This window comes from Phasianus colchicus, chromosome 25, assembly GCF_987193195.1.
Source record: "Phasianus colchicus chromosome 25, bPhaCol1.hap1.1, whole genome shotgun sequence".
NCBI lineage: Eukaryota > Metazoa > Chordata > Aves > Galliformes > Phasianidae > Phasianus > Phasianus colchicus.
The window spans coordinates 4747322-4864092 of record NC_143460.1 but is presented as its reverse complement, the minus strand read 5'-3'; the positions used below and the strand labels follow the sequence as shown (position 1 = coordinate 4864092).

At 54.3% G+C, this 116771-nt stretch overlaps 9 protein-coding genes and 1 long non-coding RNA gene across 21 annotated transcripts; 6 read left to right on the top strand and 4 right to left on the bottom strand.

Annotated features, from left to right (window-relative positions):
- Positions 1 to 6603: 6603 nt before the first annotated feature.
- SLC6A17 (solute carrier family 6 member 17) lies at positions 6604 to 21603 on the top strand. Of its 2 annotated transcripts, none has more exons than XM_031605960.2 (12): positions 6604 to 6740; positions 11594 to 11983; positions 13466 to 13623; positions 13851 to 13977; positions 14160 to 14341; positions 14721 to 14831; positions 15372 to 15613; positions 15864 to 16056; positions 16383 to 16575; positions 16811 to 16970; positions 17472 to 17634; positions 17925 to 21603. In XM_031605960.2, exons 2-12 carry the CDS (start codon positions 11698 to 11700, stop codon positions 18291 to 18293), a joined length of 2184 nt encoding a protein of 727 aa, XP_031461820.1. In that variant the 5' UTR covers positions 6604 to 6740; positions 11594 to 11697; the 3' UTR covers positions 18294 to 21603. The 2 variants fall into 2 exon arrangements, with proteins under 2 accessions (XP_031461820.1, XP_089980605.1); XM_090124479.1 differs by lacking the exon at positions 6604 to 6740 and adding an exon at positions 8375 to 8793.
- Positions 21604 to 24794: 3191 nt separating this feature from the next.
- Positions 24795 to 43219, top strand: KCNC4 (potassium voltage-gated channel subfamily C member 4). 2 transcript variants are annotated; one of them, XM_031605904.2, is made up of 5 exons: positions 24795 to 25101; positions 25944 to 26690; positions 31085 to 32021; positions 33223 to 33408; positions 37123 to 37680. In XM_031605904.2, exons 2-5 carry the CDS (start codon positions 26040 to 26042, stop codon positions 37239 to 37241), a joined length of 1893 nt encoding a protein of 630 aa, XP_031461764.2. In that variant the 5' UTR covers positions 24795 to 25101; positions 25944 to 26039; the 3' UTR covers positions 37242 to 37680. The 2 variants fall into 2 exon arrangements, with proteins under 2 accessions (XP_031461764.2, XP_031461765.2); XM_031605905.2 differs by lacking the exon at positions 37123 to 37680 and adding an exon at positions 41737 to 43219 and having other exon boundaries at positions 24973 to 25101.
- A 14882-nt stretch (positions 43220 to 58101) lies between these two features.
- Positions 58102 to 65863, top strand: RBM15 (RNA binding motif protein 15). Its single transcript, XM_031605870.2, has one exon. The coding sequence runs from the start codon at positions 58234 to 58236 to the stop codon at positions 61096 to 61098; it is 2865 nt and encodes a 954-aa protein (XP_031461730.2). The 5' UTR covers positions 58102 to 58233; the 3' UTR covers positions 61099 to 65863.
- Positions 65864 to 66433: 570 nt separating this feature from the next.
- Positions 66434 to 76374, top strand: LOC116236986 (uncharacterized). Of its 4 annotated transcripts, none has more exons than XR_004168646.2 (5): positions 66434 to 67221; positions 70074 to 70215; positions 71988 to 74254; positions 75405 to 75619; positions 76241 to 76374. It is a non-coding gene; the product is annotated as an uncharacterized LOC116236986 (long non-coding RNA). The 4 variants fall into 4 exon arrangements; XR_016459846.1 differs by having other exon boundaries at positions 69306 to 70215; XR_016459847.1 differs by lacking the exon at positions 76241 to 76374 and adding an exon at positions 75940 to 76228.
- SLC16A4 (solute carrier family 16 member 4) lies at positions 71860 to 80789 on the bottom strand. 4 transcript variants are annotated; one of them, XM_090124472.1, is made up of 10 exons: positions 80661 to 80789; positions 80532 to 80568; positions 80023 to 80126; positions 79414 to 79546; positions 78755 to 78898; positions 78255 to 78416; positions 77311 to 77838; positions 76238 to 76449; positions 75508 to 75601; positions 71860 to 72199 (listed from the first exon to the last, which is right to left on the bottom strand). In XM_090124472.1, exons 2-10 carry the CDS (start codon positions 80545 to 80547, stop codon positions 71961 to 71963), a joined length of 1632 nt encoding a protein of 543 aa, XP_089980598.1. In that variant the 5' UTR covers positions 80548 to 80568; positions 80661 to 80789; the 3' UTR covers positions 71860 to 71960. The 4 variants fall into 4 exon arrangements, with proteins under 4 accessions (XP_089980598.1, XP_089980599.1, XP_031461738.2 ...); XM_090124473.1 differs by having other exon boundaries at positions 77311 to 77789; positions 80532 to 80787; XM_031605878.2 differs by having other exon boundaries at positions 80532 to 80784.
- Positions 77311 to 89737, top strand: PROK1 (prokineticin 1). 2 transcript variants are annotated; one of them, XM_031605881.2, is made up of 4 exons: positions 77311 to 77426; positions 80740 to 80913; positions 87839 to 87964; positions 88757 to 89737. In XM_031605881.2, exons 2-4 carry the CDS (start codon positions 80773 to 80775, stop codon positions 88874 to 88876), a joined length of 387 nt encoding a protein of 128 aa, XP_031461741.2. In that variant the 5' UTR covers positions 77311 to 77426; positions 80740 to 80772; the 3' UTR covers positions 88877 to 89737. The 2 variants fall into 2 exon arrangements, with proteins under 2 accessions (XP_031461741.2, XP_089980601.1); XM_090124475.1 differs by lacking the exons at positions 77311 to 77426; positions 80740 to 80913 and adding an exon at positions 86476 to 86870.
- On the bottom strand, positions 82123 to 84377 carry LAMTOR5 (late endosomal/lysosomal adaptor, MAPK and MTOR activator 5). The gene is made up of 4 exons (XM_031605879.2): positions 84241 to 84377; positions 84052 to 84113; positions 82942 to 83059; positions 82123 to 82475 (listed from the first exon to the last, which is right to left on the bottom strand). Exons 1-4 carry the CDS (start codon positions 84273 to 84275, stop codon positions 82415 to 82417), a joined length of 276 nt encoding a protein of 91 aa, XP_031461739.1. The 5' UTR covers positions 84276 to 84377; the 3' UTR covers positions 82123 to 82414.
- Positions 89738 to 91421: 1684 nt separating the features above from the next.
- Positions 91422 to 94253, top strand: LOC116237051 (embryonic pepsinogen). Its single transcript, XM_031605975.2, has 8 exons — positions 91422 to 91497; positions 91747 to 91864; positions 92305 to 92423; positions 92529 to 92728; positions 93042 to 93155; positions 93424 to 93568; positions 93811 to 93909; positions 94078 to 94253. The coding sequence occupies exons 2-8, from the start codon at positions 91747 to 91749 to the stop codon at positions 94213 to 94215; spliced, it is 933 nt and encodes a 310-aa protein (XP_031461835.2). The 5' UTR covers positions 91422 to 91497; the 3' UTR covers positions 94216 to 94253.
- A 2093-nt stretch (positions 94254 to 96346) lies between these two features.
- On the bottom strand, positions 96347 to 98008 carry KCNA10 (potassium voltage-gated channel subfamily A member 10). Its single transcript, XM_031605938.2, has one exon. The coding sequence runs from the start codon at positions 97940 to 97942 to the stop codon at positions 96392 to 96394; it is 1551 nt and encodes a 516-aa protein (XP_031461798.1). The 5' UTR covers positions 97943 to 98008; the 3' UTR covers positions 96347 to 96391.
- A 7485-nt stretch (positions 98009 to 105493) lies between these two features.
- Positions 105494 to 111649, bottom strand: LOC116236921 (uncharacterized). 3 transcript variants are annotated; one of them, XM_090124677.1, is made up of 8 exons: positions 111565 to 111648; positions 110872 to 111226; positions 110278 to 110372; positions 109478 to 109657; positions 107058 to 107183; positions 106828 to 106936; positions 106389 to 106482; positions 105494 to 105957 (listed from the first exon to the last, which is right to left on the bottom strand). In XM_090124677.1, the coding sequence occupies exons 4-8, from the start codon at positions 109549 to 109551 to the stop codon at positions 105893 to 105895; spliced, it is 468 nt and encodes a 155-aa protein (XP_089980803.1). In that variant the 5' UTR covers positions 109552 to 109657; positions 110278 to 110372; positions 110872 to 111226; positions 111565 to 111648; the 3' UTR covers positions 105494 to 105892. The 3 variants fall into 3 exon arrangements, 2 of the variants coding, with proteins under 2 accessions (XP_089980803.1, XP_089980804.1); XR_016459907.1 differs by lacking the exon at positions 107058 to 107183; XM_090124678.1 differs by lacking the exons at positions 110278 to 110372; positions 110872 to 111226 and having other exon boundaries at positions 111565 to 111649.
- Between the last annotated feature and the right edge of the window lie 5122 nt (positions 111650 to 116771).

The window sequence follows — 116771 nt, the reverse complement described above, 5'->3', positions numbered from 1 at the left end:
TTTTTCTTCCCCATGCCATCCCACCTGGACTCAGGGACACCAGCAAGGGATGGAGGTGAGATCCAAGGGGTTGGCTGCCATGCAGCAGGGCTGTGAGAAATGTGGGTCCCTCAGAGACAGTGGGGATGCACAGGGACAGCATCACAGGAGGAGATGCCCAGCCCTGTGTATCACTGCTGGCCACTCAGTGCTCCCTCCTGTGCTCATCCCCCAAAATTGGGATAAAAGGGCTGTGGGGAGCACGGAGCTTTGGTTCTTCTCCTTATTTTTCAATAAGGCCCAGACTTTTAGGATCTCTCTTTGTCTGAGGTCACCCCAGAGCCACCTATGGGAGACACATGGATGGGGACCCCCGTGGGGGAGCTGAGGGGGTCAAGGTGGGAGCGGGCAGGAGGTCCTGGGCTGTCACCTCCCCACCTCCTGGTCTGGGTCTCATCCTGTCCCTGCAGGGGGGGGATCAGCTCCTGTTGGTGGCAGCTCCTGTTGGTGGCAGCTCCTACACTGCAGCAGAAAGGAGCGCAGCAGATGGTTGGTGCAGCGCATCTCCCCATCTCCCCATCTCTCCATCTCCCTGCTGCCTCCCCCACTGCTCCTCTTGTTCTTCTTGTTGCTGGCTTTCCCCTGAGGACTTCCCAGTATTTCAAACTCCCCTCACCCAGCATCCATCCCCTGCACCCCCAGCCTGTATTTCTGGGCAGAAAGCCCAACCCTTATCTGTCCATCTCACAAGAGGAGAGCCCTCATCTTCTTGGGGAGACGGAAGCATTGAGGGGGGCTGGGATGCATAGGGTGCCCCCAGTGGGGGTGGGCATAGAGCCTGGGGTCTGGGGATCCCCCACCCTGATCATTCCCATCCCTGCTGCAGTCTGTGCCTCGTGCCCTCAGCTCCAGCCCTGAGAATGTTCTCGGAGGGGCTGTAAATGCTGGGCACCCACATCTGATGGGAAAGTGCCTCGAAAGGCTCCGCAGTCCCCGTGTCACCCCCGTCCCAGACACAACCACCCCCAGGGATCCCCACACGGCTGCATTCCTCCACGGTCACTTTCTCAGAGGTGGTGGCTGTGTCACTCAGCAGAGGTTGAGCCCCTCAGTGGGGATGATGGCAGTCATCCCAGCTCAAGAAGATTAATCGTTTTATCGGGAGGGGGCTGATTTCTCTGTTTGTTTGTCTCTTTCTCCCCCCACTCTCCCTGGAGTCTCCTTGAATGCCAACTTTGTTGTGCATCCAACATTCCCCTCGGGTGGCAGCGCTCAGCTCTGACCTGGACAATGCAGAGCTGCTGTCTTGGCAGTGGCACTTTGTGCTGACAGCTGGGAGGGGATGGGATGGGGATGGGATGATTGGGATGGGATGGGGACTGGAAGGCAGCGGGCTGGGGGGGCTCAGAATGCAGCCTGAGCTCTTGGGATTGAGGAGGTGCCTGGGCTTAAGCTGTGCTCCTGGGGGCACCGACACCATCCCTGTGCTGCACCCCCACAGCTCAATTCTATCTGGGAGCAAATGAGCTCCTGGAAGCTCTCCCCATCCTGCTTCCTCCTCTTGGCCCTGCTGTAGCATAACCAGCCCCGTCGTGATGATGGATGGGAGGGAAGAATTGACCCCCGGGGGGGTTAACGGGGTGAAGATGCCTTTGTCTGTGCCAGCTATAGAGGGGCTGTCTCACTGGGTGGGTGGGAGCACAGCATGGGCATGGGGTGCCATCCAGCCCCATTTCTCCAGCAGTGTTTTGAGTACCTTGGGGTCAGCTGTGCCCTTAAAACACAGCAAAATGCCACACACGGGGGGTCGGGGGGGGGGTTTGGGGACCAAACCTGGGGATGATTGTTTCCATGTGGGACGTTGTGATGGGAGATTATCGGCTTTTTAGTCCTCCAAGTGACTTTTCCCAGCCCCACAGCCGACAAAGTCCCTCTGCTGTCCATCTCAGCTGGGTTCTGAGGTGTCCCCCCCACCCCCCCCCCGGGTGAAAGGCAGAAATTCCCTTTTGGGGTCGTGGGCAGGGTGGGCTCAGAGGGATAGAGCTGAATATATAGGGGGTGAGGGAGGGAGTTCTGGTGGGTCACAGAGGGTGATGCTGGGATGCTCCGACCTTGTGCTCCCCTGGGGAAGGATGCACCGAGATCCAGAAATCCATGGGGTGAGATAAGAAAGAACTGCAGGTAAAAATAGCCGGGGGAGGCGGGTCTGGTGCTCGGCCTGCTCTGCTCTGCGGGCTCAGATGGTGAAACGTCTCCGGAGATGGAGAGCGGCGGTTTCTGGGACGCGATGTGCGAGCACAGAGCTCTGCGTGCGCTGATTGCGGTGCTGCCCAGCGCTCCCCAGCTGGAACAGCACACGGCCGCGCTGCCCCGGCCCTCCTCCTCCTCCTCCTCCTCCTCCTCCTCCTCCTCCTCCTCCTCCCTCCCCCGGCTGCCCGCATCCTGCTGCTGGGGCTGCCCAGGCTGGGAGGGGGACGGAGGCTCTGCCAGTTGTCAGCAGCTCCTTGGAGGGGATGAAGTCAGGCTTCCAGTGGGGTTTTGGGGGGATAGAGGGGTAGGCAGCATCCTCCAAAGCAGTCCCATCTCTGCTCTCCCCCCGCGCCCTTCGGGGCCAATGGTCGGATCCTGAGTGCCGGGCGCTTCAACCTGTATGTTTCCACCTTTCCCTCGTTGATGACCGCCTCTCTCCCCCTCCCAGCGGCTCTGCTGAGCCTCAGAGGGCTGTGATGGCGATGCCGCGGGGTGAGGCTGAAGGTGAGGATCGGGGCCATGCAGAAAGCGGCACCCGGAGGAGACGGGGACGGAGGCGTAACGCCAAAAGCAGAGCTTAAAATCCACCCAGAGGGGCAAAATCACACCGCAGCCGTGCGGTGGAAGCTCTGCTTTGCCCACTGCCCGGCTCCCACCGTGCCCTGGGGGGGGGGAGTGGGGGGCTGCGGCAGGAAGGAGCGGCGGTGGGGCTGCAGGCGGGGCTGAGGGCGGTCTGCTCGCTTCCAGCTGCTCTCCATCAACCTCCGTGTTGTGTCCCGGGTGTCAATTCTGGTGGCAGCGGCTGCTGGCGGGGACCGGCTGGGTGGCACCGGGCTGCCGCTCGTTAGCTGAGTGCCGCCTGCCAAGCTGCTGGGGTTGTTTATCCAATAGAGGGATGGGGCCCAGCTGGGAGGTGTTGGCACAGGGCGATGCTTTCCCCTCACCCCTCCAGGGGATGATGCTCATTGGGGTGCAGACCCTGCTGGTTTGGGCACTCGGAGCCTGGAAGGCAGGGATGAGCATAGGAGGAATGAGCCACGTCCTAATTTTTGCACTGTGAGGCAATATGGGGGCAAATGCCCTCCCTGCTGGGCTGTGTTCTCCTGCAGCAGCATCCTTTGGGATTTGGGGGCACATCCCCCTCCAAGGAGCCAGCCATGGGGTCTGCACTCCCCCAGGAACAGGCCCCTCCACCGACAGCTCTGAAGCCCTTTGAAGGGATTTGTTTCCATTTCCAAGGACAAAATGATGGAGGATCCCACGGGATCGGGAACTGCAGGCACTGCTGAAGCCATCCCAAACCTCCTGGACCAGATCCGGGTCTGTGCCTCAGTGATGGGCACCTATGTGTGGGGTTGTCCCACCACAAACCCCTCAGGGACTCAGAGCCGAGTGTGTGTGGGGTAAGAGGACAAGCAGAGCTTCAGGAGGAGCCCCCATGACCCCCCCCAGCCTCAGATTGGAGACTGCAGACTCCAATCCACAGTCTGAACCCCCCCAACCCCCCATGGGACAGAAACCCCCTCACACCGAGGGGATGGGAAACGCAGCCCCACTGCCTCCAGTCCCCTCCCATTGCACAACACGACCTCGGGTGCGTCGGATCCGATGGCAGCTCGGCATGCAAAGAAAATTAAGACCAGAAGACGGGAGCAGCAACGCTTTCATGCGCGTCGTCCCGCTGCTCGGAGCCCTCGCCCAGGGGCAGCAAGACATGGTTCTCATTCCTGTGCCTGTGCTGGTGTTTATTGTTTTTCCTTCCATTGTGCAGGGTCCCCTTTCTTCCCTGCATGCTCGTCCCCCAGGGCTGAGTGAATCAGCGCCGTTTGCTTCTGCCGCTCAGACGTGGATTTTTGCCTTCCCCCTCTCCAACTTTTTGGATATCAATCCAACTCCAGGGTAATCTGCAGGAAAAAGGGCTGAGATGGGGGCACGGAGGAGCAGGGCCGGGCTGCTCCTTTGTCCCTTCTGAAGATCTCTGCCCTCGCATTGCTGGAGGCATCCCTGGCAAGGGGAGATGGTGCTCTGCAGGGTCACTGCTGTGCTCTGGGGTTGAGGAGCACAAGGGCTGCGTGCAGGAGATCTGGAGGTGATTCTGTGCTTGTGCTGGTCCTTGGCCACCACGTGTGTCCCCTCACCTTCAGGCAGGGATGTCCCTGTGAGGATGGGCAGTGCCACCTGCAGCCATTGGGATGGCAGCTGGAGAGGTGGTGACTGTGCCTCAATTATCTCCTCTCGTGGCTCCACGTTCCTGATTCCAGCCAGAGAGGAGTGCGTGGTTCTGCGGGAGGAGCAGCAAAGTGAAGCAGGAGGAGGATGGATCCCTTCGCCTTCCAGGATGCTCGGCTGGGAAATGCTATGGCAGAGCTCAAAGCCCTCTGCTCAGAGCCAGCGCGGCCGCTGCTCTCACGGGCTCCATCCCTTCCCTCTGTGTTAGCAGCTCTGGGCCGTGGATGAGCCGTGACAGCCCACGGCTTTGCAGGGAAATACATATTTAGAAACCAGAGGGCATTATCCCCTTAGATTATTATCACTTAAATGTAGGTCGGCACGACAGCTTAGGTGGAAAACCATCTTCCTCACCACGCTTCCTCGTGCCGTTTAATCCCTTCCACCTTCACTCTGCTTTGGGCAAAGGCAGCTCCCCGTGCTGGCAGCATCCCTGCAATGCTCTGCCTGCATCGGGGGGTTCTCTCACCCCTGTGCTCCCCCCACCTCTCTGCCTGCACTGCCCTGCAGGTGAGATTTGGCACCTGCATCCCCGCAGCATCACCCGCTCCCATTCAACCTCCCTCTGCGTTTTCCTTCCCTTCCATCTGCAATTCGCCATCCTCGAAGTGCCTCTCCGAGATCTGGGACCTCGGATGACTGGGGGGGATGGAGAGGTTGGTGGCCCCCGCGATTCCATCGCTACGGTGACAGATGGCAGCCGAAATCGCGGGGATCGGGGTCAAATGAGAGCAGCGGTGGATGCGGGCGGATATTTATAGGCTGCTGCCCCGATGCTGCTGGGAACGCGCTGCTCTCGGAGCACGGGATGAGCCCTCCGCCGGATCTGCGGGGCACTGCTCCTCCACGAGAGGCATTACTCATGCACACGCTCTGCTTTAATCCAAGCTGCTCCCCGCGGAAAAGTACAGGGCTGAGTGAGCTGGGAGGGGGGGCTCAGATGGGAGGATGGATCGCTCTGCGCCTCGTGGGCTGCAAAGGGAAACGGCCTCAGGGTTGGGGAGGTGAGCAGACAGTGGGAGCTGGAGCTCTGCGCCTTGGGGCAGTGGGTCTGAATCCTCCATAGGGTTCCTCTTCCGAAGGTGTTTTTCCTCTTGCTGGGGTTTCTCATGGGCACCAGGAGCTGGATGCAGGCACCAGTGCCCCCCTGCGCCATGGATACGGGCACCAGTGCTCCCTTTGCACCATGGATACGGGCACCAGTGCCCCCTGCACCACTGATGTGTCAGCTGGAGAAGCTGCACTGCTGAGGATGGGCTGAATTTGTGTCTCTGGGACGGTTCATGAATCACTTCCATCAGGTTCTGAAGCGACAATGAACCCCTTTGAAAGTTCCCTCTTCCCCATCGGTAAATCAGCCCCACGGGTTCCGGCTTTCCTGGCGAACCCAATTAGGTGCTTCTCAAGGGCAGGGCCGATCCCTTCAGGTGTGCTGGGTTTTCTGCTCGATTCCCCACAGCATCAAAGCAGCTTAAGTGGTTGCGGTTAATTAAACCTACGACGGAAGCTGGCTGTGATGTTTGCATGCCCCGAAGAGGCGGTCGTGCCCGTATCTTTCCTTCCTCCCAATAAACCACACGGTGCAGCTCCGTGACTCCAAAACACCAAAGGGGGAGGAGGGGGGAGCAAAGGGACCCCCAGGAAACCCACCTGGAGAGGCAAAACGAGGTGGGGAGGACGACACCTTTGGAGCCGCTCCTTTCATTCAGGGCTCCTCATACGGACACCAAGGTGGGCAGAAGGAAACCCGCCCCTTCTCTTCTATTCCGCTGTTATTTTTAATACAAGGGCCCCCTCAGAGAGCCTGGGGGATGGTGTGTGTGTGGGGGGGGGGGCAGGTTGCCCCCCCAGCTTTGACGTGCAGCCGTGACGATGACTCAAGCCTGCGTCAGGGGCTGCGCGTCCGCTGTTATTTATTTATTTGAGTGAGTGTGTGGCGGTGGGGGGAGTATTTAAATATATATGTAGAGAGAGAGAGATATATATTTTATTACTCGGGAGCGGAGAGAGGAGTTACCTCCCCTCGGGCGCAGCGCCGAACCCAACGCGCATCCGCGGAGGAGAAGGAGGGAAGGAAGGGGGGGGGGGAAGGACCGACAGGCGGCGGCCGCGCAGCGTCACCGCGGGGCGCGGAGGCAGCGGCGGTACCGGCGGCGGCGGTTTCCCCGGTGGCCCCGCAGGTACCCGGCTCCGCCGCCGCCCGGGGGGTGCGGGGTGGGGGTGGGGATCCGATCCGTTCCGTTCCTCTCGGAGATTCGCTCCGCTCCACCCGCAGCGCAGAGGTAAGGCTGCTTTCTTCCCCCCTCCCCACTTGGTTTTCCCCCTCCCCATCCGTTTTTCTTTTGGGGGGTGGGAGGGAAGGTGCTCGGGGGGCTGCGGCAGCGGGTGCGGCCCTGGAGCTGAGGAGTGTTGGGGGGAGGGGGGGAGCGATCATCCCGGGACCCCCGGGGTGGGGAGGGGCTGAGGTAATGGATGGGGTTGGCTGGGGGTTCATCCCACCCAGCTGCCCCCTGAGGGTGGGGGGGAGGGGGGATAAATAGAGCCTCCAGGCTGACCTTGACAATAACATTGGGAGAGGAGAAAGCATTCGGCTGCGAGGAATATTTCACACCCGGCCCCCGAAGTGAAGGGATTTTCCGTTTTTCCTTTTTCTTTTGAATACTCTTCTTCTGAGGCAGTAAAATGAGGGTTGGGGTTTTGGTTTCACGCCGTTCTGTGTCGAGTGTGGGGAGTCCTTGCTTCCCGTTAGTGCATTTCTTGCATTGTGGCTGTGCCGGAGGTGTGTTTGGGGCTGTGTTTGGGGCTGACGTCTTGGCCAGGTGCATCTTTGCATCGCTTTGGGGACGATTTGCGTCATTCCGGAGATGTGGGGCTGGAAAAAAAAAAAAACAAAAAAAAAAAAAACCCACCAACCCTCTCCCAGCTCTTTGCAAAGGACCCAGAAGGTGAAATCGTTCCGCTTCTGGCGTCAGAGGCACCTGAGGTTGCGATCCATCGTGAGCTGATGCAACTATTTCTGGGTTCGGAAGGAACAAACCTGAAATGCCGCGTGTGGAGCTGAGCTATTCCGGGCAGGGCGCACAGTTCAGTGCCAGAATCTCCCCGGAGGTGTCGAGATTGGATCAGGAAGGGAAATAAAAATGCGGGTCTGTCCGTCCTCCAGGTCGAACGGGAGGCGGTCGGGGTGACATCGATAGGGTTTGGTTGTAATGGGGAGCGATGCGAGCCGCCTCGAATGGCAGAGAGGTGGAAGGATGCGATGGAATCGGGTCGGTGCTGAGGCGGAATGTCCCGGGTTGTGTTTTGGGGTTGGTTTGTTTGTGAACGCAGGTGCTTTGTGAACCACAGAGGGGGAAAGCAGAGCGTGCGCGGTCTGTGTGCTGCTGATCGGGGTGAAGTTGGGTTCGGTGGGGCAGCAGCTCCAGCTGGAACTGAAGGTGGGGGGCTGAGGGAGGGGGGGGAAGGGATCACCCCGTGAGCAGCCCGAAGGAACCGCGTGACGGCAGCTCCGTGTCACACCGCTGCGGATGATGGATGTCATCCGATCCTAAACGAGACGTGAAGGGAGACGGGATGCGGGGAATCAATGGGTTCCTACGCTCCCGACGGCGCCGAGGTTCCCCTCCTCAGGGGTTGTTGTGACTGCCTCGTGACCCACCCGCAAAACTGCCCTTTTTGGTGGTTTTTTCTTTTTTTTTTTTCCCGGAATCCATTGATGAAAACTCGCTCTAAACCCTTCAATGGTACGAAAGCAGAGCTGGGGCTGCGGGAATTGTGCCCACCTCCGGGATGGAGCAGGTGGCAAACGGCGGTACGGCTGCCATAGCCACACGTCTGCTCGCCCGTAGGGGGCTGGGGGCTGTTTGTACCACCTGGGTGGGGGGGGGGGGGTGTAAAGCAGAAGCGGAGGCAGCTCTGATTCATCCCCGAACGCGAACTGCTCCTGTGTCACGACGCTAAAACGAGCCTGAATGAGGAGAGCAGCTCTGAGCATCGCCCCCCCCTGCGATAAATGCCGGCTGCGGGCCGCAGAGCTGCACGCAAACTGCTTGCGAAGGTGGGAGCCCGGGGTCCAGCGCTTCTCCCTGCGGTGTTTCCCCTCGGCCTGCTCTGCTGACCCCTGGCTGCGTGTTTCCCCTCATGCCGTGTGAGTTTGGGGGCCGGAGGGGATGGACCCCGTGATGTGGGACCGCTGCCACTGAGTCACCGCGCGTCACCTCCGGGGGGTGGCGGAGCCTGGCGCTAATTAGCAGGGATCGCTTAAAGAAAGGGAGCGACCCTAATGAGCTCGGAAGGCAAAAGCCTTCCCCCGTGGAGCCGGAGAGGATGAAGAAGGTGAGGAAGAGCCGAGCGGGAGCTGTGAGTCTCCTGGTTTGGGAGTGAGGAGCGGCGTTAAGATGGAGGCAGCTCTGCGTGCGATGGGAGCTTTGCTTGGAGGGGGTTGTGGGAGAGCCGAGCTGCTTATCTATGGGGCAGAAGCTCCTCGGGGCTCTGCTATACGGGATGCCGCTTTGATTTCCTGGGGCTGAAGGGCTCCGTGTGCTCTCGCTGCGATGCAGAGCGATGCTGCTCCCAGCAGGTCCCCCACTGCTCTCCTCGTGGCTTCGCTGCTCAGCCTTGCTGGGTGCAAAAGGGAGGTGGGAGAGGTGCCTGCTCTGTGCCTCCACCTCTCTGCAAGCTCTCCAGGTCCGTAGGTGACCTTGGGTCTGTCCCCTCCTCGTCTGCAGCATAAAGCTCAGCCCTTGGTGTGGTGTCCCAGGATGGGGACGCTTGGATCCCTCAGCCTTCCTCCTTCCCTGGCATCCCTCTGTGCCTGGATTGGTTGCTCTCCTTTCCTGCTCTGTGACCTTGGTGGAGGGAGCAGGGTGCTGTATCGGTGCAGAGACCCCATGGTTTGAATTTGAAGGTTATTTTGAATTCATTGCATCCCAGCCTGGCTTTTTTTTTGTCGCCTCAATTTCCCCCAAATGGAGCCTAAGTGCAGAATTTGGACGCAGGAGCTGCTCTGTCCCTGGGAGAGGAGAGAGCTTCCCTGTGCCCACCCCCTGGGCCCTGAGCTCCGTTGCTACTGACAGATTCCAGCTTCCCCACTCACCTTCCTGAGTCAGCAAGTGGAAAAACCATGGCAGGAGCATGGGGAGGTGGGTTATCCCCAGGGCAGTGATGCTCTTTCCTGCATCTCACCCTATCCCTCCCCATGGGTGCTGGCAGCTGCTCCCATCTCACAGGCACTGTTGCAGTCCCAGCCCTCCCACTTCATACTGGTGCCTTCCTGGACCCCTCTATGAGCACCATGGGGAGGTACCCAGACCCACTGGTGGGCTGTGATCTTCCTTCAGAAGAGAAAGAAAATTGCACATGTGAGAAGGTGAAGGTGGTCAACAAGCTGAATCTCCATCTGTCCGCTACAAGGGGGTTCTGCTTCCTCCAGCTAAAAGCTCCTGATTGTCAGCTGACCTTCCTTTGCAGCGTAGTTGTTGTTTTGGGAGATGAATTCCTTGATTAAATTCCTCTTCTAATGAAACAGATGGGCAGAAGTACTTTTTGCAGATGGATTTGAATTGAGCTTTGGCTGGGAGCATCGTGGCAGACCCCTCTCCGTGGGCTGGGTCTCCTCCAGTGGGCACTGCTGCCATCAGGCTGGGAAGCAGCAGGGTGTCCCCAAGCAAGCAGCAGAGACACAGGAACAGCCACATTGGTGAAGATTATCCTTATAGCACAGCTTTCCCATACAACTTCACATAAGGGGAGAGCTTTCTGCTCCTTACCCCTTTCTCTTCCTCCAGTGCTGCCTCAGCTCCTTATCCCAGCCCCAGCAGAGCAGCTCAGCACCCACTTTCACCCCAAATCCTCTCATCTCTGCAGAGCCTGACCCAAACTCGGTGGAAATCTGTGATTTCCTGCCTCGGGAACCCCCACCTCCCACTGCTCCACCAGAGCAGGCACCCATCCCCTGCTGGGGATGCTCTGGCTGTGGGCAGCCCTGTGCTGGAAATTGCTGCTGTTGAACTGTGAACGCTTTATATGAATGGTCCTCGTTAGGAAATGAAACACTGCTGGACCAGGCTTGAAGGAATAATTCAAACAGCTTCTCTGGAGGAGCCTGATCCAGCCAAGGCTGTGAGGCGACGCAGTTGCCTGGCAACGGATGCAGCTTTTGACTGAAAATAGCTTTTCTATTAGGAACAGGGGCCTGGCACATGGGGAACTTTCTTTGGGGTGAGGAAGCAGCAAGGTGAGGGTGAGGAGGGTGAGCTGTCCTGCTGCTTTGCTTCCCTCCAGCACTGGGATGGCTGCTTGGGAATGAGAAGGGCTGCCTGGCTGAGCCCTGTGCTCTGGAAGGGCCCAGGGTTGTGAGCTGTGCTCAGGGCTGGGATTGATGGGTGTCTGTGTAAAAGGAGAAGCTCAGGAGAAACATGGGGGGGGCTTTGGGACCCTGGGTGTGCCCCCATTGCTCCTCCAGGGACTGGTGGTCACACTGATGGACAGCGAGGATGGAAGACAGAAGCAAGCACAGCTCTTGGGGAGAGTTATTCTTCCATGACTTGGAGTTTCTATGGCTGTCCTCCAGTTGGGGCATGAGCCAGTCTAACCCCAGTTCTTCCAGTATGGCCAAGGATCTCTGGTGTCAATGCTCAGACTGTGCAGATCTTGTGGCTTGGGTTCCCAGGCCAAGGCTGGGAAGGCAGCAGGGCTGGGACGATGGATGGCTTTGTGTCACCGTGGCTGTTTTGCAGATGTTATTTGCTATAGAACTGCCTGCGGTGATTTAACTGCTGGCTCTCACCCACTTTGTGCCTGATAACATCCAAGGAGGATGGAGAGCCCTGGTGTTTGTCACTGTCACCTGAGTGCTTTTGAGCCCTGTGGCCCTTCAGGACTGAGCCGTAGGGCTGTGCAGGGCTGGGGGGACTGCTCTGTCACCACCCCCCTGCACCCATGGGTGCTCCCTCCTGGGGGCTCTCCCCACCGAGGAAGCAGCAGGGTGTTGCTTCCACTCAGCATCCCCCAGCCCAAAGGATGTCCCCAAAACACGGGGTGATGGTGACCTCTCCCCATCATCTCTGCCAGTCCCAACAGCACCGGGATGAGGCAAAACCAACCAACCCCATGCTGCTGACCCCTTCCCATACAGGTCCTGCTGATGACGAGGAGGTGAGCCCCAAGCAGCTCACACGGGGACGTTCCTCTTCTTCCTTCACCCCATCCCAGCCCCTGGGGTGGCACGGAGCCGTCCTGATGCCGAAAAACAGCAAAGTGACGCAGCGGGAGCACAGCAGTGAGCATGTCACCGAGTCGGTGGCCGACCTGCTGGCTCATGAGGAGCCCGTGGACTACAAACGCAGCGTCCTCAACGTGACAGGGGAGGCTTGGGATAAGCAGAAGGACGGGGAGGAGGAGCTGGATGCAGAGAACAGGCCGGCGTGGAATAGCAAGCTGCAGTACATCCTGGCCCAGATTGGCTACTCTGTGGGGCTGGGAAATGTCTGGCGATTCCCCTACCTGTGCCAAAAGAATGGAGGAGGTGAGAGATGGGGTTTTGGGGGTGGTCTGCGGGCTGATCTTGCCTCTGCTGGGGTGTGGGTGCTGGGGGTGGAGGGAGCAGTGGGGGTGGTTTGGGAGGTGAGGGGCAGCTGGGAGCTGCTGGCTGTGCTGCGGTGCAGAGCTGCAGGAACCTCCAGGGCAGCTTCTTGCTAAAGGATGCTCATCTGCCTGCCCTGAGAACAAAGTGAATCCCACCGGTACGTTCAGGGCTGCAACGAAGCCCTGATTCCTTTGGTAGGGAGCTCTCTGCATCTGTGATTTCCTGCTCATCCCAGCTAATAGATGGGATCAGGAGCCAGCTCTGAGCAGGAGGTCAGATGCCAGGCATCTCTGAACCCACCCTGCCTCAATTTCCCCATATAACAGGATGGAACCCTCAGCAGCCATGAGACTTGCTGTGGGGTCAAGTGGGTTTGACAACCCCCTAACACACGCTAATCTATCTCATCCCTGGGATGCAGGGGCACGAAAGGGCATGTGTTGGGATGAGCAGATGCCTTTAGAAGCCCCTTGCTGCCGCATGACAGCTTCCTGCAGCAGGTTTCCAGATGTGAGCTGCCCTCTCTTGCACAGATGGAGAAACTGAGGCACGGAGCTGGGAGCTGGCTGGCACGGCAGTAAGCTGCTCGGTGCAGGGTGGGATGGCTGCTTCCTTCCTGCTCCCCAAGCAGACATCTGTGGGGGAGAACAGCCTGGTGCTGGCAGTGAGATGGGCCTGAGCCAAATTCCCAGCACTCGGTGTGCCGGGAGCCGCGTGTGCTGGCGATGACGCATGGGCATGAGCTGGTGGCCGTCCTCCCAGGGGTCAGTGGAGGAAAAATCTCTAACGTTGGAGAAGTTTGCATCCAAACGGATCCATCTGTCTCATCATCTGGAGGTCATGATGCCCGTGAGGGTGTTGCAGGGATGGGAAGCTTGTGGGTGTTCCGGGTTACACCAGTGTCCAGCTGCACCCTGGGTGCGTGCATCTCCATTTTCCTCCTCCTTAATGAGCCTCTCACTTAATGAGCCTCCTTACCTCTGCTCCAAACACGGCCCCATCCATCCCTGGCCCAGCTCTGCTGGCTGTCACTTGGCCATAAATCCCAGCTCTGCAGCCACGTGCTCCCAGTGCTGTCCGGCAGCCCCTGGCAGAGGTTGGAGCCATTCATCAGCTGGGCGCTGCAGCGTGAGTCATCGCATCTTTTACAGCCATTTGGTTATGCTTCATGAACTGCTAATTTCTCTCTGGTCTCCCCAATTAGATGGAGATTAACCTCCTTTCTATTCCGAGCTGTTTTACCCCTAGCAGAGAGCTCAAGTATCCTGCACATACCCACACTGCCTGGGGATGCTGCAGGGTTCCTCGCCACGCACGTGTGTTTTCTATTGCAAACAAAGTGATGAACCAGACACAGCCTGTCTCTCGTTGGGATATAAGAGCAAGCAGATGAGTCCGTGACAAGCTTTCTGTCCCTGCCAGGTGCCTACCTGGTCCCATACCTGGTCCTGCTCATCATCATCGGGCTCCCGCTGTTCTTCCTGGAGCTGGCAGTGGGGCAGCGGATCCGTCGGGGCAGCATTGGTGTCTGGAATTACATCTGTCCTCGCCTCGGTGGCATCGGTTATGCCAGCTGCCTGGTGAGCATGCACTGGGGTGTGTGGGATGCTCTGCAGGCTGCAAACAGGGGATGGTCTGGGGCAAACCTCACCGAGCCCAGTCTGGGGGATTGAAGGGTTGAATGGAGTTTTTCAGCTCTATCCGTGGGTTTAGGGTTGGTTTGGGAATGAGCCCATCCCTGCTCAATGGGAACACCAGCACTGCTCCCACTGCTTCACAGCGTGTCCTCCTCAACCTCCCAACGCAGGTCTGCTTTTTTGTCGGTCTCTATTACAACGTCATCATCGGTTGGAGCATCTTTTACTTCTTCAAGTCCTTCCAGTACCCTCTTCCCTGGAGCGAGTGCCCCATTGTCAAGAATGGCTCCGTGGCTGGTGAGATATGGGGGTAAATGATGGGGACTGGGGCTTTGGGGCACCAGACACCCTCAAAACCTTCAGCTATTGCAGGCTGGGGACACTGGAGGTTGGGATGTCTCCTGGGGACATGGACAGAGTGAGAAGAGAGGTGGCTCTCCCCCAGCCCCTCACTCTCTGGTACCCCCATTCATTTGCAGTTGTGGAGACTGAATGTGAGAGGAGCTCAGCCACCACCTACTTCTGGTACCGGGAGGCCTTGGACATCTCCAACTCCATCTCAGAGAGTGGGGGACTCAATTGGAAGATGACCCTCTGCCTGCTGGTGGCCTGGAGTCTCGTTGGCTTGGCCATGATCAAAGGCATCCAGTCCTCGGGGAAGGTGGGTAGCAGCAATCCGTCCTCCAGATGTGTTGGTTTCCCATGATGTTCAGATGGAACCCATCTCCAGCTGTGCCAGATGTTTTACAGAGCGCATCAGCACAGGGCAAGGAGGCTGCTGCCCCGTGGCAGTGGGGTGGTATCACATCCCCTATGCCCAGAAGGAAGCCTCATCCACATCACTGGGACACTGGGAGGGAGCCCCATGCTGGGAACCAGTGGTGCTGGGAGGTGATGGGGAAGCAGAGCTGTCCTTCCCCAGGGCTTGTCTGGCACCAGCATTCAGGCTCCAGTTTGTGATGTCCTGGGGATGGATATGGGGAAGGGGCTGAGAGGTAAAGGAGGTGGTGCCCACCCTGCACGCGTTCCTCTTGCTCCAGGTGATGTATTTCAGCTCCCTCTTCCCCTACGTGGTGCTGGTTTGCTTCTTGGTGCGGGGCCTCCTGCTGCGCGGGGCGGTGGATGGGATCATGCACATGTTCACCCCTAAGGTAAGAGCTCAGCAGACTCCCAGCAGGTTTATCCTCCGGGCTGCTCACCCTTCGTGCACGTCATTTCACAGAATCCTCTTTTTCCCTTGTTTCCACCCCAAAAATCAGAGCCACAAAGGTCCCAATAAATGAGGCAGGAGGTGTTGCAGAGCCCTGAGGTGGTCATCATGGTGCTGCCTGAGGCATCGTTCCCTTTGGGTGGGCAAGGGGAGGGGTGCCCTCAGCAATACATTTATATAAGAGCTTAGGGGCTCTGTGAGATGATGCTGGCTGGTAGCAAAACCTCCGCTGGTGTTTATGCAATTAACTAGCTAATTAATTAATGATGAAGAGATACAGATGAAACAGCTCAGCTGTGAGGCTGTTACAAGATACTAATTAGGATCTCCTGATGAACAGCTCTTGGGGGCCCACAGCCTGCTACAGGGGAAGGGGGGGAGAGGTCTGGGGTTAAACGATCCCAAAAGGCTCTGGAGGATGGGAACGGCTCTGGCACCACCACAACCCCTCATTCCTTTTTCTGTGTCCCCTCTCCCCAAGCTGGACAAGATGCTGGACCCCCAGGTGTGGCGGGAGGCAGCCACGCAGGTGTTCTTTGCCTTGGGATTGGGTTTTGGGGGGGTCATCGCCTTCTCCAGCTACAACAAGCAGGACAACAACTGCCACTTCGATGCCACACTCGTCTCCTTCATCAACTTCTTCACTTCTGTCCTGGCCACCTTGGTTGTGTTCGCCGTGCTGGGCTTCAAGGCCAACATCATGAATGAGAAATGCGTGGTGGAGTAGGTGGATTTGCTTTCTGTCCGTCTGGGGTGGGGAAACCTGTGCTGGCGGGGCTGTGGCTCAAGGACTGAGTGATGCTGTGTTTTGGAGGACTCAGATTGCTTGTGATCAAGATCTGGATCTCCAGAGGTGCCCCCTTGTAGCTGAGGGCACAGTTTTTCTGGCTTTGGTTGGGCACTAAGCTCTAGCAGGTTCTCACACTGGATGGAAGGGGACGTATCTGGGTGACCGGATTCTGCTCTCCCCTAGGAATGCTGAGAAGATTTTGGGATACCTGAACACCAACGTGCTCAGCCACGACCTCATCCCACCCCACGTGAACTTCTCCCACTTGACAGCCAAAGACTACAACGAGATGTACAGGGTGATCATGACGGTGAAAGAGGGGCACTTCAAAGAGCTGGGCTTGGACGCGTGTCTGTTGGAGGATGAGCTCGACAAGGTACCCCATGGCATTCCTAACAGGACAAAGAAATCACCTTGCCCATTGGCAGTCCTTGCTAGAAGCTGCCCTGTCTAGAAAAACTGCTTCCAGTGACCCTCCAAGGATGGGAATTCCCTGCTCCTGTGGTCTTTCCTGGGGTGTGGGAATGGTCTGCCCATGGTAGCAAGTCTAATTAGGGTCATTGCCACTTCCACACCAGACACTGGAGTGGATTTTTCTTTCCTTGAGGAGTTGTTCAGTGGGAAGAGAGAGCCCTGAGACACGCAGCCTGACATGTTTCTTCATCCTTTCTGTCTTTTTTTTTGTTTTTCCCTCATAAATAGTCAGTGCAAGGAACTGGCCTGGCCTTCATCGCCTTCACAGAAGCCATGACCCACTTCCCAGCCTCGCCGTTTTGGTCTGTCATGTTCTTCTTGATGCTGATAAACCTGGGGCTGGGCAGCATGATTGGAACCATGTCAGGCATCACCACGCCCATCATCGACACCTTCAAGGTGCGGAAGGAGGTGTTCACAGGTGAGGTCTTCTGCATCCTCATGGGTTGGGGCTGGAGGGTCCCCATTGTCATTCTAGAAGAGCGGGGACACGTGGACATGTAATGGGATCAGAACCTATGGGGTACCAGCCTCAGTTACCCTGGGGACCATAGGATCATTTGGAAACGGCCACTAAGATCACTCAGCCACTGGCACATCACCATCACGCCAGCTGATCCGTGCTCTGTTAACTGTGCCCATTTTTCTCCCCGCAGTTGGTTGCTGCATCTTCGCCTTCGTGGTGGGTCTGATCTTCGTGCAGCGCTCCGGGAACTACTTTGTCACCATGTTTGATGATTACTCAGCCACGCTGCCGCTCACCGTCGTGGTCATCCTGGAGAACATCGCTGTGGCCTGGATTTATGGCACTAAGAAGTAAGGTGTTTGCACCAGAAATGGAAAATCTTGGCTGTAACTCCTGGCTAAAAGCCCCCGCCTTCCACTTCTGATTTTCCAAGAGGCGAGCTCTGATGGAGCAAATACCCTGAAGGCAGTTGTTACAGGGGCAGGATATGTTTGCCTCCATCCTCTACCCTGCCCTCGGTGTAACCCAGCACCAAGAGCAAGTCCTGCTAATGGGTATCTAGCTTTGGTTCTGGTGCTCTGTTGCTTGTCATCACAGTTTTATCTGAGGTTTCTGGAACCTCATTCCCTCAGTGCCTATTCTTGTTGGCCAGAGCAAGGGAGGCTCAGGTGGCCTTTTCCACGGGAGGTTCCCAACCCATCCTATGGGTTCGAAAGACTGAGGTGATCTCCTGGCTCAGCTGTGCTCTTCCCCGGGCTCTTTTTTGAGTCTAATCTGCAGCAGGGCTCCTGGGAGGGAGTTTCTTGCTGGAAGGTGGGGAGCAGTGTGGTTCCATCTCTTCCTCTCTGCAGGTTCATGCAGGAACTGACAGAGATGCTGGGTTTTCGGCCCTATCAGTTCTACTACTACACCTGGAAGTACGTCTCTCCCATCTGCATGGCTGTACTCATGACTGCCAGCATCATCCAGCTGGGAGTCAGCCCCCCGGGCTACAGCGCGTGGATCAGAGAGGAGGTGAGCAGGGTTCCCATCCCAGCTCTGCTTATTCCTCCAGCTGGGACGTGTCCCACCCGCTTGGCCATCATTTTTCCCTGCTGCCCAAAAGGCTCAAGTCAGCTCAGAGCATGAGCTCGAGTGTGACATTGGGGTTTATCTTGGTTCCACCAAAGTGCACGGCCTTTTATCCACTTTGATTTGCTGTCCTAAGATGAAGGCTGGCAGGAGGCAGCGGGAGCTGCTGAGCACTTAGATGTCGTACCTGGTGTGCGTCGCAGCTCCCTGGCACCAATCTCTCTCTTTTTCAGGCTGCGGAGAAGTTCCTTTTTTACCCAAGCTGGGCCATGGCTATCCTCATCTCCCTGATCATCCTGGCCTCCCTCCCTCTGCCTCTGGTCTTCATCCTCCGGCAGTTCCACCTGGTGTCAGACGGCTCCAACACCCTCTCGGTCACCTACAAGAAGGGTCGGATGATGAAGGACATCTCCAACTTGGAAGACAACGACGAGACGCGCTTCATCCTGAGCAAGGTGCCGAGCGAGACCCCATCCCCAATGCCCACCCACCGTTCCTACCTGGGTCCTGGGAGCAATTCCCCTATGGAGATGAGCAGCGCGCCCAACGGACGCTATGGGAGCGGGTACCTGACGGCCGGCACCCCCGAGTCTGAACTGTGATGGTGGGCAGCTGACCACCCCCTGGGAGAGGAGAAGTCGCTGGGGAGTGGATCCTGGCTGTTCAGGCAGTGGGAAAACTATCAAAGAAGAAGAAACCCCTCTTTAAGTTGTAACCAAAAGCAGCCGTTCCTATGATGATGAAGGGATTGCGGGAGGGGCAGGACTCCTCCAACAGCCCTCAGCAAAGGGCAGGACCTGGGGCTCGCCTTAGGGAAGGGAGGAGCAAGGGATGCTGCGATGCTTTTCCAAGGGTTGTCCTCTCGCAGCTCGAGTCTGAAGCAAAGAATCTCTCTTTTCAAGCAGCTGGTGGCTGGAAAAAAGGACCCGGCGTCAGGTGGAAAGCCAGCCATGCTTCCTCCTGCAGCCCAGCGCTCTGCCCTTCGTCTGTTGTCCTTTAGCTGGGAGGAGTCATGGCCTTATTCCAACGAGCACAATTAACCGTCGATGTTCATAGCACAAAAGGGTGCTGCCGTTGTTTGCCATCGTTGTTGCTGTTGTATCTCCTGTAGTTTTTCTAGCTGTGGACGCAACCAGATAACCCCAATGTTTTGGCCAGGGTTGGCAGGGAGCAGCGTGGGGCTGAGTTATGGTGACGTGTGTGAGACTGCAGCTGGTGGCTCTTTGGTGGCTGTCCCATCACCACCAGCACAGGGACAGGGTCTGCAGGGTGTTCCCAGGTGGGAACTGGGGTGATGTGTGGTCGGTGTGCTCTGAGATGCTGGGATGGCATGGCCTGTGGGCAGGCAGCTCTGCTGGGCGGCACCTCCAAAAGGAGGGATTTTATGTGAGGTCTAGAAGGGCAATGGGGATGGAGCAGGGAGCACTCTGCTGGAATGGCTCCGGATCTGTGGGATGCTCTGCTGCACCACCATCCCTGGTGTGGTGGTCATCTCCTCTTGCTGCTTTCTTTAGGCACATGGAGCTGTGGGATACCAGGTCCTACAGCAGCCCTGCTTTGGCTCTCAGGAAACTGCCCTGGGCTGTGGGGAGGTGAGCTGGCTTTTGGGGATGGCAGATGGAAGGATACGTCTGAGCAGCCAGCACTGGGTCCCAGCATCCCCATGAGCTGCATCCAGGCTGCTGAGCCCTCCGTGGTGCCTGTCCATGCTGCCTGGGGAGCACATGGATGCAAAGCTGTGTGAATGAGGAAGGTGGGTTGGGTTTCCCAGTTCTGAGTTTCTCCCTCTGGCACTGAAGGTTTCCCTGAATCAAACACAAAGCCAAGAATTTCTGTTGGGAGTACGGTATGAAGTGACCATTCCTTCTTTTCTCCGTGGGCACAGGGGAGCAGCACCTGCTGTCTTGGCACGTTTTATGGTCTCAAAAGCTGAGCGAGCTCCTTACTTCAGTCCTGTTGGGCTGAGACCACACCTGGGGGCATTTCAAATACTTTTGCAGGTCACATTCCTGGCTCCTTGCCCACGAGCTCCTCTAGCCTTTCTTGCCCATCCATGGGTGGGAGGTTTCCCACCATGTATCTCTGATGGTTTGGGATCCTGTGTTTATAGTTCTTCTCATTGTTGGCTCAGCTGGAGCATCTTACTGGGCAATTAGCACAGGCCCTTCGTTAGCCATTTATCCAGGGGGGAACAAAGATGGGGTCTGACCCAAAGCATGACCCATGGCAGAGGAAGCACCAGCCCCAGGGTCAGCTGTGCTCCCACCTCTTCTCCAATCCTCATCCAGATTAACCTTCCCCTCCTCCTGCCCTTACAGAGGGACACAGAGAGATCCCCACTGCATCACCTCCAAACAGGAGAAGCACAAAACCACATTTTTTCACCCTCTCCTCCCCCCTCTGTCCCCAGTTTCCCCCATCGCTGCCCAGTGTCACCTTCCCATGGCAGTGACTGAGCCCAGGGGCTGGATCCCCACCGCAGCTCCCATGGAGTTAGGGAGCAGGGCAGCTCACCAGGTCCCATCTGCTGCCGTGCTGTGATGCTCCTCGAGCCCTTGGGGGAACGCTTCAGTCCCCCCATCCCTCCCATTGCCATTCCCAAACTGGACAGGGAGGTGTTCTCTTCCCACCCCTCTTATTGCAGCACCAAGAAGAGGCAAAACCAACAGGAAGGTAACAAGAAAGCTATATTATATATATACATATATACATATATATATATATAAAACACATGCAGAGAGAGGAGATGGAATAATAACCCACAGATTCTCTATTTCTACTGTATATTTATTCTGTAAATGTCACTGTAAATGCTGTTAAATGACAAAGTGGCCCGTGACCCTATTTTCATCCCCAGTGCTGTACAGATCAATTCTCACTGTATATCAGACAGATTTTTACCTTTTTATTTCTCGTGCGTGGTGGGTGGCTGTGTGCCTGTCCCCCCCCCAAACCCCAGACCCCCACCATGGGGGCGATGGGGGGGACGGACGCCTTTCTTTTTATCCGTGGAAGTTGTGTATTTCTCGTGGTGTTTGCTCGGTGTTGGGGGGGGGGGTCGGTGGATGGGGTGTGGGGGGGTGTGAAGCTGTAGATGCTCCGTGTCGTCGCTGTGTGTGCGTGTGTTTGTCTGTCAATGCCGTGCGTGGGGTGCGGTGTGTGGGATGTGCGCCTTGCTGTCGCGTTCGGGGTCACTTCTCGCTGTACTCGGTCACTTTGGGAACCGGTAGGGGGGGTTCTTCCCCCTGGTTCTCCCCCTCTGCCCCCCCGTGCACCTTTTCGGGGTCGATCCCCGGTGACTTTTAGCCTTGGCGATCACTTTCAGTTTGTTTTCTCCCCGCAGAGGCACAGGGAATAGCTGCTAGCTGTCAGCACAGGCACTTTCCAGTTTCCCTCCGGGTGGTTGGAGCAGGAGGGGAGGATGCTGCCGATACTCCTGCCCCCTCCCAGCTCTCCCCTTCCTTCCCAGCCCGGATCGCGCTGCTCAGAGCAGGGCTGGATGAGGAGCCCCGCTATGGAGAAGGGCTTCCCCTCCTGCCCTCCCAGCAGCTCCCTCTGCTCCCCAGCTCCTCCAGAGCTGCTCCCACTGCCTCCCTCATCCCTCCGCCCCGGCTCTCACCAGCAGGAGCGGGGTGTGCAGGTGCCCCGGTGGCTCTGCCGACCCCCAGAGACACAGCCCAGCTCAGGCAGAGCCCCTGCAGCACACGGGCTGCTCCGCTGTGGGTAAGCACAATGCTGGCCAAACCCTCCTGTACAGGTAAAAGCACAGATCTGATAGAAACTCGTCCCATGTATCCTCGTAGCCGGTGTATTTACCACTCGTGCCGTGCCGGCCGGACTCCTCAGCAGGTGAGAAAAGCCCTGTAATGGCCGTGATGGAGTCTGATTAAAAGTCTGTTCTTACCAAGTCTCTTCTCTGCCTCCATTTCCTTCCTTGGGGTGGGCTGTGGGGCTGCAGGGAGCACCAGGGCTGGCAGCACCTGTGGGTGTCAATGCCTCTATCCTGTCCTGTCACCTCTGTTTGTTCTTCTGTCTCCTCTCTGAGCCTTTTCTGTGCCTCCATCCAGCAGTGGAGCTCACTCGGGGCAATTCCTTCCATCCTGGACCAGATCAACCTGCACTGGCTGGATGGGGTGCATGGACTGGTAAGACATCTGCTCCTCTCACCATGCCCTGCTGACGTGCTGGTGGCTCAGCCAGAGCACTGGGGGTACTGGGAAGCTGGAGGAGGATCAGGGATCTCCAGTGACTTCAGCTGCTGGGTATTGGCTCAGTCTTGAGCTCAAGGGGAAGCAGGGCTGCCTCTCCCCTCCCATCTTTGTAGCTCCCTTAGCTGGTTCAGCCCTGGAGAGCACGGGGAGAGCTGAAAGAGGGGAGGATGGGAACACAGGAGCTGTGAGCAGTGTGGGTACCATGGGGGCACTTGGCTGTGATTGCACTCACGATGAGTGTGAGGTGGCATCACACAGAAGGGTTGGACAGATTTGCTGAATGTCCCTGGAGATGAGGGGATGGTGCACAGGAGCAGGGCACATCCTGCAGGATGAGGGTTGGGATAATGGGATCCAGAGGGCAGCTCCATAGGAGCAGGGATGAGGATGCTCCCAGCCACCTCCAGTGAGGGATGCAGGGTTATGGGTGCAGCCCACCTTAAAACCTGGGGTGATGCTGAAGGCCCTGCAATACCACTCCTGGCTGCTGTGCTGAGTGCCTCATCCCCAGCCCACCCCACAGCACGGGGTGGGGGGGGGGGCTTTGATTTCTTCCTCTCCCAGCAGAGATGTGGGAGCTGTCTGAAAAAGCAAGGAAACCCAAAGTGCAGCAGGTGCTGGTGTGCCTTTGGGATGGCAGCTATGGCACGGGGTGGGAGAGCTGTTGCCATAGGAAAGAACCAGGCCAGGAGCGTGACTTCTTTCCCCCTGGAGGAATCTCAGTGCTGAGAATGGGTCTGGGAGGGCACTTAACCCCCCCCTCCTGCTGTAGCTGCTCTGTGCAATAAGGCTGCATGGAAGAAGAATCACAGCGTGTGATTCTGTGCAGGGTTGGGAGAAAAAACGAACAGAGAAATGTTCAGTTGGATAAAATCACCGAGAATTCCCTTTGATGGTGAGGCACAGGGTGGGGTAGGATGAACAAATGGGATGGGGGGCCGATTTTTGGGTATCCCACCTCTTGGCAGCCCTAGAGAATGAGATGCAGGTGTGAACCTGAGGCTTTACCCTGAGTCTTCCAGTTGGGAAACCGAGGCACTGCATGCAGTCAGCAGCTCCAGATGGAGGCGATGGGAGCATCTTCGCTGCTCCCCCTCCAACCCGACCTCCTGCAGCCCCCGAATTGCTTCTGCGGAGCAAAAATCTGCACCAGATGGAGCCGCCTGCCCGGCTTTCCTGCCGGGTGGGACCCACGAGGTGGCACTGTGTGACAGCGACGCGGGCACTGCCACCGCCACGGACATCATCGGATCACAGCATGGGAAAGGACCTCAAAGCAGCCCCCCCAACCCCGGAGCTGAGCCGTCCCAGCCCAAGAACGAAGGGGTGAGGGCACGGCCCCTGCAGGTTGCTGAGGTCGATGTGTTTTTGGTCACAGATCCCAGTGGTGAGGGATGAGGGGGTCGGTTTTTCTGTTGTTCCCCCAAAGCAGGATCAGCTCTCCCTGATTTGAGATGAAGTTCACCCTCCTCCCCCGTTCCTCTGTGGTTGCTGCTGTTCCCAACTCTTCCCATCCTCTCCTTTGGCCCATGAGCCCTCTGAGCTCCCTCCAGCCCTTGTGCTGGGCTGTGTGTGGGGATGTGCCCTATTCTTGGGGTCACGGCCTGGAGGGAGGCAGAGCAGAGACCACCAGTGAACCTGGGGACCCCATTCCTCACCTCTGGACCCCTCCCAGAGGCTGCTGCTTCCTAGGCTGATGCTGGTCCTCCATGTGGTCCTGCTCTTTGCTCTATCCCTCCCCCAGACATAAGCTGAGAAGCCTTCAACCCCACAGTGAGGATGAGGGAGGTCCCTGCAGAGCAACTCCCTCCAGTTCCATCAAGCTTCTCCATCAAGCTCTTTCTATTCTCTCTCTCTCTTTCTTCCTTTTTCTTTCCCTCTCTCTCTCTTTTTTTTTTTTTTCCCCCTGGACATTAAAAATCTGAAGGCATATTTACAGAGCTGCCAGCTTTGGGCGGGTGCTGCTGGCTAAAAGCTCCATTCCTTCCCTGGATCCAACCCATTTATCTGCCTGACCACCCCCTCCCACTCGGGAGCACAGTGATCTCCTGGGAATGAGAGTGACCATATAAAATACGAGCATCAGGTCGCAGCATTCCTTCCTCCTGCCCAAACTCGCATTACTGCTGATGAGGAGCTGAGCAGCACTGCCTGCCCAGTGATGCAAGGCTCGATTTTTCCAGCACTGCTCTCCCTCAGGCTCTGTGCTCCCCTGCTGCTGCAGCCCCAGGTGGTTTGGGTGTGGAGCTGTGCCAACCTCCACCCGCTCAGGACTGGCCCTGGAAGCTTTGGGGTTGCAGCTACAGTTGGAGCTGGGCTTTTTGGGGGTAAGGTTTTAAGTGTGGTGTTGATGGCCATCGTGGCTTTTGGGTGGATGGAGTGTTTGTGTCCCCCCAGCCAAAGGGGTGTGTGTGACACTGCGGGGACAGAGCTGGACGAGGGGTGAGATGGGAGCTGGGACCCCGTTGGGACCCTCTGCAGAGTGGGGAAATGATGGTGGAGTGGGGCAGCGTCCCCCACTTTTGGTCAATTCATTCTGCGCTGAGGATGCTGTTACTCAACTGCTGACCCCCCATCTCAGCCCTCCACCCCCACCAGCGTGCCCATGTCAGACTCTGACCCTACCCATGACCCCAAAACCCCCACCTGCATCCCCCGGTGCCACTGCTGGAGTAAACAGCTCAGGCAGCTCCGGGTCCCTGGGGGGTCTTTGCCTTGGCGACAGGTTCGTTCCTTTCTCCTCCTCCCCAGCGCCAGGAGATGGGGCTGAGCTTCACCGGCCCCCAAGGGAGTGGATGAGCCCCCCCAGGGAGGGGCTTTGGGGGGAGGGGGTGGTCGGTGCCCCGCGATACCCGCGGGCACAGCGCCGGGGAGGGGAGACGTTTCCCGCAGAAGGCGAAGCGGGGATGCTCCTCGGGGAGGGGTGGTCGTGGGAGGGGAGGAGGGCCGGGTCTGCCTGCACTGCCCTGCTCATCCCCCAGCCACCGGCCCGCACCCGGGGTCGCTCTCTCCTGACCTGAGGGACTGCGAGCCAGGGAGGGATGGGATCTGCTCGAGCCTCTGCCAAGAGCTGGCTTCAGATCCGCAGGCGGCTCCGGGCTGCATTTCCCCTCCGGAGCGAAGCGGAGCTGGGGTGCCCGGGGCTGACTGCTCGCTGACACTGAGCCCCCACCTCCAGCGCCTCGCTGCACGCGGGGAGGTGAGCTGGGGGCCGGGGGGGCTGAGGTGGGGGGAGTGGAAGGGACGGACGGATGGGCGTGATGGGGGGATGGAGGGAGGGATGCGGGGATGGAGGAGCGTGCCGGGGAGGGATGGAGGGATGGAGGGCAGCGGCCGGAGATACCGGGGGGGGCGCCGGGGCGGGGGGGTCCTCAGCCCCGCGTCGGGGCGGTGCCGGCCCCTGAAACCCCTCCGCCCGCTCCCAGCCCTATAAAACCCCCCGGGGAGGCGGCGGCGGCGGAGCTTCCCCGGTGAGCACCGGAGCAGCCCTCGCCGCTTCCAACCCCCCCGAGCCGAGTCGGGCTGCAGCGCAACAGGGCCCTCCCGGGCCGCTTCCACTCCCCCCCGCTGCCACCGCCGCAGCCGCCTCGGGAGGCCCCGGGGGTGGGGGGGAGAGCCTCCATCCCCCCCTACCCCACCGCAGCCACCGGGAAACGGGGAGGGGGGGGGCGGAGGGAGCGCGGGGCGGGAGGGGCGGGCGGCGGGGCCCCCCCGGCAACCGGCGCTGCAGGTACCGGGGTTCGTTTCCTTCTCCCGGCCTCCTCCATCCCGGTCGGACCCCCCCCGGCCCTCCACCCGCAGCCTCCCCCCGCTCCGCCCGCCTCCACTTGTTGCTGCCCGCCGGGGCCGCGCTGGCTGCGGGCGGAGGGCGGATTTAATCCGGGGGGGTGGCTTGGGCGGAGGTGGAGGTTGCAGCCTCCCCTGCCGGCCCCCGGCAGCCAGCGGTGTCCGGCTCGGCTCCATCCCGCTCCCCTCGTCCGGCGCCGGGGCTGGCGGAGGCCGGAGCGAAGGCTGAGCCCCCCCCCGTTCTGCCCTCCTCAGTCCCATCGCTGCTCCCCTCGCCCGCCTCCGCGGACCCCCGGCTCCTCGCCCGGAGGAAGGGTGCGCGTAGCGCGCGTCTCCCGTCCACCGAAATCTATGATCAGCTCGGTGTGTGTCTCCTCCTACCGCGGACGCAAGTCGGGGAACAAACCACCTTCCAAAACATGCCTGAAGGAAGAGATGGGCAAAGGGGAAGACTCGGACAAGATCACCATCAACGTAGGGGGCACCCGGCATGAAACCTACAAAAGCACCCTACGGACTTTGCCGGGCACCCGCCTGGCCTGGCTCGCCGACCCCGATGCCCAGAGCAATTTTGACTTTGATGGTAAAAGCAATGAGTTCTTCTTCGATCGTCACCCCGGGATCTTCTCCTACGTCCTCAATTACTACCGAACCGGCAAGCTGCACTGCCCGGCCGACATCTGCGGGCCCCTCTTCGAGGAGGAGCTCACCTACTGGGGCATCGACGAGACCGACGTGGAGCCCTGCTGCTGGATGACGTACCGCCAGCACCGCGATGCTGAAGAGGCCCTGGATATCTTTGAGAGTCCTGAACCTGGAGGAGGGGCTGGAGGAGAGGAGCCCGAAGAGGAAGGGGGTAGGGAGATGGCCCTTCAACGCCTGGGCATGGAGGACAGGCTGCCGGGGGCGGCTGGGGCTGCTGGAGGGGGTGGCTGCTGTCGGAATTGGCAGCCCAGGATGTGGGCGCTCTTTGAGGATCCCTATTCATCCAAGGCAGCAAGGGTAAGCTCCCAAAATGTGCTGGTGAATGGGGTTGGGGCCCTGCTACAGGTACGTCTCCATCTCCCCTTCAGGAGTGGGATGGATGCATTGCGTGTCGTGATCCTGACCATCTTCCATCCCATGGGAAGCTCCGTTGGGTGTCCCATTCCTGACCACCTCCCATCCCATAGGAAGCTCCATTGGGTGTCCCATTCCTGACCACTTCCCATCCCATGGGAAGCTCCGTTGGGTGTCCCATTCCTGACCACCTCCCATCCCATAGGAAGCTCCATCGGGTATCGTGCTCCCAGCCATCTCTCATCCCATGGGAAACCTCTTCCATCGTCTCTCCATCCCTTCCTGATGCACCACATATGGGCTGAGGCTGGGGGTCCCCTTCAAACCTATGGGTGCTGCTGAGCACCTCCTGGCCTGTCAAGGAGGTGTGGAACTGTCTGGGAGAGCCCTTGGCAGGGCTGAGCCCTGGCAGCGTTTTGGGATGCTCTAGGACAGACAGGACTGTGTGTGTGCACATACCAAAAAAACAACATTTAATGGGACTGTGCCCTGGCATGTGTGAGTGCTGGCAGGAGATGCTGGGTAGGGAAACACCAAAATCGGGTCCTGAAATAAATGGGATCCTTACCTTTGTCTCCAAGGAGCTCGTACCCTTCTTCAGGCCCAGGAAGGTGCCCCACGCAGCCCTGCTGGTGCCCTGCACCCATGCCCCCCACTGTCACCACACTGATGCAGCCCACGCTCAGCATACGGTCCCCATCAGCACGTGTGAGCTCAGGCTCACAGCTGCAGCTCTCACACACACACACACAGAGTCCTCTCAGAATCATAGGATCACAGCACGGTTGTGTTGGAAGGGATCTAAAAGATCTCCCAGCCCAATCTCTGCTGTGGGCCGGGTCTCACCCAGCTCAGGTTGCCCAGGACCACCCATGGCTTCATGCACTGCAGGGATGGGGCACTCACAGCTCTGGGCAGCAGTGCCACGGTCTCAGCCACGTTGCAGAAGGCCCCCCGACATGTCAGGCACCATTTGCCCCCAGCGAAGCCGTGTTGGCTGTTTCTGTCCTCCGTGTGTCTTAGGAGAGCTTCCAGAAGGATCTGCTCCATGACCTTGCAGGACACAGAGGTGAGGCTGGCTGGCAGCCCTTCCCCACCTTTTCCTTTTTCTGCCCTTCCCCTTTTCCAGTCAATGGGAGCTTTGCTGGACTGCCACAACTTCTGAAATGTGACAGAGAGTGGCTCAGCATTCATCTCCCATTTCCCCCCCCTCCCCCCCACCTTTCCATGCACCTCATGCAGTCCCTGTGAGTATTTGGCATCCTTACACATCTGCAACCCCATCTCCCACCGTGGGCATCTCCTCATGCTCCCAACCCCTGCCTTTGGGCTCTTTGGGCTCACAGCACAGCCTGGGCTCTGCCTTCCAGAGAGCCTCTCCTCCCCAGAGCTCTTAGATCACCCCTAAAGTGCTGCCCACTGACCCCAGACACCTTCCCACCCCATTCCAAGGCCATCTGGCTCCATCCATGCACACTTCCCCCCACTGTACCCGTGCCACACACACACACAGACGTGGGCATTTGGGAACAAAATGAATTCTGGATGCTTTTAGAGGTGCAAAAACCCATCAATGGTAAGATGGGATCTTGGAGGCATTTCCCACCCACCAGCAATGCACAGGGCAGGGGTCACTTTGTCAAGGAGGTGTTTTTGCAGCTAACACAGGAACGGCACACATACACACACAGCACTGGGGCAGCAGAGCTTTCCTTGCTGCAGGAGGGGTACCCAATCCTCTCCCCATCTCGGGGTCTCATTGCATCTGAGTGTTGAAAGATATTAAAGAACCACAGCACCAAAATAATGGAGCAGAGCAATTCAGTTCGGGTTTTTGTTGTTCTGTGCTGAGCAGCTACAGGAAAGTCGTTTGCTAAACAGAAGCAGCAGGAGGGAGCCAGGCTGCAAAGTCTGACTGGGAGCTAATGGGATGGATGGAGCAGCACTGGGATGTACTGGGAGCTCCCTGCTCCCTTCTGTGCCCTCTGAGATAAGGGCTCAGCTCAGCACTGCTGTGGGGACGGCCAACTTCCAGCCATGATTCTTGCAGGCTCGTATTTTCCATGCAGAAATATCAACGTGGTTTTGCAATATTTGGGAGAACTGCTCCAGCAGAAGGGGCAACTGAGGTGCACTTGACCCAAGTGACAGCAGCCCACTTATTGCAGGGATCTGTCACCAGTTTGGTGTCACCCCTCAGCACTGGGATGCTCCTTTGGTGCGACATTCGTGGATCCCCCTCCAAATTGGGAGCAACGCTGCAAGATTTTTTTGCTCTGGTCTTTGGAAGAGGGTCAGTGGTGGCTGTTGGGGTTTTTTGGGGATGCAGCACATCCCACGGCTGCTCTCACAAAGCTGGCAGCAGGGAAAGGAGTGCTGCCCCTCCATCCTGTGACAGCAGTGACTAAGAGTCTCAGGGGCTGAATTTCTCCATTCTTTGCTCCTCCTCACACCTGGAGCAGCCCCTGGGGCTCTGAGTCAGTTGGTTCGTGGCTATTTCCATCTTCCTCTCCCTCCACCATCTCTCTCCCAGCATCTGGTTAGATGCCATCCAAGTTCAGCATCGATCTCCACTGTTCCCCATTGGAAGCTGCTCTGACTGTGGTTTTAGCTCTGCTTCCAAACTCTGCTTACGTGTATCTCCTCCTTTTTTTCCCTTTGCAGCACTGACCTCATGCCCATTGGGACCTTCAGGCTAGAGACCCCATGCGGGGAGATGGTTTTTTTGAGATCACCCTTCCCAAGCTGCATCCAAGCACAGGGATCAGGTTCTGGGGAACTCGTTTAGTGGGACTCACAGCGCTGTGTTGGTGGTTGCTGTGTATAGACATGGATTTTATGTTATTTTAAAGACATTTAAGGGAAGGGAAAAAAAAAAAAAAAAAGAGGTTGGAGCAAAACAGAGGTTAGAGCTGGGCTATCTCAGGTCAGGTCTTCAGCTGACACAAAACTGCAGCACTGCTGACTGAAGGGGGGGGGAGGCACTGCTTGGCACTGGCTGTGAACCTGACTCCTATTTTTAGAGGATGCTGTTGCTCCTGGGGCTGTCAGCTCTCACCTCCACGGCTCACACAGCAGTCCTATTCCATTGCCCTACTGCTCCTTCAGGGCAGTGCAGGGTCTCACCATCAGGCTCTGCTGGGGGATAGGAAGAGTCTCAGCCCATCCCTGGGCCAGCACCCATTGCTGGGGGCAAGAATCACCTTCCAGAGGTTTCTCTGCTGATTTGAGTCTTTTTAAACTTCACACCTCACTTTGGGAGGGAGGGATGATGCTTTTCTCTATGCCAGACCCACGTGGGTTTGCCCTTGGGACACCCTATGAGGATGCTCTCACATTACGAGTGGTGCTGGGGCTTTTTTTTCTCCATCGTGACTCAGGGCTGTCTCCTCTGCTGATTCACTCCAGCCAACGACCCGGGCTGTTGCCTCCAGCAGCTTGTGCTGGGCAGGGGGGTTTGCAATGCCATGAGCCATGCAGTGGGAGCAGCAGATTGCATCCTGTCTGGTGCAGGCAGTTGTGTTAGCAGCAAAGGGCGCTGGAGCAAAATCTGCTCCCATGAAACCAAAGCAGCCCTGGAGGGAGGGAGATGAAGATGGAAATGGAAATGGAGATGGTGATGGAGATGGAAATGGAGATGGAGATGGAGATGGAAATGGAGATGGTGATGGAGATGGAGATGGAGATGGAGATGGTGATGGAGACGGAGACAGAGACAGAGACAGAGATGGAAATGGAGATGGAGATGGAGATGGAAATGGAGATGGAGACGGAGACGGAGACGGAGATGGAGATGGAGATGGAGATGGAGATGGAGATGGAGATGGAGATGGAGGGATTTTCTGCTCTGATGCTTTTTTCGTGGGTTCTTGCCCATGTCCCAGACCTCACATTAGGTTCATGGAATAATAAAATGGCCTGAGCTGGGAGTTTGGTTTGAATGCAGGGAAAAGCTCTTTGACTTAGTCCTCTCACAGATGCCTTCTCCCATGTGTGCCCAGTGCAGGCTTGCTCCAAACAGGAACACCCAAACAACAAAACCTCCCCCTTCTCCATCCTTGGTCTTGAGGTGGGTGGCAGCAACACAGCTCCCAGGGTGTTTTGAGCCTCATTTTTATCAGATGAGGACTTCTCCCATCCCTGCTGTTGCCGTATGCTTGCAGGGATGAGAAGAGATGTACTAAACTCAGGTGACACCAGCAGCATGCCTCAGGCTGCCCTGCAGTTATCATCATGGTGCTCCATAACATCAGCACTCTCCCAAGCCAGGTGACCCAAATCTTTCCACGCATCCCCAGGAAATTCAGCTAACAGCTTGGCTAATTCTGCATTTGCAGGTAGTTGCTTTTGCCTCGCTCTTCTTTATCCTGGTCTCCATCACGACCTTCTGCCTGGAGACACACGAGGCCTTCAACATCAACGTCAACGTGACGGAGACCCTCGTGGTGGGCAACACCACGACGATCCTGCTGACGCACAAAGTGGAGACGGAGCCCATCCTCACCTACATCGAGGGGGTCTGCGTCCTCTGGTTCACCCTCGAGTTCCTGGTTCGTATCATCTGCTGTCCAGATAAGCTTCTCTTCGTTAAGAACATGCTCAACATCATTGACTTTGTGGCCATCTTGCCCTTCTACCTGGAGGTAGGTCTTAGTGGCCTGTCCTCCAAAGCTGCTCGGGATGTGCTGGGTTTCCTGCGAGTGGTTCGTTTCGTCCGGATCCTTCGGATCTTCAAGCTGACCCGACACTTTGTGGGTCTCCGTGTGCTGGGTCACACACTCCGGGCCAGCACCAACGAATTCTTGCTCCTCATCATCTTCCTGGCTTTGGGAGTCTTGATTTTTGCCACCATGATCTATTACGCCGAGCGGATCGGAGCCAAGACGTCTGACTCCAGCGGGAGCGACCCGACTCACTTTAAGAACATCCCCATCGGGTTCTGGTGGGCCGTGGTCACGATGACGACGCTGGGCTATGGTGATATGTACCCCAAGACCTGGTCAGGCATGGTGGTGGGGGCCCTCTGTGCTCTGGCCGGGGTGCTCACCATCGCCATGCCTGTGCCCGTCATTGTCAATAACTTTGGGATGTACTATTCGCTGGCCATGGCCAAGCAGAAGTTGCCAAAGAAGAAGAAAAAGCATATACCCCGTCCGGCCCCGATGGACTCCCCCACCTACTGCAAATCTGAGGAGAACTCCCCCCGCAACAGCACCCAGAGCGACACTTGCCCCTTGGCGGTAGAGGAAGGGGTGGCTGAGCGGAAGCGGTCAGGTGAGACCCCAAAGGTGGGGCAGAGGGAGGGGGAGACCTCTGGGAGCCCCCAAGGCTGTGGCTCTGTTCCCATATGCTGCCATGGGCTCGCGGAGTGCTGAGGTCTTGGTTGGGACACCTGGGTATGGGGAGTGGTGTTGGTGGATCTCCCACTAGAGCTGGGTGCAGGGAAAGGGCCATATTCTGCTCTCCAAACACAGACCAAGTCACCCCACCTTCAGGGGGTCCCTGCCTGGTCCATCCTGCTTATCCTGACAGAGGTAAGACCACTGACCCAACTGCTGCAGACCACAGACCCAACTCTTGTAGACCGTCATCCCAATCCCCATCTCACTTTGGCAGTGTCCCTGGGGTCAGTTTTCTTTTCCTTCCTCCCGCTGTAAATCAGGGCGTGCTCCACCAAGACTGATAACTCCATAGATACTTCCTGGGGCCTGACCTCGCTTTCCCATTCATCTCCAATGAGATGTGGTTCCCTGCACGATGAGCCCAGCGCTGCCCAGGCAGGAGCAAAATCAGCCTCCGTACGTTTGTACTTTGGTCTCATGCACTGAGCTGGAGTTTGGGGCATTCCCAGTGTGTTCTCCTGGTTAAAAGATGTCCCTGTTTCTGCACAGCCCAGCTATGGGCAGCATCACTTGGGCTGAGCTAAGGGAACGGTGGGCACCCAGCATATTTCTTTTCCAAATGCCTGCACAGCCCCTCTGCCCCACGACACCCCAGAGTGGGAAGCAGGAGGAGCTGTCAAAAGCCCATCCCTTCACTCCAGCACTGATTCAGGAACTCAGGATGGGTCTTCAGCGTGCAGAGCATCTTCTCAGATGGCAACCCAGAATCAGGTGGCATAAATTCAGCATTTCTCCAAACAGCTCCTATTTGCAGATGGTGTGAATTTGGAAGAGCAAATTCCCATCAGCTGTGGGGGTGGATTTCAAAGTCCCAGGGGGGGGTGTTTCTCCTCTGGCTGGCCCTGCAGGGTATACAGCCCTCAGTAGCAGGAAGAGTAGTTGTTTGCTGCTTGGGGTTAAGATTTAGCATGGTTCTGCTTCCCTGGTAGCTGTATTTTAGCTTGGATTTTTGGGAGCTGCTCTGAGCTACCTGTGATCTCGTTGTAGGGGTTTGATGAGCCCCTTCTGGCCACCCCGAGCATGTTGCTTTGCAGGTTCCTCCTGCTGATGGGTGTCTGCTGCCCTTCTTGCAGACTCCAAGCAGAATGGTGAGGCCAACGTGGTGCTGTCAGACGAGGAGCAGCCGCTGTCCCCATCTGATGAGGAGAAGCGGCCCATGCAACGCTCGAGCACCAGGGACAAGAACAAAAAATCCTCCACGTGCTTCCTCCTGGCCACGGGTGACTTCTCCTGCACAGCAGATGGAGGCATCCAGAAAGGTACAGTCAGGGCTGGTGCTGGGAGCCGTGGGTTGGGGGCAAGGCTTCCTGCATCTGTTTGAGGCTGGGATTCATCTCCATCTGCCTGCCTGGCTCTTCTCTGCTCCCTCCATTTCCAGGCCCCCAAGTCCCCTTGTTTCTCTGCCTCTCCATCTGCTTCATTTCCATCCGTTGTGTCTCTCTGTGGCAGTTCTTACCTTCTTGTTTTCTCCTCCCCTGATTGCCACCGTTTGAGATCTGGGACCCGATGCTCGTCACGCTGCCTTCCGTGGGGTCAGCCCTGTGCCCATCTCAGGGTGCTGTGCCTCTCCTGAGGAGGTGGTGAGATTGTGGTTGAAGCGGGTCGGAAGGTTTTCAACAGGGAAAAAGAGCCTGTGGTCTTTTCTCTGTCCCTTCCCTCTCCTCCTCCAATGCCTTTTGGTGTCTTTGAGCGTGGGGAATCGTGCTGTGTCAACTGCTGCCTTGCCAAAAGCACGGGGTTGCCAGGAAGGCTGTCTCCTCTGGGTTTAGAAAGTGAGCTTTGGGAAGTGTTGGGAGAAAACTGTGGGGGAGACCAGCCAGGAAAACACAGAGCTCTTCTTCCAGTGACAAAGAGGCAGTCTTCTTCAGTCGGGTCCCTTTGCATCCTGGAGCCATGGGATCCACCTGCATCCTGGATCGCTGGGTTAATCCTTAGGGCATGGCTCAGTTCTTTAGTTTTCCTGCTCTCTTGTACGTCCGAGGGGGTGTGGGAGGATGCAGAGCTGCAGCACTGACCTACTTCTCTCTTCTCAGCACTGTTTCAGCCCAGTTAGTCCCAGTCCCTCACCCCAGTGCATGGGAGCTGGGGCCAGGCAGGGTGAAGGATGATGCCGTGCTTTGCAAGCCCTCAATTTGTTGCTTGGCAAAGAGGAAGGGTCTCATTTTGGGGGCTGTGACCCCCAGCCCTGGTGCTTTGGTCCATCCCACGCCCCCCAGTGCCTTTTGCTCCCCGGGCTCCAGCAGCCCTGGAGTTGTGGGTTGGTGTTTGGGGATGATGGCAGTTATTACATTAGCAGGAGCAAATTGGTTGCCTTCTCCTGGGAAATCAAGGATTCCCTTTGGTGTTCCCACACAACCTCCTCCCTTAAAAAGAGGGGAAAGAAAAAAAAATAAAAGCCGCGTTCATCTTTGGGCAGCAGAGCGTTGTACAAATATGTGCTCAAAGTTCTCGGTGCTTTGCCTGGAAGTGCTGTTTGCTCTGAAGTTGGGCTCTTTCCTCACTGCTCCCTAAAGAGAGGGGAAAAGTTCTGATTCTGCCCTGGGAAGGACACTGGAAGGGATGGGGGGAGGGTGGAAGGCTTCATCCTTGGGAGATGCTCAGGTCAGGCAGCTCTTCAGCTGAGGAGTTGCAGCTGGGACCCCTTGAAGCCAATGGAAGATCTGCTGAGGGTGCAGTGCAGCTCTTGCTGGGCTCCCAAACCGCATGACTTGGGATGGAAGGGACCTTAAAGACCACTTAGTTTTAAGGAATAAGGCCAGGAAATTAATACTGCTGTCATTTTCCTTGTGGGGTGGCACTAAGAGTTCTTCAGAAGGGCACCGTGGTGATCTCTGGGTGGTCCTGCCCTTCCTGCAGATATCAGGGTGTTTTACTGCAATTAAAAATGCATGTCTACGTGGGTCACTCACCTTCCTGAAGGCTCTGCTGGGAGGTGGCCTGGTGCTCAGCAACATGTGAGACCCTTTAGGAAGGGAAAACCTCAGTACTTGTGCCACTGGGGATAGGCAGGTGGGACTCTGGTTCAGGCTGACATCTCCCATGGTGACGTACCCCAGTGTGGATCAGGGTCAGAGGTGGGCAGAGCATCCTCCCGTGTTCGTGCCTGAGGATGCTGGAAGCTGCAGAGCACCTCTTCCTGATTTATCTCCTGCTGAGGCTGTTTGTTCTGGTACTGGGATGCTGGCAGCTCTGCAAATTGAGATGAGCTTGGTTCGGAGCCCAATTCACTGATGGCCATCTGTCAGATGCTGGGACAGGTACCCATGTCTGTACAAGCTGTGGAAATCAGGAGACGGGGCTTCTTCAGGAACATGCTGCAGATCTTGGCGGCTGCTATGGTTGGAGCACGGATGCCAACAGTTGGTTTCTTTGGGGGCAGCTCAAAGAGAAAAGCCCCCCTGCCCACCACCCCTCGGGTGAAACCAGAGTGCAGCGTGACACCTGCATGGTGGCATTTGTCTTTTGTCCCTTTGGCTGCTTCCAGTGGGGTCACTTTCCTTCCTCCCTGCTGCTGGGGGTTGCTGCACACCCCTTATCTCCCTCCAGCAATGCGTCCTGCTGGGACACAGATACTGGCATGGCTCTTGGCACCTGAGCACACATCCTCTGCTTTCATGCAGAGATATGGAGGCAGGACAAAGCCCGCAGCAAGCAAGGTGGGTTAGGATAGTCTAGGAACAGCGAGGCAGAAACCAGAGCAGCCCTTCTAAAGAGGGCATAGGGAATGGCATTAAATGGAGAGAATGGGATCGACCACCTTTAGCAGCACCCAGCCTTGCAAAGCACCAAGTCTTTAGCTTGGCTGCCAGAGCTCGGTGCATCACGGCACTGATTTCACTCTGCTTCTTGCTATTAGGGCAGAGCCATGCCTGGCATGTGGACCCAGTGCTCACGTGAGCATCTGCTGGTGATGCTCGGCTGGGAGGGTGCAGGGACAAACCCACGTTTGCACAGGGACGTGAGTGTGTGCAAGCAGCATGCGGGCACCAGGCTGCTGGTAAACGCACACGTGTTGCTGGGCTCTGCTGCCTGCTTGCATTACCCCATCCCCATCTGCTGCTGGCTCAAAGCATGTGTGAGCATGCACGTGCACCACAAGGATTTGCATCGTGGGGTGCACGGGACTGCTGGCTCCTGGGGTGCACGCTGCTCCTTGGCAACAAATGTGTTTTGAAAGCAATCCCTCAGTTAGCACCTGCATGGCTTGCTGGGAGAGCAGCTCCTCAAACAAAGTGCAGTGTTGGCAATTAGCAAAGCGTGGCCCTTGGTGGCAGCTGGCCTGCAGTTAGGTGGAAGCCACAGGGCTGGGGCAAATGGCACAGCTCAGGGCTCATGTGGGCTCTTAATCAGGACTGCTGTTTGGTCATCAATCCCATTTTCAGTGCAAATACTTGGTTTTCTTTCCCCAAGAAGTGTTGCTTTTGACCCGGGAGAACATCTGGCTGTTGCTTTTCCATCTGAGCCCAAGCAGTTTCTGGCTTTTGGGGGGCGTGCAAAGAGTTCCCACACTTACAGAAATGGAAATATTTGCTCTTCAGTGCGATTGCTCACAGAAAATCCTGAGCGTTTCTACCTGCTCCTCTGCGTACAGAAAGGTGTCAGCAGAAGCTTGCTGCTTAACAATCCAGAGCTGGGGAAATAACTCCTTCCAAATCCCACATTTGTTTGAATTCCACTGCTTTCCCCAGTCGCTTCAGCCCACAAACTGCCCGGACTCATCCCTCATTCAGACGCCAGGCCCAGCAGTGGGGTGATGCAGTGCCCCACCAGCAGCACAGCTCCACGCTGTGGGGGCACCCCCTGGAGAAGGGGTGGCTGTGGGGTGCAGGGTGGTGGGGAGAGGACTCAGCAGGCTGTTAGAGGCTGCAAGGAGCAGCACTGCTCTTCCTGGATCTTTTGGGGAGGGGGCTTAGCGTTCAGGCGTGGGGCTGAATGCGGCTCTAACCTCACCTCTGTCCCTTTTCTTCATAAAGGCTATGGAAAATCTCGGAGCCTAAGCAGCATAGATGGTGTGGCAGGACCTGCGGGGGGGTTGGCTCCCCTCGCCTCGCGCTACAGCTCTCCCTGCTCCCCCGTCCCCTCCATCCTCTAAATGCCACCCGGATTCCGCTTTGTGTGTCGGCCGCGCGCTCCCCGTGTCGCTCTGTCCCCCCATCCCTGTGATGCTGTGTCCCCAGCGGTGCCCAGGATGTCCCCATCACCGAGAAGTGGGCTTTAACCTGCAGCCCAGCCCCGCTCCCCTGCCTGCAGACAGGACCCCTGACGTCTCCATGCACTTCGTCCTCTCGTGTCCGTGCGTTTGGGACAGTCCCATGGAGTCCCATGGGGGTGGGAGGGCTGCTCAGTGTTTTTTCATCACCTGGAAACCTCACTCGTCCCCAATACTTTGGGCTGAGGGTGTGCGGTCCCTTCCCGTGGCCCATTTGCACTTGGGCTGGGAATGCAAGAAGGATGCGTTGACTCATCAAATTACACATCGTTGTGCTGGAAATGGCTGAGTTCATCTCATTTTAGGGCTCCTTTTCAAACAGCCTCCAATTTCTGGAGGCACTGGATGAATAAATCTCTATTCCCTGCCCGGCAGCAGTTCCCCTCTTGTTTGGTGCTTTTCTGTGCCTAACTCTGCTTCTCTGCTTGTGTCTGCTTCTCTGTTTGACTTGGGGATGGTCTCAAGGAGGGATGGGGTTTTGCAACCTCAACGACAGCCCCCTTCAAGTGGGGGAATGGGAGAGAAAGCGTGGGATGTGGGTGGATGGTCCGTAAAGAGGTGTGGGGAGGGAGATGCGGGGAAAGGAGCAGCTGGGAAAGCTGCTGCTGTGAATTGGGGAGCGGGAGAGCTGGGTGTGATGGGAGAGCTGGTGGTGCCCCAATGGGCAGGGAGTGCTGTGCTGGATGGGCTCAGGCTGTGGGGCACAGCATCCCATGGGGTGGGAGAGGGATGGGGCTCACGTGAGGGTGAGGTCCTGGTGCATCTCATAGCATCCTCCCCTCGGAGCACTCTCTGCATTTGGAGCAGGAGGAGCTGAGTTTCCCCTCCCCCCCGAATCCATGCAAGGCACAAGGTGACCCCCTGTGCTTTCCGTGGGCTCGGAATCATAAATGATTTACTCAAGGTCAGGTGCTGGCACTGGGGACAAGCCAAGCAGAGCCAGCAGCCCTGCGTGGTGCAGAAAGGCTCTAGGTTTGGAAGAGGCACCGCGAGCAGAGAATTAACCCCAGCAGCCACAGGTTTGGTGTGGAAAACCCTCGGTGCACCACAACGTTGATCCCTGGTTTCCTGTTAGAGCCAACGTGGAGCCACGCTTTGCAATTTTTAGCCTCGGCGTTATGCAACTGGGTGGAAGGCATGACTAATGTGCAAAAGCTCCTCTAAAACAACAGGGCCCCGAATGGGAGACAGAGGCATTTCTGTGGGAGGCACCAAACTGGTGAAAAACCCACAGCATCTTCGCTCTCCTTCCTCCCCCCCTCCCCCTTCGCCTTCCTCTGAATAGCAGTTTGGGGGCAGTGGGGTGCTGGGATTTTCGGGTGAGGTCCCGGTGGGTTTTGAGGGTGAGAGAGCAGGGGTTAATCCCACTGCTAAGAATATAAGAGGAGCTGTGATGGATCAGAAGAGCAGAGCGCTAAATGGCTCTGCAGCCTGGAGTCTTATCACAAACAGTGGCCAAAATTGGCTGCCTGGAGAATAGGATAAGAATAGAGCGAGTGAATACGATACTTCCCCCAAATATCCTCCCAGCCACTTGTCTATGTTTAGGGATCTGGAGAGGAGCGCGCGTTCCGGCTCAGTTGAAACGCATTGGGAGAAAGCAAGGTGGTTTGATTTATTCTTGACAAAGGGGATCGATTGAGAGCAGCACGGGCTGCCTCTGCCCTGCTCCAAAAGCGGGGTTTAAAATTTCAGCAGCGTGCAGTGATTGAACTGCAGTGATGGTTGAACTGCAGTAGTTGAGCTGCAACGATGGCTGAGCTGCAGTGGTGGAGTTGCAGTGATGGTTGGGCTGCAGTGATTGAACTGCAGTGATTGAACTGCAGTGACTGAGGTGCATCGGTTGAGCTGCAGAGGTTGAACTCAGTGGTTGAGCTGCAGTGGTTGAGATGCAATGGCTGAGCTTCCTGCTGCCCCGCTGGCCCTAAAGGCAGAGCTGTGTCCTGTTCTGCTCAGCTGCTGGGGATCACCTCATCCCAACAGGACGCTGTGCTCTGTGTGCTGCATCCCTGTGCACAGGAATCTCCCCTCCCCATCACAGCTGCAGGGATGGGCTTAGGGATGCTCTTCCCACCTGCAGAGCTCCAGGCTGTGATCTGTGTCCCTGCATCCATCCGTCTGTCTGTCTGTCTGCTGAGGCTGACAGCATTTTGCAAGCAGCTCATCCTTAGGAGCTGGGGGGGCTTTGGGGCAGTGCCCCCATCAACCCCCATCTGCCTGTCGCTCCCAGGGCCGTCCTGTGCTGCAGCAGGAGCCCGGGTTGCGTGCAAAGTATTAATTGTTATTGCTGCAACAACTGCTCTGTTTCTCAGGAGATGCCCGAAAGAGCTGAGAAAATAGAAAGGTCTGTCAGGCAGTGGGGCGGGAGGTGAAGATGTCAGGAGAGTAATTGCTCTACCCAGAAGCAGCCTGTTTCTGACTTCCCCTGACTGCCAGGAAAAAATCCTCCGTGCTTATGTGATGACAATAAAATGATAAAAAAAAAAACAAAAAAAAAAGCAGCCGTAGCCTTTGCCCGTGCTGACGAGGAATGCAGAGAGCAGAGGCAGATGCAAAATAAGACGCAGCTGAGCTTAAAAATAGTGCCTCCTTCTCCCACCTCCCAGTCCGGCGCTCCGCTCCTCTGCTTGGGCAGCGGTTCTGATTGGAGGAGCAGATTGAGGTTCATCCCAACCTCTGCAGTGCTGGGTGAGGATTGGGGTCCTCTGCCCCTCTGCAAATCCCCCCCCCCCCAACTGCAGCTGAGAAAAGAAGAGCATCTTATGGAGAGCTGTGGGTTGGACCCAAATGCTTTCTAAGGTGTTTGGTGGCTCCAGCCCAGTGCTGCCCATTGCGGCCGCACCGCCTCTGCGTGGGGTCGGGTCGGATGCTTCACCTGCAGAGCCTCTTGTCCTCAAACAGAACATAAAAGAAATAGGAAAACCACCTGCAGAATTAGGGTATGACCTACCCACAGGCTGTGCTGGGGCAGGAGGTGGAGGCAGAGATGGGGCTGTCCAGGGAGGTCCATTAGGAGCAAAGTGGACCTGGCAACTCCTCCTGCAAACCAAAGGGGTTTTGGGGCCAGGTCTCAGCTGGGGAGGGCTGATTCACATCGGAGCCATGGGGTAAGGATGGGCACAGACAGGAGGGCAGTTTTCTGGCAGTGGCTTTGTCTGGAGACTAAACCAAACTCTCATCTGTTGTTATTTCTTTGTAGTCGCGCTGATTTCTCCGGGGCTGGTGAGCTGCTTCCCAAGGAGCTCCCGGGGGGATGCGGGCAGCAGGTCTGAGCTCATGCATGAGCTCTGAGCAGGGAGGAGGAGGAGGAGGAGATGGAAGTTAAAAGCTGGGTTGTGTCCCTGGGAAATCGATAGAGCTGCTGGGGATGCTCCAGCTGGCCCAGGGACCCACAGAGAGCTTCCAGGCTGCTCTCCAAAGCGGGAACAGCCACGGATTGCAGCAGCTGCATCCCACCCATATTTCTGCATGGGGACGAAGGCGAATCCCCAAAGCAGCCCATCACTGGGGGCACGCTGCCCTGGGAGTTATGGGCTGTAATCCCCCAGCATTTTGCTGGGATGTGGCATTGAAAAGATGATGCGCGTGGAGAGCCCAACCCGCAGCAGCAGAGGATGGGACTTTTCTTTTGAGGAAGCCAAATTTTGGAGCTGCAGGGGGTGAAAGGAGCCACGAGAGCCCAGCGTTGGGTTCTGCAGCAATATTGCTGGGAGGAAAGGGCAGCCCTGTGCTTATCGGGAGGATCAGAGCTGTCTCCCCGCCTGACGGCCCCTGGAAACCTGGCACACGGGTATGGGCGGCGTTGTGACTCAGAGCTCCAATCAATGTTAATTAATTCAATGATAACGAATGAGAAAGAGAGAGAGAGAGAGAGAAAAATAAACCACTGCAGGATATTAATGCACTCAGCTTGGCTTTGGGACATCTGGCTAGAGGTTGGTTTGGAGACTTTGGTCACAAGCAGCTTTCCTGGAGGATGCGGTGAGGGTGATGATTTCCCTCTTTGCTCTTTAACCTCTTTAACCTCAACTTCAGTGCTGGTGGAGAACCAAGGAGCAGCTGAGGTGGAGGCATTCCCCACGTCCCCATCCCTATGTCTGTTTCTCCTTGGTTCTCCACCCATTTCCCACGTCTCCACCTTGGCTGATGGTGTCTGAGCCCATTTAAAGGCATTTTTAAAAACGGTTTTATCAGTTTATTGATGGAACAGCAGCACTTTCTCCCAGGAGAAGGCTGTATCCCTTTGCACTACGCTTTCTGCACCCTATGAAGTGTTGGTCCCTGTGGAGTTCAGTGTCTCTCTCCCTCTCTTTCCCCACAAACAGCTGATGGAAGCGGTGCCCAATGCTATGTTTAATACCTCTGTCTTTCATTGCAGACACCTGCCAAGACGTCCTCTCTTCCAGTTACCCCCAGGGTGAGGTGGTCACCTTCTCCTGAGCCCCAGCTGGATGCAGGCAGCACCCCAGCGAGGGACGTGCGCCCCGAGGGATGCTCTCCCTGAAGCTAAGGGATGTTTGCCCAAAGGGATGCGTTCCCTGAGGCCCAGGGATGCTATCCCATGGCTCAAGGATCCTCTCCCTGAGGCTGAGTGATGCATTCCCCTAAAGATGCTCTCCCCACGGTGCAGGGATGCTCTCCCCACAGCCAAGGGATGCTCTGCCCAAGGGAGATGCTGTCACCGGTGCCAAGGGATGCTCTCCCCAAACCCGAGGGATGCTCTGCCCTAGGCTGAGGGATGCATTCCCCCAGGGATGCTCTCCCTGAGGCCAAGGGATGTTCTCCCGGTGAGCTTTGCCTGCCCCACGCAGCGACCCAAAGCTCTGGCTGCCATCCCTGTGGCTGGAGTAGTGGGGTTTGGCAGCCGAGTCCCCTGCTGAAGAGGGGCAGTGGGGGGCTCCCTGCCTGCTGCCAGCCCCGCCGTGCTCTGCCCCATCCTCTGCCCCTGCTTTCGGACACGTGCCCCAGCTGCTGCCATCCTGCTGATGTGACCCAGCCGGAGTCCCACCAGCTGCTCGCCCCCTCACTCCTGCACAGTGCCCCATCCACGCTCTGACCACCTCCATCGCCAAACTGGGGCTCTCCTCCACGCTGGGTGCCACACACGGGGTGCTGTGCCATCATGGGGTGGGCTGGGGGGATGGGGATGGGAAGCAATAGGGGATGGGGATGGGTGCTGAGGTGGGGTGAGCCCGGCTGGCTTGAAAGAGTCGGTGTCTTTCTAATGCTGTTCCATATCTCTGTGATGAAGGCAATACTACTCCCATTTCCTCTGTCCTGTACGCATGCCTCTCCCTGTCCAGCCGCACTAGAGTTCAAATAAAGACATCTGTGAGCTGAGTCAGCTCCCACACCCCCTGCCGTGAAGTGTCCCTCCTTGCCCAAGGATCGCGGTGCCGGTGGCCGTGCTGTTCTCACATTGGATCAGAGCCCTCTTGGAAAGCTCACGTTGGTTGCAACATCTTCATTTGGTGGAGGGAAGCACTGCAGAGCTGACCAATGCATTGCCTCTCCCTGCTCTGAGCAGCAGAGCTGAGCTAATCAGCAGTAAAGCCGTAGCGGTGCCATCATTAGGTTTCAGAGTGAACAACGCATGGAGGTGAAGGGCTGCAGCTCTCCAGGCTGCAGGGGCAGAAGGCAGCAGGTCCAAGCAGGCAGCATGAGGCTGATTCACATGTGGGGATCTCACACCTTTCGGATCTGAATGGGTTCAGAGGTGGGTTAGAGCCTCTGAACCAGCTGGCTGCAGCATGAGCCCTCAAAAAGCCAGAAAGCCCAGCTTGGCTGCTGCAGTGAGCAGGGGAGGCTCAGCTGAAGCCTCAAGAATATGCTGTTTTGTGCTTTTTTTTCTTTTGTTCCTCCAGTGACAACCCACCCAGGGGCATGAAGTCTTCTATTCAGGGCTGCAGAGGGAGAAGGGGAAGGTTATAAACCCAGAGTGGGAGGGAGGGACGACCAAAGAACTGCCACAAAGCTGAAAGGGAAGAAAGCAGCCACAAGTGTGAGCAATCAGTGGCTGATGGCCAAGCAGCAATTACAGCAGAGCCTGCTTCCTAGCCTGGGAGAGAGCCATCGGTGAGCACAATGCTGCTGAGCAGCTGCTGTGTCCCTGAGGATGCTGCACGTCGTGGTTGGGCTGGGATCGATGCTGAGCACTCAGGTTGTCTGCCCAGGGCTGTTCGTTCAGGTGATGCTGAGCAGCTGCATCCCCCCGGGTTGCACCCACGTGGTATTTGGGGAGCAGCCCTGCAATGTGCAGGGATGGGTGCCTTAGGGAGGTGGGTTTGGAAATGGGTGGCCATGGGGTGGCTGGGGATGTCCCCATGCAGCAGGAGAAGGTCCCTCCTCCATCCTGGCCAAAGTCCTTCCCATCACTGGGCTGTAGCACAGTTTGCAGCCTGTTTCTCACTGACCCCTGGGCACAAGTGAATCAGGAGGATTCCCCCTCTGGCCCTGGAGATCAGTGGTTCCCCCAGGATGGCTTCAGGTTTAGGAAGGCTCTGGATTTTTAATTTGCAGCTTCATTTGCCAATACATCCCCTGCAAATCTCAGCAGAGCCCTGGGGAGGGAGAGCACAACCTAGCAGCACCCCCCAGCCCTTCCCATCATGGGGACCCCAAGGAGGTTCTGGGACACGTGGGCAGGCACAGAAACAGCACAGGGGGTGCAAAGTGGGAGCAGGGAACCCAGGGCTGGGAAAAAGAAGGATGATGCTGTGTCTGGAGCACAGCCAGTGGCTCAGATGTGTACGATGGGTGAGACATGGACCAGGTGAGGTGATGCTGGGGCTGTGCAGGGGTTCCTGGGCATGGCCATGGAACATCCCCAGTGGAGACTTTGTGAGCTCTGCTGCTCGCTGGGAGCTGAGCATGGCTGCTCCTCACAGCAGGGCTTGGATGCAGCACCTGGCACCAGTCTCCTCCTGGCTGCTGTCCCTTGGCTCAGAGCTCCTCTAGGTACAAACCCAGCACGAGCCAAGCAGGAGGGGGGGAAAGGCAAGGGCTGGGGAAGGGGTTTGCTATTTCTATACACCCTCTGCTTTCTTTTCCCTGCAAAATCTCCCCCTCTCATGGGTGAGCGTTTTTGTCTCTTAGTTTGTATTTAAAGCAAAGAGCAGTCGGGGAGGGCAGGCAGGTGGAGCAGGAGGGGGCACCTGGGGGCACACAGTAGGATTGGCAGGTTGGGAAAATGGGCAGGAAAACCCAATTTGGGGGGAGGTGGAGGGAGGAGGGATGGTGACAGCATCGCTGGCCTCAGGGCTGGGATTAACTGGTGGGTGCAGTTAAAGGAATTTTAATCAGCCAAAGACGATGCTGTCAATAAATACAGCTTTATGGCAGCATGCTGAGCACCCCAGGAGCATCACAAACACACTGTGAACCCACAGCCATCCTTGTCTGTCCCCATGTGTCCCCCCCTCCCTGCTGGGATGCACCGGGCTCTCAGTCTGCTGGGGTTTGTGCTGAGGATTTGGCAAGGAGGGTGAAGGATGGTGGGGTTGGTTGTGTCCAGTTGCTGCTCATTTAATGTGATGAAATCTAATAAATCAATCAAGCCTGGAATGGCTTTTCTTTACAGTCAAGGAATGCAGCCTGCACCCCCATGTTTGGCTGAGCCATGCAAGCTTTGCGTGGGTTTATTTTACACCCCTGACTGTTCACAGCCCAAGTCCTTAATGCTGCCATCCATTTGGGGGGTGGGAAGGCTGGATTCAGCCCCAGCTTGCAGCCAGGTTGCTGCAGCGCTGGGGTTTGTGCCTCAGTTTCCCCCTCTGGATGCCCCTTCCCAGTGAATGGACAGCTGGCAGCACGCCTTTATGACAGAGAGACGCCTGTGGATTCTGCAAAAAGGCACTCGGAGGCAGCTGAGGACAGCCCTGCTAATTGCAGAGAGCAGAGCACGCTCTCGTTTGCCTATTACGGTCCCAGCACTGACGCGTGGCTCCAGCACTGGCAGCACCCACAGCCCCAAGGTCCCCTTTTGCTGGGCGTCCCTTTGCAGCTGGCACCCAGTGCTGCCTTTTTCTTTGCCTTTACCCCCAGCAAAGGGCATTTTTGGAGAGGTGAAACGGGCCGCGTGATGCGCAGCATCCCATCTCGCGCTGCTCCTTTTCCTCCATCCCTTATGCAAGGCTGCTCTCCCCACCCCACCCCAAGGGCTGAGACCCCACCATCGCATCCCCCACCCTCTTTTTTTCCTTTTTTTTTTTTTTTTTCAGCTGATTCATGAAATTTCCTCGCTGGCAGCTCTGTGTGGCTTTAAGCTGTTTACGCGAGCTCAGGAGGCGACAGCGAGGGGTATTTTTAGCTCTCCGGGTAGCAGAGCAGGATTAAAATGCAGTCAGTGTTACAGACGCTGGGGCTGAATCAGTATTCCTGCACAAACCTCTCCGTGCCAGCATCTTCCATTGAGTGTCTGAAAAAGCCGAGTTTCCATGGAGACCCGGCTCCAGGGCAACCCGATTCCTCGTTAAAAAGCAGCAGGTAGGAGCGGTGCGAGGCACAGCCACGCTCCAGCTGCAGGAAGAGAGAGCTGGCACATCCCCATCCTCGTATGGGATGCAGAGGGGAAGGGCACCGAGCTGCAAAGTGATGTTAAATAGGGGTCGGGAGCAAATCGTCCCATCCTGCCCCATCCCGTCCCTCTTGGATGCTGGTTTTTGGCTGTTGGTGTGGCAAAAGAAGCGATGCTATGGGGAGAGGAATTTGGGTTTGCACTGCTGTGATGGTGGGAATTTGCCCCCCAGCTCCAGCAGTTCGATGAGCAGATGCTATGCTGGGATTTTGTCCTCCCCTCGAGGGGTTTTGTCCCCTGGTTGTCACCAGCCCTGTGTGGGAGCAGAAATGCTGTGTGAGGATGAAGGTGAGTGCCTGGGGCTGCACTGCTTTTCCCATCTGAGTTTACCTGTTGGTCAGTGTGGACAAATCAGCACAGGAATCTCCCTTAGAGAAGAGACCAAACGTCAGTGATTTCCTTCTCCTGCTATCTGGAGAAAAAGGAAGTGGTGAATTCTTGCTGGACATTTACTAAAGTTATCCCACTTGATCCCAGCTCCGTGCTCAGGGCTCAGCTCAGAGGAACGGTGACAGTGCTGGGAAAGGAGCAGAGAACTCCCAGTGTGGCACTGGAGGGGGATTTGGTGAGATGCTCAGTGCTGGGCAATGAGGGCATCATCTGCTCATCCCTGGGCCAGTTGGTCTGCAGCCTCACTGAAGGTGTTTTAATGGGGACAGGGACTTGGGTCATATGGTGAACATCAGGATCTGATTTCTTTTTTTATGTCCCCAGCAGTGGGGTCCTGCCTCAGTCCTGGGTTTTCCAAGCAATCCCTATTTCTGGATCTGCTGAGATCCAAGCTGGAACTGCAGGGCTTCCTTCTGGTTGCTTTGCATGTATTGAGATGGGACTTTTCCCATGTGGTGTGCAGCTTCTGGGCAGGGTTGGGATGGAGCATCTCTAAAGGGAGCAGTGCCAGTGCATCCCTAAGGGCTCCCAGACCCAGAGTGAGGTCCCAGAGCAGGACCTGAGGGCAGGTGGGCTTCATGGAGAGGTGGGATGTGAGTGGAGGAGGGATGGAGCACCAATCAATCTCACAGCAATGCCCCGGGCAGATCCAAGGCAGCAAACCCCAGATGCCATCAGGTGCCTCCAGGCCACCTCCTCTGCAATGTGGTTCAGCATTTTGATTTCCAAACCATTCCAGAGCAGCTGCGATGGAACAAATCTGCTCAATTCTCAAAGCAGGGTTTGTGCTTTCCCATCCTTCACATGAGGGGAAAATAATAATAATAAATAATGAAAACCTGTCTGCAGGAAAAGCTTCTTCGTTTTCTCAAAGCTTTTTTCAATAAAAGAGAAATGGCTGTTTAACACCCCGTGTCCTCGGAGCAAAATCTGAGTTGAGAACCCATGTAAAACAAAATGATTTTTTGCAGCAGCGTTTCCCAGCCTGATTTATTCACACTTCGGCCCAACCAGGCTTTCAGTGGAAAGGTTCCTTTTGATCTAGAAACTGTTGTCTTTGGCTTTTCTTAATTGAAAACCGCTTCCATTTGCACTAAGAGCTGCTCTGCCATCCTCAGCCTGCATGAAACCACTCGTATCCACTGCCTTGCTATCCAGGATTGGGAGCAACTGATGCGATGGGCTTTGATCTCAGGGTGTGCTGAGGCTGCAGCACTGAGACAACAGCTGGTTTGCCCCATTCTGGGTGCTCAAAGGGGGAAAAAAACCCAAACAACACCCATATTTCAGCCCAGCTCCTTGATTTTTGGCTATGGTGCCCGTGGGGTTGTGGGGATGCTGCTGGGGGGGACTTCAGCATTTGAGTTTCTCTGCTGAGCTGATGGCTTTCTTGCAGCGTTTGCCATGGGTTAACACAGCACCCTGTGATGCTGCTGGGGTTGGGCACCAGGGTTGGGTATCCCTGGGGCTGGAGGATGTAAAGCTGAGCTGCATGCTTCCCTAATCACAGTTTCTTTGGTGCAGGTGTCTGGAGGATGCAGCAGGGAACACATGTGCACACATTGCCTCTTATCACCGCCGGCTGCTCCATCATTTCCTTGTTGTTTCCTCCCAGGGTGAGCTGCTCTGCATCTTTGCTTTCTGCTCACACATAAGGATGGTTGCAGAACCGTCTGCAGCAAAATAATAATAATAATAAAAAAAAACCCAACAGAACAAAGCAGCAACAGCAACAGCAACAAAATCCAATCAACTGCAGCACTCCAGGCATCCATCGACACAAATATCATTTGAACACCCCTAAAGTCTCCACCATGCAGAGCTTCTCTTGGTCAGGGGGGGCTTTGCTGCTCTGCTGCCAGCATTGCAGCTATGGGGATCATAGCTCTGGTGGGAAATGCTGCTTGCTTGAGCACTGCAGTGCCCTCAATCTTGCATTGGGATCCCTCCATAGAAAAGAAGGAGAAGCCCAAAGAGCAGACTGTGGGAAGGATGCTCTGGTTGCTGCCAGCTGGGGTAAGCACTGTATTCCACTCTCTAGTTTGCAAGCAACTCTGCAAGGCTGTTGCAGCACATTGCAGGGCCAGGGGAGCATCGTGCCCTGCAAACCTCACTGCGTGCTCCTGGCTGCAGCCCCCTGCTCCTCTGCATTGCATTTATAGCTGCCATTCGCAGCTCTTTGTTATTTTCTGCTGTTGGTTTTTAAAGAAAAAAAAAAAAAGCAGTTGACAGCATCCCGCTGTTCATGGAAGGAAACTATTTAGGGACACAACCAGTGGGTTTTGGAAAACGTACCATAACAGGAGAGCTGTGGTTCCTTCCAGGCTCACTCCCAAGTGGAATAATTGGGAGTCAGCTGGAGCCGGGGGCTCTTCGTGCTTCCCGAGCCTTTGTCCCTCTTGGAGAAGGATGTCATCCTCCTGGAACTGGTTTAAACGTGTCCTCAGAGCTGGCTGATGGGTTTGGCAGGGCTGGGTTTGGGGGAAGAAATGGGCTTTTGAGAGGTTGGGCTGAAATGGAGCAACCGGCTGTGCTGGAATTTGGTGGTCTTTGAGATCACCTCCAACCCAAACCGTTCTGTGATTCCATGAACCCCCCCAGGGCTGAGCTGGGAAGCGATCAGGGAGGAGGTGAGGAGATGGGTGACTTTTGGCTGGGGCTGTCCTGCAGGGGGTGGGCAGAGAGGACCCTCCTTGGTGCCCCCATCCTCTGCTAAAGCCTTCAGGAGATGTGGGCTGAACGTGGCTGTGGGGCTGTGAACGTGGCTGTGGGGCTGTGCTCTGCTTGCAGGCAGCGCTGCCATCCCATGCTGGCAATTCATGCTTTGGAACTTCTAAATTTGGCTCTTTTTGAGTGAATGGAGGGGAAGGAGGACCGCGGCGTTTCTCTCTCTCTCGCTCCATTGTCGGATCAAAGTAATCCCGGCTTTGAAGGCTTCCCATTCAGCGCGGGGCCAACAGGGAGCAGGATCGTTAAACCATCCAAGCACCGCCTTTCCATGCTTTGAAATCACTCGGGATCACTCCAGCTTGGCAGAACCACCCTGAGCAGCTCCTGGGCCCGGCCACGTGTCCCAAAATGCGGCTGTCACCGGGCTGCAGCCTGCAAGCTCACCCCTATCAGCCTTCCGGGGGTAAAGCAGCTCCCTTTGGTCCTGAGGATGCTTTGTTTATCTCTCTGTGCATGGGAAAACAGCTTTGCCTTGCAAGAAAAAGCCAAGCCAGCAGCTTGAGCATCTGCACAACGTGCACGGACCCAGTTCTGCACCATCTGGCAGGGTCAGGATGCTGCTGAAGCACCCTGATGGCAAGGGAGGGCAGCAGCTGTGGGGCAACGGGAGCTGCTCGGGGAAGAGCCCGCACTGAGGACGCTGCTCTGGGCGGATCGATGCTAATCCCATTGTGTGCACTGCAGAGCTGGCAGCAGAGCAGGAGGGCAGCAGGGACAGCACATCCCCAGCCCTGATTGTGCCACCGGATGCAGCACTTCACCCCCCCAGCTTCAGCTTCTCCATCTCAAATCCTCCTTTCCGTGCCACCTCCAGAAGGCAGCTCTGCTTTCCCTCCTGATTATTATTATTTTTTTTTGTGGCTAGGAGAGGCCATTGTGTTCGACCACTTTGACTTCCTGCATTAGGCAGGCCGTGAGGCTCCACGTGGCACTGAGCCTTATTATTAGCATTTATTACTGCGGAGGGAACGAGCACAGAAAGCACGGCTCCATGGGTGGGTAGCTTTTTAAAGCAATCACCTACGGCCATGCAACCTGTTATGAAAACTCTCTGCATAACCGAGCTGGATTTGTTACATGGGAGATGTGGGTAATTACAGGGAAATCAACGTCTCTTGATGAGATGAGAGCCCACTGTGTTTGTTCTGGAAATGAAGGGTGTCAGTGGTGTTGTTGGGGGTGTTTCCCCCTCCTTAAGGGCTGTGCAGGAGAGGATGAGGGTGGTGGCAATGCTGCCTGATTCCCAGGTAGGAAGCAGCAGTGCCAACACTGGATGCTCAATGGTAGATTTGCCCAATCATCCTCCATGCTCAGTGCTTGACAAGGGCTTTGATTCCAGTTTTCCTCCCCCCGCACCCCAACCCCACTGAGGTCCAGCCCACTGAGGACCCCTCTGGGCACAAAGCAGCTGTTTGGTTTGGTTTGGGAGGAAGAGGGATAGAAGACCCCAAATTGCTGAGGACACAGTGAAGCTTTAGGCAGCTCGGAGTGGGGTTTAGGAGGTGATGAATGGGTGTGCAATGAGACAAACCCAAAGAGCAGAGCAGGAAGGGATTGAGCTTGGTGCAACATAGGAGCTGCAGTCCATTTCCTCCCCATCCATCCCTCCCTCCTCTCAAACAAGCATCTGGCTTAGCCTTAACTCTGCCCACCTCTGCTTCTCCCTCCCCATCACTGCAGAACAGCTCCTGTCCCCACTGCTGCACCCAAAGCCACCTGCTGACCCAGGTAAAGACCTCCAGAACATCTGCAAGCCAAACTGAGCTGTTAAAGGGTCTGGGTGAGGTTGGCATCTGGGCTTTCTTTCTCCCTCCTGCACAATGAGGGAGGATGAAAGGACCCAAGGAGCCATCAGGGCAGGGTCCAGCCCCAATGCTGTGCCCCAGGTGGTGGCACTGGGAGAGGGAGGGAAGAGAGAACAGGCTGGACTCATCAAGGCATTCACAGCCTGGCTTCCCTCCTCTCTGATTTTGTTTAAATTAAGCCATCTGCCCACATTAAATGGTAAATTATCTCAGCTGCTGCCTGTCTCCCTGTGGGGAAAGCAGCTAGAGGAGAGAGGAAAGGGGGGCAAAGGCTGCAGAGCTGCCTCTGGCTGGGACCTGCATTGCTCTCATAGAGGTGCGTGCTGTCTCTTATGTATGCCTGAGGTCAGACCCAGATTTGCTCCTTTGCCCTTGGCACAGGGCTGAGAGCTGTCCCTGATCCACCTGATGATGAGCAGCGAGTCACAGTGAGAGTCAGCTCGTGTCCTTGGGAGTCCTTCTCTGGGCAGCAGCACTCACTGGAGCGGGGAGATGGGAGCCCATATGAATCTTTAGCTCAAAGCAATGAAGGAATCCAGTGTACCGGGACGGCAGCACCAGAGCTGCCATGAGGAATGGGCAAGGCAGGACCTCGGTTAGGTCAAGGTGGGCATGTGCCTCTTTTAATGCCCTGGGCTGTGGTCAGACCTGCTGTGCCTTTTCTCACTTGGTATAACGTTGGGTGAAGCTGTAGGGTCACCTCCTGCTCCCATCCCCAGAGGGGATTTTGGGGCACCTCATCTCAGTCTCTGGGCTGTGGTATGTGGGTGCTGATGGGCTCCTAAGAGGAGACTCCTGGATCCATCCCACGCTGAAATCAGGATGCAGCAATCAGTGGAGCATCCCCAGGGCAGGGTGAGAAACAAGGCTTTGAAATCTTGGGATTTAAAGCAAGCTGTGCATTTTTCCCCCTGTCCACACCTCCTCTCTCCCACCTTCCAGCCATTATTTGTGAGTTATTTTCCACTGAGCAGACTAATATTCACAGCAGCTTGAGCCTGAGGTGTCAGAAACAAGAGCAGTGCCAAAGCTCAAAGCAGGCACCCAGGGTGGGATGGGTGGAATGCACTGAGAGTGTCAGCAGCAGTTGTTGCATCTCCTTGGAGTGATGGTGACCTGATTGCTGGCAGCCTCTACCCTGGGCTCATTAAACATCAGCAACTTGGGTCTCATAAAGCTTTCTGGAGAGATCTGGAGGAAAATCTCAGCTCTGAGCATCATTGGGCCGTGAGATGCGTGCTCCTGTGTCCCTGCTTCTCCATCTGCCCCGTTGGATGGTTTGGAGGAGGCTGAATGGGAAATGCAGGCTGGATCCTAGTGGTGGAATGCAGGGTTCGGGATGGGGGTGTTCAGCTGGGGTGATGCAGACGTGGGTTAAATCCTGCTCTGGGCTATGGGGGCTCTGGTGTGGTGTGCCTGCCATCATAAAGGCCAGCAGTGCTCAAGCCTGGGGAAAGTGCTGGATAAAAGGTAACAGCGGGCTGCAGGGGGGGGAATTCAGGTAGGAAGCAGTAGAAAGCCACAGAGAGAGAACAGAGGAGAGGCAAAGAGACTTCCCCCCCTCCCCCCCTTTTTTTTCTCTGCTGCAAAACAGCAGGAGATGCTTCACTTTTCCAGTAAAGCCACCCAAAGGATCCAGGCAGAGTGCCCAAAACAAAGCAGTTGGAGGGAGAAAGGGATGGGATGGATGGAGCTCAGAGCCCAGGAGTTAATGGCCTGTGAGCAGGATGGATGGTGAGGGTGGGGGGCAGAGCCTGAAGGGCAAATCACGCCTGCAGGAAAGATAAATGAGTGCACCCAGGATGAGCACTGCAGCTTCCCAAGGGCAGTGCAGGAGGATGGGGCAGGAGACCGCCGTGGTGATGAAAGGGTTAAACAAACAAACCGGTCTCTCATCGTTTTCCAGCAAACATTTGGGCTTTCTGCTCCTTTGTGTGCCTCTCCTGGCAGCGTTTAGGTGCAATAAACCCACATGTGTGTGTGCACAGTCAGTGCCCTTCCCTGAGGGCTGCCGGGGGAAAATAACCTCTTCCATCTGCAGGGCCTCTGAGATGTGGGATGGGTGATTATCCACAGGTGTCAGATGGGGAAACTGAGATGCAAAGCAGTGGGATGGATTGGAGAAAGGTGGGAGGAGAGCCAGCAGTGGGGCTGCAGGCAGTGGGGCTGCAGGCAGTGGGGCTGCAGGCAGTGGGGCTGCAGGCAGTGGGGCTGCAGGCAGTGGGGCTGCAGGCAGTGGGGCTGCAGGCAGTGGGGCTGCAGGCAGTGGGGCTGCAGGCAGTGGGGCTGCAGGCAGTGGGGCTGCAGGCAGTGGGGCTGCAGGCAGTGGGGCTGCAGGCAGTGGGGCTGCAGGCAGTGGGGCTGCAGTGTTTGCTTTGAGGGTCGCCTCAAACCATCGGGATCACGGGCAGAGTTTGTGCTCAACTCTGCTTTTGTCTCTAATGGGAGATCGTGGAGGGGTTGGAAGTTGGGAGGCTGCAGGGGGAGGTTTTCAACCCGGGTTCTCTGTGCTCTCCAGCAGCTCTGCTCTTTTTTTGGATGGTTTTTTTTTTTTTTTTCTGCACCCAGCCGGGCATCCGTCTGCAGACAGGAGAGATGAAAATGAGCTCTCATCTTCTGCGGAGGAGAAGTTCATGGAGAGAGATGGAGGGAAAGCGAAGGGAAATTAAGCAGAAATAGCTTCGGGGTCATTTAAAAATATCCCCACGACTCCCTTAAATATATACTGAGCAAGAATTCATAGTCCATGGCTGAGGGAGCTCTAGGCACCGAATGTACAGAACGGTCTTTGATGAAGACCCATGGGATGGGTTGGAAGGGAGAAATTAGGGGGGTAGAGGGTGAGGGATGCAGCTCCCAGCTCCCCCCCTCCATGCCCACCCATGTGATGATGCACTGGGGGATGAAGCTGCCACAGGGTGATGATGAGGGGATGCCAAGCACTGGGATGGCTGGCAGCAGCATGATGCTCTTTGCATCGTCCAGCCTGTTGGTTCTGAGATCCCAAAGTGCTTTCCATCTCGCTGTGCTTCAGGAGTAAGAAGCCCCCCTTGTTTCTAACAGCATCTTGGACTGAAGGAAGGCTGAAAAGACATGTCTGGATCAGCCAGAGCCCATGAATTATTCACTGCTTCTCCGAGTTGCAGAGGATCCCATTACGAGGTGCAGAAGGGTCTCCTTGAGCAGCACAGCCTCACCCAGAGCTGTCAGCTCAGAAAGCCAAGAGCTGGAGGGATGTGAGCTCACACCTTCCTTCCCCAGGGCCAGCGCTGCTCCCATAGCAAAGGCAGGCAGGCTTTGACTTTGGGGCTCTGCCTGAAGGTTGGTGGGTGTCTCCTTACAGACCTGATTATTGATTGTCTCCTGCCTGAATCCCCACCCTGTCCAGATTGTAACTGCTGCCCTCGAGATGACGGATGGAGCTGCCAGCCTCTGATTTATTTTAATTGCCATCTTCCCTTCCCGCTAGCGATGGAGAGGCACCGTGCTGGGGTGCTGGAGCTGGAGGCTCTGGGGGCATCTGGGTGTTATTATTATTATTATTTTGAGGCTGTCTGGGTTGGAGCATCCTCTTTTCCTGTCTGTCTGGTAAAGGAAAAAGTCACTCTGAAAATACACGGTCTGGGCACGTGGAGGCCATCTCCTTGCTCCCTATGTGAGGGTGCTGAGCTCTGCAAGCTCCTGATCAGCTCAACCCCTCGTGGCTGCTTGTGCAAAAGGTTGAGAAGCACCGTTTGCTGCAGGCTGCATCCTTGCTCCCCTCCCCGCCAGGACAGTGGGGAAAGGGCCTGAGGTTCTGCTGGGAGCTGGGCTGGCTTTGCACAGCATCTCTTAGCATTGCTTCTCCCTCTCACAGCAAGTGGCACTCATCCTGCAAGCATGTCATGCTTGGCAGTGACCAGAGCTTGCAGCAGAGATGGGAGCCTCCCCTGTATGCCCCCTCTGTCCCTATCCAAGGAGAGTTCTCTGCCCAGGAACCCTTGCTGAGGCTGAGCCCTATATCAGACATTTGGGGACATTTTGAGGGCTATGTGAGGTTCCCTCATCCGGAGCTGCCACCTGTTTGCAGGTCATGCAAGGCTGCTGCAGAGCTCACTCATCACATCATGGCGCAGCAGCGTGTCGCCGTGCAGTGACATGGCAAAGCATGGAGCAGAAATTCCAGTGCTTAAAGGCACCGGGCTGAAACTCGTCGGTGCTGAGCGTGAGGACCTCACCATCCTTCTGCAATGGGTACCCAAAATCTGCTGCCTCCATCCCAGTTGATATCACTGGATGGAGATGGGGAGTGGCAGGAGGGGCCCGGCTGCTCAGTCCTTTCTGCTGATGGATCCTGGGCTGCAGTGCAGGATGTGGCCCTGCTCTGTGCTCCTCCACGCTTCCTTAATTCTTTCCCTGCTTTGGGCTTTATTCTCCCGTTTCTATTAATCTCCGAATGCTAGGTGGAAAGTGAACAATTACTGTTCTAACGGCTCCGCGAATTCCTGCATTATCAAAGCCGAACGGTATGAGCAGAGAAGGAAGAGCGATGAAATGCAGAGAGAAGGGAGCGATCTGCCCAGGGCTGGGATGGGGTACACCGGAGTCGCATCCAGGTCCGGCAATTCCTGGGCTGTCGCTGCCCTCTGCCGGCTGCGGGGGCCGGGGAGCAGCGAGGTGTCGGGATGCTCACAGAAGATGCTGCCAGGTCCTTGCTGCTGTGCAGTTCGTGGGATTGGTGCTGAGCTGAGCTGGATGAATGGAGGTTGGATTTAGCTGGGCAATTAACTGATTGACTTCAGAGCGTGGGGAGGAGAGCAAAGGGAGGAAAGACGGGCAGTGGGGCGAGCTGTTCTCACTGAGCACATTCAGGTGAGTCGACTTCAGGCTCTGCTATTTGGGCTGCAGGATGCAGCTTGTTCCTCCTGGCTTTCCTCGAGGTGCTGTGAGCTGTCTCGTGGTTTGCTGCCAAGCCTCACCAGGAGCCCGTGGGGTGGATGTTCTCCAGTTATTCCTTCTCCTGGCCAAGGCAGACGGCGTCACATGAATTGCAGTGAGTGTGTGGGGGAAGCTGAGGTCGGAGTGCACGCCTGCTCGCTCTTGCACTGCAGAGAGGCTCCCAGGAGGGCTCTTGTGGCTTTGCCTAAGTGAAGCTAACACATTTCGACATCTCTAATGGCCAGCTGGGATGTGAGTGCATCTCCAGGAAGAACGGAGACTCGTCTGAATGCAAACCTGCCAACGGGCCAACGCCTCCCCAGCGGAGATGCTCAGAAGCCATCAATGCAGGTGGCTCAGCATCCCTTTGCCTCTCCTCGTCTGAGACCATTTCTGCCCTGGCTTTGAGGAGGAGATGTTCGGTTAAAGCCTAGAGAAGGGTTTCTGTAGAAAACAGCACGTTTCACTGATCCTGCAGCACCCAAGAGTCCCCCAGGATGAGTGTGGCTCTGCAGAGGGACCCGGAGGGCCGACTCCCACTGACTCCAAATGTAATTAGACATCTACATCTAGGCCAGGGGCTCAAGGGCCATCTGGCACTTTAATTATTCATGCACCTAAGTAAACACAGACGGAGCGCTCGTTATCTAGCTCGGGCCTGGGGAGCCATTTCTGCTTATGCAGAATCATTTCTCGTGGTCTGACACAGCACGCACTTCTTTGGGGCTTACTTTGGGTGCTGCATTGCCTTTCCCTACCCCCAAACCCCCCCCTTTCCAAAGGTACCAGTGCCACCAAGCCACCCATTGGACAAATCCACATCTGCCATTGGCTGATGGAGGGGTGGATAAACTGCAGAGAAGTCCCCGTTTGGAAGGAGCAGATCTGGAAGAGGGAAATGAGCTGAAGCACCTGGCAGGAGAACACGTCCTTCTGGTGCTGTGACCCAGCGCTCCCCCAAGGTGTCTTTTAAGCTGTGACTCATCAGCTGTGGAATTTTCACTTCTGCCTTTCGCTCCCAACCTGAGGGTCTCAGCAGATAGAAAAACCTCCGGCGTTCAAAGCGTTTCCTCTCCAGCCCGTGGAGCTGTGCCAGGTCCTAGCAGATGTAGCCTCGAAGGCGAAGCTGAAATGTGGTTTTCCCCCCACGTTTCGATTCCTCAGCCATGGGGCACCCGGGGGGGGGGGGGTGATGGAGGGGGTGAGGGTTATCTGTTCTAAACCAAAATGATGATGGTTTTTTTTCTATTCAACTCTGGAACGTTCTGCTCCCCAATGCACGCTGTGGGTTGGATCTCCTTCCTGAAGCTCGGGGCGCAGGATCCTAGCAGCACAGGTCCTGGAAGGGAGGTACAGCAGTAGTGCTGACACGCGGTGACTTTCCCATGGAACAGAAGAGCCCAGGCTCTCTCCTCCTGTCGCGTGTCCCCAGGAGAGCAGCGATAGGAGCTCATTTTCCGAAGCCCGACGCTTCTTTCAAGCAATTCCCACCACTCCTCGCCCTATATTTAGACACCGGCTATTTCCCACAGCTCCAAACCCACTCGGTTTTGGGAGGCCCGGTGAACCGCGCCTGTCAGATGGCGGTGATGTGACGGAGAGGCGCAGCCTAACGGGCCGCTATTAAAAAAACCCAATTCGCTTCTCCCTCTGTTGGACGCAAACGTTCCGGGGCAGCGATCCCGTTACCGCCCACTTCCCCGAGGAGACCAATCAAGATCAGAGCGCTTCTGACTGACGACCGCGTTAGCCAATCCGCGTGCTCCAGACCGCATCCAATCAGATGCCTGGGGAGATTTTCTCGTCCAATGGTAAACGAAGAGCGGAGCGTGGGCAGCAGCCCGCGCTTCTTTAGGAGTGGCGTTGGCTTCAGCCACTCAGAGCAGGGCAGGCCGGGTTAGCAGTGGCCAATGGAGAAAGGAGGCGGGTAAAGTGCTGCTCGCGAGAATTTGAGAGGGACGACGGGAACCCGCGGACCAATGGAGAGCGGCGGAGCGGCAGGATCGCGACAACTGGCAGGTGAGAGAGCCAATCGAAAGGAGGAAAGGCTTTCGCCCAATGGCCAATGAGTAAAGGAGGTCCCTCACCGCCGAGCCGCTCCTAGTGACAGGAGAGCACGACCAATCAGAAGGCCGCGCCCTTTCTAACTGTCCAATGAGATAGCGGGGCGGGGCGGACGGGGGGCGGCTCTTCCCGGCGCGCGAGGCCGGCCCGTAGACGGACATCTCCCTAAGCCAATGGAAACGAGAATCGAGGGGGCGGCCGGGCGGGTCTTCCGCCCGGCGGGAGAGAGAGGGTGGGGGTGAGGCGCCAAACGGCCAATGGGCGCCGAGGGGGCGGGGCCGGCGACCGCCGCGGCTTCCAAGATGGCGGCGGATGCGTGAGCGCGGCGGTCAGTCCGTCGGTGAGGCCGCCGGGGCGCAGGGCCGGGCGGGAGGCGGCCCCGCCGGCCGCCGCCATGAAAGGCAAGGAGCGCTCCCCGGCCAAAGCCAAGCGGTCGCGGGGCGGAGGGGGCGGCGAGGACTCGGCCTCCTCCTCCTCCTCGGCGCGCGGCGAGCGGAGCAGCAAGAAGCCGAGCGGTTCCGGCGGCGGTTCCAACGGCGGCAAAGCGGCGGCGGCGGCGGCTTCCAACGACAGCAACAGCGGCAGCAGCCGGCGCGGCCCGCACACGGACAAGGCCGCCCGCGCCGGCAGCCGGGAGTACGAGAGCGGGGCGGCGGCGGCGGCGGCGGCGGGCGGCGGGGGCGGGCGGCACAGCTACGGCGGTAAAAGCGCGGAGCCGTCGCGGAGCGGCAGCAGCCGCGGCGCTGAGTCCAGAGCGGCGGTTGCGGCCCAGTCGTCCTCCTCGTCCGAGACGGGCGGCGGCGGCGGGGAGTACAAGACGCTGAAGATCAGCGAGCTGGGCTCTGCTTTGAGCGACGAGGCGGTGGAGGACGGGCTGTTCCACGAGTTCAAGCGTTTCGGCGACGTGAGCGTTAAAATCAGCCGCCTCCCGCCCGGCACCGGCGCTGCTGATGAACGCGTGGCTTTCGTCAACTTCCGCCGGCCCGAGGATGCCCGAGCCGCCAAACACGCCCGCGGCCGCCTCGTGCTGTACGACCGCCCGCTGAAAATCGAGGCCGTCTACGTGGGGAGCGGCGGCGGGAGCAGCCGGAGGCGGAGCAGCCGGTCGCCGGCGCTGCTGGATAAGGAATCTCCCTATGGAACGACTGCCGTGGGGTTGGCGGCGGCGGCGGCGGCTGTACGGCATCCTGCAGCCGGGGCGACGCAGCGGGCTTTGTCCCCCGCCGGCAGCGGTGGGGCTTTGGGTTATCGGGACTACAGGCTGCAGCAGCTCGCCTTGGGCCGCCTGCCGCCTCCGCCCCCTCTGCCCAGGGAGTTGGAGAGGGAGAGGGACTATGGGGGTTTTTATGAAGCGCGAGTGCGGCCGGCCTACGGGCTGGAACGGGTGGCCAGTGTGGCGGCTGCTGGGGGATTCCGTGGAGGAGGAGGTGGTGCTGGAGCTGCTGGCGAGGAGGAGATCAGCCCCGAGGATGACCAGAGAGCCAACCGCACGTTGTTCCTGGGCAACCTGGACATCACCGTGAGCGAGACAGATTTACGCCGAGCTTTTGACCGTTTTGGGGTCATTACTGAGGTGGACATCAAAAGGCCGGGGCGTGGGCAGACCAGCACTTATGGTTTTCTTAAATTTGAAAATCTGGACATGGCGCACCGGGCCAAGCTGGCCATGTCAGGAAAGGTGCTCTTGCGCAACCCTATCAAGATCGGGTATGGTAAAGCCACTCCAACCACCAGGCTCTGGGTGGGTGGTCTCGGGCCCTGGGTGCCCCTTGCCGCCCTGGCCAGGGAATTTGATCGTTTTGGCACCATTCGTACCATTGATTACCGCAAAGGTGATTCGTGGGCCTACATCCAGTACGAGAGCTTGGACGCGGCGCAGGCGGCGTGCACCCACATGCGTGGCTTTCCCTTGGGTGGGCCGGACCGCCGCCTCCGCGTAGACTTTGCGGATACCGAGCATCGGTACCAGCAGCCCTACCTGCAGCCCTTGCCTTTGCCACCTCCTGCTCATTACGAGCTCGTGGCAGAGGCGGCTGCTTTTGGGGCTCACCGGGGAGCCCCGCCCGATCCGCTTCGGGGGGCCCGGGACAGGACGCCACCGTTACTCTATAGAGACCGTGACAGAGACCTTTATCCCGAGACAGAGTGGGTGCCACCCCCACCCCCTGTACGGGACAGGAGTAACCGAGCAGCTGCCTACGACCCGTTGGAAAGCCTAGAACGCCGTCGGGATGGTTGGTCCTTGGAGCGGGACCGAGGGGAGCGGGAGTTGGGCAGTAGTAGGGATCAGCCTAGGAAAAGGAGGCTGGCCGAGGACGGAGGCCGGCACTTGGACCGCTCTCCGGACAGCGAGCGCTCCTCTTCCTCTCGGAAGCGTCACTGCTTGACCACGACCACACCGCCAGACCGCAGCCCCGAGCTCGTCGGAGGGAGGGAGCGTTACAGCAGCGACCCGGAGCGCTCATCGTCCCGCTTGCTCCTCTTGGAGCGGCCCTCTCCCATCCGGGAGTCACGGAGGGGCAGCTTGGAGAGGAGTCAGAATGAAAAGCGTGACCGAAAGAATTCCGCTGAAAGGGAGCGGAAACATCGCACTTCTGCAGCAGCTGCTGCACAGGAGTGCAAAAGCCCGGCCAAAAAGGATGAACGTGCTGCGGAGGGAGGCGGTGGAGGCTCTCGCCTCAAACCTCCACCTCAGAAACAGCAGCAGGACGGAGCGTCGCAGGCTGGGGGAGCCCCCAAGCTGTGCTTGGCGTGGCAAGGGATGCTTCTGCTGAAGAACAGCAATTTCCCGTCCAATATGCATCTGCTTCAGGGGGACCTCGGAGTTGCCAGCAGTCTCCTTGTGGAGGGAGCGACTGGTGGGAAAGTAGCTCAGCTCAAGATCACCCAACGTCTTCGTCTGGACCAGCCCAAGCTGGATGAGGTGAACCGCCGCATCAAGGTGGCTGGTCCCAATGGCTATGCCATCCTTTTGGCCGTGCCTGGCACATCAGACAACCGCTCCGCAGCCGGGGCTGGCGAGGCCACCACCTCCACCCAGAGGCCGCTCAGGAATCTGGTCTCTTATCTAAAGCAAAAGCAGGCTGCTGGGGTGATCAGCCTCCCTGTGGGGGGCAACAAAGACAAGGAGAACAGCGGGGTCCTGCACGCCTTTCCACCCTGCGACTTCTCCCAGCAGTTCCTGGACTCCACGGCCAAGGCGCTGGCCAAATCAGAGGACGACTATCTGGTCATGATCATCGTCCGTGGGGCATCCTAAGGCCCTCGTGTGCTCTGTACCCAACCCTGCCTACTCCTCCACACAGCCCCTCCAGCGTGTGCCAGGTGCTATGGGATACAGCCTTAGCCAGCCCTGTCGTTATTTTAAATTAGATCTTTGTTTGTAGGTGACTTTCCTTGCCCATGTTTTTTTTTTTTTTTTTTTTTTTTTTCTGTTACTGCATTTTTCTATAAAGTTAGAAAGCCAGAAAGGTTGGTTAGCCATTAGCGTGAGTAGGATGTTTGGAGAATCCCTTATCCGTGGGGATAGCAGGGAGGCTCGGCCTGCTTTGATTTATGAAAAAAAGAAAAAAAAAAAGAAAAAAAAAAAAGGAAAAAAAAAAACCCACAACAAAAGACTTGGGGAAGGGGTTGGGGTGGGGGGGGGAGGGAAGGACAAACTCCCATCTTCCTCGTTTTGATTCGCGTCCTTTTTTCATTTCATGTATTTTTAAAGCAAGTTGGACAGCTCATCCTTAGAGTTCCAAACCGAAAAAGACCAGATTTAAAGCACTCAGTAGTTTGAATGGAAAAACCACATCCCTGCTAAATGCAGACTGGTGTCAACTGTTCTTTTTGAGTCGTGGTTGTGCTGTGATGGCCTCAGGCCCACATCATCCCCTTCCTCAGGAGCCTGAAGGGTTTCCCTTTGAGTCCTATGGCTCGAGGTCGATGTCCTTCAGGTGACCAGCACCTGCTCTTGGGTACACTGCAGAACATGAGTTCCTTTATTGGGTGTTTGATTCATCTGGCCCCACAGAATGCATGCACTGAAAGTATGCTTTTTTTTTTTTTGGTTGGTTTTCTTAAAAAAAAAAAAAAACAACAGGTGTATTTCTCCTATTTCTCTCAGTTCTGTTGTATCCCATATATGCACTTTGGGTTTGTAGCAGTGACAATGTTTGGTAAATAGCTGAGGACTTTGTTACAAACCATGAATGTCTTGTGCTTACTCTGGTATGCAAGAAAACAAGGAGGTGCTTTAAGAATATCTTGTGGTTTTTTTGTTTTTACTGCCTTTTTCAAAGAGTTGCAGGTACAGTGGGGGCTGCTTCCACAGTGCAAACTCTGAGCAAGTGTGCTTCTCTCCAGAGATGGTTTTAATTCTGTAATAATTTAATTACCTAAAAGTTCTCATGATCCTTTTACCTCTTTGTTAATAGCAAGGAACTGCTGTCTGCTAGGAACTTTTCAGGTACAGTACAGTGGGCATTACATGAGGTTTATCATTCTGCAGGCATCTGGAGTAAAGTGTTCATAGCATCTTGGAGAAGCACTCCAGGGTGCTGAGGTGGGATGAAACAGTTTGCCTTGATTTTTTTTTTTTCCAAAGAACTTTGCTCATTTTCTCATTCATTTTCCCCTCATTGGGCACTTTCCTCCAGCTGTCACACTTTGCTCATACAGCATTGATGAGGGGGGAAAAAGGCATCCGAATCCCCGTTGTTTCAGTTAGCAGCTGGAGGGATGCTGTCTCTGGCTTCTGAGCTGAAGGGTGACTCTGACTGTATTGATATACAGGCCCTAAAATGTAATCTTGCACTTAAAACCAGAATGTAGCCTTGCACTTAGCCACATTTTCAGAGACAGGCAATGTAAACGCAGCACTGCTTCTCTCAGTTGTCCTCCAATGGGTGATTGGTGCAGGTTGATCTCAACTTCCACCACACAAAAACCCCGTTCCAAGCGTGGGGATGGGTTGCCAGTAGTATTTATGAAGGAGGAGATGTGTTGAATGTATATTGCATGGGCACAGCAGTTGTGTCGTCGTGTGCTCGGGGTTTGTGTCGCAGAGGTGCGTTTCTGTAGGACCTCTTTCTGGAGCAGCTTTCAGTGGGGTTGGATTTCCCATTCCTGGCCTGAAGGAGCAGTGCTGCGTCCCGAGCATCGCTGGGAGCTGAGAACTTGAATGTGGCAGCATAACTTGAAAGCAAATTTTGGTTTTAGAGCCGCTTTTTCTTTCTAAAAGCCTCATTTAATGCTCTTAAGTGTTTGAGGGCGAAATCCGGGCTTCCAGGATTCTTGTCCTTCAATGTGAATGTAATAGATGGCAGAAATCAGCTGTTCATCTTACTATTAACAAGGAGAATCCCTCGGAATGACACCAACAATGCAGATAACGATGTGTTAGGAGATGATATGGCATATTTACCACTTCCTGCACAGAATGTCTGTTTTAATTCTCATGGGTGTCTGTTGTGTGTTGGCATGCAATCAGCACTGCTGCTGACTTGCCTTTCCGTGCTCCTTGCATTTTGGGGTGAGTTTTCCCACGAATCTGAACCGGGAAGCAGAGTTTGAAGGGAAAGAAACTTGAACTGCTGGGAATTCCAATCTGCCCAAGGCCCAAAAGAAGCACTGATGTTACCACGTCCAACTGACGCTTGCTGAGCACGGTGGTTCTTAATGCTGACACCCAACGGGCACCTGTGGTTGTTTTAAAGCCTGTAAAACTTGGGGTCAACACAGCTTGTCCACGTGTCAGAGCAAACTGTGGGTGAGCAGCTGAGGCAGCGTGGGATGCCTTTGTCCCTGCTAAATAGCAGTGGTTGTACTTTGATGGGTCGAAGCTGCGCTGCGCTGGAGGGCAGCAGGGAGCAGGGCAGGCTGTGTTTGACTCCAAGTTTTCTGCTTTCTTATGGAACGGAGTACCTGCTTCTTTAAATCTGGTTTCTTTGTGGTTGCTGCTCTGTTTTGTAAGCAAGGATTTTAACACCCTTTGAGGGTAATTAATGTCCAAACCTAATTGACTGGCAACGTTTTGTTTTGCCGGCACTTAGTCGCGTGCTGCCATTGAGTCTGGCACGGCGTTGGCTGTGCTTTCCCTTGGGCCCCAAAGCGTGCACCATTGGAGTAACTGTCCTCTGAAAGTCATCTTGGCCAGGGCTGACCGCGTGTAGAAGTCCGTATGTGATACCACTTCTGTCTAGAGCAGAACAGATGTAGCAGACTTCAGCTCTCTAATCATATTTGGCATTATGTCGCTCAAGCAGGAGCTCAGTATTCCTTCTGACGTCGTGTGCAGCCAGTGTTCCTTGTTGAATTACTGTGGAAAAAGGATGTCCTTTTCCTGAATCATTTTGTATTAGCTGTGCTTTATGCTTTGGGGAAAGAACCTCAAATGACTCATACTTTCGTTTAAGATTTTAGTAGGGTTAGGTTTTTTTTGGGTTTGTTTTTTTTTTTAATTGGAAACTTTACGCAACTTCCTTGGCTGCTGGCCAGTGGCTTTGTTTGCTCCAGCCTGGTGCTTGGTCTGCTGCTGCCTGTTACCATCAGCTCTGCGGGTGGAGGGTTCTGGGTTACGAGTCCCAGAGGATCCTTTTAAACATTGCAGAGGGAGAAGGGATTTACGTGCCAGGCAAATCTTAACCTTCTCCATTGAAGTGTATGGATGTTGAAGGAATGATTTGGTGACCCTACGGAGGGCACGGAGGAGAGCTTGGGATGTCTTGCATTGTTGCGGAGCCATCGAGCTGATGGTAACTGAGGTGAAAGGCCTTAAGTATTAACGTGGAGGAGGAGTGAATGAAAATTGTGAAGACAGGTTCAAAAAAACTCTGAGGACTCAGGGAAAATGGCTTGGAAATACTCAGTTCCGGGCTTTATGTAAACAGTGGTGAGGGCAGTGCTCCTGTGGAGCCTCTTGCACGCCTGTTGAACAGAAACAAGAGTGGAGAAAATTGCTGCCATGCATAATACAGAGTTTTTGGGGTTCTTTCCCCCTTGTCTGCCCATTTTCTATGGACTTTCTGCAGATTGTGCTGAAGGACAGGTATTCCAATGAGTTCTAACCTGAATGCTGGGATGGTTTTTGTATTATTAGGCTGAAAGCAGAGCGTATTGTTCAGAGAATGGTTAACCAAACCCACACCTGCAGTTCTGGTTGTGTGCAAATGATGGGTGAGAAACACAACTTGAATAGCATCGACTTTAAATCCTATGGGATGCATCTTTGCTTTGCCCTCTCCTTTAACATCGTTAGAGTGACACAGGAGAGCTGAGAGCATGAGAGAGCCTTGTGAGCACTACGTGTCATACTTCTGTTGATGTGTTGCCTTCAGGAGATGCTCTTTGAGGAAAGCCAACTCCATTGGCATCACTTGGGTTGGTTTTTCTCGCGGGTGATCCTTCTGATTTGTCATGGTGGCTGTTAATGGATTCAGAGTTGTGACCATTGATGCTGTAAACCTGGTTTAACCTCGGTCCAAAACCAAACCCTATGCTGCTCGTTGTGCTTCTATAGATGGAAGGTGACTTCATGCAAGGTTTCATGCCCTCGGGTGGTGTTGGTGCTCTTTGAAGTCTGGGTAGAATATTCAGGAAGGCTTTGTCATTCTGTATAATGTAAGGAGGGGGAAATCTGTTGTATGCATTTGTATGGAATAACGTTTTCTTTCCTCCTGCAAGCAAAGCTGGCGGACTGCAGAGGACAACCACATGGGATACCGAGCTCTAATGGACCTTTGGGAAGAGAAGCTGTGGCTTGAGTGGAATTTACATGGGCCTCTTGATGGAAGAAAGCTTATCTGTTTAGTATTTGTGCATTTTACTAAAAATGGCAGCTTTAAAAAACAAACAAACAACAAAAAAAAAAAGTTGTGTATCTGCTATTGTGATGCCAATGGCCGTGTTTTAAGTGGAAAAAAAAAAAAAAAAAAAAAAAATGACCTCTTTGCTTTGTGCTGTGTACACAAGATTGCTGGAAAAGTAAAGGAATACCCTTTTTATGGCTCACACAGCTTCCCGTAGCTGTCACTCAAACATGCGCTCACAGTTGAGCTGATTTTGTTTCATTCTAAATAAATTGTTTCTTTTGAGGAAAAATGGTTTTTCTGCCTGGGAGTGAATTGACAACAAACGTTTGACCCCTTTGTTTGCAGCTGAGGGGTTCTTTGCTGCTGCTGCTGCTCGGTGGCTGAGCCGACGGTTGCGGCTATTGCGCAAAGAAGTGGGGAGAACGGAGCTTTTGCATTGACCAGCGTGTTTTACCTGCTTGGAAGGACCCAGCATCACCCTTTGGTTTGGCAGCACTGGGGTTCGTTTGCTGCTTCAGTCCTCATCCGTACGAGGAAGCGGTGCTGATGCTGGCATGCAAGGAGCAGGGGAGCAGCGCCCTGCACAGAACGGTGCCCAAGGCCGGGGCTTCGAAGAACCGGAATTGCTGAATGTTGTGTTTCTGATTGGTTTCGTTCAACTCTGCTTGTTTTTGGGCTTTTAGTTTCCATTTTGATTTTCATTTTGATTTTTTTTTTTTTAAATTATTATTTTTTTCTTTTTTAAATTATTATTATTATTTTTTTTTTTTTAAGTTCGAAGAGAGGAGGAGGAAAAAAAAAAAAAGCTTGAGAGTGCGTTGAAATCTTGCACGTAAAACCTTTGCAGCAGCAAAAAAAAAAACGAAAAAAAAACCAAAAAAAAAGAAAATCAAACCCAAAACGAGGCGTTAAAACGTGTTTAGATGCCGTTAATAAAAGCCTGTCCTGCCACACGTTGAGCTGCTCCTCCACCTCCGGGCCCTTTGCCAGCCGTCCCTTTGCAGCAGTCGCATCCCTTTTGCAGCCGTTATGGGTGTAGTTTCCGAACGGACGACGAGTTGGTGTTGGTTAATTTATAAACCTTTGCGTTGGTGTTCAGTGCTGGTTTGTTTTTTATTTTTTATTTTTTGGAGCCCACCCCACCTGCCTCGGATGTGCATGCGCCCTGATCGCGTCCCAGGTACGACTGCGCGTTTGCTTGTGGTTGAGCACGCTGTGCAGTGCAATGGTGACAGGAGGATGGAGGCGGCCCGTCGTGTTTGGCTGCTGTTGTTCTGCCTTTTCCCCCGCTCGAAGCTCTGCGGTGACTTCGGGGCACAGTTTGACCATCGTTGGGATGAAGAGGAAGCTGACACTTGCTGCATCGTCGGCTTCGGAAACCTCTGGTGTGGTGTTAGAATGAACGTGACTCGCAGATGAAGACGCCTTGAAACGCAAGCTTGCCCTGATTTTGCTTTGCCATCCTTTTCACCTGCCGTGGATAACCAACCTGGTGCTGTCCTGTGGCCGTACAGGAGGGCTGCAGGGCCTCCCAGCTGAAGGATGCTGTTCCCGGGGCACAGAGCTGTGTAAATCCCCAAAAACAGGTAAGGGGGCTGTCGAGAGCTTGGACTGAATTGTAATGTAAAAAGAGATGGTTTTGTTGTTTGCCTGTTGGTTTTTTGCTTCTCCAGCCTCGGGTGTCTACTCGCTTGTACTAACGGGCTTTGCTCAGTGCTGGGATGAGCCCCATGTTTGCTTTGGGGTTCTCCTATTTGATGCCTTGAGGTTTCCATGCCCACAGGATGGGTTTTCGGTGTGGGAAAGCAGAGCTGATGTTTTGGCTTTGTGAGCTGACTCACCCAAGGGCACAGCCTTTAATTGGGGTAATTGCAATATGGAGCTGTGTGTGCTTATGGGATGCTGGTATGGGTGTCTACATGAATCTGTTGTCAATGAGAGCATTTGGAGGTATCACCAAGGAGGTTTCCAATCTTGGTGAGAGTCCTGAGCTGAGGTTTTCTTCCAGCAGTTGGTGTTTGTAGTTAAAATTCGTCTTTTGAAAATGAGTGTGTATGGCATTTGGGCTGTGAGCTGTGCTGTGACCCAAAGCCTTGCACACCTCCAGCTGTGCCCATCCTCCTGTTCTGCTGCTGGTTGTCGTGCTCCTTTTCCCATCCTGTGTTTGGAGGTCCTACGGGGCAGCTCTGCAGTGTTGGTTGCTCATACAGGGCTGCTGCAGCTGCCAGGTGGACCGTGGCTTTCGTTAAGTGCTCACTGTGCATGGTGTTAATTTGGCTAATGAGACTTGAGGCAGGCAATCAGGGGAAAGTGGATTTGTAAAGAGAACCTTTTAATGAAGTGCACTGCAGCAGGAAGAGATGGGAGCAGATTCGATGGGGCAGCAGCTCCTCGGATTCACACCTCTTTATTTTCCCCAAATTGTGCTTTTCCCAGCCGCAGCAGAATTAATCACTTTAAAACATCAGATGGCCCAGCTCCTGCTCTGGGCTGATAACGAGCTCGCTTTGCAGTGAAATGCCAAATGCTCTCTGAGGATCTGCTCTTGCCACGTGTCTGCCCTCGCAGAAGGGAAAGGAGTGGGAAGCGTTGTGGTTCTGGGTTGGCTGCAGGGCCGTGCTCACCTCCAGCTGCTTTGGGGATGGGGAGATGGGGCTGTGGAGGGTGAGGATGGTCAGCTGTGCTCTGCTGTGAGCAGTGCTGGCAGCAGAGGGTGAGGGTGAGGTGGAAAAACCCTCTTCCACTTTGCAAATCCTTCGTATCCCATTCCGGCATGGCGTTAATTGCGGTAGGGCTGTGCTGGTGCTGAGCTCCAGGTTAATTGTGGGTGATGGATATTTCATCTCCTCGTTTCCCAGCCTTGACCTTCATACCTAGCTCTGCAATCGGATCTGAAGATCAGCCCGTAGCTTTTCAGCTGGCTCCAGTATTTCCTGTCCCCAGACACAGGGGAAGGATCGGGCTGACTGTCAGCAACGCGTCCTGCCCTGTGCTGGCACCTTTCCCTGCGCTGCAATGGGTTTGGTGAGGAGCAGCTCCTCCTGCATGACACCACTGTGTTTTGAGAACTGCAGAACTAAGAGCCCTGGGGGCACAGGCAGGGAGCTGCTGTTCCCGTGGCCGTGCAGCCCCAATGCTGTGTGTGACCACAGCCCTGCAATGCTTGGGCTCTTGGTGCTGCTCCTCTCCCTGCTCCCTGTTTCTCTCCCTAAGGCAATAAGAGCAGTGCAGACACGTTCCCAGCTGTCACAGGGCTGGTGACAAATACCTTTGCTCTTCCTCATGGCCTTTGCTTCCTCTTCTAGGGTTTCCTTCCCTTGCTTGACTTGAAGGCTCGAGGGCTCAGGGTGGGTCCTATGGAGCACTGGGTGTGCAGGCAGCTCCCAGCCCTATTTCACCCATGTGAGAGATATCTACAGGGGAGGGTGCTCAGAAGCTCAGGAGCCAAAGTCTGCATCACTCCAGAGTGGGGACTTTGGCCCGTTAATTACTTCCGAAATTGCTGGTGGGCAGGGATGTGAGTTGCTGGCTTTTGAGGTTACTGCAGGCTGGAAGGCTTTTCAGCGAGCGTTGGGCTCTGTAAGCTTACCCAAAGCTAGAACTTACTTTATCAAACATGTCTTTTTTTTTTTTTTTTTTTTTTTTCCTTCTTCTCTTTGGTTTCCATCAGGGCAGCTGATGAATTCCCATCACCCTCAGTGAAAGCAGCTCTCCTGAACTTAAAGGCAGCTTTCCCGGGTGTGAGAGAGGAATTGAAGCAGCGGGAGGCTTGGTTTGTTCTTGCTGTGAAAGTGGGCTGTGTTGGAAGTGGACCTGGGGGGAGAATTGCACGATGCTCTTTGAAAACAGCAGCATTTGAGGTGTTGAATATCAGAGGATCACAGCACGGGGGAGGGTGGGATGGAAGGAGCCCACGACCCCCAGCCACTGTTGCATAAACTGATTCCCACGTGCACAAAGGGTTCATGCAGAGTGCTTTCTGATGCCATCTCCGATTGCAGCTGCATCCCAGCAGCTTCCTTCTCCCAGCTCCTGCAGAGCCCTCAGGGCAGGCTGGGGTCTGTGGGTGCTGCAGCTCTCTGGGGGCAGATCACTGAGTGATGGCAGTGCAGCAGTTTCCCCCTGGAGGCAGTTTCACTGATGACCTTTTGCTGCACCTTTTGCGAAGGACTTCGGCACCTGCTTCCTCAGCTCTGCTGTGAATTTTACAGCTAGATTCCTATGGCACTTGCTTTGCCCCAGCAGAGCTCGCTGTGCAGGGCTGCCTTTAGGAAGCTCTTTGTAAGAGGGCTTCAGTGGGATAGAGGATCTTCCTCTGGGCTGATGTTCCCATGGTTGCTCTGATGTGTGCGTTGCGCGTGAATGGATAAATGAATGGCTCTGCTCCTCAGCCATGCGAGGAAAAACTAAAGCATCTGTTCTGTGCTTGCTTCCTCAGCAAAAGGTTTGAGAGGAGAGGAGTGGATCTGCAAAGGTTGTCCTGAGCTGCAGCGAGGAAGGTTTGGAGCTGTGTGTAAGGACAGCGTGGGGCTCCTGAGCTTTTTGGATGGAGACGAGGAGGTGATCAGGGCACAAGAAAGGTACCCTGCCTATGCTGAGCCATTTCTGGGCTGCTGGTGTTCAGGCTGTGGGTTGGGTGCTGCAGGAAATGGGGAATTCAGAGCTGTTTGCAGAAGGGGGTGGGGGTGCAGGCATGGTGGAGACCCTCAGTTTTCCTAAATAAGGGTAAGGAAGCAGTGGTGTGTCACTGTGTTGGAGAGCATCTCTGCCCCCACGTCGCTCTGATTGTTGGGTCTTGCACCCCTGGGCAGTGGGAAGCAAAGCACATGTGTTAGAGGTGCAGAATGAGACTGAAAGGTTGTTGGGTTTTGTTTTAATTTTTAAGCTCTTGGATTGGAAAGAGCGCAAGGGGAGAGGATGGGAGAAGATGCTCCCCAAAAACCAGGAGGTGGGGACTGCTGCTGGAGATAAGATGGGGATGCATGCACCCTGTCCTGCTGTAGGTTGGTTCTCCATGGGGGAAAAAGGTGAAAATACAGCAGTGCTTGCTTGGGAGAGGTTAGAGCATGCAGTAGGTGGGTGCTACAAAGCAGGCAGAGAGGTCAGTGCAGTGGACTGAGGCTGTGGATCAGCTCCGTTTGCTGCATCTCATGATGCTGGGTAGCAGGAAGCACAGCACGTGTGTTTGAGGTGAAAAATGAGAGGGTTGTGGCTTTGTTTGAAGCTCCTGATTTGGAAAATCTGAAGCCAAATGTAGGCCAGCACAGCCAGGACAGTTCCTATTGCAGCAGCAAAAGCGGCAGTCTTAATTTGTTCAGCAGGAACACGAATAGGAGCTTGAATATTTCAAGAAGTGAAAACTTAAATTTGCCAATGAAAGCTTAATCTCTGCTGCAGCTGTCAGCCTGATGCTCGGTGCAGGACTGGCTCACAACCAGTCACAGTGGTTCCACTCACCCCTCTTTATCCCTTAGTGCCTCATGTGGTCTGCTTCAGCCTTACAGCCCTGTTGCTCAGAAGCTGACCCACTGGAGATCCTCCCCCAGCCCCAAGGATGAGCTGGCACAGCTGAATCACGTGCTATAAAGGTGCAAAGGACAATTTCTAACGCAGGTGGATTTCTGCAGGAGATGGGCAGGTCTATGAAAAAGCAAAGCATTTCATACCACTGATATCCCCACTGACTGCAAATTCAAAGCTCTCATGTTTCCCTCACGATTTCTTTGGCATCACTTAGTTGTGTGCCCACTGAATTTGGCCCATTACCTGCGAGCCAACCTTCCTCCCTGCAGCTCCTCAACACCACTGCAGCTTCTTGTGCCATACAGAGCACTTCATTTGTGCTTGGAATCGCCCAAGTGATGTTCCTACAGGGGAACAACACTCCTCATCCATCCAAATGGAAGCTGTCAGCGTGGGGCCAACGTGTGGGGCTGAGGCTTTGTGGGTTCTGCTGCTTTGGGAAGAGGATCCTGATGGGTGGGTGTGATTCTGCCCTACTGTTCTCCTGGCTTTAAGGAGAGCGAGTTCAGCTCTGAGCCCTCTGCTGTGATTATTCATGCAGTGCTGTTATTGCATCCCGTTGGAAGTTCAAATCTTCTCTCTGCTACCTATCCCTGTTCCTGCCTCCTTCCCTGCTGCTAATTAGCTGTATGAGAGTTAATAAGCTAAAGCTCCTGCTGTGCTTCAGCTCTTGGTGGATCCCAGCACTGGGGTGGGGGTGTAGGGCAGGAGCTCAGGGGTAGCCCATATTTCCAGCCCTGCCAAAGAACACTTCACACCGCATGTTTTGGTGGCTTTAATGACACATCTGGGTGTGCAGCATCTAACAATTCTTGCTTTGACATTGCAGGTCTGTGCTGGTAGGCGTCTGGCTGCAACCAAAGCCAGTCCTTCCCGTGCTGCCCTGCAGGATGGCTTCACTCTGCATGGGAACGTGGACTTTCTGCAGCTTCCACCTCTGTGCCAGCGGCTCCAAGAAGAAGGAGACAGGAGAGAGCAGAGCACAGGCACCAGCAAAGAGGAACGAGCAGGCGTAAGTCTGCGTGGAGTCATACAGCCACCCTGTAGGAGAGGAGGTGGTTATTGAGGCTGTTGGGTTTTTCTCACTTTGGGGAGGTGTGTGGGAAGCAAGGGATGTGTGCTCTCATTTAAGAACGCCTCAGATATTTTCTGTAGGTTACCTTAACCCTTTGTGGCTGTGCAGCTGGCAATTGGTACAACAGACAAACTGCAGGGTGTTCTTGGGATCCCCTTGTAGTGGATGTGGGTTTGGATTGGGTTGCGTTTAATCCCCAACGTTTTTCTTTTTCCTTTTTAACCACAAGGGCCAGAAGTAGCTGCTGCAGCAGATGTGAGGTCCTGCTGGATAATGAGATGCTTTGCACGTGTTGGGCTTTGCAACATCTGCTCCTCAATCTCCGCGTTCCCCCAGGCATGCTGCCTTTTGAGCAGACCCAGTGCAGCAACCTGTCCAAAGTGAGAGATCCCAGACGAGGGGCTGTGAGCAAACTTGCTTAATAGTAGCTTTGCTGGCACTTGAAAGGAAAAGCTGAATTCCACAGAAACTCAGGAATCTGCAGAGGGGCGGGTCGCCTTTTAAAGTGACCTTGAAGTGTTTTGTTTGGTTATATCTATTTTCTGGACCTTCAAATTTAAGTGTTTGCATCATCTATGATCTGGGCCTTCCATTTAATTCCTCCTGCTTGAATCTCAAATATGCAAAGCAATAGGAGCTGCTGCTGCCTATCATAAATCCTGCAGTATATTCCCAAATCTGGCATCTGGATGTGTGGGGTGGGTGAGCAGCACAGTGACCAGCTGAGCTCAGAGCTGCTGCTCATGGAGCAGAATTCCTTGCATGACATCCACGGATTTACACCATTTACAGCAGCAGTTTGGGATCCAGATAGACCTGAAAACAACAGCAGCAGAACCTTGTTCCCAGCATTACCTGTGGAATAGTGGGGAAGGAAGCAGTGCTGCTCAGTATGGGGCTGGGTGACCAAAAGGGACAGGTGCCAATGCTTTCCTTGCTGGCATTTACAGACTCATGGAGGGCTTTGGGGGAAGAAAGGAAGTCCTGCACCTGTGCCCTGTGGGCTGACCAGCTTTCAGTTTCAGTTATCCCATGCCTTTGCCAGATCTCAGCTGTGTTGTTTTTTCTTTTTCTCAGGGATATTGCTGGAGCCCAGGAGTGCCTTTCCAGAGGGCAGAGCCCAGAGAAACACAGTGGGAGGATGTGGCAATGTGCTCCCTGTGTGTTGTGCAGGATGGGCTGTCATCAGAGGTGGGGTCAGCTTCTGCTCTTTGAAGATCTATGGGATGCAGACCAGGGATGCTGACGTTGTCAACTGTACAACGTAGACATCCAGAGCAGAGCATTCCAGTTGTGAGAAGCTCTGAATCTTTTTATTATTATTTTTTTTCAATCTTCCTGATCTTTCTAAATGCAGGATTTTTCTGGTTGTTTTTTAATATACAGAAGCTCTGCTTAGTGCTGAAGCCTCAGTGTCCCCTCCTGGCTGGCAGTGCCATGCAGGTGATGCTCTGAGCACAGCACATCTTTCAGAGCCTGCGTGCCTCTCCCTGAGCAAGAAGGGCCAAATCCTGCTGCAGGGAGCTGAGTGCCTGCAATGCACAGCAGAACAGTGGTTCTGCAAGATGGTTGGGTTGTTGGAATTGCAGAGCTGCTCTGTCAGGGGCCTGGCACCTCTGGGTTTTGTTTGCTGCACGTTTCCTAACAGCAGTGCCTAGCACAAAGGCAGCCATGCTGGAGGTGAGAGCATTTAAATCCTTGTGCCAGTGCTGCTTTCAGATGATTCCTTCCTCTCCCACATTTGTTGGAGCTGGAGTTGCTGTGTGCTGGCTGCTGGAATCAGTTTTGTAATCTTGAATTACATCATTTGTTTAGTGATGTTTTTTCTTTTTTTTTCCCTTTTGCAGTTTGTTACTGATTTCTCCTCCTTAGGAAATAGGATGTACCTTCTCCTTGGCTCTCTTGTAGCTTGCCAAAATGATGTTTGTTCTGCCTTGTTCTGCTGATCAGGAGGGCAGGAGCACCCATCTGTGAGGAGCCTCAGCCCTGGCTTAAGGGCTTCCAGTTAAACAGATTTGCACGTAAGTCACCTCTTCATTGCACTGTGATCAGGCTTTGCTCCACTGTGCACAATAAGCATTTATAACCCGTGTCTCCCTCATGTTGTGGCTTTCACTGCAGAAACAATGCAAGCTGTGCTTCTGAGGTCAGCATTTCAGGGAGGTCAGCAGCAGAGGGATGCACTGAGCCCCCCAAGATCTTAGGTAGCACTTCAGTCCTGTTGTGTGCTGTGCAAGGAGCAGCTGCTGTTGGAAACAGGGAGTTAGCAGCTGGTCCCAGTTGGTTTTCATGTTTCATACAGCAGTGTTGGAGCACTGCAGTAGAAAGCATAGGAAAACTACAGCAAAAGGAAAACTATGGTGTGCCACAAACCTAGATCCCGAGCTGTGACTCGTTTCCCTCTCACTCTGCTTGCAGTGAGGTGGATCAGTGTGACTCCTTGGCTTTGCTGGGCCTTGATTTATCCCATCTGGATGAAGAAGGCTGCTCTCTGTATGGGGCTTCTCGCAGGAAACCTGCTTGCTTTATGAAACCCAGACCCATCCTCGCATCGTCAGGAAGCAGAAAGCTTCCAATTAGCGAAAATAGATTGGAAGCAGAGGGAAGCATAACCACTGCATGATGCATGGATGAAGGAGAGCCAACTTATTTAGCTCTTTTCACACCGTATGTTATTCTGTCAGAAAATTTACTGCGCTGGTTTTGCAGGTATTGCTTTCTGCTGGATGTACATCTTGTATCAGCAGAAGAGATCTTCTCCAGCACGGGCTATGGATCACTGTGACAGTGTAAAGCATGCTGTCAATGAAACACTTTAGCTGCTCCAAATTGCATCCATACCCAGAGTTTGGCCAACCTAGAGATATTGATTAGGGAAATCAATCTTTCTCATGCCTGCAGCATGGCAGGGCTGCTAGAATTCTGCAGCATGGAGGTGGTATCACAGAGCACTGATGCAGGGTTGTCTTCCTTCAGTCCCTCTGTCTCTGGTTCAGTATTAACAGTGCCCTGGTAGTGGTCAGACCCAATGGTATTGAGGTCGGTGCTGCTGTGCTGTGGGTGTTGAGCTCCTTTCCCATGCAGCTGTCACACATTCATGAGCAAAACTATTTCCTGTGCACAAAGCTGATGTTCTCAAATGTGTTCTTTGTGTTTTATCTGCTTGGACAGAAAAGCCATCCATGGATGTGTACGGGTAGGAGGCTGATCCAGAAGAAGGTTTTACTACTGGATGCTGGTGGTGGGTATGTGAGATGTGTGAAGTTTACATTACCTGCTAGAGGAGGTCCACCAACAGCTGCTATCCCAGCAAAGAAGGAAGCAAAGCCCAAATAGCTGTGGAGTTTTTGCACGCCGACCAGGTCTACCTGTTGGTGTAAATGCAGGTAAGTATCCGGAGGGTTCGTGGGAAGCACGGGAGCCCTTTTGTGGAGAATTCATCTCTGGATGCTGTGGGGTTTGGGGAGGACTTTGCACCTCCGGGTCTGACTCAGCCTGGAACCTGCTCGCCTCCCAAAGGTCGGCGCTGAAATTACAGCCTGCAAAATGCACTTCTGTCTTCCCACCGTTTGGGCACAGCCTGGGAGGGCAGACCAAGCTGGCGATGATGTTTCCCTATCCAGATCCCACTGTACCCATTCTGTGTGTGTTACAGACAGCCCAAGGGTTGGGAGCACACTTACAAGCCTTTGGCTTTGCGTTGCAGGTAGTCAATGAATGGATTCATTCTGCTTCCTATGAGCTTTTAGAAAGGAGGATGTGGAAAGCAATTCAAGAAGCTCCCAGTTCTGCTGCTGCATCCCATTGACAGGGCTGGGCAGGCTGGAACCCTGCCAAAGGGATTTGGGGGCAGATCAATGAGATCCCTCTCATTGCAGCCCACGAGAGCAAGCCAGGGCTCTTCAGCCTCACAAAAAGATTGTTACGTATTTTACCTTTCTATTTTGTTGCATATTATATTCCATTATATATATATATGTAACTGAAAAATGAAATATCCTCACCAGCACAGGGAGCACCAGAGCCAGGAATCCACCGCAGAAGATGGCGAAGGTGACAGCATAGGTCATGAGCAGAGGGAAGGTGGTGGCCAAGGGGCAGAGCAGGTTGGTGACACCGCAGAGCACCAGGTAAGCTGCATGGTAATGGTATTTTTTGGTCCAGTTCTGGTCTGCAATCCAACCTGAGAGCAGCTGGCTGCCCGTCTCGGTGATGCCTGCAGGAAGAGGTCACTGAGCCTCAGGGAAAGGTTTCTTACATAGATAGATATCTATATTTTTCCCAATTTTTTTGGTGCTTATTTTCACATTTTCGGATGCGTTTGTGTAAAGTGAAGATCAGAGCAGTGGGGGCTGTCAGCTCGTCGTGCTGCGTCCCTCCTGCTCTTAATTAAGAGCGGCAGATTAATTGCTGTGCGCTCCTCCTCAATTCCTTCACATTACCTCGTTTCTACACATTGCACAGCGCTGTAGAAAGAAGATTTATTTTTATACAATAAAATATTTTATGATGACTGAGGCTGGGGCCGTTTTCTTGATTTGATGCAACTGTGGTGTTCATGTTGTGTTCACACAGCATTATTTCTTGGGGGGGTGGAGGGCAGCTTTTTCTTACCTCCCCCCCCAAGAAGTGAATGTGCCAAATCCAAATGCTCAGATCCAAATTTGTGGTGGCTTTCTTTTTTCTTTCTTTTTTTTTTTTTTTTTTCCTTTTTTTCTCTAATCCTCCATGGTCAGACTGGAGGTTTTTGAATGCAGAAGTGCATTTCTGTGGCTTTTGTGGGTCTGAGCAGAGCAGGGGCAGCTGGGAGGACAGGGCTCACACCTCGCAGCCTGAAACCTACATTTGTTTCCTGCAGAAGGGTTGGCTGAGAGAACCACCCACCATCTGAGAGCAGCTCTATACATGTGCAGCAAGCAATGCTATATATACAGAAGGGGGTAAGGGCTGTGAGCTCAGGCTCTTCCACAAGGATTTATTTTAGAACGCATCTCAGGAGCGTTTCTTGGCAAGATTTGTGTTGCATTGCCTGCCTATTTTGCAATTATAAATGTGTTTAAAAGATTCTCTTGCCTACCGGCCACTGAGATGAAGTAGGAGGCATCCATGCTGCTGATGCCCAACGTCCTGGCTCTGGCTACCAGGTGGAAGATGGGCACAAAGTAGGCCAGGTGGCTGAACAAGAAGGACCAGGTAAAAATGAAGAAGAGGGGATCCTTTAGGGGGGAGAAGTCGATGAGAGGCTGTGATTTCTCCTCTTTGAGCACAGGGAGGGATCTGCAGCTCTTCACGACCTCATTGATGGTTTCAGGGCAGCTGCTGGCAGTGGGGGCTTTTCCTGGTGCTGCTGTGGTTACTGCAGCAGTGCTGCAGGGCTCTGCAGGTGCCTCTGTGCTGGGAAGGTCCTGAGCACTGCGTGGCTGTGCTGCTCCATTGGTGGCTTCCTCGAGGTGTCCTGCGAGGGCTCCTGCTTCTCCTTTGGGTGCTGAGCTCCTGTCCTCATGGCTGGCTTTGGGACACGGGGGCAGCTGGGTGCGGACGGGGCGCAGCAGCATGCTGGAAGGCACGAGGTTCAGCATGATGCCACTGAAAATCAGGAGGGTGCCTGCAGCGAGGCAAAAAGGTGCTTTTTTAAAATGCATTTTGCTAGGAGAATGGGGGAGAAGGAAGAAAGGATGTAATTTGTTGTGGGTGTGAAGAAGGAGCCAGAGCGAGGAGGTGGAGGCGTCATGCAGGAGCTTTTATTATGGCTTTTCTAACTGGAAATCCCTTTCTCTATAACCCATGCAACAAGTTAGGAGCTTTGCTTTGCTTTCGTTCATTAGAAGTGCTGGACTTTCAAGGTGATGTAGCACAAGTCACGCTTTCTATGCTGTCTCTGACATATTTAATCATCAGAGAATAACTACAGTTGGAAAAGACCTCCAAGATTATTCAGTCCAACCACCACCCCATCACACAGAGATGCTCCCAGAGAGGCAACGCCGTTCCTCCTGCCCTCCCCCTGAGCCCTGTGCTCACCCTGCCAGCCATAGGTGTCGATGAGCAGCTGTGTGAAGGGTGCAGTCAGGAAGGTGAGGCCCATCCCTGAGCGTGCAATGGCATTGGAGAAAGCCAGCCGGGTCCTGCAGCGCTTGGCCGTCATCACAGCTGCTGCCTGGTATAGGCAGCAGAACCCCATGCCTGGGTGCAAACACAAGGGGTCAGTGGCAAAGCTGGGCCATCCCGAGCTTATGGAAGTGAAAGCAGGGTTCTTCTTGCTGGCTGAGAAGAGGATTTCATGCACAGTGTGGGTTTTTGACGCTTTTGCTATGGATGAAATAGGAGAGGGATCACAGCATGTGTTGGATGCAGGGAGGAAAGCAAAGTTGGTTTGGTCTGGCTTGTGTTGGATGTGGGATTTTGTGTTCCTGGGTGTGAACATTTGGGGTTTTATGCAGCATCCTGTAGAAAGGGGCTGGGGATGGGCAAGGGGCCGGGACAGCAGGGACACAGCCTGGTTTAAAGGAGCTGCCACTCACCCAGCAGGAGTCCCATGGAGACACAAAGGAAGGGGACACTGGTGGCCTGTGTGCTGAGCAGGCAGCCCCCACTGACCAGTCCAGCCCCGAGGATGGAGGTCGGCCGCTCTCCGATCCGCCTGCAGACCACAGCCACCAGTGGGGCTGCGTGGGAGAAGAGGCAGAGCTTGGTGCCCAAAGAGCCCAGATCCCCCTGACCCCCACCCTTCAGATACTGATTCCCCCTCAGCCTTCTCCTCCTCCCAGCCCAGGGTGAACAGCCCCAGGGCTCTCAGCTTTTCCACATCAGGAGTTGCTCCACCATCTCTGCAGCCCACCTCTGGGCTTTTTCCAGCAGTTCTATTGAGCTGAGGAGCCCAGCACTGCATGCAGCACTGCAAATAGGAGCCTCTCCAAGGCACAACACAAAGGAGAAGCACCTCACTCCCACTGCTGGCCAGTGTACCCCAGGGAACCATTGGCTTTGGCCACATGGGCACAAGTGCAGGCTCATGGTCAACTGTTGGCCAACCATTTGTCAACCATTGGTCAACCAGGAGCTCCAGGTCGTTCTGCACAGAGCTCCTTTCCAGCAGCTCAGCCTCACACTGTGCTGATGGATGTAAAGCAGCTGTAGGTGAGGGACCTGCACCTGCAGCACCCTCAGGTGCAGTGCTCACCTCCTAGGAAGCGCAGTGAGGACATGATGGAGCCAATCCAGCTGACCTGCTCTGAGGAGCCTCCCACATCCTCTTGGAAAGCCACGAAGAAAATGCCAAAGGTTTTGAGCATTCCCATCACGAACACATTGACCTGTATCAGAGCAGGACGGGTGAGATGCTGCAGGGGTTGGATGTGCTCCCTCCTTCTGGGTAACATATTGCCTTTGGGACAAGTAAAGGAGTGTTGGGGAAATACCAGGAAGGTTCCTGTGTTGGGGTTGAATCTCACTCGACCCTGTGCAAAACTGGCTTTTCCTGAGCTACAGAACAAAACGACATCAGAGCTTTGCTTTGCTCTCTGATGAATTCATTTCTGAGCGGGTCTCAGTGGTTGCTCCCTTCCCAAAGGACAAAGGCCAGCCGGTGCCTCCTGGCCCAGGGCTGGGGTTAACCATTGCCAGCTATGGGAGGCAGCATCCTTGCTCTTTGCTCTGCCTGTCCTCCTGTGGCAAAGCACTCGCTGCCTCTGAGCCTTCCCCTAATTTTCTTGGATGGGATCAGACCAGCCTGAGACTTCCCACACACCCCATATTCCAAAGGTTTGGTGTGAATTTGCGCTCTGCTTACCAGGAAGAAGTGCAGCACCGCTGCCCATGCCCACCCTCTGTCCGTGCCTTGGCTCCCATCTCCCATCACTGCTGGTGGCTCTGGCTTTCCTTCTTTCCTTTCCCCTGGGAATGAGAATTTGGGGTACATTAACTCCATGCTGTGGTTATCGGTGAAGATTCACCCAGGAGAACCCCTCTGCTCCTTCTCTGTGAAGGAGATGGGGAGCAGCACGTTTTTAAGGACCGAAGATGCTCCCCATCGTTTTGTTCAGTCTCACAGTATCACCGCTTGCATGCAGCTCAGTTTTTTTTCTCCTTCCTAAATTGCTGAAGGCACAATAATTAAGCACTTTCCCTGCTGCTTTACAGCACAGGGTTGGGTTGGTTTGTGCTAAAAGCCAGGGCTCTGTCTGTCCCACCTTTGAGCTCCTGGGGAGGCTTTTCCTGCCCACTTTCTTCCCTTCCACCCATCTATCTGTCCCATACTTCCAGCAGCAGCGGAGCCAACAAACCCAACCCCTTCCTTACCGCCTTGCTGCTGCATGCTGGCAAACCTTCCCCGAAGCTGCAGAATGCAAAGAGGAATCTTCTCGTCATTTGTTCCAGAAATGAACCCCCCCCTTCCCTTCCTCCCTTCCCCTTTGCTCTGGTTTTGACCCTCTGCTCCCAGCCTGGCCCTGCGTCCGTCTCTGGCAGAGATGACGATCAACTTAAATTAGGAGCCTTCCTCCTCCAGGCCAGGAGTCCCTCCCCTTCCCCGTCCGGGTCGATGGCAGAGCAGAATTCCTGCCTTGAGGAAACGGAGCCGCCTGCAGGGATCCAACAGAGGCTCCGTGTCCGGTTGCTGCCACTGATGGATGGAAGCCAAAGCTGTTGGCCCAGCCCAGCCCTTTGGTCCCAGGAGGAGGAGGTGAGCCAGCAGCAGGGCAGCAGTGCTGAAATGGGGTAATGCTGTGGGGTCGGGGTGGATGTCTGTCCCCATCCCTGCTTTACTCCCTCTTGCTGAGGGATTCCTGGGACAGAATTCTGGAAGCAGACATCGTGGGGCAAACAGGCTGCATGGAGAATCTTCCCCTACAGTTGGGCTTTCAGCACATGCATTGAGCTTTTATTTATGTGGGACAGTGTTTGCTACGAGGGTTTGGGGTGCCCTGGGTGCACGGTCTGAGGCCATCCCTGTGTTCCAGGTATCCAGCAGCCTTGATAATGAGGGCAGTGGACCCAGGGCTTGTTACTGGGTGAGCTGAGTGCCCCCTTCTGTGCTCACACCCCTTTAGTTTTGCTTTTTGAGGAGCCTGTGGCTCTGTTGGGTTAGGGCTATTTAAAATGGGTGTCTGCAAGCTCTTTTGAGATGAGCTTGGAAACTGAGCATTAAAGAAAAGAAAGGGGAGGTAAATAATGGGAAAGGCACAGCAGTGCTCACCTCCCACAGCAGCCAGGCTGGAGGGAGAGCAGAGCCCCATCCCTGCTGCTGCAGGAGTCATTAGCACCAACCTCACCAGGAGAGTGCTGTGCAGAGCAGCCTGTCCCTAGAGCCTGCTTCATACAAAGCAGTGATGGTGAGATTGGGGATGTCACCAATGAGCACAGCAGTAAAGCCTACATGGTGTGAATGCAGTTTTACCTCCAACCCTGCCCTATTTGTTGGTTTATGCTCTACTGCAAGCCAGCTCCTTCCTGCTCCCTTGTCCCGAGGAAGCATTTGAGCAAAGCAGCCTTTCAGGGGAAAAACCTCTCTGTGGGAATGTTCTCCTGCCCCATTCCAAATGCTTGAATCTCTCAAGTGAAGATTCCTGAGGATGTCATCAGCATATGTTTACAGTTCACACAAGGAGCAGGCAGGGCCACCAACTTTAGGTTTGAACTTCAATCCAAAGCATAATAATAAGCAAGCTGCTCTCACAGAAAGCTTAACTAGAGGAGGCTAAACATTTCCTAGGAGAAATTCTTAAAGAACTATTTGCACCTCTTCTACTAGAGGAACCTCCAAGCCTTTGTGCACTGCTCCTTTTCTCTACAGCAATGCTAATAAAGAACAGACTGGGAGAAGTCACCTCATTTGGCTTCAGGGAAAGCAACAGGCAACATTTTTCACAGTAGGATTAAAGAGAAGCAAAGGTTTTCGCAGGTCATTTATTGATTTCTCCAACAAATAAGGCCACACATGCACACACACACACACCTTGTAGTATCTATCATTACACAAGCTTGGTGAGTGACTCACATTTCATCTTTAACAGCGTGACTGCTAAAATGTGAGCTGGAAACCCTGATAGATGCATAGGAGCTGGTAAGTAGAGGGAGAGCTTTCAGCCCAGATTTGGTACTAGAAGCATGTTCTGCATTGGAACAGCTGAGGAGAGTGGTTGTCCAGTGAGGAGGAGCTGGTCTGGAGCATCAGGATGCCAGGGTCAGGATGCCAGCTTGTGCACTGCTACGGTGATGCTGTCATGCTTCTGGATCATGATATTCCTAGAACAAGGAAAGTGCTGTCTGAGGCAGGTGAGAAGCCAGCTGGGAGAGCAGCTGACTTGGCTGGAAAACCAGATGGACAGCTCTGTGCCAGACCTGTCAGTTGTTAGATCTCTTCACCATACCACAAAGGAGTCTGAAGAAGTCCTGCTAACCAAAACAACACTGCAGCATGGGCTAAATGATCCACAGGGATCCCAAAAGCAAAAGAAATACAGTGCTGCAGCAACCCACCAACCCCTGAAAGTCTTCCAGCTGCTTCTGCAGTTCCCACAGCCCGAGTCCCCACGAATCTGACTGCATTTCATACCCCCATTAGCGTCCACCCTCCCAGCACAACTTCAGCAATGGGGCTTCCTCCAGGTCTGCCAGTTAAGTAGAAGACAGAGAGCGCTGCTCTGGAGATTTGGGGTGGGGAAGAAAGGTGAGCACAGGGAAGAGCAGCACCCTTGGGCTGGATGCTCACCCGCTATCTGACTCCAGGCACACCACAGGCGTGTCGGTTGGGTCGGAGGTGAGCTTGGCTGCCTGCTGGGCGAGCACAGAGATGACTCCAGCATGTTCATCTGAGAGAGTTCCTCGGCCTGTAAGAGGGGAGACCATGCATACTGTGATGAGAGTCAACCCATGATGCTGAGATGCTGAACCCATGCATACTGTGATGAGAGGCAGCTCCCCATCCCTGTTTCCTCAGCACTGTGAGCTGATGTAGCATCTTCCCAGATCAAAGAATCATTTGAGTTGGAAGGGACACGTAAAGGCCATCAGTCCAACCCCCCTGCAGTGAACAGGGACGCCCACAGCTCTATCAGGTGCTCAGAGCCCCATCCCCCTGATTTCCAGTGTTTCCAGGGACAGGGCACTCACATCTCTGGGCAACTTATGCCAGTGCTTCACTTTTCTGATTTGTATCCTAAAAATCTTCTTCGTTATATCCAACCTAAATCTTCCTTTAGTCTGAAACCAATTCCCCTTGTCCCATCACACAGATGCAACTAAAAAGCCTGTCCCCTTCTTTCTCATAGCCCCCCTTCAGTCACTTTCTGGGCTGTGAGGGCACACAACTGGCTTGTATTCAGCTGCCACCCACCACTGCCCCCAGGTCCTCATCCTCACATCCCCCACAGCAGGGCTGTGCTCATGCTCACATCCCCCACCCTGTGCTGCTAGCAGGGCTTGCCACAACCCAGCTGCAGAGCTGGCACTTGGATTTGTTACCTCTCATGAGGTTCTCCTGGGCCAACTGCTCAGCCTGCCCAGGTCTCTCTGAAAGAGATCTCACCCCATAGGTGTATAAACCGCAGCCCTCAAACCACACACACACAAAAAACCCCAATTTGAAGTAATGGGAAGAGCAGGCTGAGGTTTAGAACCGTGCAATGTCCCAAGCTGGAAGGGGGCCACGAGGATTGTCCAGGTCAAACTCACAGCTCCATCCGGCACCACCTGAACGCGGTGTAACCCGTGGGAGGTGCGGGGGGTCCCGGGGGACCACGTGGGGTCCCTGTGGGCTACATAGGGGTCCCCAGGCCGCCCCCATAGTGCAGACCCGGCCCGGCGGCGTCCCGCTACTCACATCCAAGGTTGAGGCCTTGCGAGTCGGTGCAGAGGACGCCCACCACAGCCGGGCTCTTCATGCTGCGGGAGAAACAGCGGTGAGCGCCGGACAGCCCCGCACTCCGCCCGGCCCCTCTCAGCCCCCAGCCGCTGCCCTCCCAGCCCCCCCTGCCCTGCCCTCGGCCCCCCGCCCCCATCTCCCCCCTACGTGTCCTCCAGGTGCTGCTCCAGGGTTCCCTCCATGCCGCCGGGCCCCGCGCCCTCCACTTCCGCCCTTTTAGGCGGCTTCTGGCAGCTGCGTCGGTCACGTGACGCGCGCCTACGGTGGCTCCGCGGGGCCAAAAAGCGAATCTCGCGCATGGGAAACTCCCTGCTCAGCACCGATCGTTGCCCTCTCAGCCTTCTCCTGTCCAGCCCCAGTCCTCTCAGCGTTTTCCTGTCAGGAGATGCTCCAGGCTCCACCATCTCTGCTGGGCTCTCTCCAGCAGTTCTTTGTCTCATTTGAACTGGGGAACCCAGCACTGGGTGCAGTGCTCCAGATGGAGCCCCTCCAGGGCAGGGTGCAAGAGAGGAGCACCTCTCTCATCCCATTGGCCGTGCTTTTTGTAACACACCTCGGGGTACTATTGGTCTTCTTGGTCACAGAGGCACACGGCTGGCTTATGGTCAACTGTTGGTCAACTGTTGGTCAACCATCAGTCAGTTGTTGGTCAACCACTGGTCAACTGCTGATCAACCACTGGTCAACTGCTGTTCAACTGTTGGTCAACCTTTGGCCAACCATTGGTCAACAATTAGCCAACCACTAGTCAACTCTTGGTCAACCATTAGACAACTGTTGGTCAACCATTGGTCAACCATTAGTCAACCATTAGTCAACCACTTGTCAACTAGGACCTACAGCTACTTCTATTCGGAGCTCCTTTCCAGTAGGACCACTAAGTCCAACCCCCTCCACCCAACCCCTATGGTTTTGGGTACCCCTGCAGCTCAGGGCTGTGCCCACTGCCCTGGGGAACTGTGCCATGCCCACCACTCTCTGCTCAATCTTTTCCTAACACCCAGCCTGTCCTTCCCTTGACACATCTCCAAACCTTTCCTTGTCCCCAAAGAGTTGTGAGGGCCCCACACCCACTCCCACAGAGGGGCTGTAGTGGGGTATCACAGCCGTGCTTGCCCTGCTCTCCATGTGCAGGAGGTGATTGATGGCAGAGCCTGGCGACGCCTGCACTGAGCTGGCTGAAACGCATCCAGCTCACGCCTGGCAATGGATCTCAGCATGTCAGGTTGGAAAATTAAAATATTATTGATGGGGAAAGTGAAGTGCGGTGGTGATTTTTCTTAGCTTTATTTATCTTTTAATTTTTTTTCCCTTCTTGATTGAGTTGGGAGTCATCACGAGTCACTCCAATCCCACTGCATCCCCCCGTGCTTGGTGTCCTGCCTGGCCCAGAGCCCTGTTTTGGGTTATTTTCACACTCCTGGGGACAGACACAGGAAAAAAGACACAGCTGTGCCCTACCAAGGTTGCATCCCCCTTCCCCACAGGGACCCCAAAATCACAGCTCATTGTCCATTCCCTGCAGCAAAGCTTTAGGACTTCTGGAGGAGGAATTTCTGAGGACTGGGAGAAATTAATTCAAGACCAGGTGGAGACTTCAGCAAAGCAGGAGAACAGCTGCCACTTCAAAAGGAATGCTGGTCTTTGGAGGGGGAAATGGCCAGGCTATTTTTAGGCAATTAACTAGATAATTTAACACTGGACTGATGCTATGCAAGAGAAATTCTGCTGTCAGTGACAGCAGGGAGCAAAGCTGTTTGGCAGCCTAGATTCCAGGGGAATGGGACCTCAAAGTCCAGGGCTGGAGAAATTCCACTCATCAGGTCAAAATCATGAATAATCCTTTAATTATGGAGGAAAAAAAAATACAGATTTACTTCCAGCCCTTGTGTAAAGGAGCATTGCCACCTCCTGGGCATGCATGGCTCTGGGCAGTGGGAATGAGTGTGGTCCTGGCCAAGTCCAGGCTGGGCCATGGGAGCCCAGGGCAAGCAATGGCCATGGCTGTGTATTTACATGGATTCATAAAGCTTCCTCCACGCAGAGCTCTGTCCCTCACACCCTCCCACAATGTGTAAATAAAAGCAGATGCTGATGGTTCATCCTTTCCTGTTTTTAAGCCGCTCCAGCAATCCCTGCTCTTGTTTCCATGTGTTCCCAGCAGACACTCCGGATGGGGCACACACCTATGAACCACAAATCAAGGCATTTACACGCTGTATTCACATACAAACATGCTCTCATTAGCAAAAAATATATATTTGCTCCTTATTTTATTCTCCACAACCAAGTTTGTCTTTCTATGGGAGGGCCGTGCAATTGCATTTTGTGCTTTGCCATCCAGGATGGACCTTTCTTTCTATTTTCTTCCCGCTCCACAACTGCAAATTCTTGATTTGATTCTCAGCTACACCTGTCAGGGATAAATATGCACACGCCTGGGAAATCCAGCTGTGTTAGCCGAGCTGAGAAATAACCCTGGGAAATGGATGGGGGCGGGATGGCTGCTCCGTGAGTATTCCACCCCCCTTCCTCGGTGGGAAAAGAATATTTCTTTCCTACTATTAGCGATGCAGGTCTCATCTGCTTGCTCTGAGCTCATCGGGAGGGGAAAAAAAAACAAACAACCAACAACCCACCCAGGCTGGAGGGGAGGGCAGGGGGTATATAGGGCCGGGGTGCGGGCGGCGCGGGCAGACGGCACCATGCGACGGCTGCTGCAGACCCTCTGCCTGCTGCTGCTGCTGCCCTCACACCATGGAGCTGTCATCACAGGGGTAAGTGCAGCTGCAGCCTCAGCACACTGGCACTCAACATTTTGGGTCATTTTATGTTTGGGGTTTTTTTTTTGGGGGGGGGAAATAGGGTGCCAGTGGTGCTCAGCACCCCTATGGGTTGATGTTGCGCTGCTTCTCTTGCTCTCTGGAGAGCTTTGGTGTTTGATTTGTGTTGGGGACCGCTGTGTTTTGCTGTATTTTGCTCCGTCTGCGTAAAGGTGGGGGGCTGAATTTGCTGTCCTGAGCTCAGCATGCTTTGAACTTGCCCTACAGTTTCCCACCTGCACGGGGTGAAGTCACGTTTGGTGTGAACCCAACTGCCTGCCTCTCCCACCCTTCCCTGTTTGCGCTGAGAAGACAAACACGAGGTGCTTGAACTCCAGCATTGCCTTTCCCTGTTTGCTTTGGATCATTTTCTGCTTGGTTTTGCAATGTGTTGGTGCTGTTCCCTATCAATCCTGTTCCTTCTTCCCGTGCTGCTCTGAGCACACGTGAGTGTGAAGTCATCCCACAGGAGCACAGCTTCTCCTTCTGTTTCTCCTCTAAGCATTGGACCCAGCATGCAGGGAAATGGGGGATTTAGGAACTTTTCCAACTGGGGAGAAAGATAGCTTGATGGGGAGAATGATCCTGAATTAGGCTGGGAACAGGGCAGGGCAGCCAAGCTGTGGTCTGTCACTGGTTTTTAGCATTATCTGGGGGCTAAGAGGGTTTTTGGGTGCTCAGGGAGAATTGGGTTGCTTTTGGGGTTTGAGCTGCAAGCCTGTGCATCGCTCCTTTTCTGCAAGCACGTTGGATCTTCATCCTGCAAACCACCCCAAATCCAGGCTGCGCCACAAACCTCCCATCCCACTCCAGAATGGATGAGCTGTGAGCATCCCCTACCTTCCTTGGCTGCTCCCCCTGACCCAGAGGAGGCGACCAGGGTTGTGGGGGGCGGGCAGGCTGACCCCATTCCCTTTCCCCAGGCCTGTGAGCGGGACCTGCAGTGCGGCAGCGGGACGTGCTGTGCTGTCAGCCTCTGGCTGCGGGGTCTGAGGATGTGCACCCCGCTGGGGCAGGAGGGGGACGAGTGCCACCCCTTCAGCCACAAGGTACCTGGGGGTCCCGTGGGTGGGGGGTCCAAGCACTGGGTGGGAAAATGCACTGAGCTCAGTGCATAGGAGGGAATCTCAGTGCACACTGTGGTGTGGAGAGGGGATGGGACAGGTTTAGGATGAAGCTCTTGGCATCACTATGGGGGTCTGCAGGGAGGCACGGTGCAGTGCTGTCATCCCATAGGGTGTTTTCTGCCTGTCCCCACCACCCTAAACTCATAGGGAGCCTTGGGAGCGGGGGGGCTGAGCAGCCCGACACATTCATTTAAAGCAAACTGCTCCGAATTGATTTGTAAATGCGCTGCCAAGCGGGGAGACGCCTGGTTAATACCGCAGAGCCGCCTGAGCGCTGCGCTCTCCATCCGCCCAGAAGCCCCGACGTGTTCGGATTATCCCAAAACTGCCATCCCTCTTCCAAATGCAGACACCCGGCCCCGGGGGGCTCCTTCTCTGTGCCCACAGATCGATTGTGCGAGGTGGGGACAAAGATTTAATGATCCCATTCCTTCTCCTTCTGAGGAGGGAACAAAAGCGGAGGGATCAGAAATTCATTTCAGGGGTATTTCCATGAAACAGCTGAGAAGCAGCAGAGGGAAATTCCCAGGGCTTTGGTCCTGGCTGATTATTTTTCACCTGCTTGCAGCCCGAGGGCTGGCACGGGGTCAGGGTTGGGTTGGGGTTTAGGTTTGGGTTAGGCTTAGGGTTCAGTTCGGGGTTGTGTTCAGGATTTGGGTTAGGGTTAAGGTTGGGTTGGGGTTTCTCCATTCTCTCTTCCATTTCTCTCTGCAGGTCCCATTCCTGGGGAAGCGCCAGCATCACACCTGCCCCTGTTTGCCCAACTTCAGCTGCTCCAGGTTCCTTGATGGCCGCTATCGCTGCTCGCTCGACTTCAAGAACTTTGACTTTTAGGTGATGGAGCTGTGAGTTTCATCCCAGCCTGCAGCCCCCAGCGCCCATTTCTCGCCCCTCTCTTTGCTCAGTGCACTGTAACCCCCCCAGGCAACCCTACAAGCACATTTCCAAGGTAGACAGCATTGCTACAAGCAATGTGTATGGGGAAACTGAGGCACGGTCAAGCGAAGCTGCTCTGGCACATTAGTTAGCAAAGCTTTGCCCCCAGGGCAGATGGAGGACAGCAAATCTCTTTGACCTCCAAAAACCCTTTCATGGAGCACAGCCTGCATGCAGTGGATGCTGTCAGCCAGATTTCACCTCCATCCTTTCTTTTACTGACGAAATTTGGGAGGAGTGAACTCTCTGATCCAACCTGCAATTAAAAGAAACATCTACCAATTAGCTTGGCTAATTAGGGGTTGGTTTTTTCCCAGGTGTTCAAGCTCTGGTGCAAAGCATCATGTAATGTTATATGTTTATTTGGGGGGGAGGGGAGTGGATCTGACTGCTGCCCAATGGGGGTCTGTGGGATGTGGGGAGTTTTCTACATCAGCCTCTATTTCTGGTGGTCAAATCTGAGGGGACACTGCATCCCTTAACATCCCTTAAAGCAGTGGCAGTGCTTGAAGGCAAAGCTGGCTGTGGGGCATGGAAGTGCTCGGGGTCTGTCCCCCCCCTCCTCTTTTTGGTGCACTTTTATGGGGTTTGGTGCTACTGTAGTAATTGTTTCTGTTTCTAAGGATGCCCACTGGATGTCTGTGGCAGGTGCTGTGTTAATGGAGAATGTAAAATAAACAAGACTGGGAGAAAGCTTCCCCACCCTTCTGTCTCCCCCAATGAAATATTGTATTTTGGGTGAAAATAAAACATTGCAATGCCTGGGTTGATTTTATTTAGTTGTGTGGTTTGTTCTTGGGTTGTTTTTTTTGTTTGTTTGTTTGTTTGAAATATACATCAAAATAAATCCTTATCTCCATGAGCAGCTCGGTTAAGAGACAAACCTCATTGGTTTGGCGGGGATCAGATATAAGGAGAAAGTCCTTTACTGGGAGGGTGGGGATGGGGATGGGAAGATGGGAGTGGGCCTCCCTTGTGTCCTGGTGGGTCTGAGCAGATGGGAAGGGGCTTTCCTGGAAGTGTCCATGGCCAGGCTGGATGGGGCACTGGGTTTATTGGTTGGCAGCCCTGCCAATGTCTGGTGCTTGGAACTAGAAGGTCTTTGAGGTCCCTTCCAGCCCAACTATTCTCTGATTCCTTGTGTCCTGGTGGGTCTGATATGAAGGGAATGGGCATTGCTTGTGTTTGAGGGGGATGCAAGTGTCTCTGGTTCATCCAGCCCAGCCCCAACCCATTTCCACCACTGTCCAAATCAACAGAACAATTCCAGCTGGTTCCCATTATGCAGGCAAAGAAATCGTCATGAATCCCTGCTTTACCCAATGACAGGAGCAGGGCCATTGCAGAAAGCTGCTCACCTTGCAGCGGGGGGACGCTCAGCATCACTTCAAGGCTGAACAATGGAAACTGCGATAGGAGACTCAAACAACAGAGACAAAAGGGGTCTGTCAGCTTTGCTCTGCTATCATCAGAAAAACCCAACCCCTACCATGATACTGGTGGCTGCCTCTGGCTTTTAGGGCCCGGGGGGGCTCAAACAGGAGCTGATAGGGGGCTCCTTGCATCCCCCAGCTGAGCTCCCCAGTGAGCAGTGCAAGCTGATGCCTGTAGCAATTAGCAGTGCTGCTGATAGCAAGGTGCTCATTAAGGTGTTTAATCTTGGGTTAATGGTCTCCGTATCGCTGGGCACACAGCACATGGAGAGGGGTCGGCATGCTGCGGGGGTCACCTTTCCCATGGGCTGTTTGCATCCCACTTAACTAATTGGTTTTTGCAGATAAGGACGTGCAGGCAGCCCTCACACCCATGTCCTCACACTGAGGGGCCCCCTTCCCCATTCCAACCTGGGACAGACCCTCTGTAGTTTTGGGGGAGTTTGCACAAAGCTGGGGTCCCGCTGCTGTGTGTGTTTTGGATACCCAAATGGAAAGCGACTGCAAAATTTGGTGCCCGCAGTCTGGTGGGGATAAAGGATTTGGGGTGTTAAAGGATGGGGGGCAGAGCGGGACCACCTTGCTGTCCCCACGCCCCTGGTGACGTGTGGATGTTGGGTGTTGTTTGCCATGGGTGCCAGCACCTGGGTGTCACCAGGGGTACCTTGGCTGGGTGCCCACCAGGTGGGGACGGCTCCGTGCCTGCCCTTGGCCCTACAGGGTGGGGAGGACTGGGGCTATTTAAGCCACGGGGCATTTCTCCTTGCAACCCTGCATCCTTGGCACGATGCAATCCCTGGTGCTCCTGTGTGTGGTCCTTGCTCTCTCCGATGGCATCAGCAGGTGAGCCCCTGCAGCATCACTCTGCACTGATGCTGCTGCAAGCAGCCAGCTCCTGGCTCACTCTGTTTCTCTTTTTCCAGGCTGCCCTTGGAGAGGGGGAAGAAGCTGAGAGAGATCCTTCGGGAGAAGGGCTTGCTGCACCGCTTCCTCCATCATCACCACTACGACATCGGCACCAAATTCCTGCATGCTTTTCCTGATGTGCTCACTGTGGTCAACGAGCCCCTGCTGAACACCCTGGACGTGAGTGCTGGCTTTGACCCACAGCAGGGAAACCCAGGGGTGGCTTGTGGCGTGCCCATCCCTGTGACAGCACCATGCACGGACCAAATCCTGAGGGGTTTCCCCCATAAGTTGATATCTTTTACCTCTTCCCATCCAGCAGCTCTACTGCAAGCAGAGTATTCCCATGCACGCATAGAAGGCTGCAAACCTGGGGCAGACCCATGCCCAATTTATGCCCTAAAAGCATCTCTTGATCCTATCCCATAGATGGAATACTACGGGACCATCTCCATTGGCACCCCACCTCAGGACTTCACTGTGGTCTTCGACACCGGCTCCTCCAACCTCTGGGTTCCCTCTGTCTCCTGCACCAGCCCAGCTTGCCGTAAGTAGCAATGGGCAGGACGCCCCGTTTTGGCAGGGCAACACGTCCTGGGCTTATAGCTACAGACCCAGATTTTGGGGTGGCACTGCTCAGGGATCAGAGGGCAGCACAGTGAGGTTCTGGGTCCAGTTGGATCTGCACCACATGCTGACGGGATGAGCGTTTGGGGTGTGGGAGCTGCTAAGCGTTCTACTCCATGGGGCTGTGTGTGTTGCCTCAGTTTCCCTATCTCCCCAAAGGAGTGAGGGGTTATCCTAGAGATCCCTGGCATTAGGATGCAGTAGGGATGTATAGCAAATGTTCACAGCTAAATTGTTTCTGCAGCAGGGTAATAAATGGCAGGTCTAAACAGCAATTCAGCAGGGTTCCGACTCCCACGCTATCCTTATGGCTCAGCCTTGCTGAAAATCTTCATTTTTGGTTTCCCACTTACCTTCTAGAAAGCCATCAGATGTTTAACCCATCGCAGTCCTCCACCTACAAAAGCACAGGGCAGAACCTGTCCATTCACTATGGCACTGGTGACATGGAGGGCACCGTGGGCTGCGACACCGTCACTGTAAGTGTCACGATGGCATCTCAGTGCCTTCTTCTGTGCCTCCTCCACCCAATTCTCACCTGCACTGCAATGTCTCAGAGCTAAAAGCGTTGTCCCCATCCCTAGGTTGCATCACTGATGGACACCAACCAGCTCTTTGGCTTGAGTACATCTGAGCCTGGCCAATTCTTTGTCTATGTCAAATTTGATGGGATCTTGGGCTTGGGCTACCCAAGTTTGGCTGCTGATGGAATCACTCCGGTCTTTGATAACATGATGAATGAGAGCTTACTGGAGCAGAACCTCTTCTCAGTCTATCTGTCCCGGTAAGATGTGTCAGTCCTGAGGGCTGGGGGAGGTAGCAAGTGGCTTTGGTTCAGATCATTGCACTCGCTGGGCAACCCAGCTCCTCCATTGCCACTGATGCTATCTGGCTGTTGTCTGTGTGTCGTGATGGATAGGGACAGGGGAGCACGCTGCTGTTGTGCCATGGCCCTGCTGGTGCCCAGCAATGAGAATGTGACCGTGGTGTCACAGACAGCATCTGATCCATGGCACCCACAGCCCCTTGTTTTAAGGTGACAGCCCTGAAGATACACTGGCAACCCCTTTGGTGTTTTTCTTTCATGTGTCATCCAGTGAGACAATGGGGAGCACAGTCATCTTTGGGGGAATTGATGATTCCTATTTCACTGGCTCCATCAACTGGATTCCTGTCTCTTACCAAGGTTACTGGCAGATCTCCATGGACAGGTAACGAAACGACTGCTGATTTATGTTCATTTCTAACCCTTGTTTCTCAAGAGACCCATGAGCCTCATAGGCTTTCTGCTGGCATAACACACCATGGTGCAGAAGGCCAAGGGACCAAACCCCACTGTACTCTGGTGATTCCCACCTGATTTGGGGATGCTTCTCGTCCACTGGTTCTTCTCTTGCACTAAGCCTGTTCCCTTGGGACTGTGTTTGAAAGCATCACCAGGACGCAAGGCCTTGTCTCTTCTTCCTTCTCTCCTGCCAGCATCATCGTGAACGAGCAGGAGATTGCCTGCAGCAGTGGCTGCCAAGCCATCATTGACACTGGCACATCTCTTGTGGCTGGGCCAGCCTCAGACATTAATGACATCCAAAGTGCAGTCGGGGCCAATCAGAACTCGTACGGAGAGGTAAGAGTGTCCATGTCCTCCTCTGTTAGTGCTACATGCAGCCTGGCACACACCTGGCTTCATGCCTGCTTCCACGCACAGACGCACCAAATCTGCAGCAAACCACCCCTGCTGCTCCAACAGAGACCTCCACGGGACTCTCCCAGTCTCCAGTTTACACCAACCCAATCAAATCCCCCCCCATTGTGCCCCATCAACGTGTTGCCTCTTACCTAAGAGCCTCTTTCCTCTGCCCTCTGCAGTACAATGTGAACTGCAGCCACGTCCTTTCCATGCCTGATGTTGTCTTTGTCATCGGTGGCATTCAGTATCCCGTGCCTGCCTTGGCTTACACCGAGCAGGTAAGGAGGAACCATGGCAACAAAGCCAGTCTCCATGTCCTTTTACTTTCTCCAATGGCTCTCAAGGCTTTGGCTTCCCCATGAGAGATGGCCATGAGCCTCCAGAGCAACCCAACAAAAGCTGCTAACCCACATTTTCCCCTTTTGCTTTCTCTGGCTCAAATGCAGAACGACCAAGGAACCTGCATGAGCAGCTTCCAGAATAGCTCTGCAGACCTCTGGATCTTGGGAGATGTCTTCATCAGAGTGTACTACAGCATCTTCGACCGGGCCAACAACCGTGTTGGACTGGCCAAGGCTATTTAGATCTGCTGAGATGACAGCACTCAACCAGAGCACGACTGTGTTTGTTAGAGCAGCAAGAGGTCTCTTGTAAGGTGTCCTTGCTTGCATGCAAATAAAATACTGATGATGTGGAGTCGGTGGCTGCACATTTATTGGTGATAAGAGGGGAGGATTTAGGGAGGTATCATACACTTGCTGCTTCGAGGTGGTGGCAGAACACTGGGACAACTGAACAAGACTGGGGCTGCTGGGAGCTGAGGCTTATAGGAAGGCTTTGTACTGGGATTGTGTCACATGAGCAATAGTGGAAAATCTCAATTTCCATCCAGAAGGTGAATTCCCCACCCCAGAGCAACAGACTGCAAATCTTCTGCACGCAGCTGTGCATGTGTAGAGAGGAAGTCTTGCTTCAGTTTCTACAGCTTAGAGCACTCCATTGCCAATTGTTCTACCACTGTTATGAGCCCAATGCAGCAGGGCTCAGCAGCCCTGGTGGGACCAAGACCCCGGGCATCATCAGGCACGAATGAGAGTGGGGAGCACAAACACTGGGACCGCTGTCGTACTTTTTATGTCTAAGAAATGTCTGTCCTGGAGTGCCATCTCGTGGCTGTGGTTCCAAAACTGTATTTCTGTGCATAGGGGAAGCGTGGAAATAAGCGGTGCCAAAAGGATGCCCCAAGGCTTGCTTGGAAATTTTGCATCAAAGGAAGGAGGAGATGGTCCTAGCTGAAAAATATGAAAAATATGTCAACTCTCCCTAAGAGCATTGAAAGCTCAACGCTTTCTGCTATGAAATAAAAAGAGAAATGTGGTAAAACTGCTGGGAAGGAGCTGGGGGTTTCTCAGAGTGCTGCTCTCCAGCTGTCCCTGCAGATGCCTGGTATGAAAAAGATCTGGTTGTAGGAAGTCCAGCCCTCCAAGCAGAAGCTCTGCAGCAGAGCAGAATCTGGGATAGGTGGGTGCAGAAGCTCTGCTAGGGGGAGAATCCCAGCACGCCCCAACTCACGTTTTACATCAGATTGGGAATGAGAATAAATAAAGAAATAATCTTTCAGCACTCCTTTCTGAATGAAACTGCAAACCAGAGATGCTGGCACGTTGCATAATGATCACACCGACCGTTTAGGAGATGAGACATGGAGTAGAACAGATGTGGGATACAAAGCGGATGCGTGGACACTGCATGAGAAGCTGTGATTTTAATGTAGGCAGAAACATCAAAAAAGCCAACCGAAACAGGGAAGTTGGAACAAAATGTTTTTGTCAGAAGAAAACCTGCTGGCCTTAGAGAGAATAGCATAATGATCTGCTTCTGTTTCTCCCCTTCAAAAGTGCCTATGGAAATTTGCACGTTTTCGAAAACCAGAAGTGCCTTTTACAATGCAGAGCCAAGCTGTCAGGAAACGTCAGCCCTCATTACTCTGTGCTCCATTTGCAGCAACATAAGTGACAATAAAAGCTACAAGGTCACGGAGATTGGTCCCAAAGGGCATTCGTGCACCAGATAACCCACAAGTCGAATGTTTGTTTGCATTAAAAGTCCCCCCTGCCCTTCTCAGAGCTCAGCTGGTCCACCAGAACCCCCACGGGCACTGAGCCACAGCCCTTCCTTGGTGGCTGTACAGCTGCATCCCGTCCTCATCCCTCACTTTCTAAATCCCTGCACACACTGGCTCCGTCCCATCCATCATCGTCCACCCTGCTGTGCCACCAGCACAGATCATGGAACTGAATCTGCAGAGGAAGCATTGATAACGCACTGAGAAGAGCAGGGGGATGGGACCAGCTCTGCCCCTGGGAAGCTGGGTGGCACCAGAGAAAGCATTTCTTGTATTTTTTCCCCTTTTTGCCTCTCAGTAAATGGGGGAAAATCTCCATGCATGGGGGGGAAGTGTGCTCTGATGCTGTGGTCAGGAAAGATGGATGTCAAACAGATGAGCATCAAGTAATAAAAAGCAGACCGGTGGGCAGGGAAGAGAGATAAGAAAGGTGGTATTTATTTGAACAGCCACGGGAAATCAAAGATTGAAAAACGTCTAGAAAATAAATAAATAAATAAATAAATAAATAAAAGCAGCAGCACATTTGGTTTAAAATAAAATAAAAACAACAACAAAACAGCTTGCAGATGTTGCATGCCTTACCCAGCCCACCCCCCACCTGACAGCGCTCAGCTCTGCCACGGAAACAAGCATCATTTTTTGGCCTTGTCTCGAGGGTAACCCCCATTGGTCTTATTGAGAGACTCCATGCTGTCGTTGCCCGTCACCACACTGTTGAGTATCCTCTCCACTTCCCCGGGCAGAATTTGCTTCTCTTCATTCTCCGTCTCCCTGTGGTAGAAATAGTTAAAGTTTGAGACGATGACGGGGACGGGCAGGGCGATGGTCAGCACTCCTGCAATAGCACACAGCGTGCCCACGATCTTCCCCCCCAAGGTGGTGGGACACATATCACCATAGCCAACGGTCGTCATCGTGACCACGGCCCACCAGAAGCCATCGGGGATGCTGGAGAAATGGGACTGTGGCTCGTCCACTTCCGCAAAATAGATGGCGCTGGAGAAGAGGATGACGCCGATGAAGAGGAAGAAGATGAGCAAGCCCAGCTCCCTCATGCTGGCCTTGAGGGTCTGCCCCAGGATCTGCAGCCCCTTGGAGTGCCGGGACAGTTTGAAGATCCGGAAGACCCGCACCAAGCGGATGATCCGTAGGATGGCCAAGGACATGTTCTGCTGCCCGTTGAGTTCGCTCTGCTGGATCAGCTCGGTGGTGAGCGTCACGAAGTAGGGGATGATGGACACAATGTCAATAATGTTCATGATGTTCTTGAAGAACTCGGTCTTGCTCGGGCAGACGATGAATCGAACGAACAGCTCGAAGGAGAACCAGATGATGCAGGCAGTCTCTATGACAAAGAAAGGGTCTGTGAAGGTGCTGTGGGCCAGCAAGGTGTCCGTCGTATTCTTAGAAAGCTCCTGGGTGGACTTATATTCCCTTTCCTCTCTGAACTCTGGCAAGGTCTCCATGCAGAAGATGATGATGGAGATGACGATGACCAGGACAGAGACCAAAGCTACACCTCTGGCCGCGCTGGAGCTTTCGGGGTACTCAAAGAGCAGCCAGAATTGCCTATGAAAGTCATTGGTTGGTAAGAGAGTCTCAGGGTCCTTGATAAACCCTTCATCCTCCCTGAACTGGTCCATGGCTTCGTCACCCAGCTCATAGAAAGTGATTTCATCAGCAAAGACATCAATGGGTACGTTGGCCGGACGCCGGATTTTCCCACCCGATTGGTAATAGTACAGGATCCCATCAAAACTGGGCCTGTTCCTATCGAAGAAATACTCATTCCTCATGGAGTCAAAGTAACGCATCCTCTTCTCTGGGTCACCAAGCAAGGTCTCCGGGAACTGGTTGAGGGTCTTGAGTCGTGTCTCAAACCTCAGCCCAGCGATGTTGATGATGACTCGCTGGTCCCCCTCCTCCATCCCCACCCGCTCCCCCACCAGGTGCTCGCTGAACTCAGCAGAGAACCTGGAGAAAATGGTCTCATTGTTGGCGTTTTCACTGTTGATGAGGATTCTCCAGTTGGAGAGGAGGTTGGCGCAGCTGGGATGGCCTTTCCGCGACTGGCTGGCGGGGCTGAGGTCGTTTGAATAACAGGGATCCTCCACGATCTGATCAGCGTTGTCAAAACTGACTAGTGCCACCTCCATCTCCTTCCAACTGGACACGTCCATCATACACTAATCAGATTAGCAGCATAAATCCCCGGGTCGAATGCCGGCAGCTTGCTTCTTTCCCACGCTATGAGAATCTGCAAGCAAACAGACAGGGAGACAGATGAACTGTGCATGTGGCTCACTTTGCTCGACCGAAGAGAATGAAACAAGCCTGAGGTCAGAAAACCCTGCGTCTCTTAACACACTCCTGAATTTCATCTGCATTGTACTTCCAGTGTATTTTTTCAGGTCCTGTTGGCACAGCTTCGTTGTCATCACTAAACCTCTCAATTTCTACAGCACCCAAGGATAGAAGGTCAAGCAGCAGCATCAGGTGGGGGAGGATCCAGGTGTCCCACCCAGGTTTTGCCCACCCACCCCAAGCTTTGTTTGGTACAGCCTTGCTCCAGCTGAGATTGGTCAAACTGGAGGTGCTGGGTGACCTGGTATGTGGGAAGCAATTCCCAAAGCAGAGGTCAGGAGAGGTTCTGAGGAGTGCCAACCACAAGGAAGGCAGGATGGGAGGAGAAGGAAGCATCTATCAGCCTTGGAGAACTCCTCTGTTGTGCACGAGGAGGGGCAGAACTGGAACTCCTTGTATCGATCCAGCACTCGGGGTGGGTGGTGAACCAATTTGAGGTTAACAGGGAGAAATCCTGGGAATATTTACACCCAAAATGCATCCATCCTGGCCACTACACCCATTTATTTTCCCCTCCTTTCCCCCACTCAGCTCTCTCCCCTCCCAAACGTGTTTTCCAGTCATACACACAAGCACTGCTGCTCCATTTTCCACGTGCTCACTAATCACCAAGGGCACACTGGCTTTCTTACCTGGCAAAGTTCAGCAAGAGGGACTGAAAAACCCAAATGCCCTCAATTGCCAGGAATAGCAGTGCAATCCAGGCCAGCTCCGCGTGGGGACCAGTCCTGTACTGGAGCTCTGAGCACACAGTGATGCCTGAGCCACCTCACTGAGCCTGAGCCACTGGGGCTCCAAATTGTTCCCCACACTTCCCTTAGGATAGGACTTATCTGTCCAGGCTGGGACAAGCTGGAAACCCAAATAAACCCAAATCTGCTGGAGGAGATGTTAGCATTCTGGTTAGCTACAAATCCTCCCTATGAGCATTGCAAGCTCAAAAGCAGAACTTCATGCAGGAGCCAGTGGTGTCCATCTCTCTTTGCTTGAATGAAAAACACAGAGCAGGGCTCCTCGTGGGTATCTCCCTGGAGCTTTGGTTTTGTACCCATTTTCTTACATGGAAGCACTGAGAGAGGAGCATTTGGGGCAACGCAGCTGAAAATAGAGCTAGGAGAAGCAGCGGTGTGTTTCAGTCCCGCTGCAAAGATGAGCAGCCCCAGAACTGAGTCCTTGAGCCCAGGGATGGAATCAGGCAGGGTTAAGGTGAACCCAAGGTGCTGCAGCTCTCCATGGGTTCAGCTCACACCCGAGTTTTCGGCAGCTCAAAGCTGCTGTGAGTGAGATGAGATGCAGCTTTGGGGCAGCCCACATCTCTGTGTCCACACAGCATCAGCAGCTAGGCTGGGATGAAGGATGCTGAGAACAACCCAGCCTGGCTCATTTGGAGGGAGAAAAAGGCACAAAGAAGACAAATGAGGAGATCTGACCTCACATTCACAGCACCTCACCCCTGCTGCAGCCCAGGAGGGAACCTGTGCCCTGGAGCCTCACTCAGCATCAAAGCAATCTTAGGGCAGCTTAAGCTGACTGTGAAATTGCATCTGAAGTCAGTACCGTGAGATGATATCGGTTTTAGAAAGCATTAAGGGTGCTTAACTCCTAAAAGTGTGCGAGAAGACTCCCAAGCCCTCACTTCTTCAGCCTGAGACTTCGAGGAGGCTGTGATAGCTCAGGATCTGGCTCTGCTCTGGAGCCCATGTGCAGATCACACTGAGCCCTGGCACCAGCCCTCAGGAGGCAAAGAGCAGGAAGCTGAATGGCACTTCTTAGCTCCCCTCCATGCATTTTAGCCCCATTTGCAGCCATCGGGGACCTGGACAGGCAACGCAGGTCTGTGACCCTCCTCTCAATGCCTTCAGACCCCCAAAGCATGCTGACATCTGCTTGTCCCCACACTCAGAGATCAGTGTCCCACCTGTTCCAGAGCCCAGAACACCTCTTCTGTCTCATTTTAAATTTAGACCAAATTAATGGCACTTCCCAAAGGCACAAAGCAATCTCTCCAAGCAAGAACAGAGCCACACGCTTTGCAACACGCGCTCCAGGCTCCAACTAGAAAGTCGTCTCGTTTTTTCCTCCTAAATCACCTAACATCTGCTTCTCAGAATCTGATTAACTAATACGCTTCATCCAAAATCCCTGGCTGGGAAGGGGAAAAAAAAAAAAACAACAAGAAAAAACACCAACAAGACAGAGAAACTGAAAGAGACAAAGGTCATTTGAGAGAGAGCTTGCGTTTTCCCCATCAAAACCCGATGGCAAGTCAGGAAATGGGGTGTGTGGTGTCCACCACCCCTTCTGCAGCCACACACCAACATCCCCACACACGTCCCCCAGCTCTGCTCCCATCCCCACTCAGACCTCACACACGTGGGCAAGTGACAGCATTCTCTGAGGTCCCCACAGAGAAGCAGAGGTGCTGAACTGCCTCCCCCCACCCCTTCCCCATCACCCCTCTGCTCCATGAGACGTGCAGTGATTTCTCCCACAGCCCCCCCCCCCCACGCCATCACCTACAACTTACCCACGCAGGGCATGGAGGTGCCAGTGCTCTCTGCATCTGGAAGGAGAGTTGTTAAACACACAGAGGGACGTGTAGAGAGAGGAAAAAAAAAAAAAAAGAAAGAAAAAGGAAAAAAAAAAAACAAAAACCAAACACCAGCCATACCCTTGAAAGGTCCCGTTGGGATAAAGCAGGCAATGTCATTTAGAAGTCTCTCCTCTATTTGGTTCACTGTATAATTGGCAGCCCAACACGCCAGGGATGGGCTTTGGCAGCATCCGATGTGGTTTGGAGCCTCGGCCCCACCGTCGCCTCGGGGAAAGGCACCTGCTCTGCCCTACAAAGCGCCGGGGGTCCATTGGGAAGGGGGAACAGGGGGCACCCAGGCCCCCCACCTCCTTCCCCCAGCTGCTCGCCGGGGGGAGGGACAGTCCCTTCTGGCGGATGCCACCTTTAATCCCCAATAATGCTCCGGATGGTCCAGCAGGGACAGGTCTGGTCGGTGACGTGGTGAGGTCTGAGCCGGTGCCCAGGAGGGAGGCAGAGAGGGGGACTGGGACCGAGCACTGCTGGCACCAGGAGAGAGATTTAGAGCAGGTGGTCGGGCTTGTTTAGCATTCATATATACCAACAGCATTAAAAAGAAGAAAGGGGAGAAAGCCCGAGGGCTGGAGCATCCCCATGCGCCCACCTACCTCTTGCCTGCAGCCACGGATGCAGTGGGCTCCTTTTCAAGAGGGGATGGCTGCAGTGCCACCGCCACGTGGGAAACACCCCTGACCCCCCCGATGTGACAAGGAGCAGCCAGCACAGCCCCACACATCACTGACAGGGACAACGCAGAGAGGGGACAAGCGGTGCCATCAGATTGTCACCCCGAGCAATGGGAGAAGGAACGGCCCCGTGGGATGTCACCGTGAGTCACCAAAGGAGCTGAGATTTTTCTTCTCTCCTCCTGACCCCACTGCATCCTTTGCCACGTGTCCCACCTTGCTGGGTGACTCTGCATAGGGCTGTGTCCCACCTTCTCACCGGTGAGCCCACACCCTCCTCCTCCTCCCCAGACCTCTGTGTTTGGGCACGTTCCTGCCCATATCCCACAGCCTCAGCTCCTGCACAGCACTGCTCCCGTGGGACCCGATCACCTCCATTTCCCCCAGCTCCCTGCTCTGTCCTCAAAGCTATTTTCCATCCATGATGTTAATGAGCACATTAAAACAAGGCGTCCCATAGGAGAGCTCAGCACCCACAGGTTGGGGCATCTTCAGCTCAGGTCTGGGCATCCGCACCTACAGCCAGCAATGGAAACGGGCCATAGCATCTCCCAGACTTCAGAGTTGGTTTGTCATCCTCCACATCCCCTTCTGCACCCCTAGAGTCCCTCCACACTGGGAATCTATCAGCAGAAAGGAGTTTTAACCAATCTGTGCTCAGTTGAGGGGACTGGGGATGTGTCAGGATTTCCCTACCCCCAGCCAGGTGCCCCATCCTCCTCCCACGCTTCCGTCCCACTAATCCCACCAGCAGCAGCTCCTGGCATCTGCTGGGATTTATCCTTTAGGACAACGTTGCTCCCGAGGGCGTCCTGCAGCCAGGGCAGGCATCCAGAGAGCGTGGCTGCAGAGCTCTGCACACACGGCTCTGCTGCAGGAGGGCAGGACGGACCTGCAGGGGGACTTTGCTGGACTGTTCCCAGCTCTTGAACAAAGTGATGCTTGCACAGATCTCTGCAAGCTGCTGTGCTCTGCTCTGCACCAGCCAGACCCAAGCTCCAGCTCACAGATCAAATTAGTGAAGTAATTAGCCCCTGCTAGTTTTCTTCATTTTTAGCAGAACTAATTAGCTGGGGTGCAGCGCTAATTGCAGCTGTGTGGCTCCTGGGTTGGGCTGGGCTGACTCTGTGGCATCTTCAGGACATATTGGGGTGACTTTTCCATACACCTCAGCACTGTGTGATGTGCCCCTAAATCAGCAAAGCCCCAAATCAGAAGTGCCTCCAAACCAGCACCAGGGAAGGATTTTGGGAAGGGAAGAACATGGGAGGCTTGGAATTCACAGTGAGCACAACACAAACCTTCACTCCTTGATGTTCTGACTCCAGCACTGATGCTAAGGAACCAAAAATAATTAAAGGAGCTACAAAACACCCTGGTATCAGTGAACCTAAAGTCTGTGACACCCACATGCACAGAGAAACCTTTGCTTTTAAAAGGAGAGGTTAAGGTGAGCCCTGACATTTAAACCCTTTAATTGCACCAAAGAAACGCTTGGGCTGAACTGGCAGCCACCAAATTCTGAGCCCCAGCCTCTTCCCTGCCTCAGTTTCCCCACCCACAACATCACTACATGCTGCATAACCACACAGCAGCCCCACATTGAAGGATGCTCAGGAGGAAACTTGCAGGCTGGATTCCTGGTGCAGGATGGAAGCAACCCTCCCTGCCAGCCTCCCTCTGTACATCCCCCCTTCTGATTTTTCCATATATATAGGATGTACACACGCATATATAGGGTATATATATGGAACATATACATAAACCAGATTAACAGAGGACCCAGAACGTACAGTCCACACCACGAGACGGATGAAACCTTTCTGATACCCAGCCCAAATTAATCAGCTACGGATTAACCCGGGTCAGGAAGCAATTTAATAACGAGTGGAGCTGAGCACAGCCATCCCTGCATGGAGGGAACCAAGTGCTCCCCCATCACAGGTGCTCATTCAAAGCTGCTGCAAAGCCAGTCCGACAGCAGGAAAAGACAGATGGGGCAAAAATGAGCTCCGCAGCGAGGCAGGCTGCAATCACCTGGGTCTGATCCAAGCCCTCCCCACCTTCCCCACACCCAGCACAGGAGTTTTTAGCCTGATTCAGAAAAATAAAAAAGGGTTTAGATGGGTGTTTAGCAGGAGGCATGCCTCGGCGCCTCGCGGCGCTGCTGAATGGGCTGTCGGAGGTAACGCGATCGAGGAGAGTCGATGGCGAATCGATGGCAAAGTTTCCCCATCTGCCCCAAAGTGCTGCGGGGTTGGCCAAGCCTGGGGTGCAGCACTGCGACCTCCTCCTGTTCCTAGGGATGAGCAGCGTCCTGACCCCACTGCCATCAGCACTAACCCTCCTGGGAGGCTGCGGCCGAAGCCAAAAGTGGATGGATGGTATAAATGGAAAGCAATAGGAAGCCACTTAAGTGGGTCACGCTGATACCTGCATCGATCCCGAGCTTTGCAGCAGTGGCAGCAGGAGGAGGAGGGGCAGGGGTTGGGGTCGTTTGGGTTGGCAGCACCGTGTGCTTTGCCAGAAAGCAGTGCAGCTGACCCAGGGCGGTCATCCCAGTCCTGCAGTCCCATCCAGGGAAGGACATCATAATTCAGATGCAGCAAGAACAGAATTAAGGTTTAAAGGGACTGAGATTGTCAATGGGACCCTCCGGCTCCTGATGCTCCCACCTCACCCCTAGCATCCCAGAGCAACCCCCTGATTCTCCAGCTTTTCTCCAAGGACAAACTCAACTTGGTCACCATCACCCCAAAGGAGAACAGCAAACGCCCCCCAAACCCACCTAATAACCCCTCCTCCTCCCTCCCTCCCCACCTCAGTCTTTTAACCCACTGCAAAGAGGAAGGGAGCAACAAACCCAGCTTCTGCATCATCTTCATCCTGCCCCAGAGTCCTGGTCCTACTGCCTCCTCTGCCTCTCCCAGCTCCTGGCTGTGGGATGCTCATACCCGTCCTGCACTGGGCAGAAAGGCGATGCCAGAGCCCACGTGAGCCCGGTGGGACTCCTTGCCCTCATTCTCCTTGTGCCTGAAATGGGATTTTGCTCCCTTGCTGGGTTCTGCTTACTCCCAGCCTGCCATCTCTGTGGCTGCCAATGTGCGCCTTCACTTTCTGAGCGAGGGTGAGGAAGGAGCAGCACTAAGAAGAACATGGGGCTGAAGCCCAAACATGTCCCTTTCTGCCCTTGCAGAGCTGCTCAGGGGGCTGTTTTGCCAAATGCAGTTGGGACAGCACTGCTTTGACACAGGCTGCACCCATTTACTCCTGCTCGGACCCTCCCATGCTCCCACCACGAGCACAGCACTGGTTTGGCATCCCTCAGCCACGGGTCCCATTGAGCAGGCACTTCCTCATGCACAGGAGAGAAAAACCCTCTATTACTGGGAACCTGCATTTGCTTTTGGCTCCTAATCTGCTGAAGCTCTGTGCTTTTCAATTGGATTTTTGTCTTGCCTTGTTTTACCCACTCCCCCATGGATCAGGCAGTGGGGTCACCTTGTCTGTGTTTGGACGTGGACAAAAACAGCCCCAACCCAGTGCAGAACAGAGGCTGCAGGATGTGGCTCCTGGGTCCAGCCCAAGAGCAGTGAGCATCACCTATTGCCTTCCATGCAGGCTTCCAAGCTGCTGCTGCCCCAAACCCCTGCCTGCATCACCTGCAGACACAACCACCGTTTGGGGGTTTTGGAAAACCAGCCCTGGAAAAATCTCCCTTCAGCTGTAGGGAAAAGGGGATGTCAGAGTGATAAGCAGCCCTTTGGGATCCTGTGCCAAATCAGAGCTGGCTTTTGCCTCGGAGCAATTTCTCAATCTCCTTCCCATGACCTTTGGAAAAGCAAACATCCAAACCCAGCACTGTGCCCTGATGTGGCCACCAAGCCCTGCAGAGCTGGGAGCCCATCACAGTGAGGGCTGAACTCCATCTCCCACTGGACACAGACTGCAGCACAGCTCAGCTGTAATCGCTGCAGCTCTTCACTTTGATTTTTGGCAATCTGATGTGGGAAGGAGATCAGATCTTAGGGAGATCTTTGTTGAGCGAGCCGAGAAGAAAAACAGACACAACGTGTAGGAAAGCCCCCATATTTGTCACGTCAGGAGATGCCCAAAGAGAAATACATCCCTGCAAGCTGGCACGGTGCTCCATCCTGCCAACCCAAGACCACATCCACCAGAATCAGACTCAAAATTACACAAATCCTCCCCAGATTCTCTGCATCGCTGGGTAAATGCTGTACAACCCCACGTGGCTCAATGGAATCCCTATGCTTGGTCACTTAGAGACTTTTAAAAGATCCCTTTATTTCTAGGCGAGATCAAGCCAACATAAGATGATCCCATTCTCTCTCTCTCTCCTTACTGCAGTGTGAATCTGATGTAATCTGCTCCGCATTTAATCCATCCTGCCCCTTTTTCAGGTTAAACCAACTGCCTGGCAGCAATAGAGCTCAGCCTGCCAGAAATGAATTATTTTGCCCCACTCCTTACGGTTTAGCGTGAGCAGACTGCATGCAACTAATGTATTTCCTCACGTCTTCAGTGCTTCTTTCTGCAATAAAGCAGATTGCAAGGGCCGATCATTTTCTAGTGGAAGACTTTCAAAGCATTCAAAGCCATTAAAAAGATCACAGCCAAGAGAAACTACTTTATTTAAGTCTTGGAAAAGGAGCAAAGGCTGTAAATGCAGAAAGCACAAAGCGTATCTGCCTGGGCACAGGCAGGAACCCAAGAGCATCCAGAACTCCTGTATCAGCACAACTGGTGCACAGCCACAAGCCAAGCACCATTTTAACAGATGAGATAAACGGGAACCTTGTCAACCAGGTGGTTCCTCCCCATCCTGATGAAATAACATTAAGAGTGGCTTAATAGAAATGGGAACATCCCACAGGTGTTGGGCTCCGCTGTATTTCCATGGTGTCATTAACACCGTACAAAATTTTACAAGTGGAATAAAGATAATTAACAGCACTCACTCACCTGCAGCCAGGATCAGGCAGACGAAATTACAGCTCTTCTTCCAGCAATAGGAGATCCTTGGGGTGGGTACGGATGTGGTGGTGTCTGCGCGGCTCTGACAAGCAGGTAAGGATTAGAAAGAGTTTGTCTCAGGAAAGACTCAGATTCAGAAATCCTATACCCTCGTGAAACCCTATCTTGCCTTGCTGTCCTTGGTTTTAAAGGAAACATAGGGAAGAAATACGGCGCTGCAAGCAGAGCTGTGCTGACTGCACTGACGCAACGCTGGGGCGCAAAGAAACCAAAACTCTTCTGCAACCAATGCTGAGAGGGGAGCAGCCCTGGAAGGAGAGCACCCATGAGCTCAGCACCCAAAGGACAGCTTCAGAATGTGAGAGCAGAGCTGTCCCCATCACCGTTCCACGGACATCACACACACAGCATAAGGGAATCCCCTCACCTCTTCCCAAGGGATGCCAGGTGAATACACTGAGGACCAGTTGACCTGTGGCACTTCCACATCTGGGGGCCTTTCAGAGGGGTTCCCAGGAGGTGCTGAACATCTCTTACTGCAAGAGAACACAAAAATCGGTCACGCACTCAGCTCTGAGCAGCAGCATCCAGCAACAATGGGGAGGAGGTGAGGCAACCCAAGGTCACGGAAGGGTGTTCCCATTAGAAAGGGCCCACCTTGTTCCCTGAGCCACGAAGACCAGGGAAATAGGAGACTTCAGCTGCTCAGATGGGTCCTTCCAACACAGCTGCATGGTGTCTTGAGGCACATTTATAGAGTAGTGACCAAGTGCATTTGACTCCCTGCAATACACGGGATGGGTTGTGACTCTCTTGTACAACGTGTGGAGAGGAGGATGGGAGGAAGGCACATGCTGGATTCCCAGCAGGATAGCCATGACTTTGCTAAGACAAACTGGGTCTTCTCCACCTCTCCTTGCTGCATTCAGCTAATGTGCTTCCTGTTATCACCCCCAGTCCTGCAGTAACCACAACTGGCAAGAGGTGGAAGGGAAGGTCCATTGCTCAGCCAAGTCATCAGCTTGGCCGTTCCCCTTTCACCAGGCAGACCCAACGACCTCCCTCAGCATTTAGGCACCATCCAAAGCAAAGCATGCCTGGTGTCCCTAGGAAGCATTCCCACCTCACAGGTATTTCCCAGAGGTTATAGTTACAGCACAGTAATGGGGGAATCACATTAATTACTTGCTCAGCTGAATGGTGATAACGAAGGCACGGTGCCGGGCGAGGGACATATCAAGAATCATGTTAGCATGGCAAGTGGCACAGGAACACCCAGAAAGGGTGATGCTCTGCAGAAAGGCCTGAAGTTGTTACAAGAACGTCGGGAGACTTGATACAAAAGGCCAGCTTATTAATAGCTAATAGGCAAATAAATTATGTACCCACTTGGGTGGATTGTGTTTCTCCCTCCTTCCTGCGTTCTCCTGTCTCCATCACCACCTTTCTACCTGTCCCACATGGTTCTTTCTTCTTTATTTTCACGCTTTTGATGCAAGGACTGATTCGTATTTGCTCATCACTGAAAACTTTAAAGCTCAATCCAACTTCTCCCAAGGTTTTGGCCACCCACACCTCCCCAGACCCCAACAGGTACCACCAACCATGCTGACATCCCGTGTCAGACATCCCCAACACCCCAGGGCTGCTCGTGGGGGACCCACCGAGGCCCTGGAAACACCGAGCCTGAAAGAAGAGCTCCGGGCAGCAAAACAAAAGCTTTCTTTGGGCCCGTTTTCAGAATGCAGCCCAGCCTGCTTGCCATCTGCCCAGCACCAGCAGGAGCAGCCGGAGTCCATCCGTGCCTGCAGCCAAGTGCCAACAGCTCTGCACCCTGCACGCTCCAGTGGGCGCCTGGCAGGCAGTAAGGTGAGGGCAAGGCTAGGCAGTGGTGCAGGGGAAGAAAAGGTGCCTTTGTTACGATCCTAGCACCCCCAAAACCCCAAGCAGGATGTTGGAAAGCTTAGCCAAAAGTAGTTAAAGCAGGTTTGCTTTGTGTTGCCTGCTTTAGCAGTCCACCACATTTCCCTTCTGGTTTGTGCGCAGCATGCTGTTGCCTGTCTGATGGTGCAATTACTATCATTCCTCCCTTCTTGAGCTGGGAACATAAAATCACAGAATCACAGAGCATCCCCAGTTGGAATGGACCCACACAGATCACTGAGTTCAACCCCCAGCTCCACACAGCACCACCCAGCCCCAAATCCTATGGCTCAGAGTGGTGTTAAAACACTCCTTGAGCTCTGGGAGTTGATTGCCATGCCCACTGCCCTCCGGCAAGATGGATATTCCTAAAGAACCTTTCACAAGTGCAGAGGATCGAGCTCCCCCCAGCACATCACTGTGCATTGCAGCCTTCCTGGTGGCAGTACAAAGCCACATTCCCTGGGTAAGGTGAGGATCTTGGCCACTTCCATAGCAAATTCCATCCCCAGCCTGGGGTGAGGAGCATTCAGAGCAGAGCTAGGAGCAGAGTGCATTCCCTGTCCCAGCTCCTCACCCCCAGGACAGCATCACCCAGCACTGAGCCCTCATCCCCCAACGCTGCCCCTTCTCTAATATTTCCTGATCACTTTCTCTGCCCGCTCTGATCTCAGAGGCCACGCTATGCTATCCCTCTGCCTGGGCAGCATTTGGCAATCTGATCACCACCTCCTCCCCACTGATCACCCCGGATCCCGCTCTGACCCTGATGATGTTCCACCCTCTGGTTCTTCATTGCCCAATTTGACACTGCTCCATCCACAGCCAAGCTCCTGTTCATCACCTGTAACCTTCTCCTTGTGTTTGCATGAACCCAACTCACGTCACAGCAGCTCCCAGCCACCAAAATCCAGTATTCTGTATCAGTAATGGGAAACTCTCAGCACTGCCTCTGACCTGAGCACACATCTCTTCCTCCCTGGGGAGAGAGCAACTTCTCACTGCCACCCACAAAGGAGGGGGACATGGCAGCATCCATCTCCAGCCCTTAGCAAACCCCCACATCTCCTTTCCCCATGGAGGCACCATTGCTGGACTGTTTTGTGCTGACCAAAGGCTGAGGAATCAGCAGCGAAGGGAGAAGTTTCACTTACCTTGTCTCTACTGCTGGACCAGAGCAGGGATGTTGATGTGATCGTCTCATCCTTGGGAAATTTTGGAACCTCATAAGCAAAGGAGAAGGAGGTGGTGTCTTTTCAGAAAATCAGGAGACCCAGCTGGAAAAATCAAAGACTGTGGTGGTGAAAAGGGAGGTGGGAAAGCAATCGGTGGCCCTGCAAACAGAGGAGAGATGGGAGATCATGGGGAAAAGTCTGGAATGGAGTTGCATTGTGTTGCCTCAAAACGCCATCCAAGGAAAACCTATAAATGGGGAAACTGAGCCACAGAGCTGCAAAAGCAGCAGTTTGCAGAGAGCAAGAGAGGGGCAGGCCTGCTCCCTCCATCCCTCTTCCAACACACAGGCAGCAAACTGGGACAGCAGTTCCCCACTGGGGTCACTGCTGGTACCATCAGTCAGCTCCCAGCAAGCAGAAAAGGCAGCAAATACCTCCTACCACCCCCCAGTGCTGGAGAAGTGACATAAAAATATCTATATCTGTTTTGCAAGGGGAAAAGCAAGGAACTTCAGCAAAACCCACATTCAGACCCCAAAAGGTAAAGCAGCACAGGAGGTTGGGCATCGATGGGTCATTCGTTGGAAATCTATGCCTGCCTGGCTTGCCCTCTTGAGTTTGGATAATTTTCGGCTTTGCTCTCTTTTTAGGGAAGGATTCACGCAGTGCTGAGTGCTGCTGGCACTTTGCATGGCTTTATCCCTCCTTAAAGGGGAATTCGTGTCCCTCCTGGAGGAGCTTTAGCAAAAAGCAAAGAGAAACAGATCAATCTCTCTTACACCCAGAACGAAATCCAACAGTGCCCCTCTCTGGGGGATGGAAATACAGCAGCTCAGCCCAAGATGGTTCATCTTCACAGCAGCCCATTGCTTCTCTAAGGGAAAAGAGAACACATATTCTCTATCTGCACGTATACAGATGAAAGAAAATGCAAACGCATACATCTCCTATAGGTGAAACCACGTAGAGACAGGTATTGAAGCTGTTTGCTATAGCTCACCATACAGCCTGAGAACTCCCCTATGTGCCAGGCTTGTTTCTTGCTTGTGAATGAGGTGCTGAGGATGTGGGCTGAATGCAGAGCTCAGAACACACCAGGCCGTGCCATACACCAGGATCCTTGCCATGGTGAGGAAGAGGAGGGTGGAAAAACAGGGAAGGAGCCCTCCTCTACCAAACCCATTGGATTCAGGCAGTTGAATTCAAACCACCCAGGGAATTGGGCACCAGCTCTCATGAGAGCTGTTTCATATTCTGGACCTCAAATCTGTATATATTCGACTAAAAATCATTCATTCTAATGGGGAGCAGCCAGGTGCTGCTGACACTGGGAAGCCCCATTCATTCCCCCTCTCCCAGCCCATCCCTCTCACCTGATGCAGAAGCACTCAGAGCTGCTGCTTTCAGATGGAACAGGCTCAGCAGAGGGCTCCCACAGCCCAAAACCTGGTTACAAGACATCCTCACCACAGCAGACGGACAGACAGACGACCTGTCACACCACGCACCCTCAGCTTCCTCCAGTGCCTCATGCAGCCAAGAAGTGATGGGAGAAGACCCACCAGGCAAAGCAACAGCATCTTTGCTTTCATTCATCTGATTCTCTCCCTCTTATCCTCTAAACTTGAGTTTAAAAAGCTGCTGTGGATCAGCAGCAGGAATAAACCTCAGGCCAGGGATGCTCCTGGAAGTTGAGAGGTGCAAGTGCAAAGCTTACTTTCCCTAGGGCTTAAAAGAAAAAAAGAAAAGGGAAAACACTCAGCACCACCACACAGTCCCTTGGGCACATCATTATGCTGTGGGGGCTCTCAGGTGCTCATTTGTTGGCCTGTAAACCTCACAGACTTCCTGAGATATACTATTAGAAACAGCCATTTGATGATTCTTTAGAGGCTGCTTTCCTACTGCTGCCCCCAAAGACCCTCCCAGTCCTTCTCCATCCCTCCTCCCCCCCCTTAGCAACACACTGCTACAAAACGAGTCTGCAAAGCTGGCTGGTGGGAAGCAGAAGTCCCAAACCCCCACCTCCCACCCATATAAACACAGCCCTGCTCTGCTGCCCTCACCACAGAGCATCTGGAGCTGCAACCACCAGCCCCAAGCTGCTTTCCTTCTGCCCAAGTCTCTTTTCAAACCTCAGGCAGGTGGAGCTGCTCACCAGATTATTGGCCTTGTTTCTCCTGTGCCTAAATAACCCACAGCCTTCAAACCATGTGAAGCCCCTGGTTGGGTTTTGCTGCTGATTGGGAGCAGGTGCGCTGGCTAGGCTGAAAATCTGGGTGAAAATCTAGGAAATAAGCAGGGGATGGGGAGGAAAAAGTGGTAATGTGGAGCACCTGTGGTGCTGGGTGTTCTGTTAGAGCCCAGCTCTGATGCTGGTTGCAGCACCTTCCCCTCCCCATCCCCTATTAAGGATGAAAGTGAGCAGTGATGGTAGCAGAGCATCACTGCTTTGTTCCCATCCCTGTGTTCTTCTATGGGCAGCCAAGGTTGGCAGTGGGACCCTGGGGGAGCTGAGCCCCATAAAGCTGCAAGATGTGCTTCCCCTGTATGCATCCCTGCTGGCAATTGGCTCCTGGCACACTGGGAGCTGAGGAGGGGCTGATGTGGGGGTTCCACAACCTGGTCTGGGGGTGTTGGAGCCCTTTGAAATCCCACGTTGGTTTGTAGCTGCCTCCAGTTTGGACACATGGGCAGGGATGGGCTCAGTGCAGTGAGAAAGGCAAAATAACAACTGCTGTTCTGGGCCCAGCAATGACTAATTCTCCTCTGGGAGCAAGGAGATAATTACGGGTCTTTTCCAAGGAAGGGATAGCCCTTAATTACAAGGCTGGGTAAGCCCTGAGTGTAACCTGAATTTCTCTCCTGCTCCCATCATCTCCTCATCTCCCCAGCTGTTAAATAGGAACGGTCTCTCACTCACAGCCCACCATCCTGCCCTCGCTGGGATAACTGTGTGAGATTCATTATGTGAAATCACTTTTCTGATTATGGCTGAATAACGGCGTGGAGGATCCCTGGTGCTGGTATGTGGCCACTCATCCACAAGCAGGGGAGCACAGCCTTTCCCACCTGCAAAACCCTGAAGCTTCCTCTGTTTGCAGATTGATAAAGCAGAGCATCAGGCTGGGTGTGCAACTGCTGCTGCTCCAGCACGGGGCATCCAAGGGTTCACTGCTCATTTCCCCCTGGGGAATATGCAAGGAAATACGAGGAAAGGCTGAAAGCAACTGATGGCAATGCAGATCAAAGCTGATCCCTAGAACACTGCAGAGTGGCTGTGGCAGGCTTGGGGAAACTGAGGCACGGAGGCACTGCTGCTGAGCCCAGTGCCAAAAGGATGGGAATGCAGCAGATAGGAGGAATCCCACGTTCTGAGTCTCCTTGGCTGCCAGTTCCCCTCGTGCTGCTCTGCCAGGCACCTGGGGAGATGGAAGCTGTGGAACCCAAGTTTAATTTTGCTCTCACTGGGGATGCAGAAGGCAGCAGAGCCACAAATCAAACAGCCCCGTGGCAGCTGTGGAGCACTGCACGCCTCCCACTGCCAGCAGATAAAATGCAACAGCCTGGAAAGCCAGAGAGGGCTGCATCTTCCTACAGTGCAAATCAGCATAGCCAAGAGCCAGGGATGTCCTGCCCTTTGCAAGCTGCTGCAGCCTGCATGGCTCACTGGCCAAGCATGCTCCTGACCTTGCTTGGTTATTAGCTTTGCAAATTATGATCTTTTGCAAATACAGCTCCTTTCAGAGCAGACAAGGAGATTGGCATCGTCTGCCCCATTCCCATCTGTAGCCCTGCATGGGTTATTTCCTTCTGGGAGAGCTCCAGCTCAAGTAGCTCTGGGTGCTGGGGGCAGCCCTGCCAGGGACAGGCAGACCAAAGGGGATTTTTCGACTGCATTTCACAATTGAGGTTTTTCAGCTCTCTTATTTTTGCTCACAGTAATCCTTTGAGCCCTCGGGAAAAGTGTCTTGCAGGAGGTTGAGTTTTGCTTTCTGTGAGTACCTTTGGGGCTGCACCACCCCAATAAATTACTCATGACAAACAAGAATATGGAGGGATTCTCAGTGTATCCCCCATTTGCTGGAACCCATGCATATGTGGAAAAACACTGCCTTGCAAGCCATGCAGGCTGGGCTACACAATGGCCAGGCGTGCCCAAAACAGTGGCAGCTCAGGTAAATCCCAAAGCAATGACAGCTCAGGGGGGATGCAGAGCTTCCTAAATTTTCCTCCTTCCCCCAAGAAGAGGCTCAGTGCTGAGCCTGGAGCCGTGCCTTCTACCATACATGGTGTCCTGCAGCACCCGTGCACCTGGAAAACTCCCACATGCCCATGGGAGCACCCCAAATCCAGAGGCTGGCCAGCAAGATGCCAAGCAAGGTGTGGAAGAGGAAAGATGCATCTTGCACCAACGCCAGCTCCCTCTCACCATGCCCCATGCATGGGCTCACCCCAAGACCCCCTTTCCCTCCCCACATCCTCCAGCACTTTGCTCAGCACATCCTCTTCCAACCGGAGGAATCCTCCCTGCAAAACCCGAATGCGTGGCCAAGATAAAAGCGAGGCTGTGAATAATTCATGCCTCAATCTTTTTTACCACCGTCTGCTGTAAATATTTAAATAGCACCAAGATGTCTAGAGCTGAACTTTGGGAGGGTGAAGGGGAGCCTGCAGAGCGCAGCCTGCAAGGTGGCTGCGTGCTTTGCCATGAGGAGGTGGCAAGGGGACAGAAGGGATTTTTCCTTGGCTTGGTGTGCATCAGGGACAAGGGAGCCCAAGGGAAAAAAATGGATTTACATCAGATAGCAAATATCCACGCCTTTCTGTGCAACCACAAAAGGGCAGTTTGGAAAAGATGATATTTCCACCATAGGAAATAGAGGATTTCTTTTTTTTTTTTTTGGAGAAATGTTCAGCTTTCAGTGCTTTCCCTCCCTTTCCTCTGCTGTCCCCTGGCTCAAAACCTCCGAATTTTACATGAATTTACGATGGCCACAAAATCAACAAGCAAATCTCCTCTTGCAGCTTGCAGCTCCCTGCACTCCACCTGGAAAACAAGAAAACAACCTCTGCCATTGAAATAACACACAGCCCTGTGCCATCTCCAGGCTTCCCAAGCAGCACTCAGCCTAGAAGTGGGGTACAGCTTTCTGGGGATATTTAGGGTGAGGGTCCATATGTCGAACTGGGAGCACTGCATGAAATGGGGATGCTCTCAACAACCAAACCCCACTCGGTTTATTTCATTTGCAGGGCAGTGGTTCCCTGGGAAGCCTCCATGTGCCCAAACACTTCTTCTTGCTTTGGTAATTTGCAGCCCTTCCCATATCTGTGGGTATTGCAGCTTTGCAAGAGTGGTTTTAAATGTACCCTTCATTCTTGCACTTCTCCCTGCACGTATGAGGATGTGCTGCAAAGCTCTGATCTGGCCACAGATCCCTCATCCTTTTTCTAAGACAACTTCAGGGCTGGAAATAGCTCTCCTCTCTGTGGGTGCAGTTTTGGGGGGTTGCTTTTTTTCCCTAGAATCAGAGTTTGGGACAGCAGAAAAATTGCAATTTGGAGGTTGGAACAAGCGTTGCTCTGAGCCGAGTGGTTCTCTTCATTGCAGCCTTTTACAAGGCTCATCCCAACCAATTTAACATCTGGAGATGCTTTTTTTTTTCCCTAGAAAAAGTGACATTTTGTTTTACAAATTCCCGATGGGATGCTTAGAAAACTTCACTTCTTTTTCCTCATCTCCATTCCCAAGCCAAGCTATTAATCAAAACGTGTTTTCCACAACAACAAAAACAGAAAAGGAAAAAAGAAGAGGCATTCAGTAAATGAGTCATCGTTTTTTTTTCAGTGAAAAAAAAAAAAAAAAAGCCATTTCCCCAGGCTCCATGCTCAGAAATGGCTCTGATCTCTACACCATCCTCTGTGGCCACAGCAGCTGCCTGCTCCTGGCCTGATGCTGGGGCTGTCTGGGTGTAGGAGCACACGGATGTTATCTGGGAATGGTTTCCTCTTTCCTCTGAGGTTGGGATTCAGATCTGCAGCTTCTTGGCATCGCTGGCTTTATGGTTTATTCCAGCCATACCCACTGATTTTGGAGCTTGCAGAGGGCAAGGAGAACATGCAGATGAACCGACTGCCAACCTTCAGGTCAGCTCTTGGTCACTCCCCCCTCTTCTGGAACTGAAGTGAGAGGTAGATATCCCAAAACCCCAGGGCTGATGGGGGACACACCGGGCTTGGGATATGGGCATGAGATGGAGGAGGATATGGGGCCCACAGGGTGCTGAGTGCTGCCACTGGGATGGTCCCAGGTGGCTTCAGAAAAAAAGAGGAAAGGGGGGCAAAAAGAAGGGCAGGATCAGGCCCTGATCAATTTGCTGCAGAAGGCCGCGGGAAGGCTGGCAGGTTCTCTCTGTACTGAGTGGTTTATAGATTTTCTCTAAATAGGAACCTGCAGCTGCATGGCAGCAAGGAGGGTGCAAACGTGGCGTAGGGGGGGGGCAGCAGGCTGGGAGCTCTCCCTGCTTGTGAGCAGATAGGGATTGATGGGAGCACACCCCAGCATCCCCCCTTACCAGCTGCAATAAAATCAGGTGGTGCATGGCCACAAAGCAGGGATCCACTGCAGGGTGATCCCCAGTGGGTTGTCCACCCCACCACTGCCTCCTCTTCATCCCTCCCCAGGGGTCTGCGTACACCATAAGGGACCCCGTGGGGGAAGCAGGGAAACAAGATAAAACCCAGCCCTCTACCCATGCTAGGAGGGGGAAAAGTTGAAGAGGAGGCTTTTCTGATGCTTAAACACTCGTCTTCATCCCATGGGGAAGTGCACGCTGGTCCTATCTAGAAGGCTTGGGCAAGGATTCCATTTAAGCCAATAAACGGTTGAGGGTGAGAGGCCTGGAGTCGGAGGGAAGTGACTAATCAATCTGCTCATCATTTATTTATAAACGTGGCAGTTGCAAGCGTGAGCTGAAGCGCTGAAGGCAGCAGCCAGCTGCAGTCTTTGCAGGAAGGCTTTGGAGGAAAGATGGGCAACCGAGGCAACAGCTTTCAGAAGAAAGTCTGATTTGGAAGGTCGGATCAATAGGGAGAAGGGCCATGCGAGACTTCTTGTCTCTCCTGAGGCCACTGAAAATCTCCCCATCCTTCCCAATGCATTTATGAAAAAAGCAGGAAGTCACTAAAAAGGAGTGGCTTTGCTCCAGGGTGGAAACATCCCCAGGACATGCTGAGAAGGACATTTCTTGCTCTGAGATGCTTGGCTTCA

What these genes read in the sequence shown, in the direction of transcription:
- SLC6A17 (XM_031605960.2), top strand. Translation starts at nt 11,698, where the DNA reads ATGCCGAAAAACAGCAAAGTGACGCAGCGGGAGCACAGCAGTGAGCAT. An exon ending in GCATCCAGTCCTCGGGGAAG is followed by an intron (nt 14,342 to 14,720) that starts GTGGGTAGCAGC and finishes CTCTTGCTCCAG; the next exon opens with GTGATGTATTTCAGCTCCCT. An exon ending in TGGATTTATGGCACTAAGAA is followed by an intron (nt 16,971 to 17,471) that starts GTAAGGTGTTTG and finishes TCCTCTCTGCAG; the next exon opens with GTTCATGCAGGAACTGACAG.
- KCNC4 (XM_031605904.2), top strand. Translation starts at nt 26,040, where the DNA reads ATGATCAGCTCGGTGTGTGTCTCCTCCTACCGCGGACGCAAGTCGGGG. An exon ending in GGCTGAGCGGAAGCGGTCAG is followed by an intron (nt 32,022 to 33,222) that starts GTGAGACCCCAA and finishes CCCTTCTTGCAG; the next exon opens with ACTCCAAGCAGAATGGTGAG. An exon ending in AGATGGAGGCATCCAGAAAG is followed by an intron (nt 33,409 to 37,122) that starts GTACAGTCAGGG and finishes TTCTTCATAAAG; the next exon opens with GCTATGGAAAATCTCGGAGC.
- RBM15 (XM_031605870.2), top strand. Translation starts at nt 58,234, where the DNA reads ATGAAAGGCAAGGAGCGCTCCCCGGCCAAAGCCAAGCGGTCGCGGGGC.
- SLC16A4 (XM_090124472.1), bottom strand. An exon ending in CTCACTGCGCTTCCTAGGAG is followed by an intron (nt 78,899 to 79,413) that starts GTGAGCACTGCA and finishes TCTCCCACGCAG; the next exon opens with CCCCACTGGTGGCTGTGGTC. An exon ending in CTCTGGTGCTCCCTGTGCTG is followed by an intron (nt 75,602 to 76,237) that starts GTGAGGATATTT and finishes TTACACCAACAG; the next exon opens with GTAGACCTGGTCGGCGTGCA.
- LAMTOR5 (XM_031605879.2), bottom strand. Translation starts at nt 84,275, where the DNA reads ATGGAGGGAACCCTGGAGCAGCACCTGGAGGACAC. An exon ending in GAGCAGCACCTGGAGGACAC is followed by an intron (nt 84,114 to 84,240) that starts GTAGGGGGGAGA and finishes TTTCTCCCGCAG; the next exon opens with CATGAAGAGCCCGGCTGTGG. An exon ending in GCAAGGCCTCAACCTTGGAT is followed by an intron (nt 83,060 to 84,051) that starts GTGAGTAGCGGG and finishes CCCCTCTTACAG; the next exon opens with GCCGAGGAACTCTCTCAGAT.
- PROK1 (XM_090124475.1), top strand. Translation starts at nt 86,583, where the DNA reads ATGGGGGCGGGATGGCTGCTCCGTGAGTATTCCACCCCCCTTCCTCGG. An exon ending in ATGGAGCTGTCATCACAGGG is followed by an intron (nt 86,871 to 87,838) that starts GTAAGTGCAGCT and finishes CCCTTTCCCCAG; the next exon opens with GCCTGTGAGCGGGACCTGCA. An exon ending in GCCACCCCTTCAGCCACAAG is followed by an intron (nt 87,965 to 88,756) that starts GTACCTGGGGGT and finishes TTCTCTCTGCAG; the next exon opens with GTCCCATTCCTGGGGAAGCG.
- LOC116237051 (XM_031605975.2), top strand. Translation starts at nt 91,747, where the DNA reads ATGGAATACTACGGGACCATCTCCATTGGCACCCCACCTCAGGACTTC. An exon ending in CTGCACCAGCCCAGCTTGCC is followed by an intron (nt 91,865 to 92,304) that starts GTAAGTAGCAAT and finishes CTTACCTTCTAG; the next exon opens with AAAGCCATCAGATGTTTAAC. An exon ending in CCTTGGCTTACACCGAGCAG is followed by an intron (nt 93,910 to 94,077) that starts GTAAGGAGGAAC and finishes GCTCAAATGCAG; the next exon opens with AACGACCAAGGAACCTGCAT.
- KCNA10 (XM_031605938.2), bottom strand. Translation starts at nt 97,942, where the DNA reads ATGATGGACGTGTCCAGTTGGAAGGAGATGGAGGTGGCACTAGTCAGT.
- LOC116236921 (XM_090124678.1), bottom strand. Translation starts at nt 109,551, where the DNA reads ATGAGGTTCCAAAATTTCCCAAGGATGAGACGATCACATCAACATCCC. An exon ending in GGTCCAGCAGTAGAGACAAG is followed by an intron (nt 107,184 to 109,477) that starts GTAAGTGAAACT and finishes CGTGTATTGCAG; the next exon opens with GGAGTCAAATGCACTTGGTC. An exon ending in CTGGCATCCCTTGGGAAGAG is followed by an intron (nt 106,483 to 106,827) that starts GTGAGGGGATTC and finishes CCTGCTTGTCAG; the next exon opens with AGCCGCGCAGACACCACCAC.